Source organism: Hyaena hyaena, unplaced genomic scaffold, assembly GCF_003009895.1.
Source record: "Hyaena hyaena isolate Hyena2069 unplaced genomic scaffold, ASM300989v1 scaffold_234, whole genome shotgun sequence".
In the NCBI taxonomy this organism is placed as follows: domain Eukaryota; kingdom Metazoa; phylum Chordata; class Mammalia; order Carnivora; family Hyaenidae; genus Hyaena; species Hyaena hyaena.
The window spans coordinates 1,301,091-1,445,269 of NW_024080865.1; the positions used below are offsets into that span (position 1 = coordinate 1,301,091).

The 144,179-nt window shown below is 44.5% G+C and overlaps 2 protein-coding genes and 1 long non-coding RNA gene across 6 annotated transcripts in view; 1 reads left to right on the forward strand and 2 right to left on the reverse strand.

The window, feature by feature from the left end:
- Nucleotides 1-14,501: 14,501 nt before the first annotated feature.
- On the reverse strand, nt 14,502-78,728 carry BFSP2 (beaded filament structural protein 2). Its single transcript, XM_039243873.1, has 6 exons — nt 78,237-78,728; nt 42,941-43,023; nt 36,877-37,033; nt 35,665-35,826; nt 20,179-20,310; nt 14,502-14,726 (listed from the first exon to the last, which is right to left on the reverse strand). The coding sequence occupies exons 1-6, from the start codon at nt 78,726-78,728 to the stop codon at nt 14,502-14,504; spliced, it is 1,251 nt and encodes a 416-aa protein (XP_039099804.1).
- Nucleotides 78,729-81,041: 2,313 nt separating this feature from the next.
- Nucleotides 81,042-144,179, reverse strand: part of TMEM108 (transmembrane protein 108) — a 364,038-nt gene continuing 300,900 nt past the window's right edge. For all 4 annotated transcript variants that reach the window (XM_039243882.1, XM_039243880.1, XM_039243879.1 and 1 more), the window contains 3 exons: nt 96,473-97,897; nt 87,793-87,947; nt 81,042-82,880 (listed from right to left, as the gene is read on the reverse strand). In XM_039243882.1, the coding sequence (XP_039099813.1) occupies nt 82,758-82,880; nt 87,793-87,947; nt 96,473-97,897 (1,703 nt within the window). In that variant the 3' untranslated portion in view covers nt 81,042-82,757. The remainder of the gene's footprint in view (nt 82,881-87,792; nt 87,948-96,472; nt 97,898-144,179) is intronic.
- Nucleotides 119,519-125,717, forward strand: LOC120239540. Its single transcript, XR_005530452.1, has 2 exons — nt 119,519-119,690; nt 125,043-125,717. It is a non-coding gene; the product is annotated as an uncharacterized LOC120239540 (long non-coding RNA).

The following is a 144,179-nucleotide window of genomic DNA, read 5'->3' on the forward strand; positions in this document are numbered from 1 at the left end:
ATCCAATAGCAACTAATATTTTTGGAGGTGAAAAAGCATTTATCAAAAGTTCAGTATTTCTTTCAATATCATTTTTTTTCTGATGTTAAAGTCATGTGGAATTAAACTAAAACCTCAGTTTTTTTTCCTTTTCAAAAAAGCAGCTTGTGTAGTTTGAGCCTAATTACATATAATTTGTTCTGGGTGTCCCTCTTTAATAGATCTCTTTTTGATCAATACTTCTCACTCACTGTGGGCATAGACAGAGTGCTAGAAAAATGATCACCAACCCTAAACACAGGGTATTTCTGCAGGGTGAGATTTTAAGTGATTTACTGTTTCTTATTTGAACTTTCTGGTGTGGCTTTTAGAGAAGGCTTTTAGACTTTAAAAAATTTTTGTTACATTTATTCATTTTTGAAAAAGAGACAAAGACAGTGTGAGCAGGGGAGGGGTAGAGAGAGAGAGGGAAACACAGAATTCAAAGCAGGCTCCAGGCTCTGAGCTGTTGGCACAGAGCCCTACAGGGGGCTCGAACTCACAAACTGCAAGATCATGACCTGAGTCAAAGTTGGATGCTTACCCAACTAAGCCACCCAGGCATCCCCTAGATTTTTATTTTTAAATCATTGTGAACCTACAGAAAAGCTGCAAAGATAGTACAAAGAATTTCCCTATTGCTTATCTAGATTTCACAAAAACTACCACATTTGCTTACCACATTTGCTTTATCATTCTGAATGTGTGCGCATGCCCCTTAAATATCAATTTGTAACAAACTTGTGGTATTACTACTAGGTGAAATTAAAACATATTTGTGCCACATCATTCATTAATATCATTTTTATCATTGGAAAAAAGAAATTTTATCATTTTAAATGAAATCATTTCTTCAAATTTTGGAAAATGAGGAGATAAATATTTCCTGCTTATTATTTCACTATTTATTATTTTATTATTATTTTTTAGAATATAATTTATTATCAAGTTAACTAACATACAGTGTATATAGTTGTACTGTAGTTATTTAAGACAAATTCCTTCTTTTTAGGATATACTAATTCATTAATAAAAAGAGGGGTAAAGAAATATTATGCCTTTAACTGCCTTTCGAATGGTTTAGAAATTCCATCAAACTATTTTGGGGATATTGACAAACTGATTCTAAAGTATAAGGCAAAAGGCCCAGAATGGGCAATGATGAAGAAGCAGAATAAAGTTAGAGGATTGACATGACCCATCTTCAAGACTTACTATAAAGCGACAGAAATCAAGATAGTGTGCTTTGTGAAATAATAGACAGTATATAATGATGGTGAAGGACTCTTCTCCACAGTATTGAAAGAGCTCTTAAAACTCAGCAGTAAGGAAACCACCTAATTGAAACACAGGCAAAAGATCTGAGCAGACACCTCACCAAAGAAGATACACAAGTTGCAAATAAGCACATGGAAAAATGCCCAACATCATATGCTACTAGGGTCTTAACAAATTAAAGCAAAGGTGATGTACCACTGCATCAGAGTGGCTAAAATCCCCAAAACTGAAAGAGCAAACATGGACAAGGATGCGGAGTACTAGGAACTCTCATTCATTGTTAGTCGGGAATGTAAATGCCACTTTATGTTGGCACTTCAACTTCAGAAGACAGTCCGGTAATTTCCTACGAAGCTAAACATAGTGTTACCGTATGATCCAGCAATCACATTCCTAGGTATTTACTTAAACAAGCTGAAAATACCTTTCTGTCCACACAAAGCTTGCACACAGAGGTGCATGGCAGCTTTATTCATAATTGCCCCAAATTGAAAGCAACCCAAGATGCCCTTCAACAGGTGAATGGCTCAATAAATTGGTGTATCATATCTCGTCCATACAATGGGGTATACTTGAACAATAGAAAGAAATGAGCTATCAAGCCACAAAAAGACATGCAGGAACTTTAAATTCATATTGCCAAGTGAAAGAAGGCTATCTGAGAAGGCTACCTACTGCATGTTTCCAATTATGTGACATTCTGGAATAAGCAAAACTATAAAGAATAAGAAGATCATGGTTGCCAGGGGTTCAAATAAGAGCAAGAGGGGGAATAGAGGATTTTTAGAGCAGTGACACTATCCTAGTGACACTGTATGGTGGATATCGGACATTATGCATTTATCAAGACCCACTGAATGTACAACACAAAGACTGAACCCTAATGTGAGTAATGGACTTTAGTTAATAATGTGCCAGGATTGGTTCACTAATCGTAATAGACATACTTCACTGACGTATGAAGTTAATAATAGGGAAATATGTGTGGCAGAGGGAGTAAATGGGAACTCTGTACAATCTGCTCACTTTAGAACGTCTGTCCCAACAAACCCCAGATCATCAGACCCTAGAGGCTTTACCCATGTGGCAGTCTTCTGAATGTTCTCAGGGCTTACCTTCCATCCTCTGGCATGCTTTACTAAGGCATCTACTTGCTAGTTACCTCCTTTGGGCTCACCAGGTCCAATTAGCATGATGAAAACATGAAATGGATCAGCTTGGCGTTCTGAGGGTCCTTCTAGACTACATTATGAGCAGGTGCTGGAGAGTGGACAGAGCCTGAGGCAATACAGTAAAGGTATACTGGATGTCCCTCTTGCACTCTGCGGGAGAGTACCCTACTGTTACTACTGATAACTCAGAAGTTTCTTAACACTCAGGAAATATTTAGGGACTTTGAAACAGATGCCTGGTCATATGCCCTGACTGGCATGGGGCTGAGGCAAGAATGTGAATTCAGTCTAAATATGGAGTTCATATCTGTCTGAGGAACATAAATGGTTGGGGGTCAGTCCTGATAAAGCTGGATTGAGAGAGACACTATGGAACCTTGGAGAGAAAATCACTATAAGGGATAGAAGAGACTGGCAGAATGATTCAGCTGAGTAAAAGGGAGCCAGTGGTGAAATCATGGCAGCCAATTTTGATTCAGCTAATCCCCTCCAGGGCTTGTGTGTTAGGGGGCCAAGGAAAGGAGAGGGATGTGGCATGAAACAAAAGACCTAGGCATGGAGGCTCAAGAGCTCTGCCAGGGGAACTGCTTTCTAAAGAGGTGGTTATGAGAGGCAGTTCCGTGGAACGGAAGGTTACCTGAGCCGTGAAGGAGGCGTGTGCAACAGTTGGAAAGGCAGCCTTTCTATTTACCCCTGCCTACAACACTCTGGGATACCCACCTGCCACGCATTTCCCACATAGCTGAGGAAGTGAAAGCAAGGCTGCCCACAGATAAGCTTACAGTAGTTTTCACAAGCTATCTATCCATCCCGCCCACCTCTACTCAACCTTTATCTGCTCTGTCCAAACAGTAGCCACCAGCCACACGCAGCTAGTGTGACTGAAGTAATGGATTTTAAATGTTATTTAATTTTGATTAATTAAAAATTTAATTCAGGGGCACCTCAGTGACTCAGTCAATTACGCATTTGATTCTTGATTTCAGCCCCAGTCATGATCTCACAGTTGGCTAGTTCCAGCCTCACATCTGGGTCTGTGCTGATAGCACAGAGCCTGCTTGAGATTCTCTCTCTCTCTCTCTCTCTCTCTCTCTCTCTCTCTGCCACTTCCCCACTTGTGATTTCTCTTTCTCTTAAAATAAACATTTTTAAAAAATTTTAATTTAAAAATAGCAGTGTAGAATATTTGTCCTGTAAAAATTACAAGACAAATTTGAAAACTGTTTTTTGTTTTAAAGACAGTTATAGGTTTAGAGTTGCTTTTCAATACATGCCATACCTTCCTAAATATGACGCTAATAACACTGAGTGAACACAAGAGTCAGTGAGTTTACGTAACTTGGACAGGCGTGGTTTTGAAGCCAACATGCTTTTGCTTCAAAGCCAATAAATTCTTCTAAAAATGATGAACCAGTTTTGTTAATATAGATCAAAGGAAAAAAATACAAACATCAAAGGAAAACAATTTTTGGTCCTCAATTCAATTACTGAAAGACTTTTAAGTACATTTGGGACAACTTGGATTTGTGAATCTACTTTTTTTTAAACTATACATTTTATAAAATCTAAATATGGATCAAGTACTTCTGAGGAAAATTTAATATCTGAATTGAGAGGGACTGGAAGGGTAAACTATAAACTTGATTAGAAGACTTAGTAGCAAAACAAGAATCTAAAATATGTTATTAATAATTTTAAAATGTCAATTACATGCTGAAATGTTAGGATCTGGGATATATTGAGATAAGTAAAATGTATTATTAAAAGAAGTTTCTCCTGCTTCCCTCTGATCCTTTTAAAAATGTGTCTATTAGAAAATTTAAAATTACATACAAGTCTTGGATTCTGTTTCCATTGTCCCATGCTGATCTAGATTATTTAAATGCAGGTCTCCATTTTGTACTTCTCTGTATCCTTGGCACCTAGCAGGTGTTGACATGTAACAGAGGCTGCACAGCTGTTTTTTGAGGAAGAGGATTTAATTTTGGAGAGGAGAGAGACTTCCACTGCTGAGCACGTTGTTAGTTTGCCGGGACTGAATTCCCCAAATAATACATAAAACCACAATTTCACTTCCCCAGGACAGTTATTACCCTACATGTTTCTCTGGCCTCTTTTTTCTTGGTCACTAGTAGCTAAATGATGAGGTGCTTAACCTACCACTAGTCTATTCATTCCTGCCCTTTTGTTTCCCATCTCCAAGTCCCCATAGCAACACTGACATAAAGGGAATTGGTGACATCTTGCTTTACTTATCTAGTCAGGTTTGCCAAGTAGACTTTTTAATTTATTTTTTTAAATTTCAATTTCAATTTTTTAAAAAATTGTTTTAATGTTTATTTCTTTTTGAGAGGGAGAGAAAGAGAGAGACGGAGACACAGAATCTGAAGCAGGCTCCAGGCTCTGAGCTGTCAGCACAGAGCCTGACGTGAGGCTCAAACCCACAAGCAGTGAGATCATGACCTGAGTCGAAGTTAGACGTTCAATAGACTGAGCCACCCATGTGCCCCTAGACTTTTTAATCTAAAGTTGTGAACCTCATTTATACATTTTTCTTGTCTAGGTAGATCATCAATAAGAACTTTAGCTGTAGCAAAACAGAATGAAACAAAATGAAACAACAAAAAAGGCAAAGGACCTATGGCTTGTCCAAAGAAATCCAGGAGTTTTTGCTAATCTACTGTGCAAAGCCCATTCTCCTAAAATGCAACATAGCTTATGTGTCCAACCTCCAAAGTACACTGAAAGCTTGACTCTCTATGGTGTGAATTGTCTTTCATTCTCAGGAGGAGGAGAAGGAGAAAATGGAATATTTCCTCTTGGGCGTGACAGGGAAAGTTGGGTTTTCTGTTGACTCTGCAGCCCGGCACATCTATGTCGGGATCTACTCTGCTTCCTGCCCCCTATACCTATTGTTCAAAATAACTGGTCTATGTGATCCCATTAAGCCAGTCACTTCAGCTGAGAAAATAGTACGCTTTCTTCACTCAACCAGCAGATTAATTTCTTGAACATGATTGGACCTGCTGTGCTGTTGTGTCAGGAGACTGAGTTTCCAATCAAGACCGGGCAAGAGCATGACCTGGGTCACCCATTCCCCTTCTTGGGTGTTGGGATAGCCAAGCCAGAAATGCCAGACAAATCTTCATGAATCACTGGAGGTCAGAAAACTGTGGGGGAATGTGAGGAGGGCGTGTTTCTGCCTGATACGACGATGAGGGCTGCCTGATAATCTTTGTAGTAGGAGGATGTCTGATGCAATATGTGGGATGTGTTTCTACTAAAAAATTATTCATTGTTTATCTGAAATTCAAGTTTACCTGGACATCCTGTATTCATTAAATTCAGCAATCCTAGATAAGATGCTAGAATTGTCCCACAGAGGCACCATCCTCTTTTGCCATTTACAAAAACAAAAAAGATGGCATAAGAGTTCATGAAAGAATACCTGTGGCACAATAGCATCAAAACAACAAAATAGCTCGGAATCAATTTAATCAAGGAAGTGAAAGAACTCCACATGGTGAACTATAAGACATTGATGAATGACATCAAAGAAGACACAAATAACCCAAAATGTATCCAGTGTTCATGGACTGGAAGAATTCATATTGTTAAAATGTCTATACTACATAAGGCCATGTGTAGATTCAGTGCCATCCCGATCACCATTCCAATGACATTTTTTACAGAAGGAGAAAAAACAAGCCTAAAATTAATACGGAACAACAGAAGACTGCATAGCCAAAGGAATTCTTCTAAAGACGAACAAAGCAGGAGGCATCGTATTTCCCAATTTGAGGGTATACTGTGAAGCTATGGTAATGAAAACAGTGTGATATTGACACAAAACAGTCACATAGACCAATGGAACAGAATTTAGAACCCAGAAGTGAACCCATGCATATTCAGTTAATTAGTATTTGACAAGGGAGCCAAGAGTACTCAACGGGGAAGACACAGTGTCTTCAGTAAATGGTGCTGGGAAAACTGAATATTCACACACAAAAGAATGAAACTCTATCTCCACTTAGAAAAATTAACCTGAGATGGCTTAAAGAATTAAAAGTAAGACTAAAACTATAAAACTCCTAGAAGAAAGCATAGGGAAAAAGCTTCTTGACATGGGTCTTGGCAATGACTTTTTGGATAGTACACTTAAAGCACGGGCAAGAAAATAAAAAACAGACAAGTGAAACTGAACTAGACTAAACACTAGCTTCTGCACAGAAATGAAATAATCAACAAAATGAAAGACAACCTATTCAACGGGAAAAATATTTGTAAACCATTTATCTGTTAAGAGGTTAATATCCAAATTATATAAAGAACTCACACAACTCAATAGCAAAAGAACAAATAGTCTACTTAAAAAGTTTGGGGCAGGGCACATGAGTAGCTCAGTTGGTTAAACATTCAACACTTGATCTCAACTCAAGTCATGACCTCACGTTTGTGAGTTCAAGCCCTGCATCAGGCTCCGTGCTGACAGTGTGGAGCCTGCTAGCCATCTTCTCTCTCCCTCTCTCTCTGCCCCCCCCTGCTCGTGTTCACACACACTCTCTCAAAATAAATTTAAAAATTTGGGGGAGGTGGAAAAAATAGGGCTCCAAGCATTTCAAGGCTGTCACTTCCCAGTGCCCTGTGACCCTGCCAAGGACCACAAACAGGACATACAGGTGATGTACCCGGGCACAGCAGCAGGGACGGCTGTGGCAGCATCAGCCTTGGGGTGCCAGGCCGCTGACTTGGCAGACACTCAGCAGGCAGTGGCTCATTGTGGATGACCCACTGCCATATCCCACTGGTACCTCAAGATGTCTCACCTCAAGATGAACAGGTGTTTGGTTTAGCAAAGTCAAGATGTCAGCTGGCCAGACAGAGGCCTATACAAGGAGAGATCAAGTCTCCGTCCTAATCTACTTGAAGACTTCTTGTCCTGACTGGGGACCAGATCAGCCCTGGTGCTGCCACCTCAGTCCTCCGGGGGACAGAGCAGCCTTGCTCTCCAAGAAAGGACCTCACTTTGGGGATAAAACTATTCAGTGAAAAGCCCCTGCTCTTAGACGGCAGGATGTTGGACCTGTAAGGGTGAATGGCCAGCCATCACCATCACGCCCTACCTGGGCGCTACTAGGTCAGATGATCACGCGTATGTGTTACCTTCATCATTTAGAATATGAAACAGGTGGCTTTGCTTTCCTAAAGAGTAACATCAAATCTCCATTGTTGCTCGACTTACTCTTGCCTTTTTATAAGAAAATCCTCTTATTCTGGCTGCTGTTGGTACCGTTACACTGGTGTCACATGTTTCCTCAAAGGGCCTGTGCAAGTTCATTTATAATAATTGGTAAACTTGAATGTTATGCTAACAGATTGGACAATACATTCTGTGCAGCTAGAGTACTAAAAATTAGTTTCCCTTCCAGAAATGTTAAAAATCATTAATTTCTTTATCTTTAATAGCCAAAGTCCTATGTTGATTTCTGCAATTAAAAAAAAAGTAATATATTCAACTTTGGAAGAAGTATTAATGTCTGATAATAAATAAGTTAGCAAATAACCATTTTAAAAAATGGGCAAAAGGCCTGAATAGACAGTTTTCCAAAGAAGATAGAGGAATGGCCAACAGGTTCTTCAAATTATGCTCAACATCATTAATTGTTAACAAAATGTAAATCAAATCCACAACAAGGTGTCACCTCACATCTGTTAAAATGGCTAGCATCAAAAATACAAGAAATAAATGCTTGTGAAGATGTGCACTGCTGATGGGGATGTAAGCTGGTATGGCCATTATAAAAAAAACAGTATGGAGGTTCCTCAAAAAAAAAAAAAATAGAACTACCATATGATCTAACAACCCCACATCTGGGACAATATTTGAAGGAAATGAAAACACTATGTCAAGTTGATATCTGCATCCCCATGTTCATAGCAGCATTATTTATAACAGCCAAGACATGGAAACACCCTGTGTGTATGGATGGATAAAGAAGTCGTGGTATATATATAGACGCACACACACAGAGGGGAATGTTATTTAGCCCTAACAGGCAGGAAATTCTGTCATTTGCAACAACATGGATAGACCTTGGGGGCTTTCTACTAAGTGAAATAAGTCACACAAAGAAAGACAAATAATGTGTGATCTCATCTGTATGTGGAATCTTAAAAAACAAACAACTAGACTCTTAGAAGAAGAGATTAGATCTGTGGTTAGCAGAGGTCGAGGGTGGAATTGGAGGAAGGTGTCAAAAGATATAAACTTCCAAGTATAAAAGAAATAAAGACTGGAGATTCATGTACAACACGATGACCGCAGCTAACATTACTGTATGGTACGTGTGAAAGTTAAAAGAGTAAATCCCAAGACTTCTCAGCCCAAGGAAAGAATATGTTTTTCTTTTTTATGCGTGTCTATACGAGATGATGGATGTTAACTTACTGTGATAATCGTTACACGACATATATGGGTAACAGATATTATGCTATACACCCTAAACTTATCAGCTTATCAATTACATCTCAATAAGTCTGGGGAGAAAAAGACTATCTGTGGGGTAGAGATAATCAGAGCCCAGCATGGGGCTTGAGGATTCTTGCTGAATCATCTGACTGAAAACCCAGAGAGATCAGATCTGGATGTCTATTTTCATGCTTTCTATAATAAGCTGAATTATATGAAGGGGTCGTGCAAATGGTAACGTGCCCATTCTGCCTGCTTTGCTTTGTTTTCCTTTCCTGTGCACACCCAGACTCCCCAGTGAGATTGTAAACCCACGGCCCAGAAACCAGCTTCTGTTTACTGGGATCCTCAAAGGCCAACAAAACGTCTAGGCGCCAGCAGGTGCTCAGAAGTGCCATAGAGGACCATGAAGGTGAGTTTGTTCCCTGGTCTGAAAGCCAGTGGACGTGTCAGCGATCTCACCGGGTGTTTACACCGTGCTCCAGGGGCCAGAGGCCAGAGGCGTTACCTGGTCTGGAAATAGCGTGCATCTGCGCTTCTGGAGTCCATTGCAAGCCCTTCTCTGGTCTGTCTGCTCCAGAACAAATGCTCTGTCCTTGACACCAACAGAAGCAGCAGCATCTCCTGCCACCTGTCAGCAAACTGCTGCCAGAGTGTAATTTTACCGGATATTGTGAGAGGAAGCCTGAGTGAAATAAGGCCCTGGTGGAATCGGCGGCCAGCGGCGCCTTTTCTTACCTGTTAATGAAGCCTCATTAGAAACAGCAAGAAACCTTGCTGAGAACTGGAAGCACCAGTCTGCCTTGGCTCTCCCTGCCAAACGATGATTAACTTAATGATTTATGGCAGCTGCTCTTTGAGATTAGGGAGCCGAGGAGATGGAAAGTGTGCAGCCCCACACAGCATGCTGTCTGGTAGAAGCTCAGTGGGGTGTGCACATCCATCCTCCCCTTTGTCCAATAGCTGAAACTGCTCCCAGGTTCTGGAAAACGCATGGCCATTCAGACACAGAATTAACCTCCTTTTGATGGCTGACCTCTCGGGGCCCTCCAGCTGTGTGTAGGTTAGGGATTTAGGTCTTGGCTTGAGGGGGAGCGGTGGGTAGAAAACTAATTGTAACAAGAAAGAAAGATAAGAAACAGACCTCGGTGTGCAGTGCATCTGACACAGCTAGGCCGGGGCACACTCTCTTCTAGGGGGATGTCTTGATCCCAGTGCTTTAATTGTGGGCACCCCTGGAGCGTGCAGCTGGGGAGGGGATCGGTGCTTTGTTGAAATGTAGCATTAGGTGGTGCCTTGACTGTTTGTGCCTCAAACAGCAAACAGAATTATGTAAAGGTGTCGTGCAAACTGTAAACAGCTGTCCTGTCCACATGACTTATGAATGCAATTCCTTTGATCCTAGGAGCCAAAAGGAAAACCAGTTTTCGGCCAGGAGACTCCACTTCTTGCCTTGCTTTTCTTCTAAGTTTTCTTAAGGGTAAAGAAGGTTCCTTTTGTTTATGTCAGCTTTGGCTATTTGGAACCCCAGGGCTAGTGGGGGGAGGGTGTCTTGGAATATGCCCATTTTGGACACTTCCCCCTGGCTGGATTAGCCACTTAGGAGAACAGACTCAGCTTGGATATTTTGGTCTGTAATTCTGTGTGGCAGGTGGACTGACAGAAGCGTGGGGGGAGGAGAATTAAGAAATTAAGGCTGGGCTTTGTGTGTGTGGTTTTGGAGACACTGTGAACCCGTGGTAGGACACAGGTGGTGGTTTCGGTTTTAATCAGAAGGCAGGGGACTCTTGCCTGGGTAGCGGGCAGATTCACGAACCATATTTGGCGGGGCTGGGTCCTGAGAAGCCTGGGGGAAGGATCCCGGAAGAAAATTCTGAGGCTGCAAGTGGGGTAGGCAACCACAACCTAATTAGTGCCCTCCCCCGCCAAGACTTAAATTGAAGCACCCTTTCAACCGATTGAGAGATACTCTGGCAATCACAGTGGGATGTGTGTGTCTGCACGTGGGGCCCGTGCAGAGTTCATTAAAGAGATCTGAATGCTCTGTGATGCCTGTGATCATGATACGTTTGATAAAGTACCATGCCAATCCCCTCTCTGGCAGAGTGTTATTTTTGCCCCAAATTGGGTCTAGCCGGCATGCCATAAGCACAAGTTTTGCCTAAGCAGTGCATTTATGTCCGTAAACTCAAGAGCGGCTGGCCCATGGGTGATGAGGCGGGTGATAAGGCAGGTGACGAGGCAGATGGCGTCACGCTCAAGGAGGCTTGCAGAAGCCATTAAGAATGGCTCCATGAAGGAGGGAACTTGTGGGGATGAGCACTGGGTGTTATATGGAAACTAACTTGACAATAAGCTATTAAAAAAAAATGGCTCCATGAGCAGAGGCCAGGCAGGTAAAGTGATATCCATTTTCACCTGACAGTGAGTTGAGTGAAGTGGGCAGACTGGAAGCCACACACAAAGCATTTATTTGGAGAGGTACAAGGGAGGTTGATCAAGCTACAGACTATTTAAATTAAAGCAGAAGGACCCTCTCTGTTTCCAGGATGCTTTTCAAATTAAGCCTAATCAACCAGGGAATCCAGCTCGGAAGGTGGGGCGGTGGTGGGGGTCTATGAGGGGGTGAAGGAACTCCTCTAGGAATTTCACCGTCTCTTGGTGAGGGAGGAAGCATTTCCTTTATGAAAAGAGGAAGTTTCTTCATTAGCTGAAACAAACAAGAAATACATACATGTGAGAGAAGTCACAGATGATTAAAATTGGTAAAGCTATCACAAGAGGAGTATGGGACAGGCAGGTGTCTCATGGAAATAATTTGGCTTTTGGAACAAGGCAGTTTGGGTTTCCACCCCCGTCCCATGATTATTAGATATGTGACCTTGGGCAAAGGACTTAAGCTCTCTGAGGCTTTGTTTCCTGTCTATAAAATGGGGAGAATGATGTCATACTGGCAGAGTTTTGGGGAGAAATGAAGATTAAGAGCTTACGAGTGTCCTGGCATATAGCAGGTACTCATGAAATGAGTTCTTATGTTCCCGAAATACATTCAGCCTCACTCATTACTTTCTGTATATGTTTAAGACAAGTTTATGTATTTATTCAGATGTTCATGGGCATTTGAAAAAAATTAGCTTTGTTAGGAGAACATAGCTTTTATAATCAATAGAAACCAATCCAGTAAAAAGGCAGCTGGAAAGGAGCTGGATGACATATTTTCCTTTTGAAAGGAGATAAGATTAGGTTGTTTCTATGCAGATCTCTCGCCTTCAGAAGAAAAATGTTATACAGTACATTGGAGAAGCCAGGAGACCTGGGCTCCAGTCTAGCTCTGCCTCTACCTTCCCGTGTGATTGAGGATCATTTTCTGATCATTTCTGATCATTTTCTCCTCCAGGCTCTAGTATTCTCTCTGAAGTTGAGAGGTTGGACTATAGAATCCCTAAGCTGTCTCAGAGCTGATACTCTATTCATTATTCAACATATGTCTTGGAAGGGACTTTGGAGGGAAATATGAAGATAGAGAATTATGATAAAATAAAGGATTGGATTTCCTTAAAGAGCTGACAAGGAAGCTGAGCCCCAAGACTTATGATTATGCTCCTAGACTCCTTACCCATTAAAAAAAATAACTGCAGGGGCGCCTGAGTGGCTCAAGTCTGGGTGGCTCAAGTCTGTCTGACTCTCAATTTCAGCTCAGGTCATGATCTCAGGGTATGTGAAATTGAGCCCTGAGTGGGACTCTAAACTGACACTGTGGCTCCTGCTTGGGATTCTCTCTCTCCCTCTCCCTCCCCCACTTGCACTCTCTCTCTCTCAATATAAATAAACATTAAAAAAAAAAAAGACTGCATATATACACGTGTGTGTGCATACACATACATACACAGATGCATATACGCTATTCCTACCCCTTGCCTCTCTCCATTATGGAGGCTGGAAAAGCTCAGTCATTGCTTTCCCAGCATCCCTTGCAGGTAGGAATGGTCATGTGAGCAGATTATGATCAATGAAATATAAGGAAAATCCATTGGAGGGCTTCTCAAAATGCTTTTCCTTCACTGATGAAAGAAGAGAATCACACATGGGAAAGCTCTTTTGCTGTTTCCCCCTCCCTCCCCTTCGTACCATGAATGTTTGGAGGTGTGGCAGGCATTTGGCAACCCTGGGTGGTAAAACGAAGACAGAAAGCCAATATATTGGGGATGATATGTCAGAAAGACAAAAGAGCTTGGGACCTTAATGAAACCATTGAGTAGTCTACACCACCTAATTTCTGGAACTCTTAGACAAATGTGGTTTAGGCCCTTGCCACTCAAACTGTGGTTTCTGGGCCAGCAATTATGGGCACCACCGGGGAGTTTTGTTAGACGTGAAGACTCTCTGGCCTTACCCCAGACCTAGTAAAGCAGTGTGCATTAAAAAAAAAAAATCCCCAGGTTGTTCTCTGTATTTAAGAAGCTGGGTTTTTTTGGCCTCTTTTTATATTTGTTCATTTGCTTTTGTTCTTAAATTCTACGTATGAGTGAAAAAACAGTCTTAGATACAGAGAACAAACTGGTGGTTGCCAGAGGGGAGGTGGGTGGGGGATGGGAGAAATAGGTGATAGGGATTAAGATTATCTTGATGAGGGGGCGCCTGGGTGGCTTAGTCGGTTAAGCGTACAACTTTCGCTTAGGTCACGATCTCACGGTTCGTGGGTTCGAGCCCCGCGTCAGGCTCTGTGCTGCCAGCTCAGAGCCTGGAGCCTGTTTCAGTCTGTGACTCCCTCTCTCTCTGACCCTCCCCTGCTCACGCGCGCTCTCTCTCTCTCTCCTAGAAATAAATAATAAAAAAAAAATAAAAAAAAATTATCTTGATGAGGACTGAGTAATGTACAGAATTGTTGAATCCTTATATTGTACACCTGAAACTAACCTAACACTGTATGTTAATTATACTTCAATAAAAAATGATAAAAGATGCCCAGGTTTTGGTGTTTTAAGTGCACAATTAAGTTTCAGGAGCATTGATCTGTGGCCCCATTAATGAGGGTCTATTACATGCAGCTGAAACATCATGTGTTGTACTCGGTATGTGTGAACATATAGAGGTGTGTGTGTGTGTGTGTGTGTAACTGCATATATGAATACACGAACAGAAAAAAATCCTTCAGGGACATAGGCTGTGGGAGTGGGTGTGTATGTGTTGGGAGTTTGACGATGATTTCTCTTTTTTTTTTACCTTAGTTACTTTTTTCTTTTTTAATTTTTTTCAGTGCTTATTTATTTTTGAGAGAGAGAGAGAGAGAGAGAGAGCCAGAGGGTGAGTGGGGGAGGGGCAGAGAGAGAGGGAGACACAGAAGCCAAAGCAGGTTCCAGGCTCTGAGCTGTCAGCACAGAGCCCAAGGCGGGGCTCGAACTCACCAACCATGAGATCATGCCCTGAGCCTAAGTCCCACGCTCAACAGACTGCGCCACCCAGGCGCCCCTTAGCTACGTTACTTCTCTAGTGTTGGAGACACCTTCCATTTCAAACCCGCGGCATGGTTTTCTGTCCCGCAGGGGGATCGGGAGGCGGAGGGCTCACCCGCTCTCCTCCCTGTCCAGCAGGGCGTGATAGGACTCCACGTCCCTCTGCAGCTGGGCTTTGTGCGCCAGCAGATGCTCGCGGGCCTGCTGCTGCTGCTCCGCCTCCGAGCGCGTCTCCCTGAGCTCCGCCTCCAGCCTGCTCACCACGGCGCCCAGGTTCTGCAGCTCGATGTCGTGCCAGTGCTTGGCGTCGTGCAACGTGTTCTCCAGGCCTCGTTTCTGCCAAAGAGAGAACGCGGTCCGAACCCGGGCCGCAGGCAGGGCCCCTGGCGAGGGAGCCGGGCGGGGCTGTGGGAGGGGCTGGAATGGGCCCCGGCTGTCCATTTCTCTCAGGACAAATGGCCTCGCTGGCTCCCCGGGGAAATGATGACCCCTCCGCGGGAGGCCAGACTCTCGTTTGGTCTGATTCACGGAGCCTTCTGATGGGGGGAGGGGGAGGAAGAAAGAGAAGAGGGGAAGGAGAGGGAGAAAGATGAGGTACCGTGATGAGAGAGAATGAGAGTAAGGAGAATAACGAGTGGAAAAAAACAAAACAAAACAAAACAAAACAAAACAAAACAACACAACTGAGTAAGAAATTGACACACAGGCACACAAGGGGGAGGCAGTTTGCAGGTGGTTTTCAAAGAAATCTTGCTCTCTGAACTGCCCCTGGGCCTTTCTGCCCTGATTTCTCACTCCCTGGGCGGGGGCGGGGGGGGGGCGCTTTCCCCCTCCGCTGCTGAAACCCCATCCATCATTAAGCTAAACGCCTTCACCTCCCGCACTCTTGCCCACGTTGCCAGAGCTAGTGTGAGGGTCTCTGGCCTTTACACACTCAGCATTTTTTCTTTGGTGTGTTAGTATCACACCTTGGCTAAGTCCTCTTCCCCTTGCTGTCCCTTGTCTGTGGGCACCACACCGCCCTATCCTGAGCCTGTTTCTCTCTGAGCTGTGCTTCCTATGTGTGTGTTGGTTGGTCTCTGCCACACTCATGATTTCAGTTGTCTGTCTTGCCATGGCTCCTGCATTGATATTTCCAGTATAGACCTCTCCCCCGAGCCTACACCTGCTACTGAACTTCTTCCCGTAAACATATACAATCCATGGACACCTCAAATCAAGGTGTCCAAAATGGAGCCACTGGCTTCCTTCTGAACCTGTTTGCCACTCCTATTCTTTTTTTTTTTTTTTAACGTTTTATTTATTTCTGAGAGAGAGACAGTGTGAGCAGGGGAGGGTCAGAGAGAGAGGGAGGTACAGAATCTGAAACAGGCTCCAGGCTCTGAGCTGGCAGTCAGCACAGAGCCCGACGCGGGGCTCGAACCCACAAACTGTGAGATCATGACCTGAGCCAAAGCCAGACGCTTAACTGACTGAGCCACCCAGGTGACCCTTGCCACTCCTATTCTGCACTTCAGCTGATGAACTCACATGAACTAGAAATCAGGGAAAGAAAGGCATGTCCCTAATTCTCCTTCCCTCCCCAGTTCAAGCATCAGTGAATCCTACCTCTTGTATATTCTAAAAAGTTTTCATATTCGCCCTCTCTCCGCTCCAGCCACGGGTGCCCCGGATGGATACTTTCATTGCTCCCCTGGGGTAACCTCAGCAGCCTGCAGCTCGTCTCTTGGTCTCTGGCTTCTCCTGCTCTTGCATTCCCCACAGAGCAGCCACAGTGCTGTCTGAAGTCCAAATCTGGGTTTGTATCTCCTCTTCCTTCTCACCTGGATCATTCCTACTCATCCCCAAGTCCAAGCTCAGGGGTCACCTCCCCCAGGAAGACTTCCTTGATAGTCTCTTGCCCCATCTCCCACCAGGCTGGGTTGGGGGCACCTCCTCTGGGTTCCACAGCTGGCCAACTACATGCATGCCCTTAAACTTGTAATAGTGGGCTGAGTTTCTTAGGGGCGTGTCTCCTCTACTGGACAGTGAGCTCTTGAGAGCAGAAATGAAATTTCTGTAACCCAGTGATAAGACAGGGGCAGGCACAAAGTAGGTGCTCATCTGGGTGTGTTGTCCAGGATGATAGCACAATGGTTACACTACTTGCCCTTCCTGTCTTGCCATTAGACTAAACCTCATCTTCCCATATACTAAGTGTTGCAGACTGCAGGGCTGACCAATAAACACCTTTAAAAAACTGTGTGCATCAGTCTTTAACATTTTTTCATAGTTGTCATTATGGTGCACCTATAATTTAGCATCTGGCTTTTTATACAACACATGAGAACAGATAAATATTTTCCCAAGTTGGATTGAATGAAATCTTGATGAAGCAACTTTCTGTGTCCTGCCCCCCCACGGAAAAGATTTTTCATTCCTTTTTGAAGACTGTGGTTGAAATGGAAGATTGTTGGCCGTGATGCCATCTTGAGTCATGGCTCCTGTTAAGCAGCCATGCTTAACCATTATCATATTTAAACTGTCTTAATTCCATAGGAAATGAGGATATTGAATCCGATTCCCATCCTAGGTACATTTACAGGTGACAAAAATGTGGCTAACAGAAAATAAATCTAGATCGGTATCTGGTCTAGGGTTATTATTTTGGTGAGATCTGAGAACCCCTCTATGGCAATGAGGATGCAGAAATGGCCACCTGCATGTTGAGAATCACTTGCTCTGCTCTGGGATTTCTCCCTTTGTTTATCAGGAAATTGCTTGGTTTGTAGTGTTTATTGTTGATGTTGGACCTGTAACACCTGTTATTTGGAAAAACCTTTCATGGAATCGTGTTTGGATCATCTGTCTACAGTTTTTGCTCCATGTTCACAGATGACTTCTCCATGTGGTCTGGGGCTTTCTCTGATGACTTAGGACCCATTGCCCAAGGTGGGTTCATAGGAACACCTATCAGAGGTCCTCTGTCTCTTCCATCCCACCCTTGGAGTCCAGCTCAGCTTCCTGACCTAAGTCCCTGACATCCTGGCCTGGTCCTCACAGAGACACTTGGGCTTGGGTGATGGCAATCAGGTCACTGCTACACATCTCCTAGCTCTAGCTCCCTTGGCCACACAACACCAGCAAGCAAAATTAGGTCACAGAGCACACTTATCCCCGGTCTCAAGATTTGCAGGGACTTCCTTGAGCTGCTAAGCCCTCCAGAAAGTAAAAGAGTGACCTTATGTGATTTCTGGCCTTGAATCTCATTCCTGATTTGAGTTGACTGAACACAGAGCTCAGTAAGCTTTAAGCACCATTATTTGTGTCTAGCTGCCAATATAAATAGTGCCTTGTTGGCAAAGGGGACTGGAAGTGTCACCAGCTTGGCTGTCTGAGACCTGCATGAGCCATGGGGGCCTTGTGTGTGCAGGTTACACTGACTGAGGATAACAGGAATGGCTGCATGAGTGGGCTGTACCTGAAAACTGCAGGAAAGTGTGCTACTTATTCTGGCTTCGTCCGTGCTCCTAACCTTGGCCACAAGGCCCAGTGACCAGAACTCTGATCTACTGGAAGCAGCAGGGGACAGAGGCAGCCTGTCCTGGGTCCCAAGCACCACCAGCATTAAATTACTCTTAAGACTTCTGGTTGGGGGTGTGAATTTTCTACCCACTTGTTCCAATAGTTAGGACCATAGGGTCTAAGTGAGGTGATCGGATGATGCCAACTTGGGATTACTATGCCAGTGGTTATAATAATAATTTTACAATGATACTCAACAACAGATATCATGTATTGACTGCTAACTCTGTGTCAGCCACTGTGCTAAGGGCTTGGCTTGCACTGTTTAATTAATCATCCCAATGACTTTATAAAGTAAATTCCGTTAGGTCCAGTAGTAGATCACATTTCTAAAGACAGTTGTAATCATTATCTCCATCCCACATGTCCTTTCTCTGTGTGATCTTGCCACTGTCTCACCAAAAGGGTGATGTTTATTTCTCTTCTTGTGGGATCTGGGATGGTCTGTGCCTGCTTAGACCAACAGGACCATCCGTTTCCTGTTTGCATCCCTGAGATCTGCCTCAGAGGGCTTAGCACACATGAGGCAGCCAATATACATGTGGAATGCATGCTGAGTGATGGGCCACCTCTACTCCGGTGCGATTCATCCAGGATTTTTTGATGTGTGGGGTTGAGTGTATGTCCTCCGCATTTTACCTGGCACTTTCTATCACTGGAAGAGTGGCAATTGTGGGAGCCACAAGAACACGTGGGGAACAGATGGCAGTCCCTTAACTGTGCTTAAAGCAACTTGGGCAAAGGGCAGCACCCCTGATATTGGATCAAAGGGTCATGGCAGGTGAGTAAAACTGATTATAGTAAAATTCACATAGTTCTGAGTAATGCGATGTCTTTCAATTTTTTAGCTAAAGTCACATTGCTTTAGGCTGTAGTTTCCTGATTTTTCTCACTTCAAATCCTTTTCTCACATCCCCTTGCGCTGACCCAGATCCCATCACAGGACGTGTGGGAGAGCAGAAGAGTGATGAGATGTGTGTCGTGTTGTGCTGCGGCGTGGCAAGACTGAGCGTCTTCCTGAGCTGACGGGGCATAATGAGACCTTGTTGGCCAGAGGACAAGGTGCTCAAGTGAACTGAAGACATGTGAAGGAGGGGAGGTGGGGGTGATGGAATTATCTTGGCCACAGGAAGTGAAAAAGTTGTTGCTGAGGGAAACAACTAGAATAAATCCTTGTGCTAACTTTTTGGTAGCTATGACTCCATCCGGAGGTGGGGCTGCTAGTTTGGTGTTGGAATGGATTTGGGTGGCAAGATTGAGATGAGGGTGTGTGGGGAGTGGTAGAAGAGGGGGCACTAGCAATAGTATTGGAACTGCCCCAGGCTTGAAACTGATGGGAGAGACGGGCTCCTTGGGCCTCAGTGGAGTCCAGACCACCACAGCTGCGCAAGGATTACATGAACCATCCCTTTCATGCACTCTGGTGTGGAAAACTCACTTGTGGATCAAATCAGCATACACGACCCTAGAGGGGGCATCGAGGAGGAGCTGTGTGCTTGGCACCCTAATAGAACTTCAGTTAACCCCAGAGATTAGAGGGTGGATTGCTGTATTATTAATAATTATTTCAATTAATAAATAACAATAATGATAATAATAATAAATAATGCAAGAGATCTTTCTACAAACCCCAGTGAGTCTGAGGACCTTATCAGGTGTCTTCGGTTGGAAGCAGAGCCTGAGGCAGGGATCCTGGTACATGTAAATAATTAGGGGGTTGCTCTCAAGAAAAGGGGGAGGGCAAGGAAAGTGGTATAGAGCAGAGGAAGGTGCTAGGCCAGGAGGTAGTCTCAGCAGGAGACTGGGACAGCCTGATCCCACACAGAGCTGGGAGTGTGAATTATACTGTAAAACCTACTCCGCTGGGAAGGGAGTGGGCTGGACCTTTAAGCCCCATGCCAGCTAGTCATTGGCTGAGGGCCAGTGGGGGAAGGAGGGCGAGCCTACTTCTAGGCCAGGTGTCTACTATTTGGCTGAGGACAAGTCGCTGGAGAAGTGGACCCCCGAAAAGGGACGTCTGTAGGTATTAGTGGTAGAGTATTTTGGTGGGGCACTAATAGCATCCACTATACTTGTGATTCTGTATCAGATGACCCTTTCAGGCCCCAAAAACTCATGTTGTGAGATGTGAATCTCTTGCAAACTCTGACCCACGTGACTCCAGTTCAACAGTTGAGAGTTAAAACTGATATAAGAAATGCCAGACTTTATCCAGCCCACTCACCAGGGCCCGCAAGGATTCCGTTTCAGCCTGGAGGCTCTGGACCTGGCACGAAGTGTTGTGCAGCTCCAGCCTGAGGGCAGCGGCCAGCTTCTCTTCCTGGGTCTGTGCCATGCGGGCCATCTCCGCCTGTTGCTGTGGAGGGTAACATCTCCGCGTGAGCAGGGGTGCATGGAGAGCTCCAACCTCTCCTTCCATCTCACCCTTCCCAGTGACCGCTCCACTGCATCTCACTTACAGCAAACAGCTGGCAGATTGAAATAGCCTCCTTTTCCCACAGGTGCCCCCACCGATTCACATACAAGAATGTACTTAGTTTGAACATACAATGCATGCAAATAGAATAAAATTCAAAAGATTTTTCTGAAAGATTTATAGGAGAAAGTCCTCTTTTGTCCCTATGCTCTAATTTCCTAGTTCTCTTGTTTCCAGTTTCATATACCTCTTTCCAGAAATACTCCATATAAGTAAATAATGTGTGATCATCCCCTGTCTCCTTGCTTTGGTACTTGATATATCTTAGAAAATATTTCTACTAGTATATATAGATCAATTTCATTCTTTAAAATTTTATTTTGATGTTTATTTATTTTAGAGAGAGAAAGCATGAGTGGGGAAGGGGCAGAGAGAGAGACACAGAATCTGAAGCAGGCTCTGAGCTGTCAGCGCAGAGCCTGACGCAAGGCTATGAACTTATGAACTCATGAGCCATGAGATCATGACCTGAGCAGAGGTCAGATGCTTAACCAACTGAGCCACCCAGGCACCCCTCAATTATGTTCTTTTAAATGGCTCCATAGTATCACCTTGTTTGGAAGTACCATAATTATTTAGAAGCCCTGCACTGATGAGCACTTTGTTGCCAATGTTGGCCTGTTATAAAAAATGGTGTAAAGAATAATCTTATAACCCTCATTTTCCACGCATGGGAGTATCCCTGGGGGCTAAATCCCTGCAATGGAACTGCTGAGTCAAAGTGTATGTATTTATCATTTTGACGAATGTTGCCAAAATTGCCCTTCAGAGAACTAACTCTTTCCAGTACTGTAAGGCAGTGCCAACTACTCTACATCTTCAAATGAAGAGCTCTCCAACTTATCCGATAGTCCCTGTTTCCTTGTAAAAACCAGTGTGGCCATAATTGTGAACACAAAGGGAAGGTCTGCATTTCACAATTTCTCCTGAGTGAAATGGACATAGTCTGGTTCTTCCCCCACACTTTGAGTGGAGGAGGTCATTGCTCCTCTTTTCCTTGTGCTAGAGAATGGGGAAAACTAGAGATCACCTTCATTCATCTTTGGTGCAGTCTAAGGGATATCTCTCGAGTCAGTGATATGGGAGAAAACAGCTGTTTTCTCTTCTAGGTTACTGGCTGGCTGGCTTGGCCATTTTTACTACACATGAATACTTATTTATAGGATTATGCAAAAATAATCCAATCTGACTAAGAACAACCAGGTCAAAGGGCTTACATCTCAGGAGTAAGTTCTTCCTGTGTGAGGCCTATAAAGACCTCAGCAAAAACACCCAGTAAATAAAGGTATGGAATTGGCCACCTGGGCGGCTCGGTTAAGCATTGGACTCTGGATTTCAGCTCAGGTCATGATCTCACAGTTCGTGGGTTTGTGCCCTGCATTGGGCTCTGTGCTGACGGCATGGAGCCTGCTTGGGAATCCCTCTTTCCCTCTCTCTCTTGGTCCCTCCTCTGCTCATGTTTTTTTTCTCTCTCTCTCAAAATAAATAAACATTAAATTAAAAAAAAAAAAGGTCTGGGATTGGCTGAAGGAGAATGGAAGCTGTGGGCCCAGCTCGGACTGGTCAGTGCCCAGCTCGGACTGGTCAGTGCATGGCTGTGTGTTCCTTGACTGTCATTCACTCTCTCTGAGCCCCAGTCCCTGCCCACAGAATGCAGATGGCAGTGAGTGGAGAATAATAATCATATGATGACTGTCCTCAGGGGTCATCATGAGGCTTCCATCAGGTTACGAATGTGGAAACTTTTAGAACCTTAAAAGCATGCAAATAGTGACTGCATATATTCTCTAAATGTAAAAGGTACTATAACCAATAAATAGGTTTGTGAAAGCTATTGTGGGTTGGATACTACTAATGATAACTCACAGGTGTTAAGCACTTATCTGTGACAAGTGCTCCATTAACATGGTTAAGTCCATTATTTCATTTAATTTTCACGACCCTATGAAGCAAGTGTCATTGTTATTCCTATTTTACATGAGGAAACTGAGGCACAGAGAGACTGGGCTATTTACTTAAGATTGTACGTCCTCTGAGGGCAAAGCCTGTGCAACAGGAGACGCCAAAGCCCTGCTCTTAACCTGTACTGACGGCTGCTGCTTCCGCCAACCAGCAAGCCCCCTGAAGGGGGAGTTGTCTTCCCCAAAGTGAAGGTGGACCACTCTAAAATGTCTTTGTGCTCTGCCAAGCCCTCCAGTGATGGGGCGCCCTATCTTTCTCCTTCTCTCTGGGGTTGGGACTTGGTTGAGTGGGTGGCCGTGGGAGGGTGGCTTCTGGCAGACAAACGGAGCCAGGAGGTGCAGAGTGGCCAGGGGCAGCGGGGAGCTGAGGCCGGCTCAGGGCCACTCACAGGAGCTGCTGTTAAATTCTCAGGATGTTTGTAAGCTGGTTGGTAAATATAGCCATCATTAAAAATTAAATTGTATCAACTTACACTTAATTAAGTTATATTAAAATGGTAACCAATACTCCAAACGCATCACTTGCTAATTTATTTACATTTTATCATTATCTGTGCTATCCATGTTCTTTATATTGACGGTACCTGTGTGGTGGGAATAACATTTAATGGGCTTCTGAGCATGTCTTTCAAACTCTGTGCTCATTTACATCAAGTTAGGAGTTTGAAATCAGCCGTGGGGAGAGTATGTACCTCATGGAAATTGGCAAACACCACAAATCAGGGATTGAATTATTGTTTTGCTGACTGTCTAGACCTAAGAAAGGGATGCAGAAAATGTTAATAATGCATATTAAACTTAAAATTGGGTCATGTATGTAGCTGTTGCATCAAGAATAGCAAAAACAGGGGTGCCTGGGTGGCTCAGTCAGTTAATCATCCGACTTCAGCTCAGGTCAAGATCTCATGTTCATAGGCTGGAACCCCACATTGGGCTCTGCTGACAGTTCAGAGCCTGGAGCCTACTTAGGATTCTATGTCTCCCTCTCTCTTTGCCTCTCCTCCACTCACACTCTGTCTTTGTCTCTCTCAAAAATAAATAAACATTAAAAAAAGGAATAGCAAAAACATTAGAAGGAATAGTTTCCTGATATTTACAAACTATTATCTGATTTGCAAAGAAGTTACTCATATCATTGATGAAAGGACTTATTATGGTAATGGAAATATCAACCCAAAATTCATATGAGAGCTATCCTCATTTATCATTGAGTGACTTTTTGCTTAATTGGATATTAATAATCAAGCATACTTTGTTATCTGATTTGGTGACATTTAATTATAAAAAATGGTTGGCAGATTTTGCCAGAAATAGCAAGTCACAATGAAGGTATAGGTGCAAATGGAAAAGCAGAGTGAGTATTTTATCTTAAAATTTATGTTATCTCTTACCACCTCACACCTGTCAGAATGGCTAACATTAACAACTCAGGCAACAACAGATGTTGGTGAGGATGCGGAGAAAGAGGAACAGTTTTGCACTGCTGGTGGGAATGCAAACTGGCGCAGCCACTCTAGAAAACGGTATGGAGTTTCCTCAAAAAGTTAAAAATAGAACTACCCTCTGATCCAGCAACTGCACTACTAGGTATTTATCCAAAGGATACAAAAAGCAAGTCACAAAAAGCAAGCTGATTTTAAGGGGCACGTGCACCCCAATGTTTATGGCAGCATTATTGACAACAGCCAAAGTATGGAAAGAGCCCAAGTGTCCATTGACTGATGAATGATAAAAAAGATGTGCAACAACGTGGATGGAACTAGAGAGTATTATGCTAAGGGAAATAAGTCGGAGAAAGATAAATAGCATATAATTTCACTCATATGTGGAACTGAAGAAACAAAACAGGTGAACACAGGGGAAGGGAAGGAAAAATAAGATTAAAAAAAAAAAACAACAGAGAGGGAAGCAAACCATAAGAGATTCTTGAATACAGAGAACAAACTGAGGTTGCTGGTGGGGTGCTGGGTGGGAGGGATGGGCTAAATGGGTGATGGGCATTAAGGAGGGCACTTGTTGGGATGAGCACAGGGGGTTATATGTAAGTGATGAATCACTAAATTTTACTCCTGAAATCATTATTACACTATATGTTAACTAACTTGGATTTAAATTTAAAAAAATTTGTTATCTCTAATAACATAATTGTATAAATTTCTAATTGTTTATACGATTTCTAATTGTATAAAGAAAACAACAGAAACTTCTCTGTTACCTTTTTAGTGGTACTGTGAAGTCTGACAAGCACCTAAATACACATGCTTATATCTACCAGCTCCAGAGAGCAGGTGTGAAACGTGACCAGCACCCCCTGGGTGACAAGTGGGCATGAGGAGAAGTCAAGTCCTTTGGAGGGTAAGTTTCAAAGCCTAGGTGGCTGGGTCTGGGGTGAACATGCAGGCCCAGGCTCTCGCAGTCCCCCATATGATTTGCCCCCCTTGCAAACCAGACAGTGAGTGGTTTGTATTCAAAGTTTCACGCTGGTCTCTGAGGGGAAAATGCTTTTTCTGAGTGTTTCCACAAACAGCGTGGTTTTGCACATATCAGAATACTGATTGAAACAATTTTTATTTAAACCAATTCACTTTTTCTTTATAAAGAAATGTGTTTAAATGGAAACTGTAGAAAAGTTCTCAAATTTGGTGCACATCAGGATCGTCTAGGAGGGCTTGTGAAATTGTAGATTCTGATTCAGGAGAGCTGAGTGGGCCTAAGAATCTGCATTTAAAACTCCCATGTGATTTTGACTTAGGTCATGATTTCACAGCGCGTGGGAGCCCCAAGTGCTCCTCTCTCAAAATAAATTAAGTTAAAAAAAAAAAAACCTCCCATGTGATTCCCGGTTCATGGAAGCAAAGTTCTAGATTGCTGCAGAAACCAGTAAAGCTCTGTCACTTGTCATAGACAAAAGATAGTTGAAAAATTAATAAAATTAAAAAATTAAGAACCTGAGCAAATTTTGGCTGTCAGGTTGCTAAGTGCCAAACCCTGCTTTCTCTTTGTTGAAAGTTGAAATTAATAAGTATAAGACAAGTGTCAGGGCACCTGAGTGGCTCGTTAAGCATCCGACTCTTGATTTCGGCTGAGGCCATGATCTCACAGTTCATGGGGTCGAGCCCTGAGTCGGGCTCTGCACTCATCGTGTGGAGCCTGCTTGGGATTCTCTCTCTCTCTGTCCCTCCTCCACTTGTGTTCTCTCTCTCTTTCTCTCTCTCTCTTCTGTGTGTGTGTGTGTGTGTGTGTCTCAAAATAAATAAATAAACTCAAAAAAATAAGTAAAAGAGAAGTGTTAATGACCTAGCAGCAAATGGAAACTTTCTTCTACAGTTTAATTAATATGGAAAGAGAACCATAAACTAACTTGATTACTATGGGTTTCAGTGTCATTTTATATCATGCCCAATACCTTCTCAAATCAGCTTACCCCAAGTGATGGTTGCCCTTCATCTGGGGACAGTTAACGGCTTTAACTCACCCAGAAGAATTACCTGTTCTTCTCCAATGGCGTTTTGGAGTTATGCTTTCTGATTAATAATTACTTTACTTCTATTTCCATTTCAACCCAATGCTTCCATATTTCTCCTCATGGACCAAACAGTAGGTGTGTCATTCTAGAACCTGAGGATAAGAACGCAGGGCTCTGTTTTGTTGCTCAGTGCAGTTGCTAGGATGTGGAATGAGATTCAAATACGTCCCCCAGGCTTTCAAACCAGCTTGAAATCTTGGCTCTGCTGTGCAGGAGAAGGCTCCCAGGCTTGCACTCCATCTATAGTTCTGGGACAGGAGAGTATACTGACATTTTGAAATATGGCAAAAGATTTCTCAAAAAATATTTTTTAATGTTTATGTATTTTTGAGAGCATGAGCACAAGTGTGAGTAGTGAGTAGGGGAGGGGCAGAAAAGGGACAGGGGATCTGAAGTGGGCTCTGTGCTGACAGCAGACAGCCTGAAGTGGCAGTCGAACTCACAAACGGTGAGATCATGACCTGAGCCGAAGTCGGACGCTTAAACGACTGAGCCACCCAGGTGCCGGGAAAAACATTTAAAAAATTTTAAATTAATGGGGCACCTGAGTGGCTCCGTCTGTTAAACATCTGACTTTGGCTCATGTCATGATCTCTCAGCTCCTGAGTTTGAGCCCCTCATCGGGCTCTGTGCTGACAGCTCAGAACCTGAAGTCTGCTTCAGATTCTGTGACTCCATCTCTCTCTGCCCCAACTCGTCTCGTGCTGTCTCTCTCAAAAATAAATAAACATTAAAAAAATTTCTTTTAATTTAAAATAAATTTTAGATGTGAAAAATGGACGTGAGAGAAGAAAAGTAAGCATGCTTTGGAGTGAGTCAGAATGAAGTCTTTGAGCGTCTCCAAATGGAGGGGGAAAGGGCCATCCCTAACCCATTCCTCTGCTACACAGGTGTGTTCTTAGCAGAACGTGTATCCAAGATGGGCGCTCAGACATTGAAATGTGTAGGCTGCCTTTACCCAGCAGGTGCTGTGTGGATTTCAGTGAATCACTAGAGCTCTCTTTTTGCAGCTGGTGAAAAACAGCTTTCTGAGAGCATTGCTCTGCCACAGAGTACGGCTCACAGGGTCACACTAACCTCATTATGTCATTATCACGGAGAAAAGGAAAGCAATGGATTCCTTGAAGATACCAGGGTCCCCTGATCTTATATCACAGAGGACTCTCATCCCATGGTGGGAGCAGCGGTGGGGGGCGGGGGAGGCGGTGGGACACAGAAACATGGTTTGGAAAGATCATGACAAGAGTCTGGCATACCCTCAAGACAAAGGCCTCTCAACCTCACATTCCACAAGATGTCACTTACTCGTTTCTAAATAAAGGAAAGCAATCAAGACACTTCCACCCCCAGCCCCTGTGATTTGTCCAGGTCAACCTAGCTGTGAAGAGTGTTGATTCAGGAGTCAGAATGTGTGGTCTGAATCTCAGTTCTGCCGCTTTGGAACTGCGTATTCCTGGGTAAGTTACTAACTTCTGCATACCTTAGTTCCCTCCTCTGTATAATGGATAAGATCTCAATACCTGTCTATGGTGGGGACCTGAAGTGAGAACAAGCCTGTGAGGTGCTCACAACACTGGTTGGCACTTGGTAAATGCTCTGTTGCCACCGCCCTCGTGGCACATTGCATTCTGCCTTGCAGAAGAATGGTCTTTCTTTTTCTTCTTCTTTTAAAAATGTTTTATTTATTTTTGAGAGGGAGAGAGAGAGACAGAGTATGAGCGGGAGAGGAGTAGAGAGAGGAGACACAGAATCTGAAGCAGGCTCCAGGCTCTGAGCTGTCAGCACAAAGCCCAACACGGGGCTTGAATTCATGAATGTGAGTCCATGACCTGAGCCAAAGTCAGATGCTTAACCTACTGAGCTCCCTCCCCTCCCCCCAGGCACCCCTTGAAGAATGGTCTTTCTATCTGTTGCCTCCCATATGCACTCAGCCAACCTCACACTAGATTGTGGGTACCTTGTGTGCAGGGACAACTTCTCACTGAGTCCTCTGTCTGTCCTGGTGACCTAACATGGATTTTTACCGCTAGGACATGCTCAACAACATTTACTAAAGGTCTACAATGTGTCCTAAGCACATGCTAGGGACTACAGAAGAGGAGGGTCTACCAGCAGTGGAATTAATCATGTCTCCTTTTCATTAGGAGGATGAGCTATCATTATTATAATGACTATAAGTCACTTTATAGTTCTGCAGTGTCATATGAATATTGTTTCACTAAGGATAGTTTTTGACAAGCAGCACACACCCGCCTGACCTACTCCAGCCAGAGGTAGGATTTATGTGGGAGAAGGCTGGGTGCCATCCAGTCTTCACCTGGGACATGAGTTCTTCTCAGTGGGAACTAACAAGAAACACGTGTCTCGCTCAGTGAAACTCCAGCTTTGGCAGAAGGGCTGGCCCGGCGAGGCTAAGCCAAGTTTCTCCTAGAATTTATACAAGAACCACCTGGCTGTTGAAGCTGCTCACTTAAGGCTCTAGGATCAATTCCCAGACTCAGCGGAAACTGCCAAAGGGCACAGCGGGGAGCACAAGGCTTTGTGGACTTGCAGCCCCTTGGTCGTCAGTAGAGCACAGCCTGCTGATGAAAGTGGAGGCAGAGGCCCGGCAGTGAGTGTAATTCTGAAGAGAAAAGTATGTTTTCCTACTTAAAACAATTATTGGAGAAGCCTAAATGATAGTATTTGTCTTCTGGTTCATGGAGACCATCCTATTCCTGAGGAGGGACTCCTCTGCTCTATCTCTTCTTAGAGAACTAGCAGGTATTGAGTGAAAACCATACTGCTTTAATTTCTCAGGGATTGGGGCTGTTTCATCTCTGCAAGTCTCTTATTTTAGAAATAAGGTCCCTACACCTTCCCTGGGAAAGAGCTACCACCGAGAAATATCTAAGATATTTTGAGACCACAGAATCAGGTGGCCAGGGACGGGCTAGGGACTTCGTGCCCACAGCACCGTGCATGAGGCCTGGCACCTGGTCTGTACTTGACAAATGGAGTCCAAGTGAGTGAGGGAGGGAGGATTTCTTGCTAAAACGGATGAGGGGGAGCTTACAATGTTGGGTGATCCTCTATATAGATAGGCACTCAAATATTGATTGTCGACCAATGTGGGGTTGGAAACACAGTGTGGATGGTGAGGGCCTGGAGTGCCCTCTACAACATACACGGTGTACTTGGTAGGGTAAAGAACAGGGGAAAGTGGCCAGTGCCTACCTCCATGAGATGGTCTCTTTATTTTCTCTTCTAACAACTGCTCTGATTCTACCCACATGGTCCCCAGCCAGACCAGCCGGCCTACACTACTGTAAAATACAGTGACAGGAACCAAATCCTGGTCTTCTGGCTCCTCTAGTAACCCTGTCTTACTGACTAACAGTATCTTTGGAAAGCTAGCTGGAACTACCATAAATTAAGTAAAAAGACAATTGACAAGCTGGGAACATATTTACAACTTATTGCAGGAGGACTTATTTTTCTAACGTGCAAAGAGTCACTACAGACCAGTAATAAAAAGTCCAAGACCGGGGTGCCTGGGTGACTCAGTCGATTAAGTATCCGACCTTGGCTCAGGCCATGATCTTATGGTTCCTGGGTTCGAGCCCTGTGTCAGGCTCTGTGCTGACAGCTCAGATTCTGGAGCCTGCTTTGGATTCTGTGTCTCCCTCTCTCTCTCTGCACCTCCCTCTCTCATCCTCTGTCTGTCTGTCTGTCTTCTCTCTCAAAAATAAATAAAAGATAAAAAAGTCCAAGACCTAATAAAAATGAGTAAAAGATGATCTGACAGTATACGCGAGAGCAAATATGGCTGAAATTCGGCATGTAAAAGATGTTCCACCTCCCTTATAGAAATGCAAAATAAAATTGCACTGAAAAACCATGTTTTACCTATAATATTGACAAAGATCACAAGGTATGAGAACTCATAGTAATGGTGAGGATGTGGGGAAATGGCACACTCAAACACTTCTGATGAAAACGTAAGTTGTTACAACCTTTACTGAGGGTAATTTGACAACATTTATCAAAATTACCAATGTATGTAATTTTTGACCCAGCAATTCCACATCTACGAATTTAACCAGTAGATGTATTTCTATATTGGGAAATGAGGGACATACATAGTTAGTGACTATGTATAGTTAGTGACTATCTATAAAAGCAAAAGATTGGAAGCCCCCTTAATATTCATCACCAGTGCATTAAATAAATCCTGGGATATCGGTTAGCTAGAACAGGGGTTGGGAATTTTTTTCTGTAGAGGGCCAGATAGTAACTGTTTTAGGCTTAACAGAGTGTATGGTCTCCATTGCAATTCTTCGACTCTGCTCATGTATGCAAATGCAGCCAATGACAATATGTAAATGAAGGAGCATGGCTGTGTTCCAATAAAACTTATTTGCGAAATACAGGCAGTAGGTCAGATTTGCCTTGTGGGCCATAGTTTGCTGCCCACTGTGGTATAATAATCATGCATGCATCTAAATAGTAGTATGTTCTGAATACTACTGTTTGTGTAAAGAGAAAGAGAAGATACAAATATTTCCTTGTATGTGGATAAAATACCTCTGAAAGGACTCAGGATAAAAATAACATTGATTGGCTCTATAGAAAAGAACTGGGTGGCTGGGACATGGTTTGGATGCCATTTTCCCCTCTATATCATTTTGTATATTTTAAATGTTGAAGCAAGTGGAGGTATTATATATCAAAAATGCTTTAAAGATATCAAAGTAAATTTTAAAAAAAGAAAGACAAGCTGGGCCCGAAGCTCCCCCTGTGACATAGTAAGAGATGTAGAAAGCCTAGATGACTCCCCTTCAGTGCTTGCAGCGAGTGCATCAGTATAAAACATGGCTTATTTCACCAAAGAGCCATCAGGCACTATAGCCAACTCATCAACACACAGGGACTCCTAGATTACAGATGCTATTAGGGGTTCTGCTCTTTCTGTTCTCCTTGAAAGGAACTCTCCCAGTTGGCTATCTTACCATCTAGAGTCAGTGACCCCAGTTGACTAGCAGAACCCCATTTCAATCCAATTTCATATATTCTAGAAAATACTCACTCTTTGTACAAGCAAGCAAAGAAAATGTGTTGACATGGCAGCCTATAGCCCTTTCAGGGTGAATTCTTGTTTGTGAATATGGATGATGCTGAGACATGTTATCCAAGGTTTCTAGTCTCCTTTGGGTAGATCTAGACCTATGTTGTCCAATACGATAGCCTCTAGCCACACATAGCTATTTAAACAAAAATTAAATAAAATGGAAAATTCAGCTTCTCAGTTGTAGGAGGCACATTCCAAGCACACAGTAAGCACACGTGGGCTGTGGCCACCATACTGGAAAGGTGCACAGGTTATACAACAGTTCCGTCCTTGCAGAAATTTCTGTTAGAGGGCACTGCTCTAGTCAGTTGCTAATGTGTCTTCCAGCCCTAAGACTATCAATAGCCAGAAACCTCATGATTCATCTCAATCTGTTCACCTCTCTTCATTCTCTACCATCTCCACGATCTGTCATCCTGACTGTGGGAGGCATGATGGCTACAGCTACAGTGAAGTTCCTGACCACAAATACCTTGAGCTGATCTGAGGCGAGTGCAGACCACTATCAGAATAGATAGCATGGGAGCATTTGCTGTGGGGTTCCTGGCCCCCAGGGGCTATTAATAGGAAGCTGAGTTCTCTCTCAGTGACACCTCCTCCCAACTCCATCCCATCAGCTTGTGCCGGAATTGAGTAAGACTTTGGTTGTTGCACACATCCTCCCACTGCAGTGAACAAGGGGTGGGGATGTGACTTCCAGGAGTGAGGGTGTGGAGACCCCAGGGGGGAGGTTAAGAAGGCAAAACAGAGCCTGTCTTGCTTGCTACAGAATGGAAAATCTCAGATTAGGAATACTAGGAAAGAGGTGCATGATAGTGGCCCCCCCATTTTCCCCAGGTGGCCTTGTGAGGGTCTGTGGGTTGCAGACTGGGGAATGTATTCCACGGCTAGCCAGGATGCCTGGAGCATGGTGTGGCATGCTGCCTGTGATTACCCGGACATCCTCAACTACCTCGAGGTGGGTAACCACAACAAACAGAAAAGGAAGGGCCAGGCTGCGAGGCCCTCCAGAAATTATCTGGACCAAACTGATCTCCCCAAACACAGAGTTATACAACTTGAGAAGCTCCAAAAACTGGACCACCAAAGTTCCTGACATCCATGACCGTGGCTGGAGAGAACTGAGCTGGAACCTCTTTATAAGCTTTTAATGATTTAAAACTAAGAGGAGTTAGCAGATAACTGGTAGCAGATGCTGACGGCATCCACCTTTATCCCTGAGGCCGAAACATGTTTGTTCTCCCTGGCTTCCATTCCACTGCCAAATTCCAAACTTCTTTGCCTGGGAGAGCTCTCTCTGAAGTCTTTGAAAGGTCACTCTGCTAGCAGACGGCGGATGTCTGATGGGGACGGTATTACCACCCCAGCTTCCTCACCTTTCCCTTCTCTTGTATTCTGTACTGTTCCCCAGAAGTGCTGTGGGTGCTGAGTGCAGCGTCCCTCAGTGGGTGCTGGTTGGAGAATGAGTTCTTTTTTGGTTCCCTTTCCTGCATCTTCTCTACTGGTATTTTGTACCCTCCACCCGCCCTGGCCACGTTCCAGATAAACGATTTCCACTTTAATATTTGTCTCAGGGTCAGTTTCTGGGGAAAGCTAAACAAAGACATAAATTAATCATGTCAATTAATTTTCAGGCTTCCCAGGCTGAAAGGTAATTAAATACATGTTTGTATGCGCTCTGCAAAAGGTTTTGAAAGAAGTGTGCGCTAAGCCATTTCACATTTATGCTTTGCTGCCGGGAAACCGACAGGAGGTGCTCAGTATGGGCAAATGTCAGTCCCCAAGGGCATGACAGCAACTGACAAAACTATTTATTGGACTTCTGGCTGTCAGTTCTGATCTCTGTTGATGATCAGAGGAATTCACTCATTCTGCAAATATTTTCTGAGCTCCGCCTCTCTGCAAGAGGCCCAGGCAGCACTAGCCAAATGAAAACAAGTGCTGCCTGTTTTCTCTGAGATGCAGCTTTCAGATTACTCTATTAAAAAAACACTAATGAATCTGTCCAGAATTAATGCTTGAATTACTGTTGGGCTGGTAACGATCCTCAAGAGTATGAAGGGTGAATAATAATGGCTTGGAGTTTTTTCCTTTTCAAACAATGCAGGATTCATTTCTGTTAATTCAATGCCCCTTCCTTGCTCCCCAAAGAAATAATCTCTACAGAGGTGCCTGGGTGGCTCAGTCAGGTAAATGTCTGGCTCTTGATTTCAGCTCAGGTCATGATCTCACGGTTTGTGAGATCCAGCCCTGCATCTGGCTCTGCACTGACAGCGTGGAGCTTGCTTGGGATGCTCTCTCTCTTTCCCTCTCTCTGCTCCTCCCCCCTCCTCAACAAACAAACAAACAAACAAACAAACAAACAGACAAACCATCATTACAGTGTGGTGTGTACCCCAGAAGGGTTGGGGGTAGAAGCAAGGTGGCAAACTGCTGGGCCGCAGAAATTTTGCTTTGGGAAAGAGCCAGGGAGGAACGATAGCCCAATGTGGAGTAAAGGTGCCTGGACTGGGAGCCTGGAGAGCTGACTAGTGGTGTTGCCAGCCAGCTATGTGGCCTCAGGACGTCCACCGCCCTCTCGGATCTGCTTCCTCACCTTTGAAATGAGGAAATGGGATGATCTCTAAGGTCCTGGATTATAAATACTCATGAGTCTCCTAAAAAAGAAGCAATGGACCAAAATCAAATCTATGGTTTGGTTTCACTTTCCCTTTGTGTGGTTGTACCTCTGGCCTGGTTGGGTGGGTGAGGCACTGCATTGTGTGCTGTACCGAGGCACTATTTGCCATAAAAACTGTTTGCAGTGACCTGGCCTAAGGAATTAAGGTTATAAAGAAAAGCGGCATTGGTAGGAGATAGAGGGCAGAGAAATGGGGGAGTGAAGATGTTTTCGGGTCTGGAGAACATTAGAGGGTCCAGAATGGGTGAAGACCCTGTTGGGAAGGTTTCTGTTGATACTTAGGGGGGCAGAGGATTAAGGGGCCATGGGTGAAAGAAAGAACTGAAAAGGTCCTCCTCATTTTCTTTTAGTAGCTTTTATAAACTCTCACGGCTCTCCAGCCTTCCTGGATATTAGAATCATCCAGAGAGCTTAGAAAACCACAAAGTCCCTCTCCTTCTTCTGATTTAATTGGTCTTGGATGGAGCCTGGGCATGAGCATTTTTGAAAATGCTCTGGAATAATCCTATTGTGCAGCTGGAATTGAGACCCACCAAACAGTGACTCAGAGCATAAAAGCAGCCCACTTGCCTTCTCTCAAGAAGATAAGCTACCTTATTTTTCATACTTTTTCCACACCTTCCTTCCTCTTCTGCTCCTCTTATCCTCAGCCTCAAAATTCTCCAAGTCATATATGGCTGGAAGATGGAGAAGGGAAGAAGAAACCCTATGCATTCAATTTGCTCGTTAATCCCTTTATTATTCATGAGGTTTAATCAAAGATGTTTTCCTCCATGAATAGAACTCATAATATTTAAGAAAAACTTGAAAAACACTATACTCAAAAACAAGCAAGAAAAAACATCTTGACATGTCAAATAGGTTCCCCCCTCAAAGACAACCACTGCGAACACCAACACATTTTCTGTGACGCCTCATTTCTTTGTTTGAATGCTTTACCCTACTGTGTATACCAGGGGCTGGCAAACTGAAGCCCACAGGCAAATGCAGCCCACCTCTCGTTTCTGTAAATAAAGTTTTATTGGAATACAGCCACGCTCATTTGTTACCTTTTGTCTACTGTTGCTTTCACAGAACTGTGGCAGAATTGAGCAGTTTCAACAGAGGTTGTCAGACCCAGGAAGTCTAATACTTATTATTTAGTGCTTTCCAGAAAAAATTTATTGGTTCCTGGGATATACCCTTCTGTACTTCTTATTGCCCCCATTTTACCTTATTATGTGAGCATTTCCCATGTTGTTATAAATGTTTCATAAATATTTCTAACTACCTGGAATTTTATCGCATGGTTAGGTTGTAGCTTAGCCTTACCCCTATTATTAAACATTTCTGTGTTTCCCCCAACCCCCCAGTTTTTTCATTTTTTTAATGTTTGTTTATTTTTGAGAGAGACAGAGTGTGAGTAGGCAAGGGGGAGAGAGAGAGGGAGACACAGAACTCGAAGCAGGTTCCAGGCTCCAAGCTGTCAGCACAGAGCCCTATAAGGGGGCTCAAACACAAACTGTGAGATCATGACCTGAGCTGACGCTTAACCAACTGAGCCACCCAGGCGCCCCAGTTTTTTCATTCTCAAAATGAATGCTTCAGTGAGTGTATTTGGATGTAAACTTTATCTGTGTTTTCAACTGTTTGTTTAGGATAGTGTCCAGATCACTCAACTGGTAGGTAGGGGCATTTCAAGACTTTTAATACATATTAATCCCCTCACTCAAAGATGTCGTACGAGTTTGTACCCCTCAGTAATATAGGGGGAGACATACTTCTCCACATACTTGTCGGCATCAAGTATTACCATCTTAAACATGTTCTGCATTTAGACAGGTAAACCGCTCTTATTTTAAATCAAATTTCTTTTATGTCTAATGAGATCGAAACTGGCATTTCTTCTTTTCCATGTTGACTGCCTTTCACCTTCGCTTGGCCTCCTTCTGCACAGGGCAGAGGGGAGCACGCTCACCTTGGCTTGGAGCAAGGCTCCTGCCTCCGCCCGGTTCTTTTCCACGTCTCTCTCCCAGTGGATTCTGATGGTCTCGAGGATGTCATCCAGACCCGTGCCAATGGGAACACCCATTTGTTCCAGCTCAGACCCTGCCAGCTGTTTGTATAGCACTTTCACATCCTGCAAATGATGATAGATGCTTCAGGTGAGTTCCAGAGGAGAAGGAAAGGACACAGAAGTTGAGGCAGCACAAGCCTGGGTCTGTGGGTAATCCTGGTGCTTCCCGTTCTGCTACGGCCAAACGTGGGGCTTCACAGAGACTGGCAAAGTCCCTGATCCTGTCATCAGCACGGGGACTCGAGTCCCCTTCCCCAAGGACACGTTTCTTAGGCTGGTCTTCACAAGCCCCAGCCCACTCAAAGCAAACATCAAAATCAATAAATAACCAAATAACACACACAGAGTAAGCAACAAGAGCAAGATGAAATTTATGAATTTCATAAAGTCAGTGTAGGCTGGACGAGGTTTAAAGATAACTCTGGAGTCTAAAGGGTTGGGGGGAAGAGTGGTAGCAAACGACTGGGCTGGGAATAGGAAGTGGGCTTTGGGCTCCTGGTCATCCTGGGGGTGGACAAAAGAAGGAACTTCCCAGTGTAAGCATGGTTAAGTGGGTTTTGACTTTTTCAGCTGAAAGCACTTCAGATGTCCGATCAGTGACTTGTGTGAGGTGGTTTAGGGTCAGTGCCATTCCGCAGGGAACCGGAGGGCTTCCCCGATGGAGTTCCCATTGAGTCCTGTCACTCAACTATCTGACCTAATTTCATTAACGAGTGTGTGTAAGCCACAGCTTGGATCTGCCTTCAGAGTTATCTTGTGTGTCCTATGCAGTGCTAAAAAATAAATTTTTTTTAAAAAGACCTGAAATATAGTGCCCTGAGCTAGGGGATACTCTCTCCAGTTCAACATAGTCTCCATCACTCTTGCCGATGTGGACCAGCGATCTCCTCCATTTATATACCACCCTGGTCCCAAAGCCACTTGAATCTGAGACCCCCAGGGTAACCTTACCCATGACAAGGATTTGCAAGTATTTTATCCGCATTTTCCCTGCGGCCCTGGGCAAGAGACAGGGAGAGGCCAAGATGAGCCACCATCACTGATGTGAGCCTCCGCTAGACAGGTGAGTGCCTGTGGTCTGTGGCCAACCAGCATTGGCCCCACCCCACCTACCTCTTCATAGCTCCTTGATAGAAAGCCAAGTTCTTCTTTCAGGCTCTCTATCTGACTCTCCAGATCCATTTTTGTCAAATTAGCCTCATCAATGACTTTATACAGAGAGTTAATTTCCTCTTCTGCTGCCTTTCGAAATGGCTGCTCGTTTTCATACCTGCAGATAAAGGAACGTAATCAGCAGAGGTGGGCAACCCCAAAGGGCAGATAATCAGATGAGAAACGTTACCAACAGGCCAATTATGTGGTAGACAAATGGATGTGTCTACACCGTTCTAACTGTCTAAACCATTCTAACAGCTTTGAGGGCACTGTTAATGCAAGTTTTACATGTTGATTTATTACCATGAACATGACTGCAGCCAACTTCTGATGGCCCGGCTTCACAGGCTGCGAGGCTCACAGGGCTCTGGGAGCACAGAACTCTAGGGGAAGCTTCTCCAGGAGTTGAGATCCTGGTAAGGGGATCTGGCCTTGTCACCATGATTCTGATTTGTCATCCTTTCCCCCTGCAGATCCTTTAACACACATGACTGAGAGTCTGCTAAGTACCAGGCTAGGCACTAGTGATCCCACAATGAAAAGCATGGTTTCTGTCTCCAAAGAACCCATGTGAAATTTAAAACTGTGACTGCAAACCCCAGTGCTGTCAGGGGCCAAGAGGGGAATATAGATGAGGGGTGAGGGCCAGGTCTGGGAAGCAGGGAGGGGTGGGGACAGAAGCACACAGGGCCGTTCATCTTTCATGTAGGGGGAGCTGCTGCGGGGAAAGGGGTGTGCCTGTCCTTTTCAAGAGAAATGGAGAAACCTGGATTTATATGTAATATATCTCTTTTTAAAAACTTGCAGCTGGGACGCCTGGGTGGCTTAGTCGGTTAAGCGTCCGACTTTCGCTTGGGTCATGATCTCACGGTTCGTGGGTTCGGGCCCTGCGTCAGGCTCTGTGCTGACTGCCAGCTCAGAGCCTGGAGCCTGTTTCAGTCTGTGACTCCCTCTCTCTCTGACCCTCCCCTGCTCACGCTGTCTCTCTCTCTCCTAGAAATAAATAAAACATTTAAAAAAAATAAAAAAATAAAAATTGCAGCTTATACAATAACACACACACACACACACACACGCACACACACACACATTGACACAAGTCTGAAACTGCACCCTCCCCCCAAGTTCTTTCTTTTTTCCAAGTCCCTCTCCCTGAGTTCTTTCCACCTCTGGTTTGTGCAGAGCCTTCCTTCAAAAAAAACCACTCAACATCTTTGTCTGTGTTAACTCCTTTCCTTCCACAGCCTTCCACCCCCAGCCTTCCACGCAGCTGTATCCTGTCAGCCAAATTTCACACCTTACCTTCATCCATCCATCAAATGGAGAAAGCTCACATCTCTCATTGAAGGAAGCATTTTAGGGTGTTAGAGTTTTAAGGGAATTTAGGGTTTAACTATTCAAATTCCTACCCAGTGACAATGCCTTGATAGCATTCTTGATAGGTGATCATGTAGCCTCTGCTCGACTATTTCCAGTGATGGGGAACTCATCACCTATTGAGGCCACCATTACATTTTGGGACATCTCTAATTATTACAAATTTCTTCCTTCAAGAGCTTAAGTCTTCATTCCTGTAAGAGCCCGAGTTCCACTCTCTGGAGTACCCAAAGTCAGTCTAATCCTTTCTGGCAGTCCTACAAATATTTAGACTGTCTCTTATATGACTCTTTCTTTCCCCCTCATCTCTCCCTCCAAGCCTTTTGTTCCTCAGGCTAAACATTCCATGTGCCTCCATTCTTCATATAAATTGGTTTCCATATCCTTCATCATCCACGGCAGGGACTACGACCTTTCTGTCTTTGTATTCTTAGCACCCACCTCCAGGCTTCAGATAGATTTGTGGACTGATTAGAAATGCTCTAATTGGTCCATATCCTTCTCAAAATGTGATACAGAGAATGGGATGTAAAACTCCAGATGTTGCCTGATCAGTTCAGAGCCCCAGGGCGGGTGGTAGTCTGCTCCTTTGTTTAAACCCTTCAATTCTATTCATCATGGGCCCCAAGATTTCCTTGGAGGGGGGTTGTTTGTTCATTTGGTTTTGACCAGCTGTATTTGCTGTTGACTAATATTGGATGTCCTGTCAACTAGACACTGTGAGCATTTTTTACAAGCCCAATTACCTGTCCTTTCTGGGTACACCTGGTGTTTAGACCCCAAAGTCGGAGTCCATATATATCCTCTCTCAGTTTCATTGGCACAGTGTTCCAGTGTGTTGGGGTAATTTTGATTCCTAGTTCTGTCTGTCATCTTTCTCTTCACCGCCCACCCCCTCCCGGCTTTGTATCTTCTGTCATTTTGCCCTACCTGCTATCACGTACCTACAGTTAAAAATAGTAAATGGAGGAACCGAGGACACAGCCCTGTGGCATACTGCTAGAGACTTTCCTTGGAGTGGGACCCGCACCTTTGAATCACCCCCTGAGGAGCTGGTTTCTGAAGAATTTTATGTACTCTCTGTGTAGGATTAGATTTTCTACTCAAATGTATTCTTCATGAAGGACTGTATTTTTACTAACATTTAATCGTTTAGAAACAAGTCTTGCCCTTCTAGCTGGAATGAAAAACTCACCCATAGCACTGGGATTGGTCCCTTTTGACCCAAGCTGGAAGAGTTCCCGCGTGCCTCTGAAGTCCTGTTTTGCTTATCTCTCCAGGGATCCTGGTCCCTCCCATGATATGCACCACTCAGCATGATGGGAAGTCTTAGGGGCTCTGCAGATCGTTGTTTGGAAGTCCTTTACCATTTGACACATCTCTGTGATATCTCCAAGGCTGCTGCTAAGCTTTCAGCTTTCTCTCCCTATCCTTTATTCCTTTCCCCCTCCATTTTGAAGTCTTCAAATGGAATCTCTGTGCTCGTGATGCCTGAAACTCCTGTCTTGACCTGTAGGCCACTCTGGCACATCATCTTCAGTGGCCCACCCCAACTGCTCCATCAGCTCAGCTCAGCTTGCTCAAAGCCAAGATCATTACTACCCCTGAATTTAGACCAGTGTTTCTTCCATAATTTTCTATTTTGTTGAGAGAATGCAAATCTTCTCAATTACCCAAGTGCAACACCTAAAACTTACCTTTGCCTTCTATTTCCAGACTGTAAATGTAGATAATCGTCAACCCCTGCCAATGATTTCTTTGACTCATCCCTCAAGTCTGCTCGTGGCCACTGTCCCAGGCAGAACCTGAGCTGTAACAGCCTCTGGTCATCTTCCCACCACTGATCCACAGTAGTGCTCCCAGAGGAACCATCCTTAACCACATCCAGTCACCATCTGCTCAGAGCCTTAAGTGTTATCCTCTGGCCCCTAAAAATCTGATCTCACCTTACTTTCCAACCATGGCTCCCAATAAAGACCCTGCCCTTCCATCGGTCCAGCCCCTTTGCTCCCATGGCTTCTTGCTGGTTTGCCCCGCTTCTCCTCTCCACCAGTACAAAGCTGAAATTTTAAAGCTGAAGTCTGGTCATGATGAGCCACTGCTCAGATCCCTTCTATGGGTCTCTTCTTCTCTCAGGTCATCTCTGAGCTCTTTGGTATGGCTGACATGGTCCTCCGGGATTTGGTGTCTCCCTGTTTTTCAAGTCCCATTGGTTGTCCCTCTTTCTTTGCTGCACGTGCTCCAGTTATAATGAGCTACTTGGTGGCCACGAATGTACCATGCTTTCTCATGTCTTCCTGCCTTAGCACATACTGCCCTCTCTGCCTGGAAATTCGTGCCTCCTGTATTGGCCTGCTCAACTCCTGCACGAGCTTGGGACCCAAACCAGGCATCACCTCTTTGGTCAACCCTCCCTGGCCAGACTAAATGTCCCCACCCCACCTGTGCTTTTCTCAGTGATGGCACAACCACCCGGTGATGCTACTGTCTGTTCGCTCCTCTGTCTTTGACACTGAACTATGAACTCCTTGAGGTTCCATTCACTTCATCCCCAGTAATGGCAAGGGGCCTGGCAGACATTCAAACCCTTGTTGAATTCATTCATTCATTCACTAATTCCACAACTATGTGTTGGGCGTCTATCTTGTGCCTGGCAATGTTACAGGTGTTGGTAACACACTGGGAACAAAAGAGACCAAGCCCCTGCTACTCTGGTGAATGGCTGAATGAAGGCATGTATGAATGCAGAATGAATGAATGAATAAATGAATGAATGAAAGAAATGTTGCTTAGATCCTACCTTAACTTCACCCTTAATTAAGTTCTATCTTGGGGCACCTGGGTGGCTCAGTCGGTTGAGCGTCCGACTTCGGCTCAGGTCATGATCTCATAGTTCGTGGGTTCGAGCCCCATGTAGGGCTTTGTGCTGACTGACAGCTCAGAGCATGGAGCCTGTTTCAGATTCTGTATCTCCCTCTCTCGCTGACCTTCCCTGCTCACGCTGTCTCAGAAATAAAAACATTTAAAAAAAAATTAAGTTCTATCTTAAATTTAGCACAAATGGTTTCATGTCTCTTGGCATCTATCTTTAACTGTGCAGTCAGCTGTCAGTGGCTAGATGATGGCTTCACTTTTTTGTGCTCCTGCGACCTTGGCTAGCATTGTGTTGTCCAAGACAGCAACCCAGATGATTGAGAGTTTCCTTGACTCGAGAGTAGCCACTACTGGAGATCCTTGTATCAGATGGCGAAGCTTGGCCTTAGAGAAAGGAAACGACTCTGGGTCTGAGGACATGGTAGAGATTTTCCTTTTCATCATGATGATACATCCTTCCCTATCCTATCCACTGTCTTCCCCAAAGACTCCCAACTATATGCCTTTCCTCTTTGTCTTTATCGATTTAAGGAAATGTTCCTTGAATAACTATCCCATCACCCATCTAATCACCCAACATCCAGAGCACCTTCTCCACAGAATATTCTCAAAACCGCCATGTTCATCAATGAAAGGTCTTATTCATTTCACTTCTCCATTAGACCAGTGTTTCCCAAACCTCACTCACCGTTGTGATTTTGCCCTAAATGTGTCTCTCTCCTATCATTATTACTTTATATATTTCCTTAAATTTATCTATTTAAAAATTAAATGTTAAGTCAGCAAACTTTAAAAGCTCTTTGTATTAAATAAATTTTAAATTGCTACTATAAATTATACTACTATAGTGGGAAAAAAGTTTCATGAGTCATAAATAGAAGGTTAACTATAAAAATACATAACTATTAACAACAAAATGTTTATCTTTCATCAGTGGTATACACACCATATTTTAGGAAACACTGTATTAGACTATGTATTAGACTTCCAAGAGATGTTTTTCAAGGCTGGTGAGTTAAAACTACTGAGGCCTGGGCCCCACCCCCGGGGGCGGTGGTTTAATGTGTCTGTGCAGCTTGCATGTTGGCAGCTTTAAGTGCCCAGGTCATTCCGACATGCGGCCGCAATTGAGAAACTGCTCAAAACCAGCACCTCTGCACATGGGGCCCCAGGACCAGCGGGATCAGCTTCTTGGGGAACTCACGAGGAATGTAAATTTGGGGCCCCACTCGAGATGACTGGTCAGAAACTCAGCGGGTGGGGCACAGCAACCTGTTTTCTAGAAGACCTCCTGGTGGTTCTGCAACATACTACCGTCAGAATCGCTACCCTGAACCAGGTGACACTGGGCAAAGTCTCAGCCCTGGGACCTAGTTTGTGTCTATAAGGAGGGTTTGAGCTGCACGATCTTTCCTCTGGATTCTCCCGGGGCTTCTACTATCCCACTCCAGCTTTCTGCGCCACTGGAAGTGCATGCTACAGGCCCCAGAGTAGCAGTCCCCAAGTTGCCTAGTGGTCTGAAGGTGCGGAGGGACTCTCCCCCTTGCTGCAGAAGTTACCTCTCAGGGTGCCTGGGTGGCTCCAACAGTTAAGTGTTTGACTCTTGATTTTGGCTCAGGTCATGATCTCACAGTTTGTGGGATCGAGCCCTGTGTCAGGTCTGGGATGCTCCGTCTCTCTCTCTCTCTCTCTCTCTGCTCTTCCCCCCCTCCCCTGTGCATGCGCTCTCAAAATAAATAAACTTAAAAAAAAAAAAAAAAAAAGAAGTTACCTCTCTTTAAAGTCATCGGCACCCGCCTGGATATTCTCTGTCTGAAGCATGAGCCGGGCATTTTCCAAGACCGCCTCGCCCACCTAGAAAGATTGCACACATCAGAGGAGACAAGGTCGCTGGACCACCTTCCCTCACTTCTCACCATGATTCGCACTGGGCACAGAGGTTCTGGGAATAGAGCATTTTTCTTACAGTAAATATTTTTAGAGTTCAACTGTTTCTCTCCAAAGAAGTGGGGAGGAGATAAACCACAAAGCATAAAATTTGGATGTCTTTTAAGAGCCTTTAGAGTTGGATTTTTGGAGCTATAATATTACTCAAAGGCAGACTTGTTCACAGCCTCGTCATAATGCTGAGCTTTCAACTCTACCAGGGAAGCTTCTGGCTCCTTAAATGAAGTTTCACTGGTGTGACTTAGTGTCTCATAACATTTTCTGGTCATGGGTGCCTTTGAAAGGCTGATGAAATCTTTAGGTCAGTGCTGTCCACCACGTTCTGTGGTGATGGTGATATATGCACCGTCACGGTGGCCACATGAGGCTACTGAACACCCAAGATGTGGCAAGGATGACTGAGGAACTGAAAATTTCATTTCATTTAAATTTCATTTAACCTTAAATAGCCACTTGTGACCAATGGCCACTGTATTGGGCAACGTGGGTCTAGAATTTCATTCACCCTCAAAACATACATATGAACACAGATACACTGTGCATACAGTTTGGGGTTTCCTGGAGCCATGAAGAGAGGTTTTTCAAAACTGGCTCCCCAAACCCTATAGAGTCCCTCATAGGTGGGGGTTGGGGGCGGGGGGTAATTCTCTCCTTAACCTGAGAAACATATATATTATATATGTGGCTTCTCTATAATCTTCAGTTTGGGGGGTAAGAGGACAGTTACTTTAGAAGGATGCAAGTCACTGTTTTAAGCTGTTTTCAGTCCTTTTGTACTTGGATGTGAATGAGTTATAAGCTCTTCATTGAGCTGGGGGTCTTCCAGCACCAGAGGGCAGAGATGGCATGAACTGAGAAAGAAGTGGGAGGGGAGAGACCCTCATTTGCCTGTTCCCCAGGGTCCCCCAGGGCCGGGCTGGAGCCAAGAGAAGATCAGATTTGCTGGAGGGAAATTCAATGAAACAAGATAGCACATCCCCACAGGAGCAAGGCAGGACACAAATCACTACTCTCACTGTGGCTGGGCCTTGGCCCACCCCTGTCCTCTCTCCGTCCTAGCCCACTGTGTTGACTTGGCCCCTCCCCAGGGTCACCTCCTTGTTAACTGCTAGGTCCCCAAAGCCTGGCTCATGGTAGACATTTCATCAATACCTGCTGAATGAATGCATGCATGAATGAATGGTGCGACCAGAGGTGAGCCGCTCCCCTCCTTCCCCTGTCCCCAGATCTGGAGGTCATTCCTATTCCTCAGAAGCCCCCAGGGATTTTGTTTTTAGTTAGGTATGGTGGGGCCAACAGATCAGGAGACCTTGAAAAGATGACCTTGAAAAGATGTTACTCACAGTTCCCAAGGGGAGAGGCAGCCACACCAGGCAGGGCCATATGAAGAAGTAGAAGGTTTGGTCGCAAAAGGATGAAGGGAAAGTGCAGGCAAAGCGTTTATTATGGTTTTCATGGGAAGGAATGGGTGAGGCAAGGTAAGTAGCTGAGCAGGTTTAGAATTGGGTAGTTTGAATCATTTCAGCGATCTCTGGGCCCCTGGGATGGTCCCCAGCCACCTGGCATGACTAGGACAGAGGAATATTGCCTCCCGGAGTGTGAGCACAGGAAAGAGAAGGCAGGTTGGGTATGGACCCAGATTGGCTGGTTTGCATATCAAAAGCATGTTCTGCAAGTGGCTTATTATCTCTAAGATTAGCTAGCTCTGTGAGAGGCTAATAGTGAGGCCCTAGATGCCAGAGCACCAAGAATACAGGGAAAAAGAAAACACAGTTAATATTGTTGAATATAATACATCTAAAGGGCTATGGCTGTGTGAGGCCTCCCTGAGGACTGGCTTTGGCTGGTCTGGCTCAGCCCTCTCTTCAAGCTCCTGCACACAGTTGTGACCCTCACGTTCAGGAGCCCCCTTTCCAGACTTTGGATGACACTTTGCAGATGTCAAACTTGAAGCCAAAGGCAGTCATGCTGCTGAACTTCTCGAGATGACGCTGAGCACACATCCCACTCTAGGCCAGGACATCAAATCACAACTGGGGTCTAGACTGCTGGCCCCACAACTATGGATGTTAGAGAAGGCGGCTTTATGGTCTCTTTAGACAAGGTAGCCATGCGGGGGCAGCTGTAGGCAGATGTGGGACCTGGACCTTATGAAATTTGGGAGATTGCCTTTAAGAAAAAGAATAGCACTGCTAGGAATTTACCCAAGGGATACAGGAGTGCTGAGGCATAGGAGCACATGTACCCCAATGTTCATAGCAGCACTCTCCACAGTAGCCAAAACATGGAAAGAGCCTAAGTGTCCATCAACGGACGAATGGATCAAGAAGATGTGGTTTATCTATACCATGGAATACTACATGGCAGTGAGAAACAATGAAATCTGGCCATGTGTAGCAACATGGATGCACCTTGAGGCTGTTATGCTGAGCAAAATAAGTCAGGCAGAGAAGGACAAATATCATATGTTTGCACATATAGAAGGATTAGGAGGAACTTAACGGAGAACCATGGGTGAGAAGAAGGGGAAAAATAGTTGGGGACAGGGAGGGAGGCAAACCATGAGAGACTTTTGAATGCCAAGAACAAACTGAGGGCAGATAGGGTGGGGGGAGGGGAAAGGGGAGATGGGCATGGAGGAAGGCACTTGTGGGGATGAGCACTGGGTGTTATATGGAAGCCAACTTGACAATAAACTATTATAAAAAAAGGAAAAGAAAAAAATAAAAACTAATACAAAGGATTGTGCGTGAGTGAGGGACCCTGAAGCTTAAATTCTTAAAATTCTTCACCTTGGGGGGCACTTGGGTGGCTCAGTCGGTTAAACATCTGACTTTAGCTCAGGTCATGATCTCATGGTATGTGAGTTCGAACCCCTTGTCGGGCTCTGTGTTGACTGCTCATAGCCTGGAGCCTGCTTCAGATTCTGTGTCTCCCTCTCTCTCTGCCCCTCTCTCGTGTGTGTGCTCTGTCTCTCTCTCTCTCAAGAATAAATAAATATTAAAAAAAAATTTTCTTTAAATTCAGTTTTAAAAAAATTATTCACTTTGGTACAGCTTAATTTTGTCTGTTTGTTTCTGCTTTTTAAATTTGGGCCCTGGGGTTTGGCAGAAAAAGTACACACCAAGCAACAGTCTGGAGCCTATGTTGGAAATGCGTATTTAGAGTCCTATGATGCAGGACAAACAGAAAGATGGTGGAAAATGCAATCACCCAAGTCCTGCCATTCAGGGTAAGCACCGCCGGCATCTGTGTATGTTGTATTTCCTTCCAGCCTTTGCTTTGCCCAGCTGCAAGAGTAGCCGGTGCTTGCGTCTGTAACACTCCACTAGTTGATAGCAAGCGCTTTGTGCATCAGCGGTGGCAGGGAGCCAGCCATGAAGGCGTCTGGTAGGAAATGCCAGCTGCTCCATGATGGGCCGAGGTGAGGGGTCGGCCGCTCAGTGGCCCTCCTTCTCAGTTGGGGTTGACAGGGACAGGAGCGCTTCCTGGGGTAAACTGGACAGCAGATGGGGTAGTTCCGTCCAAATGTCTGTTCTAGGCAGCTCGTGTGGCACTGGGCTCAGGGAAGCTGGAGGCCTTCCTGCTCTAGCTGTTGTTTAGTGACAATCAGGGGCTTATTTGAGCCTCAAGCAGAGGCTAATTATAGGTCCTGACTTGCCAAAACACAGTTGCTGTCCATGCTTCCCCATCTCCTTCACAGAAGGCTCTTAAAATAAACTGCCAGCCCCCAGCTCAGCCATCGAGCCCTTCACTGTTCTCTTGTGGGCCCCTCAGCCTAGCAGAGGGGCGTCCTGTCTGGAGTTCATGGTGGCACAGCCCCCTCCACTGTAGAAAGGGCCGGTCAGGCAGCATGAGGAGGGCTGGGACCTTAGCCGAGGTTTAGCGCGGGCTGAGGATGACGATGATATCCAAGGTCCAGAGTAAAGCACGGAGCCTGCTGGGGCACAGACTCTTTGTCTCCCCAGCTGGGAAAGCGTCGTGAAGTCCTCCCCAGGGCTGAGGATGGGAACTGCAGAGGGAGGCCATGCCCTGACCACCTACGGGTGTGCCCGGCCCACATGCTGGGGCTGGCTCATCCTGGCTCCCCGGGGCAGGCTGGTCAATACCTCAGAGTTTTGGGACCCCATGGTTAAACACAGCCATCGTGAACACTTTAATTATATGAGCTTACAATTAAATAAATTACATGAAAAACACCGTTAATAAGTGCTCAAAATACAAAGGTCATACATAATTACTCATCACTTCCTATGTTTGGCTGTCATCCCTGCTCGTGAGGTTATTTCCCTCTGTCGTATCTGCACAGTGGGAACACTGGATAAGGTAGGCTTCCTGCATCTCTTCTCAAGCCTGCATTCAGTGACAGCATGTTGGTCGCTTCATATCAGTTGTGGTAAGAGTATTTACACCAGGGAAATTGTCAAACAGTAAAGTGGAGCCTCTTATTTATGGAAAGCTGATTGTCACACAGATACTAGCTCGGTGGCTGGGCCGCACATGCTACTGAGTCCTTAACACTCATGACTTCACTAAATGCTCCTGATATTCAGCCCCGATAGCAATACACCTATTTTACGGAGGAGGGTACCAAGGCCATATGGAAATTGCCCCAAATCACGCGGATGGAGCAAGGTGGAGCCAGAACGCCAAGCCAGGTCAATGCGACTCCAAAGAGTGCATATTTTGTCATAAGCTTTGGAAACTAAAGGGCTCATCAGAGTCAAGAGAGAGGCTCATTTTGAAGGACTGTCTTCTGTCTTTTTCCTGTAATGGAACAGCCAGGAATCGTGGTTCCCGTTTGGGCTGCATCACGGAGAGAAAGGGATATCTTCCTGATGCCCACTGGCGTGAGGCAGCTCACCAAATCAAACCAGACCAAACCACCTTCCACGTCAGTCTCCTGAACTTGCATCTCTGATCCCCGTAAGCTGAGTGGAGCTGAGCAGACCAGGGGAACCAACTTGGAAGGCCTGGAGAAATTCTGCAGAGCGAGCACTTTGCTGTCAGACCTTGCAGTAGAAATGTCTCTGCATTTAAAATGGAGGGAAATGCACATTGCACATTTGCTATCTGGTCCTCTCAGATTTATGCTTGAGGTGGATGAAAATTCACTTCACCTATCGGGTCGTCTTTTCTTTCCAGGAGCGAAGGGAATACAAATATCAAATAGGAATATGTAGTCACAGGGCTGAGGCTGTGAGTACAAGCGTACTTGCTCATAACCCTGGAATGACTCCTGCCCTCTTTTCTAATGGGAAGAAAGTCAGAACCAAGGTACGTGTTGCACTGGAAGGTGAACCGAAAGGGTGGGCGGCTGGCAGCTCGCATGTGGTGTGCTGGGAAGGCCAGAGGGGATGACATTGCCTCCTCCTCTCCCTCCTTCTGCCCAGAGCTGACTCCTACCATCAGCATGTGAGTATCGTTCCCTCTGTGCAACACGATTTAACACCAGGTCTCCTGGTAAAAAAAGACACTGAGGGGCGCCTGGGTGCCTCAGTCGGTTGAGCATCTGACTCTTGATTTCAGCTCAGGTCATGATCTCACTCTTTGTGAGGTGGAGCCCTGCATCGGGCTCTGCTCTGACAGTGCAGAGCCTATATGGGATTCTCTCTCTCTCTCTTTCTCTCTCTCTGCCCCTCCCCTGTTCACTCTCTCTCTCTCTCAAAATAAACTTTTTTTTTTTTTTAAAGAGACACTGATTTTCATAGCAGCATCAGTGAGAATTGGGTGTGAGGTCAGGTGGTCTTGAGGCACTAGGATTCAGGATTTGGAAGTCTGGCTGGAGTGAGAAACAAAAGACACCTTCGAAGCATACAGTTCAGTGGAGAGCAGTGGGGCTGAGTACCAAGGGGACAGGCAGCCGGAAGTCAAGTAAGGCACAGGCTTTGTTCTGAGAAGGGTGGCGCAGGGAGGGGCAAGGGTGGGCTCACTACTGGCCCATGTCACTTTGGCGTGGCGTGCAGCTCCCTTAGGTACCTCCCTGGAACGGTCTTCCTCTCGCCTCTGCGTGGAGGATTCCTTAGCACACTTTATACAGGTGGTTCTCAAAGTGTGGTCCCCCGACCAGCAGCATCAGCACCACCTGAAACTTTTGGGAAATGTAGACTCTCAGACCCTACCTCAGACGTCTGAGTCAGTCTCTGGAGGGCGGCCTGATGATCTGTGTTTGAAAAGCTTTCCAGGGTCTCACAGTGCACACTTGGCTTGGAGAACAGCAGGTGTGCACAGACCTTCCTCCAGTCCTGCTCATGCTGCCTCCCAGACCGCTCCTGGCACTCCTCCGTGTCCTTGTCCGTGTCGTTGCGTAAACCCAGGGCACCCCGTTTTACCACCTCACACCCTGAGGCCTTGCTGCCTGAGAAACCTTCCCCTACATTAATGCTTGGTTCAAACATGCCTCCCTCTGCAAAGCTTTTTAATTTATCTACTCATTCTTGCCTTCATTTCTTCAGCACACAATTATTCTTTCCTCTGTGCCAGCCTGTGTTGATTGTAGGGGAATCGGCAGCCACTGTAGGGGATGCCATTAGAAAGGCAGGCAAAGGGGGCGCCTGGGTGGCTTAGTCGGTTAAGCGTCTGACTTTCGCTTAGGTCATGATCTCGCGGTTCGTGGGTTCGAGCCCCGCGTCGGGCTCTGTGCTGACTGCCAGCTCAGAGCCTGGAGCCTGTTTCAGTCTGTGACTCCCTCTCTCTCTGACCCTCCCCTGCTCACGCTGTCTCTCTCTCTCTCCCCTAGAAAAGAAAAAAACATAAAAAAAAAAAAAAAAAAAAGAAAGGTAGGCAAAGGCCAGACATGGAGTGAAGGCCTTGGGAGCAAAGGAAGGGAGGCGGAATTTGTTGGGTATCCAGTGAAAGGTTTTGAGCAGGGCAGAGGTGTGATCTGTGCAGTAAGTGGGTCCCCTGAATTCTGAGGGAAGTGGAGTTTGTAGGAGGCTCACACTGAGGGCTCAGCTAGGATGCTCTGTGAAAGCCCAAGGGAGATGATGGTGGCTTTGACTAGGGTGGTCATCGAGGCCTTGAAGAGAAACAGACTTACCTTGTGGATGGAACAGATGGGTTTTGGTGATGGAGCAGTGATGGAAAGAGGGAAAGAAAGTAATTGAGGATGACTTCTAAGTTTTAGCCTGGGCTACTGGGTGCATGGTGCCTTTGATGACCCTTTTCCTCCCTCCTTAGATCAATCATGCCTCAGAGCCACACCCTGATCTGTGCACCACACCTAGCAAACAATGACATCAGTCATGGACCCACCTCCTCCACTCACCAGCTTGGGCTAGTTGCTCGGACAATTCTAAGATTCAGTCTCCTCGTCCATAAAATGAGGACAATATTACCCCCTACCTCCTAGGGAAGATGTGAGAATTAAATGAACCACAGAAGGTAAAGCACTTGGCTGACTGCCTGGCATAGAGTAGGCATCCCATGCATGGCTGCCATTATTATCACTGTTACGTGTCTTAGGACAGAGCATTTGGCCAATGACTGGTGAATGGATCTGATCGGTGTGTGCAGCCTGGCACTGTTCCTGCTCCTCTGAGCTGGCAGTTGAGTGAAGACTTCCATCTAGTGGCTTTTTTTTCTTTCTTTCAGTTTTTCCTGTCCAGAGTCATTTGAAAAGAGCCCTGGTCACTGGTACTATGATGATGAGGAACTTATCCCTTCTTATTGCTGTATCCCTGGCTGTGGGCATGGTTACTAAAATAAATGATGCTGCTGGTGGCAAGGGAGGAATTTGACCCTCATTGTGTTTTAAAAAGGCAAGGACAAGCAGCATTTTTAGAAGGGTTATCATTTGGGCCCAAGGGGACAATTAATGCTTTATTAGAAGTTAAAGATATTGGCATCCCAGCAACTAGAGCTGCAGGTGCGGGGAGGAGGGGGGCAAGACTGGGCCCCTGGGAAATGAGACTTGGCTGGTGCAGTGGCAGGGTAGATGAGTCCCTGGAAACACTTTACACATTCTTTGACTTTCAGGTTTAGGATGAGTGCTCAGCATGACATGTTCTAGCAATAAATGAACAGGAAGTCATGATCTGTCCCTAGTACCCCACTGAAATTGTGTCTTCACTGTGATGAAGACCACCATGCCACCAAGCCCAACAGATGCTTCTCTGCACTCATCTACACCTGCAAGCGACTTTGTCATGGAAGATGTACTTTAGTCTCTTGGCTGCCATGACACAGCTCTTCTCCCACGCTGCCTCCTACATCACTGGCCATTCTTGCTCAGTCTCCTTCACTAGGTCTTTCTCCCTCATCTGATCTCTGCATGCTGGAGTTTCCCAGTCTGGATCATGGGACTCGTTCTTTTGTCCCTCAGGGATCTGGTACAGTAGGTATCGGGTGAATGAATGAGTCCAGCAATAGTGCTGCCTCTCTATGGAGAACCAAGGCAGGGAAGATGAGGTTTCTACCTGGCTCCAACCTGAGATCACCTCCCTCATCTCCCTCTCCCTCACCTCCCAGGTAAGAACTCCATCGATCCCCTGCATTGATGTGCTCCAGTTCCTTCCTGCCACTGCCCAGCCTGGGTTCAAAACTGAGTCATCTTTGGTGGTTTTACCTCATCATTGCTACCCAGGGCTGGACCATACAAAGTCCAAACACATGGAGTTAAGATTGCAGCTGCAAGTGCAGTTAGGGAGTATGCCAAAATGTCATAGAGAAGTTGAACCTTCTCCAGCATAGTTCACCCCTGAGTGCAGTCACAGCAGGTGGAGATCTGGAGCGGATCAGGGATACTTGAGGCTAAGGTTGGTTCTTACTTCGGGAGGCCAGGACAGTGGATATTTCTGAGTCTGCACTGCAGATAAAAGTTGACCTCATCATCAGACTGTGCTCTGTCTGAAGAAAGAACATTATTGTAGAAGGGGTCAGATGAGCCTGGGGTGAGAGGCCAGAACTGGTGGGTGTTGTTATGAACCATTTTGGGGCAATCAGGAACACTCTGGTGCCCTCTGTCTTGATGAGTACATACCTCCTTAGGCCTCACCTTCCCCGGAAACCTCTCTACCCCTCCCAGGACTGGTTCTGAGCTTACCTAGCATCCTGCCTCCAGCTCCCTGGAAAACAGGAGAGCTCTGTTTGGACAGCAGCCACCAGTGCTGGCCACCAAAGAGTAGCTACCACTGTGTCAATGTCCGCCTGGTCCTGGGTGTCTGTATCAGAAAGCCTGTCCTTCAGGGCCTAATTTTCTACAGATGTTCTAACAAAATCTGAGTTTTGAGTGCCAGGCACATCAAGATACAGTGACCCTGGGAGGCTCTGTCTGGGCAGCCAGCTGATTGGTCTCTTTCTCTCTCTCTCTCTGTCTTCTAGATATAGAGTGAATGCTTTCTAATCTTCCATTCCCTTTTTTACTGCAATGAGCTTACTACGATGCAAATTTGAACTCACATTTATGCTCTTGAATAAACCCTCACAACTTGGGCCTTGCTCTGTAGTTAGTTTCTTTCTTTTTCACTCTCCTGCTGTGAACTGAGCTATTTTTTCTAAACAGACTCAGGCCTTTCCAGCTTTCAGAACCTCGGCTCATGCTGCTGCCTCTGTATGTCATGACCTAACCATGCCACCCAGCCTCCATGCTTTCCTTCTCTGCCAGGTAAACTCCTAGCCATCCTTCAAAACCCCGGCTCAGGTGCACTGGACAGCCTCTGTCCTCCCTAGGCCCCCGCGGGCATATCTCTTTCACTGCAGTTGTCGCACTGTATTTTATTCTGACTTTTTTCTCTTTCTCTACCGCTGACCTGTGTGTCCCTGGGACGGGGACAGTCTCCCATCTCTGCCTCCTCAGCACCCAGCTCAGTCCCTGGCACAAGGACACTAAGTATTTGTTAACTCAGTAGGTGAGGTAAGCTAGCTGAGGAATGCAAAATAACGCAAACATATAAGGCAAAATGTAATGAGATGCATAGAATTTAGTGTAAGATATCTGAGCACTCAAAACTTAGAGCCAAACTTCATAAAACCCGATATAAAAGCAAAGCAAATCCCAACATTTTTAAAGCACTTACAACGTTTTATGCCACGATAAGCCCTTCACAGCCAATGAACCCCACACCAGTAGACACAAAAAATGGGTGCATGTTTATTACAGGAGAGGACAGAGACCCAGAGAGTTGCCCACAGCACCACGCAGCCCTGCTGAATTCAGTCCGTGTCTCCTAGACTCCACAACCCATGCTCTCTTTTACCCCCTTCAAAAGGCACCTTTTATTATGGGGAATTTCAGCTAGGTAAAACTACATATAACAGTGGAGAGAGACGAGAATGATGGCCCCCTGACTCCCCACTTCAACAACTAAAATCTCATGGCTACTTTTTTTAAAAAATTTTTTTCAATTTTTTTTTTTTTTTTCTGAGAGAGAGAGAGAAGCAGAGCAAGCAGGGGAGGGTCAGAGAGAGAGGGAGACGTAGAATCTGAAGCAGGCTCCAGGCTCTGAGCTAGCTGTCAGCACAGAGCCCAACGCAGGGCTCAAACCCACGAACTGTGAGATCATGACCTGAGCTGAAGTCGGACGCTCAACCAACTGAACCACGCAGTCACCCCTGATGGCTACTTTTCAAAATCTCTATTCCTGCAAAGCCCTACTCCAGTCTGAGGTTATTACACGTATATCACTTCATCTATAAATCTTGCAGGAGTCCTCCATGTTGTACTTCTTGCATTTTAACTTAAAAGGTATCAGAGTAACATGTACACTAACAAATGAAACAAAACTGAAAAGAAATGCTGGTAAAGGAAAGCATTCCCTGCCCCACGTCTTCTCGTCCGTCCCAGAGCCCTATTCCCCAGCAGCTCCTGCTTTACATTTGTCCAGAACTTGCCCCATATTTCTACAAGTTTTGGACTGTTTGAATTATCAGCCATAGACGTCATTTACTGACTTCCCAGCTGACAAATGAAGATTTAGCTCACTCACACTCCACCGCCCTTTTCCTATACTTGTTGACCATCTCGGTAACTTTAAGTAACGAAGCTCGATTTCTCACTGTGTCAGTTACGGAGTTTCTCTTTCACACACTTGTGCTCTCTTGTAATCACAGGTGTTTTATCTTCCAAGGTCAAAGGGAAGACACAAAACCAGCTTAATTACTAACCTACTTTACTGATGCCTGTGTGAAATATAGGTCCTTTCTGCTAGGAATTATGATGTAGGTGCACCTGTCAGAAGCTATGGGCAGATGGCCAAATTGCTTTCTTTCCCAAAGAGCATCCTCGGACCTGCAGAAAAATGTCAGCGACTTATGTTTCACGGTGCTGCATAAGCCCCCCCCCCCCGCAACGCAGCCACCTTGCCTTACCACCATGCTTGAGTCTGACATTAGGTGGCTCCATTTCTTCTCTTGTGAGATGGGGCCACTTTATCTTGATAGTACCAGGCACACAGTAATCCCTTAATGGATGTTTGTTAAATGAATAAGTGATATATGTTTAAAGAGGCAAATGTATGAAATAATGAGAAACCGATTTGCAAGCTGCAGACTGGCATACCTGTGGGAGGGGAGGGTGTGGAGAAACTGGAGGTCGGTGTCACATGCCGTTTTAGAATGTAAGTTCATGTAGCCACTTTGGGGAGCCATTTGGCAACACCATATAAAAGCTGATGGTGGGCACGGCCTACTCTGCTCCTACGTACTGGCCTGGAGCAGGGTCCGAAACTCTGTCCATAAAAGGGCAGACAGGAACTATTGCAGGCTACGTGGGCCCACAGCTTTTGTTGCAACTACACCACCCTGCGCTTGTAGGATGAAAGCGGAGGTGGGCAATTAGTACATGAGTGGATGTGACTGTGTTCCAATCAGACTTTATTTGTAAAAGCAGGTACCTGTTTGGATTCGGCCTATCTAAAGTCTGCTCACCTTTGACCGAGGGAAGCTCTCCTGTGTGTATTAAAAGGTTTATTCCCTCTCCTGTTTGTGACAGAGAATACTGGAAGCAACCTACATCTATCAATAGAAAAATTCATAAACTATGGTACATATACAATGGAATGCTACCATTATCAACATGGATAAATCTCAAACACAAAATGAGAAGCAAGTTGCAGAAAAAAATATTACAGGGTGATTAATTTTATGTGTCAACTGGCCACAGTGGTCAGATTTGGTCAACCGTTATTCTAGATGTTTCTGTGAGGGTGTTTTTGGATGAGATTAGCATGTAAATCAGTGGCCTCTGAAAAGAGTGGATATTCCTCTGTAAGGGAGGGGGCGGCTGGGGCAGCTGGCCTCATCCAATGGGTTGAAAGCCTTAAATGAAGAAAGATCGAGTGCTCCCCTGCCCCAGAGAAGGAATTCTGCCACCAGATGGTCTTTGGACTTGAACAGGAACATTAGTTTTTTCCTGGGTCTCCAACCCCCTGACCCCTTAATCTGGGACATGTAGACTCCATTCTTCTGTGAGCAAATTCCTTACAATAAATCTCTTTCTCTACAAACATCCCATTGGGTCTGTTTCTCTGGATAACCCTAATGCACAGTGTGATACAACTTAACATCGAGTTTAAAATCATGTAAAAATAATCCTATAAAGGGTTTATTATACATATATAGTAAAACTGGAAGAACGTTGGTGGGAGTGATCGAAAGCCAAATTTAGAGCAGTGCAGGCCTCCGGGGAGGGGAATGGAACCAGGACAGAACACAAATGAGATTCCCGTTGAAATCTTTGATTTCCTGTTTAAATATAAAAGGTCTGTAGCAAATAACATGGAGGTTGACAATTCTGGATGGTGAGCACCCGTTTTCATACACCTGAAATATTTCATAGTTAAGAAAAGAACGAGAGAACTAGGAAAAGAAATCTAGCACAGTGAACAGAATGTGCTAGACTCCTAATGTGCAGAGGGAGACTGGCTGGAGAAGGCAGGTCAGAGATGGGTACCCGGTGATGGTGACACGGTGGAGAGGAGAGAGGAGCCTCCAGAGGTCCAGAAAAGGCCTCCAGTGAAGATGGAGTGAGATTCGTTGTGGACTCAGGTCTGGAGGCCAGCAGAGCAGGACAGGAGGTGTGGGGATGAGGGGAACCGAGAGTGTGGGGGAGGCAGTGCGCAGGTGGCAGCGGAGGTGTGGGTGGGCCAGGGTCACCGTCACAGTCACTGGAGCGACCCTTCGTATTTACTCTAAGGGGGCCCTTTAGAAACGGTTATCTCAGACTTCCTTCTGACAAGATTTGTTTCCTGTGCGCGGGCAGAGTCAAGGGGTGGGTGTTCTCACTGGGGACTTGCTGAGGCTTAAAGTAAAGGAGGAGCTCTTCTTGCCTATCCAGGAGTGGCTGCTGGGGCCGACAGTCAGTGCTCAGCCCAGGGGGGGAGGGGGGCGGTTTCCAAACCACCTTTGCATGCCTCCCTCCGGTTCCGCTGCTTTCCCTTCCCACAGCCTGCACCTGGGCTCTGTTCAGAGCGGTGCGCTCAGGCCACCGGAGCCCGCTTTGCAGTTCCCCTGGACTAACTGGCGCCCTGGGAATGATGGACAGGTGTGGGGTGGGAAAGCCAGGGGTCGGGGCAGCTCTGAGGTGGAACTTCCCTCCCGAGTTTCCCGAAGGGCCAGGCTGAAGCCGAGACCTGGCCAGAGGTGGTTCTTTTGCTGACCCTCCCTTACTGGTCTCTCCTGGGAGCGCCTCCAGAGTGCGTCCCCCGCTAAAGGATCCCGGACTTGGGCTCTGCTTCTTGGGAATCCGTCTGGGCCAGGTGTGCTTCTCAGCCTCCTGCTCTGCATCCCAGAAACCCTCTGGGGTACTGACGCCTTAAGCCCTGGCTGTCTCAGTGGAGCTGGGGACATAGGTCTGGAACCAAACTGCCCAAACTCAACATCTTGTCTCCATCACTGCTTAGATGTGTGATCTTGGAAAAAGTTATTTAACTGCTCTGTACCTCAGTTTCCTCATCTTCAAAAAGGGGTCATAAAAGTATTGGCCTCATAGGGTTGTGGTGAGGTTGAATGAGTTAAGATATACAAGAATCTCAGAACAAATTCTGGCATATATAGTAGGTGCCCAATAAATGTTAGCTGTGTTAATTAATCTCCACTGGAGATTAATATGGCATTTAAATGGCACTATTTAAATAGGGTTTCTTTCTTCCCCATTCTTGTTTAAGGCATGTGCCTGCAGGAGATATGGAGTGTGGGAGCAAGAGGTGAAGAGCTAAGCTGTGGGCTGCCTCCCACATGGGGGGTGAGGGGAGGGGCTCTGCAGAATTCTCTGCCATCTGCTTCCGGGAGACCTGAAGTCAGAAATTCCATGACACAGTCTTCGAATGCAAAAGGCTCATGGAGATCATGAAAGATGAAGACCTGAGGCACAGAAGTGTGTGATGGCTGAGCCCAGGCCCTGGGCAGGTCCTTTGCCCTTTCGAGTGCGGCAGTGAGAACTCGTAGGAAGACCGTGGGCTGTGACTGGAGAGACAGGGCTTCAAACCCTGACTTTGTTACTTGGGGATTGTGGTACTCTATCTGTAGACTATCTGTAGACTGGGGAAAAGCAAACTTGCTCCCCAGGGTTTCAAGATGATGAGAAAAAACGTATGCGGGGGTGCCTGGGTGGCTCAGTCAGTTGAGTGTCAGACTCTTTATTTTGGCCCTAGTCATGATCTCATGGTTAAGTAAGATGGAGCTCCTCACTGGGCTCTATGCTGACTGTGGAACCTGCTTGGGATTCTCTCTCTCCACCCCTCCCCTGCTCCCATGCTCAAGCACACACTTTCTCTCAAAATAAATAACTAAACTTAAAAAAAAAAAAATGTACGTGTAGCAACACAATGTTAACTCATCTGAGCTGAGACTGGGAAGTCCCTGTGCTCCTCTAATGGTCCCCAAAGGTGCACCCATCCTGGGCACAGAGGTGGAGCCTGTGACAGGCACATTGGCCTGGGCTCATTGGAGAGGGGTCCTGCCCAGGAGGGCAGCCTGCAAGGGAGACAGGCTGCTAGGGGCCATCAGCTGAAGAAGGGGCTTCTGCTTGTGGTTGGTCCAGCAGGGGAGTCTTTGAAGAACCCAGAAAAGTGTCCCCCCAGTGAGAGAATCTGGTGTAAACTTTAGTCAGACCCAGACACTGTGAAGTGACCTCACAACAGTATATCTCATGGAAGAACTCTCCAGCCCTCTCTCCCTCTCCTTTCTTCCTGCTTACACTTTGGTCAGGTTGAAACAGCAGTGGGGTGTGAGGGTAGAACTTCCAGCAAGAGGCACTGGGCCCTATCTGGAGGGACGGAGAGAAACAAGGGTCCACATGTTGAATAATATACTGACTAGACATTCTATTTACTGACTTGGGACTGTGTATTGTGATTTAAAATGAGCTTGGAATTTTTAGGTACTGACAAGTGATCAGAAAAGTCTTGAGACTACCCATGTTTTCAACCAGAGGAGGCAGAAGACCATATTTACCTCCCAATGAACCGGGAGAGGCGCCTCTCAAACCAAAGCTGCTTTATAACGATGCCTCATGAGTCCTTCCTGTTCAGTGTACAGTTGACATCCATCATGCAGGGCTTGGCACGTAGCAGGTGCTGCTCAGCAATGTGTGGATTTATTTACTAATCATACCTCTTAGACCTTCAGGTCCGTCTGAGAATTTTGACTCTTTAATAATATCTGAATTCCCATGGTTCCTGGTACACAGTAGACCCACATTCAATGCCTGATGAATGAACATAACAAAACTGAATCTGGGCCAGCCCCACAGCAGCTACTGTGACAAATGTTACACTGTCAAGACTGCCTGTGAGGAGGGAGGCAGGGCCAACGCATGCCAACATCACTAAAGATTCCGTACTTACAAGTGACACTAATTACACCCACCGACTGGGAATCTGCAGCCGAATCTATGACACTGACAAAGCCTTTTTCAACTCACATTATTCTCCTTAAATTTTAAAAGGGTCGGGGCCATGGTGGCAGGTGTAATTATCTCCCTCTTTTTGCAGAATAAGGAGGCTGCAGATGGGAGAGATTAGGGACCTGGGTGAAGCCTTTGGTGAGCCGAGACTAGGGGTACTCAGGACCCCGGGCTCCAAACTCAAGCTCTGACCTAAAACCCAAAGGCACAGAAAATGCAACTGAAAGAGAAAAGGAGCAGGGGTGGAGAGTGGGGGGAGGGGGGGTCGTTTCTCCATCATAAATGGAAGCAGGAGAGAATACGAACAGACTTGCTGGCTAATATATGCAAAGTGTCAGGGCAAAATGAAATTTCATGGTTGGTTTATAATCCTCAGGAAATTGGGAGCCATTGTGGAAATTCTGACATAAACACAGAGACTGCCGGACAGCATGGACCGCGTGGCTGGCCTTTCACATCAGGGTGGCATCGGCAGTGAAGGGATGATTATAGGCGTCCAAAACTTAACACAAATGACATTTTGCAGCTGGGCGACTAGGTATGCAAGACAGTGCTCAGAGCAGCTAGAAGATGGCCCCGCCTGCCACGGGGTCGGGGTCAGAGGCAGCTGTCTGGGATTCCCCCATCTCCGGGGGGCTCCCCTGCCAGTTGGAGAAACCTGGAGTATATTCTGGCAGATGTGGGGAGCTAAGTAAACTGCTGCTTCACCACTGGTGGGGCACAGGCCACCACCTGACCCTCAGAAATGAAGGAGGTGGCCAACATGTACAGACTGTTCCTGGTCCTGGTCAGTCAGTCGGCTGAGCCACAAAGGGTCCTTTAGGTACTTCTTCCCTTTAGGCTTTGCACTCCTCAGGACAATGAGGGGCAGTGACAGACCAGTGTATGGCTGGAGGCTTGGGAGATCAGAGAATTCCACCCTCTTGTTTTACAGCTGAGCTTCAGAGCAAAAGGGATTGCTGCAGAGCAGAGCTAGTTAGCCGTCAGAAATGAAGACGGACTAGGGGTCAGTGGTACTTGGTGTCTTCATGTCCCTGAAGGGGGTGGAGAAGGTGACCACCGGCTCACCAGAGTTAGCGGAGGGAATGTGGCCTGTCCCCTGTGTGTCTGCAGGGAGACCCCAGTTTGACCCAGTCCCTTCATGTAACAGTTGAGGAACCTGAGGTTTGGAGAGGTGGGGGTCACTTGTCTAAGATCACATAGCAACTTAGTGACATTTACTACATGTTTACTATATGAATAGTCCTCTCTTAGTCTCTCATTTCTGAACTTCAAGCTCCATGTGCTTCGATAGAATTTGGGATATGATTCCAAGTGCAAAAGGAAGTAAGGAAGAAATGGAGTATGTACAGAAGTATCGGTCATTCTGGAACCTTTTAAAATGACGTTTGAGGAACTAGGATAAAATGTTGGGAATCAGGGGTCGCCTGGGTGGCTCAATCAGTTAAGCATCTGGCTTTGGCTCAAGTCTGATATCACAGTTTGTGAGTTCGAGACTCACATCCGTGCCGGTGGTGCAGAGCCTGCTTGGGATTCTCTCTCCCCCTCTCTATCCTTCCCCATTTGTGTTCTATCTCTTTAAGTAAATAAGTAAACTTAAAAATATTTTTTAAAATCTCGGAAATCAGGACTACAGTGTGAAAGAAACCCAATAGTTACTTTTATGGTTGAATTGTGTACCTCCCAAAAGACACCTTGAAGTCGTAGTCCCCCAGCACCTGTGAATGTGACCTTATGTGGAAGTAGGGTCTTTGCAGATGTAATCAAGTCATGATGAGGTCAGTAGTGTGGGCTCCTGGCCAATGTGACTAATGTCTGTACAAGAGGGAAATGTGGACACAGAGGCACAGGGAAAATGAAAGCAGAGTTTGGAGTGATGCTTCTCCAAGCCAAGGAAGGCCAAGGATGGACAGCCAACAACCGAAATAGGAAAGAGGTTCCGAACAGAACCTCCCTCGCTGTCCCAGAAGGAACCAACCCTTCTGATTCCTAGATTTCCACCTTCCAGCTTCCATAACAGAAGAGAATAGATTTCTGTTGTTTCACTCCACCCATCTGGCACTTTGTCAGGGTGGCCCTAGCAAACCAATACAGCTACCGCTTATTAACCACTTTGCTGGGTCATTGCATTTGTTAATTTAGCCAATATCCCCCATGTATCTGTTGTGTGCCGGGGGCTGTGCAGGGTGCCAGAGAGTCAGAGAGTGAGAGAGCCTAGCTCCTGTCTTCCGGAAGCTTACATTCTACTTACGTGTTATTATCGCCCAGAGGCCTCACAACAGTCCTGTGCAATAGAGATCATTCTCTTTCAACTTAGAGATAAGAAAATTTCACTCTTCCGGGGTTAGTAACTGGGCCAAGGACTCACTTCATGTAAGGATAAGGCTGGGCCTGGTGGCTCTGTCTGAGCTACTGTCCTGCACTCACCCCTTACTGTGTTCTACCTCATTTGCTGTTTCCATGCATGACTGCCTAGATAGACTCTGGAGGGGGAGAAGGTGAAAAAGGCAGGGCTGTGGGTCCCAGAGGCATGGAGTGGGCCCCCAGTCACATTACAGTCAGGAAATGACACATCAGCCCCAGACCTGAAGGGGCCTCATAGCCGTGTGAGGCAGAGGCCCTTCACCCTCCTGCTTTGCCTCCGCGGGACTTCCACCGCAGTTGAGAATGAGGGGGCTCAGGAAGCCCAGTTTGGGTGGAGGAAGTAAAGTAAAGCCATGGCCCTGGCAGCTGACAAGTGGGCCATAGAACCCTCACCTGCTCTGACTGTGCGTACGGTATCAGTGATAGCCAGATGACCCTGGTCACTTTGTGACCTTGGTGGAGAGAGAGATAAGACCATACTGTAATCATTTCTGAACAGAGAGGCAAAACTCAACATCCGTCTTCCAGCCAGCACAAGTGACTAGGTTTACTACTGTTTACGAATGCTCGCCCTGTGCCTGCTTCGTGCCTCCCATCTCCTGGATAAAACCTGTAAGACACCCAACCATCACCCTGCCCCCAATTTCTGGCAGCATCGGAGGGAGAGCAAATCCTTGCTCTGAACCTTTTCCCCAATCAACCAGCACAAGCCCAGACCTCCAAACAAGCCCCTCTGCTCCCTCTTCCTGAGATGTCCCAGGTTCTCTCGAGCCGCAGCAAGCTAACAAACCTGACTTTGTCCACCGAGAAGTGTGTTCTCAGTGGTCTGTCTGGTTTTAGCAGCTGCACGCTTCACCCCTCGACCAGGACCCATGGGGGCTGGTACGATGGCAGGGGGGGGACCCTTCCCACTGGGTGGGCCCTTGAGGAACCCTCAGCTCTTCAAGTGGTACTTGGAACCGGGCGGTGGAGGGGAGTGGGGTCACCCTGCAGGAGACAGACCCAGCCCAAAAGTCTGTGGAAAGCACTGATGCCCTTGTGCGTTTTAGGAGAGGCCTCATCCCACCTCCGCCCGAGCAGTGCCCCTCGGGGAGTTCCTGAACTCTGCTCAGATATAGACATTCTGCCTCCAAGGGCCGACTGTTCAGCACATTTTTCTGAGCATTAAAATCACTGAAAAAGAAAAGTCCAAGTCCCTGGGGCAGGGGAGGGGGGTTGTCTCGCCATTTCCTGGCAGCAAAGCTATTAAACTTTCAAGTCCCAGTACCGAGCTGCCTGACAGTCTGCAAGCCGCCCAGCCTCACACATTCCAGCTACAGCAGTTAGTTCCAGTGAAAGTGTGCTTGGCTAAGGATCAATCACTGTTTCTGACAGTTTTTTTTTTACCCCAAATTAAAAGAGAGACAGAGGAGGAGGAGGCTCATCCCAGTGTTAAAACTCCTCACAGAGAATGGCCTTTGTTGGCTATGACTCTGTCTTATCAGATTATAAGTATAAGCTCACAGTATACCCTTTTAGGGTCTGGGGTGTGAGGTAAGACTGATCCTGTTCTTAACAGGAAGCCTTTCATAATATCTGGGGGTGGAAATAACATTGAATTGGTCCTGGCTGGGACACTAATACAAAGGGGGAACTTAATCTCTGTAGGTCTCAATTTCTTTGTCTATAAAATGGCAGTTATAGGGTGAATTATATCCCCCCTCAAATTCATATATTGTAGTCCTAACTCTCAGGACTTCAGAAGGTGATTGCAGTTAGAGCCTTTAAATAGGTGATAAAACCTTAGAGGCGAGGAAAATAGGCAACAACCTCTGACCTCAGCTGCAGCAACTTCTTACTGGACTTGTCTCCAAAGGCAAGGGAAGCAAAAACGAACTATTGGGACCTCATCAAGGTAACATGCTTTTGCACAGCAAAGGAAATAATAAAGAAAACTAAAAGGCAACTGATGGAATGGGAAAAGATAGTTGCAAATAACATATCAGATAAAGGGTTAGTATCCAAAATCTATAAAGAACTTACCAAACTCAACACCAAAAAAACAAATCATCCAGTGAAGAAATGGACAGAAGACATGAAGAGTCACTTTTCCAAAGAAGACATCCAGATGACCAACAGACACATGAAAAGATGCTCAGCATCCCTCCTCATCAGGGAAATACAAATCAAAACTACACTGAGATACCACCTCCCACTGGTCAGAACGGCTAAAATTAACAACTCGGGAAACAACAGATGTTGGCGAGGATGCAGAGAAAGGGGAACCCTCTTGCACTCTCAGTGGGAATGCAGACTGGTGCAGCCCCTCTGGAAAAGTGTGGAGGTTCTCCTCAAAAAATTAAAAATAGAATTACCCTACAACCCAGCAATAGCACTGCTAGGAATTTACCCAAAGGATACAGGAGTGCTGATGCATAGGGGCACATGTACCCCTAAGTTTATAATAGCACTATCGACAATAGCCAAATTATGGAAAGAGCTCAAATGTCCCTCAGCTGATGAATGATAAAGAAGATGTGGTTTGTCTACACAATGGAATATTACCTGGCAATGAAAGAATAAAATCTTTGCATTTGCAACAACATGGATGGAAATGAGGTATTATGCTAAGTGAAGTCAGTCAGTCACAGAAAGACAGATATATGTTTTCACTCGTATGTGGAACTTGAGAAACTTAACAGAAGACCACGGAGGAAGGGAAAGGAAATAGTTTCAAACAGAGAGGGAGAAAAACTATAAGAGACTTTAAATATAGAGAACTGAGGGCTTAAGGGGGAGTGGGTGGGGGGAGAGGGGAAAATGGGTGATGGGCACTGAGGAGGGCACTTGCTGGGATGAGCACTGGGGGTTGTATGTGAGCCATGAATCAGGGGAATCTACTCCTGAAACCAAGAGCGCCCTGTATGCAGTATATGTTAGCTAACTTGACCGGAAATTATATTTACGAAAAATAAATGAAGGTGTGATTAAGTTAAAATGATGCTGTGGGGGTGGGGCCCTAACCCAGTTCCACAGGTGTCCTTATCAGAAGAAGACATTTGGGCAGAGATATACGGAGGGGAGGCCATGTGAAGACACAGGGAAGGACGGCCGTGGGGAGAGCAAGGAGAGAGGCCTCAGGAAAAACAACGCTGACACCTCCATGTCAGCCTCCAGCCTCCAGCCCAGAGGCCACAGATTCTGCTGTTCTCGCCCTCCTGCCTGTGGTACTCTGTCATGGCGGCCCAGCAGACAGTGGGCACAACCCCGTTTCCCTGGGTGACACAGACGTTGTTGAGACAGTCAGATGAGACAGTGGGTGAAAGTTCCCGTTAATGCTTATGTGGCCCAAAGTGAGCATCCGGCGGAGGCCTGCGCTCACCGTGCACGTGCGGACAGCGTCACCTTCACATCTTCGTGAGACTTAGTACATGGTTTTCTCAGGAGACATTAGAGGGGGACCCATAGAACGCCCACCCAGAGTGCCTGTCTCTTGTCCATGGGGTGGCCGGGACGTGGGCAGAAACTCCCGGGACTTCAGGGTCCCACCTGAAGTGAGTGCCTGGCAGGGCTGGCCTGGGGGTGCAGACTCCACACTGGGCGGCCCTGCGCTCCCTCCCAGTCACCTGCAGGCCCTCTGAAGTACCGCCAGAAGCAATTCACTTCCCAAGCAGGGCTCCTTCGGGACAGGGACAGTGAACTCTCGAGATGGCCCAGGGCTTCACCTCCTTGTCTTGTTTGGGCCTCACAACACTGCAGGAGAGAGTTTCACCGAGGCTCTGAGATAAGCCCGGGGTTCCTTGGCAAGTAAATAATAATAAATCAATCTGTCAGTTCAGCTCTCTCCTCAGAGTTGGCTGGGAGCGGGAGTGACGAAGGGACTCTTACCTGAGGATGGGAATGAGGGTGAGGAAGGTGTGGTGTAGTCACGGGCTGGGGACGATGCTTGCAAGTGCTCAGGAGGGCAGCATGGCCGGGGGGAGGGGCTGCGGAAGGGTGGCTTGGAGGAAGAGGGGCTGGAGGGAGGGGCTGTGGAGGGAGAGGGGCTGGAGGGAGGGGCTGTGGAGGGAGAGGGCCTGGAGGGAGGGGCAGGGTACCGGTGGGGGCAGGCAGGTGTGGGCACTTAGAATTCAGGCAGAGTACTTTGCCTCTTGTACAACTTTGTCCGGAGTCTGTGGAAGGGGTCTTTCTAACTTCATTTCTTTCAGAATACTGTGGTGTTGGGGCACCTGGGTGGCTCAGTCGGTTAAGCGTCTGACTTCGGCTCAGGTCATGATCTCATGGTTCCTGGATTCGTGCTGACTGCCAGCTCAGAGCCTGGAGCCTGTTTCAGATTCTGTGTCTCCCTCTTTCTCTGACCCTCCCCTGCTCACGCTGTGTGTCTCTCTCTCTCTCAAAAATAAATAAAAACATTAAAAAAAAGAAGAATACTGTGGTGTTTCCTCTAAGACTTATTTAGCGTTATTCATCGGCCCTTGAAATAAATACATGAAAAGTCCCAGCTGTTTTCTCAGAGCAGGTTGGTGTTGTGGTGGACATTCCCTGTGCACAGCTTTTCATTACTTACTGATAACAGCTGAAGTAACTTCTCATTTCTGCTGAATAACACATTTGTGACAGTCAGCTCTATTAGCTCGTTTACAACCAGACAAATGAGTCTGTCTGTGCATTTCTCTAGCCAGATGATGATAAACTAGGTTTTATTTCCCTAAATTGAGTCCTCAGCTTCAGTGGGTCTGCGTGGACCTCGCAGAGGAACGCTGGGGACCCTGTCCCTGTAAGGAACCATCATGTTTGTCCCTGGCATCTGTCCTGTGCCAGCTGTCTGGATTAAATTTTAATTTAGTTCTTCCGGAGAGCGTAGGCCACTACAAAGTCTTGCCTATTGCTCTTATATGTGCTTATTTAATCCGGTTGGGTTTTTGCTTTGGGAGGATAATGTTGAGATGAGTCTTCTCCTCTCCCACCAGGACGTGTCCGTAGCTTCTGTGAGGCTGTGAGGGCTTCACCTCCCCTGGCCCTGGGCGGGAACACCCCCACTCTGAACTCAAGTCACGGGCAGGAGTTTTATTTAGTAGTTCACTTTTTAAATATTAGGTAAAATATATCAACACTGCAAAAAGACTACATGGCCCAAAGTACACCTGCTCCCACCCCTGTCTCCAGCCCTCACTAGAAGCATCCACCGCTACCACCTCTTGTGTGTGCTTCCGGAGTCTGGACTCACACATGGAAAAGAAAGAAAACACACAGACTGTAGCATGGCATAGATGGGGTTTTGCAGCCTGCCTTTTTACTCAAAAATATATGTTGGTACTAGTCCCATGTCAGTATATAACAAGTTCCCTTGTTCTTCTCATACAGCCACTGAGGATTCTGCTGTGTTAGATAGCTATACTGGCCATGCAGGCTGTTGGCAGTATTTCAGTGCGGTGTGGGATTTTAGGCGGCTCTCTGCCCGTAACTTCAGGGTTCCCATCTGAAACCTTGAGTGTGTCCGGCTCTGTATTCAGCCCTGGCTGCCCAGCCATGTGCTGGACACATTTTGTGTACTGGGGACTACCCACTCCACACCAGGGACTTAGAACAGAGAGCCGAGGGGACAGGGCAGAGACCAGGAAAAGCTTGGTGCCTGGCGGTGAGAATGAAAACCGTCGGCATAAATGACGCCATCTAGCCCCCACGCTAAGGAACCTGACCACACTGTGGCATGGCTTTTGTCAGTCCCAGACCGTGTCCCTAGCAGGGACCTAGCCCCCTTAAAATGCCTGCCTGAGAAAGGTCAACGCTGCCAAAAGAATTCACTGTTCCTTCCAGCTAAAACCTGACAAGAGGCCCTTGACCTCCCTTTTCCTTGGCAGTTATTTTAGGAAACTTGAAACTGTAAGGCTACAATTCAGAATCTTTCTTCAAGGACCTGGGAGCGATCTCCATGGAATGCACACTTTGAGGAGATAGGTCCCTGTCTCCCCGCTCCTGTGGGAGGGTCGGATGCTGGCTTTCGTGGGCGACTTTCTCCAATTGGCTCCTGTCATAAAGCTATGAGAAGTGTGTTTCTCCTTTGGATAAGCACCAATTAGCAAACACAGATGGCCTGATCATAGACCACCCCCTCCCTTAACCTCCTTCAGCACGTTTCCTTAGCACACCCTGCATTTAAAGAGCCTTCTGTCTTTTGTCTCAGTGGAGTTCAGCTCAGTTCTGTATCCTCAAGTGTCTCTCTTCTACTGCAGTGGTCTGAATAACCTATGTCTTGCCCATTTTAACATGTGCTTAGGGCAAGATTTCTCTTTGACAGTTGTGAATTCTGCCTCATGTATAGACTGCTCTGTGGGTGGTCAGACTGGATCCTGACACCCAGCCTTCATCCATGTGGGGTCCCCGGCTAGAGGGCCATCTTCTGGCATGTTCTGTGGGTCCCGCATTGAGTGTCAACCTCCTGAGGTACCCTAACTGAGGACCAGTGACTACCCTGCCTCTAAACTCCTGTAGCATGGGTGGGTTGAATGACTCATGAATCCATGTGTGCACACATAGTTGTTTATGTTACTATTCAATGTCTGTAGCTTCTCCTTTATTCAGTTCCACAAACTTAATTGGGCATCGGTAAAACATGTGGCAATTTACAAGCAGTATTTCATCTATATATGAATCATCCTGCTCCAATGATTATAAATGCATGGCCCACTTTGTTTCCTCCATATCTCCTCACATTTCTACTCCGCTTCAGATTATTTTAAACAAATCCCAGATATCATTGTTTCTTCTTCATATATTTCAGTTTATAAAGGTGCTTTAAAAATAACTTCTAAAAATCTAAAAATCACACCTAAACACTAATAACAATTCCTCAAATACCCAGTTCATCTTTCCTCAATTGTCTAATTTTTACAGTTTGCTTTGATAGTGGTTTAAATAATGTCCATGTTAGTGGTTGATATGTCAGTTTAATCTCTTTTAATTTATAGCTTTCCCCTCATCTCTCTTTTTGTCCCTTGCAACATTTGCTTGTTGCAAACATTGGGTGTTTAGTTCTATAGTTTCCCACAGTCTGGGTTTTGCTGATTTATTCCTAGTGGGTATCAATAAATGTATTCATCTGACCTCTGTATTTTCTGTAAATTAGTTTTATTTTGAAGCTTAATCACATTCAGTTTTTTCTTTTCTGGTAAGACTACATCACAGGTGATATTGTGTACTCTCCTTGGAGGTACCTGTCTGCTGGTCTCTCTTTTTGTGATATTGGTAGCCATTTGATGATTGTTATTGCCTAGATCCATTTTTTTAAATTACGGTTCCAAAGTGGTGATGTTTGAATTCTATGTTAATGATTAATATTAGTTATAAATATAAATAAAATGTTACTAGTTACATTATTTGTTTTTTAGCTGTAATATTTCTATAAAAGTATAATTATTCTCTTCAATTCTTTTTTGTTGTTGTTAATGCTGATGGATCTACAGTTCTTATAGGAAAGGCAGGAAAGATGCCTAATTCCTTCTAGTTATTTACCAGGTTTCAAAATAATGAGTTGGTAGGCAAACCATAAGAGACTCTTAAATACCGAGAACAAACGGAGGGCTGATGGGGGTGGGGGAGAGAGGAAGAGGGGTGATGGGCATGGGGGAGGGCACTTGTGGGGATGAGCACTGGGTGTTGTATGGAAACCAACTTGACAATAAACTATAAAAGAAAAAAAATCTTCAAAAAAAAAAAAAGAATTCTTTTGTTTCCTAAATTCCAAAACAAAACAAAACAAAACAAAACAAAACAAAAAACAAAAAAATAATGAGTTGGTTCTCCAGTGGACTCCAAGGCAATTAATAAGAGGGATTTTTTTCTATTATACTGAACTCATAGATTTAAACATACTTGATGTGTTTCAAAGCATTGCGGTTAATATTCTTATTGATATGTAGCCATCTTTGATTAGTGGGAGCTTATTCAATTTTCTCCTAAGTCTTTTCACATGACTCTAGTAGATCTTTATAGCTTCCTTGGTTTTGGTATGATGACAGGTTTGAGATTCATCTCTTACACTTCCTGTTCCCAAACCTGGATTCAACCATTTCTCCAAGGAGCCTCCATGCTTATAATGAAAGATGGTACTTAGGTGACCCAAATCAGAGGCTAAAAATGCTCGTGGCTACTGGGTTGGCAAATGTTTCTTGGTCTTCCACTGGCAAGAGTTAGGAAATGGATATATATATATATACTGGGATCACATACACCATGATTTTAAACTGATAATTCCAATTCCAATTCAGGACTAGAGAACTGTCACTAAACTTTATCTGCCTTACAAGTGTATCCCCTCTCAACCATACTAAAAGTCTCAGTTCTCAATGACACAAATAGAATTACTCTTTTGCTTTATCCCATAGTACAACACACACACACACACACACACACACACACACACACACACCAGTGTCAATACAACACGAGCAATGCCACCAACAATATCATTACTGAAAATGATTTAATAAGATTCTTTTTTCAGTACTCTTTGCATCCCACTAGAGATGTGCAAATTACTGTGGTTTAAAAGTCACTTCTATAATTCTGCAAAATACTTTCATGGTTCCAAAGTCATCTCCACATAACAAGATAGAAGAATTCTAGTGCCTGTTTCTTTCCCCTCTACTCTATCCCTTCCATTCTCCTATAAGTGATCATTTAAAAACATTTCGTGGTTGTTGTTTTTTTCAATTACAAGTGAATATGTATGTATATGTTCATATAGCTTCCTCTTTCTTAGATAAATGGTAGAATGAAGTACACACTATCTCCACCTTGTTTTTTAACTCAACAATATATCTTGGAGATCATCACTCCATAATACTTATAGAGCTCTTCCTCATTCCTTTTGTGGATGTGTCATTGCTTATTCAGCTAGTCCTCTATTGCTAGGTATTTGGGTTGTTTCCGGTCTCTTGCCATTATAGATACGACTGCAGTAAATAGCCTTGTACATACTTCTTGTTCATGTTTTTGCCAGTGTGACACCAGGAGGGATTCCTAGAAGTGGGATTGCTGGATTGCTGGATTAAATTACATGTACATAAATGCATATATAGTTTGTCTAGATATTGCCAAGTTCTTCTCCATAGGCATTCTAACATTTTCTATTCCCATCAGCACGGCGTGGAATTGGCTGCTTCCTGGCACTTCATCAACAAAATAGATTGACATACTTTTGGAGTTTTGCCCATCTGATAAGTGAAAAGAGTATCTCAGGTAGGTTTTTGTTTTGTTCATATTTCTCTTATCATGAGTGAAGCTGAACATCTTTTTACACAGTTAAGAGCCCTTTTCATTTATTTTTATGTCAACTCTCTGATTATATCTACAGCCTATGTAACAGTAAGCACATTGTTGGCTTTTATTTTAAAGCCTCACATTCTAAATGCTGTTTACGGAACAAGGGTATTAATCCTTTGGATTCAACGTTGCAAATACTTTTTTCTAGTTTGTCATTTATCTTTTAGTTTTGCTTATGGTGTTATTCTGTGATGCAAAATTTAAAATTTTTTGGTAATCAAATTAACAGTATTTTCCTTTATTGGTTTTAGATTTTGAATTATATCAAGGAAGACTTCTTCCACACCCAGGTTATAAAGGAATTCACCCATGCTTTCTACTTGTATGGTTTCCTTTTTCACATTTAAATCTGGGGTACATCTGGAATTGATTTAGGGAACAGTGAAGGATGGATCCAATTTTATTTTCCTTATGACTATCCAGCTGTCTGAATACCACTTATTAAAAAGTCCATCCTTTCCTCCATTAGTTTCAAATGGCACATTTATCGATACGAAGTTTCTGTATGTAGCAGGGACTGCTTTTGAATTTTATATTGTGTTCCATTGGTCTTCTTATCTTTCATGTGCCAACATGAAACTGCTTTGTGAGTGAGGTTCTAGTATGTTTCAATGTCTGGGAGAGCTGACCCTTCCTCCTTGCTCTCCTCTTTCAGTTTTTCTTTTTGGCTATTCTTGCCTTTTTGTTTTTACAAATGAAATTTATAATAAATCCTTGTATTTCAAAAAAGAACCTCTATGATATTTTAAAAATTAGGATTGCATTAAATATACAAATGAACTTAGGGAGAACAGACATTTTTCTTGAGTCTTTATACTCAAGTACGTGGTCGTCTTTCATTTGTGCCTTTCAAGAGAGTTTTATTGTCTCATATACATTTTGGACATTTCTTGTTAAGTTTATTTAGAAGTATTTTATTTTTTGCTATCATAAATGAGATGGCAGCCATTTATGTTAAATAAATATATGTATATGTGTGTGTATGTATAGCATATATCTTTAATGTTTATAATCTGCTACTTTCCTAAATTAACTTATTGTCTATTGTACAGTTTTCACATGGATCCTTTTGAGCTTTCCAGAAGGACCAGCATTTTCCTTCTTTCTTTCCAACCCTTATACCTCCAATTGCTTTCTCTTCTGTGACATTAACTGTGACCTCTGACCCATGTCCCATAACAATGAAGATAGTGGGCATCCTTATCTTGTTCTTAATTTCTACAGAAGTCCTCTAGTATTTCTTTCTTAGCTATTTTATCATGTCAAGAAAGTCTCCAATTATCCTTATTGTTCAGGTGAGAAATCAAGGTGTAGCAATATCAGTGAAGAATTTTCTGGGCCTGAGTTTGATGTACGGACTGCCTGGCTTCAAAATCCTCAGTCTTTGTAGCACATCCTCTGTTTTCATCACTGAGACAGCCCAGTCCTCTACTCTTCAACATGGCCGGCACATTTTAAGAGATCTTAAGAGATTTGACAGTGGCTCAATGACCGCACTCCTTTTGCCCACTGTCTTCTGTAGCAGAGTTTTGCTTCTGCACAGATATCCTCTACTTAGCAAAGCTACAGCCCCCAGGAAATCAAAAACTACCCTTTTTAGAAAGCAGTTTGGTGGCTGCCTACATCACTTGACCAAGACCCTTGGGGGCAGCCTCCTTTCCTGTTCTACCCAAAGGGTTCTTTCACTCTCATATGTCACTCTCCCTGAGAGGAATTCTCCTGAATACATTTTTTTTCTCTGTAAAGTTACATTTCTAATGATCCTTTAGTGTCCGTTATAACTTGGTTAACAAAGTAGCTGACTTACTGGCCTCCTCTGACCAAAGTGCATGTACAGTCCTGAGAATAGAGGTGGTGGTTTATCTTGGGTAAATGTATGCAGGCTGCTGCAGATACTAAAATAGCTCACCGTTCTTTCTCCCTCCTCCTTTCAGGGACACCAGGTTGTGAATCATGAACAACAATCTTATGGCCTTCTTATTCAGGGGCGCTGGGGCTGGGGCTGGGGTATCAGTTCTTGTTTCTTTTTCTTTAAAAACAAACAGGGGCGCCTGGGTGGCTTGGTCGGTTAAGCGTCCGACTTTCGCTTAGGTCATGATCTCGCGGTTCGTGGGTTCGAGCCCCGCGTCGGGCTCTGTGCTGACTGCCAGCTCAGAGCCTGGAGCCTGTTTCAGTCTGTGACTCCCTCTCTCTCTGACCCTCCCCTGCTCACGCTGTCTCTCTCTCTCTCCTAGAAATAAATAAAAAATAAAACCTTAAAAAAAAATAAAAATAAAAACAAACAAACAAGCAAGCAAATAAATCTGCTAGGACCATAGGTTCTGAGGGGAGAGAAACTGGCCCTCACCTGGATTGCGTAAGTTTCCAGCAATTTCCCCAAATAGGCAGATCCCCTGAGTATGGCTCTCTCTTTGCAAGGACAGAAAGAGGAACTGTGAACGGCAGGAAAAAATACTCAAATCAGGTGTATTTTAAATTCTAATTCTCTTGCTTTTTAATAATTTTGACTTCCCCTTTCTTCCAGCTAACAACCTCTGCCGTCTGAGGTGTAAACTGCTGTTTTCTCCCATGGAGACCAATAATTTCAGTGGAAACCAAAGCCTCCACGTTTCCCCGTCTTTTCCAGGCAGCCTCTCTCTGGCCTTGGCCTTGGCTTGCTTCCTGTGCTCTGAGACTCCGCCTCCACGACTGCATCTCCTCCGTCCCCACTCTCCTTTTTTCTGCAGCGTGGAAAAGTAAAGTTACACAATTAGGGCAGCTGCCTAATTCCAAGCTTGTGTTTGGCCTATTTGGAGAGGAAAGGGTCTGACATTGCTGCCAGAGCTTATTATGAGCATCATTCATTTGGCAAGAGAAGTCAGGAGCACTTGGCAAAGCAGGAGAGGGAAAGAGCCAATTTCTGCCCAGGCAATGGGCAGGGGCTGTGCCCTCCTTGGCCTCTGGGGCCATCACCTGGGAGTTTTCCTGTCTGTTTTTACTGCTTAGCAGAAGTGGCTGGGAGTTTGTAACACAGCTGAGGAGTGGGGAGAGGTTTGGAAGTGAAAAGGGACTTCGTATAAATTAACCCTAGCAGGATTGGCTATGTGATTTGTGGGTCCCCGTGCAAAATGAAAATGTGGAGCTCCTTGTTCCAAAGGCAGTGGGGAAAGTGCTTTGCAAGGTGGTAAAATATAAAATAAATAAATAAAGGTGGTAAAATACAAACGTCTGTGGTTTCTCTCTCTCTTTTTTTTGACGTTTATTTTTGAGAGGGAGACAGAGAGCAAGCAGGGCAGGGACAGAGAGAGGGAGACACAGAATCTGAAGCAGACTCCAGGCTCCCAGCTGTCAGCACAGAGCCTGATGCGGGGCTCGAACCTTGAGATCATGAACTGAGCTGAAATCAGACGCTTAACCAACTGAGCCACCCAGGCGCCCCTGGGTTTTCTCTTGTCTTAGGGTAAGTTTTGCTATTTAATCTTGCAAATCCTCAGACAGAAGGATACTCTAGGGGGCAAATGCAAACTCTTCTAGGCCCCCGGACGCCCTGCCCCACCATTTGGGGCACCGTGTGTACACCAGCTGCTGGGTTACCCTTCCTGCCCTGAGAGGTGGAGGGAATGGAGGAGTCAAGCCTGGCATCTCCTTTTCCCACAGACTGGCCACTCTGGCCCAGGGAGGATAGGCAATGCTAAGAGTACTGACCCTCCGTGCCACCCTGGAGGGGCCCGGGTCAAGGGTGGACAAGAGGCTCGCCATTCCCCTCTAGCTGCCTGCCAGGCGCACAGTGGCGCTGCCAGCCCTGGATCCGTGCCACACCCAAGAAGCAACCTGCCCCTTCCCGGGCCCTTTCTGGAGTTGATGGGGAGAGTGGGGGCAGGGGGGAGGGGCCTGGGGTTCCCAGGGTCGTGGGACTGAGCAGCTGAGAGCTTTGGATTCCTGAAGCCCAGAAACTCTTAGCATGGCATGTCTCTCTCTGAAGCCTGCATGGCGGGAAGGCAGCACTTTCTGAATAAATGAATTGCTGGTAGTCTGTTCTCTAGGCCTGGAAGAGGTTAGGGGCCCTGGTTGGGGTGGGCCGCTCTTGCCGTTCTGGGGGAACTGGCTGCTTAGTGGGTCTAGGGCTCCATAACGAAGCACCCTGGAAGGCAGTGGGGCCCCCATTCCCCAGTGGGAAAGGCTTTGTTTCTGAGTAGCCAGAAGCTGGGCCTGCCGTTTGGAGACAGAGAGGGCTTGGGAAGGAGATATCATCTCATGGCTATTACGGTGGAGAAAGGAAGAAAGGATCCAGCTAAGGCCCTGAAGGGGGGCCGTGGCCTCCAGAGGCAAGTCCCTTGGTCTGAGGCTCGGCCCCCAGGGGACTGGTGTTCCGACTCAGGATAGTCTGCTGCCTACGCACAGTACTTCACAGTTTCCAGTGCACGTTTCTGCATCTTATTGCATCTCATTTGCACAAGGACCCTGGGCCACGCTCATCCATTTTATAGATAGTGAAAGGGAGACACAGAGCAGAGGGGTGGCTGGTCCGAGTAAGTGGCAGAACCAGGATTTGAAGCGGGCCCCCACTCACGGTTGAGCATCCGTCGTGTCCACGGCTCCAGGTATGTGCAGTGCCGTGAAGCAGTCTCTCTGAGCTGTTAGTCACTGTTTTTACTGGGTCTGTTACATTGTTAACCCCCTTAACAGTTCTCCTCAGTTGATAAGTGGTCCCCGCATGAGGAGACAAGTTGAGAGAAGGTGGCAAAGCAGACATCCAAATGGAAGTTCACTGTAAGGTAAACTAGTTTAAGCTCTTTCCAGTCTTCCCACTGCTGGGGAGAGCTGGTTCTTCGCAAGTGGCCTAGAGAGTGAGGGCATGGCCAGGCAAGTGACCACAGGACAACATGGTAACTATCACCGTGGGTGTGCGCAGGCTGTCATGACATCACAGAAGGAACAGGGGAAGCATCACAGAGGACACGTGGTGTGTTCTGGGGCTCTCAGGTGGGCGGTGTGGCTGGAACAGAGATGTGGCTTCATGAGAGCCTTGAGGATTGAGCCCAGAGTCATGGATTGGGTCCTTTCAGAGAAGAGGAGCCCAGAAAGGTGTTGGGCAGGGGACATAATACAGTGAGATCCCATGTGTCCAAAAGATGCTGCTGGCGTAGAGAACACCAAGAAGGAGAGCAGGCCTCAGCAAAGCCATCTTAAAGCTTTATGTTGAAGCCTGGAGGGCTAGAAAGTGCGGGTCGGCTTTGTAACTGCAACAAAGGAAAATTAACGTGTCTTTGTCATATGTAGAATTTTCTTTGGTTCTTTATGGTGGGACAGAGCTTAATATGGCTGGAGGGCTGGGCTATGTGATACAGAAATAACTCTCATTTTACAGGTTGGTCTAACTGTATCTTCAAGTCCATGCATTAAAAAAAGAGAAAATAAAATAAAAAGAGAACTCTGTAGTCATATGAAGGATCTCACTTTGGTCAGGTAAGAGGAAAATGACCCTCATTTGGGACTGTGACCACTAGTGTCAGGGACAAACGTCTTGGTGTCCAGCCTTGGCTTTGGCAGCCCTGTGGATGTGTGGCTTTCATGGAGTAGCTTTCTGACCTGTAGTTACCTGCAGGCAGGAACCATGCAACTTACATATCTATGGATTTGCTGTAATAGATGTGGCATTAGACCCATTTTACAGATAAGGCCACTGACACGTAGCGAAGTTGGGCAAGTTGCTAGCTACAGTTGAATATGGATTATTGTTTTGTGGCCATACTTTTGACTTAGAAATCAGGATGCCTGGCTTCTCATGAAAAGCCTGTGTGGCATCTGAATGTGAGAAATTGTCCTGCAGATGCTGAAATATTGGAATATCTAGGGACACGAGTATTTGGAATCGGGGCTGCCAGGGAGGATCTGAGAGGGAGGGCTGTCTTAGATTTGACAGCTTTAAGTCCCAGGCTGCTCTTAAGATGGCTTTTCTTCACAGCCCAGATCGATGTGAGCGGGACCACGGCTCCCGAGGAAAGCCAGGAGGACAGTATCGTATGTCACACGTACTGAGCTGACGGCCGGGCACTGAATGCCCATGAGGAAGAAGCATCCTGGGATGAAATGGGGAGGCAGTCAGGGAAATGGGGAGCCTGTGAGTGTGAGTGTCCTGTTCTGCATCACCCAGTCACACACAAATGGAGGTTTATGAGCTGCTCTCAGGGGACTCTGTGCTGGGCCCTAGGGTACAAGGGGTCTGAGCTAACAGTTCCTAAGCTGGGTTGGAGGCCGTTCTAGATCAGAGGGATCCCAAGGCCAGCATTTGTCGGGTGGAGGGAAGGGACAAGAGAAGCCAGCCACCCACAGAGACCTGATGAGATGTGCAATGCTGGCTGGAGTCCCAGTGGTGGAACCATAGGCTGCAGGCCTGATGTGACAGATGAGCTCAGCGTTCTGCACCAATCAGCCCGGAGAGCACATCCTGACCAAGTAAGGGAGAACGATGAAACCTCTGTGTTCTGCCCAATCCAATGAGATAGCCACTGGCCACATGTGGCTATTTAAATTTATTATTATTATTATTATTATTAATTATTAACTTAGAGAGAGCACACACAGGGCAGGGCAGACGGGGAGAGAGAGAGAGAATCTTAAACAGGCTCCACACTCAGTGCTGAGCCTGACTTGGGGCTTGATCCCAAAACCCTGGAATCATGACGTGAGCTAAAGTCAAGAGTCAGACGCTCAACCGACGGAGCCACCCAGGAGCCCCTACTTACATTTAAATAAGATAAAATAAAACAAAATAAAATAATAAAATAAAATAAAAATTCAATTCCTTAGTCTTATTAGCCACATTTCACATGCTCAATAGCCGTCTGTGGCTAGTGGCTAACAGACTGGACAATGTGGATATAGGCTATTTGAATCACTGCAGAAAGTTCTATTTCGGTGTAAATCATTTCATTAATATTTTAAATGCTGATTACATGTTGAAATAACTTTTAAAACATATCGAGTTAAGTAAGATACGTTAATATTAACTTTACCCGTTTCTTTTTACTTTCTTTACTGTGGGCAATGGAAACGTTTTAGTTACTGTGTGGCTCCTGTTTCTACTGGAGAGTGCTGTGGTCAGTGGATACAGGACACACCTCCATTTAGCCATTGTTTTTAATACCATATCCATTCGATGGTGTTCCATTTGATGATGTCTGTACAAATCCTTTCTTAATAACAAAGGGTACAGAGTCAGCCCCGGCTAATGAGACAAATGCAAGCTTTGGAACTGGAACAATTTGGTCTCAAAGCTCAGCTTCCCTATGGGCTGCATGATTTGGACAAATTACTTAATTTCTTTGTGCCTCAGTTTTCTCCTCTGAACAATGCAGTCAATGAACGAGTCTCTGCCTAGCATGGCTCTGAACATAAGAGACAGTGCACTACAGGGACTCCTACGGACCCGGCCGTTAGTCTACCTCTGTAAATGGTGGCTGTCATTGTCACCACTGTCATCAGAACTTCTGAGCATGAAAGAATAAGGGGTCATGGTCAGTTTCTTTGGCCTGAGACCATTCACTCCCCCGCCCCTGCCTCAGCATCCTTGCTCTCCGATGATGACCTCCCAGGCAGCTGTAAAGCCCCTGCGCGGGGCCCAGGCACTCACCTGCTGGCAGCTGCTGGCCCAGGAGGCCCTGAGGGCACCCCAGCTTTCCGAGCGTGTGGCCTTGCTCTCCAGGTGCACCCGCAGTTGTGCCTCCAGCTCCTGGCTGACGTTCTCGAGGGCGTGAACCTTGGCCATGTATTCCACCAGGCAGCCCCCCAGGTCCTCAACGGCACCGAGGTTCCTCTCCAGGCCTGGAGCAGGTGCTGTGGCCAGACCCGAGCTCCGCAGGCCCTGCAGGAAAACACTGCTGATGCCCAGGGCCCGGCGCGTCACGCGGGTGCCCAGGCCACCTGTGTACCCACTGGGCACCATCCCTACATAGACTCTGGGTGCTCGGACGAGACCACCCATGGCATTGGTCCTGGAGGCCGGGGGGCTGTCCAGGGAGGATGATGACCACGTTCCCCCAAAAGATGCCCTGTGCCTCTGGAGGGGCAAGCTGGGGCTGGCACCGGTGGGCATGTCCACCACCACTCGCCTGCTGCTCATCATCCCTTCTGCCTCTGCTGTACCTACTGGGCTTACAGAGCCCAGTGGCTTTTGGTTTCCAGCCCCAGTGTCCCTGTGGCTCGGGTGTGGGCCTCTCTGGAAGCTCCCCTATCCCCAGGGCTGCTTTGTCTGCTGTTTTCCATGAGCTTCCAGCATTCACCGAGCTGAAAGGGAAACAGGCCCTGCCCAGGGCTGCCTGCAGAAAGGCACTCATGCATTCTCTGCAAGGTCATGTGCCTGACCTCCCAGATTTTTCTGCTGGTGGTGCGGGTGCTGGATCAGTGCAGGCTGCGGGGGTGGCTCATCTGGATTTGTGTACTTCACTACCTAAGAGAGGGCAAGGCAGGAATCACATAGCCCCATTTCACAGATAAGTAAACTGAGGCTCAACGGCCTCAGATCACAAGTGTAGTGACCCAGGACTGGATCTAGGTGTTCCAGGGCCGATTTCAGAGCTCTCTACATCCTTACATGTGCTGTGTATGTAAATGTGTGAATGGGCATGCATGTCCACACAGGATGGAAGGACAGAGGATGGAAACGGATGTGAACTAGCCACGGTGGGAGTCAGTCCCGTGAACTCAAGAGAAACAAACCAAGCCTGTTGCTTCCCTTATCCTCCCTCAGTCTTGGTAGCAGCCTCAGGTCCTTCTGTGGCATTTTTCTTCCCTCAAACACTGCTGTTTATCAGCTGTTTACCTTGACGATGTTGCTTCACCTTTCTGGATCTTACTTTCCATGCACTGGCCCGAGCTCTCCCTAATGCAGTAGTGCAAGGGACCCTGGGAAATTTAGGTCCCACACATGTTGGGCACCTTTTATGTTGTAGCTATTCCCTACACCTCTGTCTCTCCATTTGCCAGAAAACTAATAAAAACAAAGAGAAGGTTTTCCAGTAAGCTCTTTATGGGTGCTTCAAGTTAGGATCTGATGACACACCCTGGGTTTTAATTCCTGCTGTCAGCAACCACTAAGGCATGTTGTTATGGTCACACCTCAATTACTTTCCCAGGTCTCTGAGAACACAAAATGGACCTAAACCCCACTGCACCTAAGTTTTACACTAGAGAAACCAAGTAGCCCAAACCCAGAGCTGGATATTTATCCCAAATCCTGCCCCATGGGAACACACCTCAAGTGAGAGAAGGGGAAGGGAGCCAATTTCTAGTAAATATTGAATATATCCTAGGGCTGTACATAATTTCCATACTTTGTTTCGTTGAATTCTCAATCTAACCTTAGGAGGTAGGTTCAGGGTTGACATGTGCTGCTATTTGAGCTGTGCACTGTACAATTCCAGAAGTATCATCGCATGTCAAATGATTGGTTATTAACTCTTTATGTGATGAGGATCCTGAAAGCAGCAATGGCTTGTCCAAGTTCCCCTGCCCAGAAAGTAGCAGAGCTAGGACAAGAAAACAAGTGACTCACATTGAATGCCCTCTGTCTCCCATCACCTAGAGAACAGGGTACTATCCAAAGTCATACAAGCAGAATTCAAAACTACAGTTACCTACTGGAATATTCTATGTGCTCATCCTTGCTGATTAGGACACCATAACTTTTTTTTCCCTTTCTACTTTGTCTATTTGAGTTGACACAAAGAAGTCAACTGTATAAATATCAATGTTGGTATATGACGAATAGATTAAGAAACCAACTTGATCAAGTAAAAGCTGGCAGAGTCCTTATTTATTTAGACATGGCATTCTTGCTGCAAACACCACCTCTCCTGCACCCTGTAGGCCCCACGGCACCCACCAGACTCTTAGAATAACGTCCTCCTAACTCAGGTGGCGCTGCCTGGGTCTTGAGGGGCTGCGGGAATTTCAGGTGTATCATCCAAGGCTAAATGAAGGGTTCAAGCTACTGACGGAGTTGTGTGCACAGATGTCATGTTTAGACACTGCTATTCTCGACAGAATGGGAACTCTCAGTGGCCAGTTACCCCCAGATTTCTCTGACCCAAAGACAGGTACAGTAAAACCCCCAGCCCTGAGGAGGGACAGGGCAGAGAAGGGCTGTAACCTAACTGATAACAGTGTTTTCAAAGACTTAGAGAGAGAGCACTCTCTTGGAGAAGTCACAGACATGTTCTAAAGGATTGGTATTATCACATGACAAATTGCCAGTAGCTCGTTGAATATTCGTAAAACCCAACTTATTGTTAAAATAGATGAAAAAATACAGATGAACATCAGGCAGTGTCAGCGTCATTTTAAAAGTTATTTTAAAATGAAAAGAATGCAAAATGTATTAGCAACTTAATCCTCTGGCTAGTAAAATAAGTTTATTTATATATACATGGTAGTTGAATTCTGTGGATAAGGAAAAATAAGTCATACATCCACATAGGTATATATAACATATGTATCTTTGACTACATATATTATATATAATTTTACTTTACAAACAGATTTCTTTCTATATATACGCACACACATTGCTATATTAAATGCAATAGCTAACAGAAATGTAAGGTTAAAAGGTCATACAGCAGCACGCTGGCAAATGAATCTCAGAGCAACATAAAACCTGCTTCCTTGTGGACTGAAGAGTCTTTAAAGAGAGACATCCACCAACTCATGTTAAGTAGGTTCATACAACATTGAGAACACACATTTTTGAAGGCCATCTTTTTTCTTTTAAAAGAAGGAAAGGTCGGAGGAAAGGAAAAAGTGATGATAAAAAGACCACAGCAACAACACGAACATACGAATCAACATTCAAGTTCAATTCTCAATCTGACTATAAGAACATCTATATTGAAAATATACTAGCAAACTAATTTTCTTTTAGATAAAGAGTCAAAGCAGTTATCTTCTCTCCCAACCACTCTCTGTTAGGGAAACAGGGAGAAGCAGCCATCTGTGGAAGCCCCTGCTGCGTCCCTGCGGGTCTGAGCCCTCCTGGGTGTGGACGGGCCAGGGGAGCCTGGAGCATGCGAGCGGGATGGCAAGCCTGTCTGCTGACCCACAAGCAGGTCTGCGGCACCAGGGCAGATATCAGGATGTCTTCTCCTAAGCGATCCACTTTAGTAATCTCATTCAAGATCGCCGGAGGGTTTAGAGAATTACAGCCCCATGCTTCAAGGCCACTTGATAAACACGTTCCTCAGGGGCATGGTGCGATGTTTTTTGAGAAAACAAAGTTGAACCCAATAAACATTTGGTCCTTGAAGGACAGCAAACATTCCAAAGCTCCAGGGCTAGGATCCACATCTGAATCATCTCTAGAGAAAGGCACGAGTTTTAAAGCAGATGTGAATGTTGGAGAGGATGCAGGACTGTGCGTAAGTGGGGGAGGGGGCTTATTTTCCGCCAGGGCAAGGCAGTCCTGCTGTTAGCACAGTGGAAGCTCCTTGTTGTGGGACGTTAGGGGGATGTGGCCTTGACAGAATGCCCATGATGTCCTCCAGGCTCCTGAGGGCTGCATGCTCCTGCCTGCGGTCCTTAACTCTGATGGAATTACACTTGACAGCCAATGGTGCCATTGCGCGGGTGCAGGACGCTCATCCGCTGAGGCGGCCAGGTGTTCCCCTTTCCTGCTCTGTGCACAAGTCTGCTGCTTCTCCCAGGGTGGCCCACTTGCCTTTGCTGATGTGTACGTGGAGGGGGAAGGGTGGGGGTCCCACTGAATCAAGAGGAACCAGAACTTTAAGAAACACTCAAAGGGCCGTGCTCTTGGCCATTTTAACACTGCACCTCTACAGGTCTGCCTCTTCCCTCACCTGCCTGGGGCTGCTGGGACCCCCAAGTGCTCAAGGACAGTTATTAAGAGAAGCAATCAATGCAACTGCTTTGCTTAGAAATACCTTTATTTTATAAAGCCACGGATCGTTCTGTAAAGGTTTTTTTTTTTTTTTTTAAACCACACTTATAAAAAAGATGTTGACAATTCTTAGGGGGAGAAAAAGCTGAAAATGTTTCTCATTAAGTCAGGGTTACACAAAGATTATATTTATAATATATATTTGAATATTTATAATTTAGAGACGAATAGCAGGGAACGGCGAAGCGAGGGCTGCTGCTGTTAGATCTCCGATACTTGGTCGTTTCCCACGAATAGCGTTTCTTGGCAGAAGGGGTTAACAAGGACCATCCCAGTGTCTCTGTAGTCGCCGTTGGCTGGGGAGCGGGGCTCTGAGAGCTGGCCCTGAGAGGAGAGAGGGAGGACACAGGATGAGCTCAGGGGGTTTAGGCGGTGGCCGTTCATAAAGAAATACACACGAGGACACTGCCACATGGGATTGCTTTGGTTAACATCTTTCATCATCTTCACTGCCAGTGTGGAGGTGCAGAGCCCTCTCTACTCTTCCTTCAGCTTTTTGCAGCAGCTTCTGAAAAAGATTTCCTGCTTCCTGAATCACTCTGGGCTTAGGTTGCCAGAGATGGTATTGCTCTCCTTGTAAAAGTCCGAGAGGGCTCGCCGTGGGGGCCATGCGGCGGATGGCTCGGTGCTCTGGTGGGCAAACCCACACTCTCCTTCCTGCCTCTCTCTCGCAGATCTCTGGGAGACGTGGCTGCCTTTCCTCCCTCCTCCTTCACACCCTACGCTTGCCCACCTGCTTCCCTTCCTGCCACTCAGCCAGCAGGGCCTTCAAGGGCTCATTCCTCCCCATCCTGACTCCTCTCAGAACCTGGTTAGAATTACAGCCCCATTTCTTGTAGTACTAGATGGTTCTGAGGTGAAAGGACCTGAAATCTCTGTGTGACGATGGGTGGTGAGTAAAAAACACAGTCTGTCTCCACAGCCCCAGAAATGGAAAAGCCAACGAATAGGTAATTCACCGATCAGGACATCTGAATGGCTTTGGCCTCAACCAATAAAGACTGCAAGCATTTGTGGGCCACTAAATGTCTATCCTCAGACTCAGGCCCAGGTAAAATTTGGTGGGGCGGGGGAGGCGGAAAGAAGTCACAGCCTGTCCTAATTCTCAGACACTGAATTCTCAGAACCTGCAGGCTACTTCAGTAATATGTCGAGGTAGAACTGGCTCAAGCGAGACTTGCTTAGACGTCTCTATTTGACATCTAAGCCACAAGTAATTCCCTGAGGTTTATTTTTAGCAAAACATGTATAATTTTTGAGGAATACATATTGCCATCGATAATAAGGAGAGAAAGGAAGAAAGGCCATTTGTTGGTAAGATGTCTTTTCATAAGACAAGAATTTCCATCAATGTCTGGAATTGGCTGAATGCCCATCTCCAAGGCAGACACAGAGTCAGCCCTCTAAGTAAGGAAAATGGGGTGGCGTGTCACTGAGGGGAACACCATCCCCATTCTTCACTGGGCTTTAGGTGGAGCTGTGGAGGGGAATTTTGGAGGATGAGATCTGGCGTGTTGCTTTATAGTTTTTTTTTTTTTTCAATGTTTATTTTTGAGAGAGGAAGTGTGAGCAGGGGAGGGGAAGAGAGAGAGGGGGTAGAAGATACAAAGTGGGCTCTGTGCTGATAGCAGTGAGACTGATGCAGGGCTCGAACTCATGAACCCTGAGATCATGACCTGAGCCAATGTTGGCCGCTCAACCAATTGAGCCACCCAGGCGCCCTTATAGTTCTTACAAAGCAAGTGTTCACTAAGGGTAAACCATGTGGATATTTTTTGCAGCATAAAAAAGAAAGTTACTTAGGAAATAACAGACAAGAAGGAAGAAAAATAGAAGAGGAGGAAGGGAAGGAAGAGGGGGTAAAAAAGGCACAGAAAAATTTCCAGGCACTTTTTGGGCATCAGTTTTGCCTGGATTAGTGCTTTGCTCTTTCATCAGCCTGAAAGGGGAGCAGGGCGCTGGAGAAACTTGCTTGGGCAAAGCACTTGGCGGCCACCGGTGTTGGCAGCCTACAGGGTGGGCGGTAAAGGCTGCCCCGGGCTGCGGAGGGTGAGGCATATGCCCTGTGACCACAGGCTGCTCTCAGGGTGGCCCACAGTGCCAGTGTGTGCGTGCCCAGAGAGTGGGGACAAACTGTACCACTGCTCTAAGTAAGGCAGAATGAGGGCAGTAGACCTGCTGGCGGGGGGGTGGGGGGAGGGGACAGCCATGAAACAAATTCTGAAGCCAAACTGACCTTTTTGCTGCTGGTTCTGCTGCACCTCCTGACCCTGGGAGGGTGGCTGCTGGAGGCAGCCTCTTTGAGAGCCTCTGGCGTGTGTCTGAGGGCAGCCCAGGCGCTCTGGGCTGGATGGGACACCACACAGGCAGGGCCCTTTCTAGAGTAAGCTCACAGGCACTGTCTTTTGGCCTTGGTTTTCATTTATCAATTTGCAAATGGAATGAGAAACTTATTTACTTAAAAAATTTTAGGGGCGCCTGGGTGGCTCAGTCGGTTGAGCGTCCGACTTCGGCTCAGGTCATGGTCTCACAGTTCGTGGGTTCGAGCCCCGCGTCAGGCTCTGTGCTGACAGCTCAGAGCCTGGAGCCTGTTTCAGATTCTGTCTCCCTCTCTCTCTGGCCCTCCCCTGCTCATGCTGTCTCTCTCTGTCTCTCTCTTTCTCTCAGAAATAAATGAAACATTAAAACATTTTTAAACAGGGGCGCCTGGGTGGCTTAGTCGGTTAAGCGTCCGACTTTCGCTTAGGTCACGATCTCGCGGTTCGTGGGTTCGAGCCCCGCGTCGGGCTCTGTGCTGACTGCCAGCTCAGAGCCTGGAGCCTGTTTCAGTCTGTGACTCCCTCTCTCTCTGACCCTCCCCTGCTCACGCTGTCTCTCTCTCCCAGAAATAAATAAAACATTAAAAAAAATTAAAAAAAAACATTTTTAAACAAATTTTAATGTTTATTTATTCATTTTGAGAGAGAGTGAGCAAGCAAGCAGGGGATGGGCAGAGGTGGGTGGGGAAGAGAATCCCAAGCAGGATCCATGCCTTCAGCACAGCCCAACACGGGGCTTGATCTTATGAACCATGAGATCATGACCTGAGCCGAAATCAAGAGTTGGACGCTTAACTGACTGAGCCACCCAGGTGCCCCAAGAACATGAGAAATTTAGAGTTCAGGGATTCATAGCCCACATTCAAAGTGTGGCCAGCCCCTTTGCTAACTTAGCCATTTTTCACTCATTACAATAGTTTTCAGAGGAACTTTAAAATAAGTTTTTATTTTTTTATGGAAGTATAGTGGGCACACAGTAGTATATGCTTCAGGTGTACAACACAGTGGTCTAACGACTGTCTGTGTGATGAAGTGCTCACCACAGGGGATGTAGGGACCACTCTGCTATGCAGGACGCACACGGACCACACTGGAGGTCACTGCTTTCATGAAGCCTGGCCCTCTGTCCTTCAGTTAAACGTTTTTATTGAGCGTCCACTGTATGTCAGGCTTTGGGCTGGGTGATGGGTCAATCATGAACAAAACTTGTGGTTCATTCATGTCATAAACGTTTACCAAGCACCTAGCAGGTGCTGGGCACTGTTCTAGGTTCTAGGGGTAGAGTGGTGAGCAGAACAAACAGGGCTCCTGCCCTCAGGCAGCTGATGTTCTAGCAGGAGAGACAGGGACCAGGCCCGAGTGATTGGGAGAAGTCGCTGAGGTGAATGTGAAGGAGTGCTGGGGAGGGACAGAACACAGGCCAGCAGAGGGGACAGTCATGCACAGCCCTAGAACAGAATTTAACTGAGTGCTATAAGGAAATGAAAAGAAATCTGGTGTTGGTTGGAGCTTAGCAAATGAGAGGGAGAGTTGGGCTAGGGCCGGGCCAACCTCCTAGGCTCTGGACATGACTCTGAACTTTAATTTGAGAGCACCAGGAAGCTACTGAAGAGTTCTGGGGACAGGAGTGATGTGGTCACATTCATGTTTCTAAAAGCACACCCTGGCTGCTGTGGGGGACGGATCTGCAGGGGAAGAGGGGACTGTATTTCCAGAAGAACTCTTGGCTTTCACTGCTTTTACTCAGATGACTGCCATCTTTCTCCCGGACCATCTAGATTGCTCCCAGCTGGCCTACTTATTTTGAGTCTTTCTTCCTGTCCTCTCATCCCTCCATCCATTAAACCACCCTTCCTTTCCTTCTTATCCATTCACTAATCACGTATGCAGTGCCTTCGCCATGCCATCAGCACAATCTTTCTAAAACTAGGTCGCACAAAGCTCCACTTTCAGTGACCCTCCACCGCCCAAGACTAAAGTACAAACTCCATTCAAGCCCATTCGAGCCCAGGCCCAACCTACGTACCTTTCCCGCTGTGTCCTGGCCTCTGCCCAACCTGTGTGAGGGTGGAAGGAGCACCTGGTTCAAAGCCTGGCTCTCCACTGGCCAGACAGGTGTTTTGGGCAAACACTTCCTGACTCCATGTATTCTTTTCTCCCACGATATGCCATGTCCAGCCCACATCCCCACCTTTTCTCAGGCTCTTCCTTTGCTGGGAAACCTGTCAAAATCCATTTATCCTTCCTAAACCCCACTGTGAAGGCTTTGTTCTGGTAGGTTTCTATAGCTCGCTGCAACTCTTCTTGTGTCTTCCCTAGTTTGTTTGCTTCGGAATGATGCGTGGGGCCCATACCTCAACCACATCTTGGAATCGGGGCCCCCTGAGAGCAAGCTCTCATCTTCACAGTCCCCAGGGATTGCCTGCCACAAACTGGGTCCTCAATGAGTATTTATCAAACTCAGAACTTGAGGTCCCAAGAACAGTGCTTCCCAAGTTTTTTTTTTTTTTTTTTTAATCCACTATTGAGAGACAGAGAGAGACAGAGCATGAACATGCGAGGGGCAGAAAGAGAGGGAGACACAGAATCCAAAGCAGGCTCCAACTCACAAACCGTGAGATCATGACCTGAGCTGAAGTCGGCCGCTCAACTGACTGAGCCACCTAGGCGCCCCTTCCCAAGCTTTAACATATGTAGAAGGCACTGTGGAATTCTTGTTGAAATACAGATTGACTCAGGGAGGCTGGGGTGGGGCCTGCAGCTTCCTGGGTGCGGCTGCTACTGGGCCACGGGCCGTCCTTCAAGGGACAAGCCACTAAGAAGCAAGCAGATACTCCACAGCTTACTTTGGAGCCTGTGCTTTTCCCTGTGCTGGAGCCAGACCTTCCAGGGGCACCCCTTGGCTTGGGGCTTGTTACCTCAGAGGTTTCGAGGGACTGGATTTCCCTTGGTAACTCCACAGCATGCTTGTTGAAGTAGTCCATGGTGATGGCATTGTTCCAGTAGCTCAGATTGTTCTCCGGGTTGGCCGTCTTCTTCTTCCTCCGCAGGCAGCACACTGTCAGCAAGACGGCTGTGGAGAGAGTCCAAGTTAGAGAGGGGAGGGAGACAAGAAGCATGGAGCCAGCCCTGCTGAGTGACAGACCCCAGTCTCCAGGTGGGGCTGTGATGGTCATATAGTCAGCCACTTACTCCATTCGTTCATTTGTTTGCTTCTTTGTTCAACAATTACCTACGTATGTTGAATGCCAGCTTTCGGCCAGGTTGGGAGAGAGCAGGTGAGAAACAGACAAGGCTGCCCTGTGTCATAAACATCTCCCCTAGTGTGTGTAAGGAGGGACGGGGGGGGGGAGGGTCACACAATCTATAATAAACAAAATGAATAAGATAAATTCAGACAGCAGTAACTGTTGAAAGAAAATAAAACAGGGTGAAGTGAGAAAGACAATGGACAGGGGTTGGGGAGAGAATGCTTTAGGGTCATCATGAAAGGCTTTCCTGGGGTGACCTTAAAGCCGAGAACAGAATATGGAGAAGGAGCTGGACAAGCGCAGAACGGGGCAGTATGTCCCAGGTAGAGAGAAGAGCATGTGCAAAGGCACTGAGGTGGGGACACACTTGATGGGAGTGAAAAGAGCAGCTGGGCTGAAGTGGGGGGGAGTGCGGTGGGAGATGAAGCCAGGGTCATGTACAGCAGCTGCATCCATAGGGCTTAAAGGCAAGAGGCTTGGATATAATTTCGTATATATGAGGGGCCGCACTGCCACTCCTTGGGTTTGCTCCAAAAAAAAGGCCTCGCTCAGTAGATGGAAAGGCTCAGACAATGGCTGTGTGCTCTCAGGGGCGCTGCAGGACTGATGAGCGCCCTCAGGCAGAGTGGGAGTGTGACAGGGAGGGGAGCAGGACTTGGGGAGCTTTACAAAATGAGCCCTTGATTTCCACAGAGGGGCTTCGTGGTAGAGACTCAGAAAAGCATGACTGTGCACAGGTCTTGGACCCTGATAAAACAGCTGCTCTGGCCCCACAGTCATCACCACCGCTAACCCCAGCCTCCTCCTCCTCTTCCAAAAAAGAAAAAAAAAAAAAAAGCCTCTAACAGTTATTTAGTGTTTATGTTCCAGGGAGGGTTCCCAGCACTTTAGAAATTTTAATTTATTTAATCTTCCACTTCACTCATGAGGTACTGTTAGGGTCCCCATTTTACAGGCAGGCACACTGAGACTCAGAAAAGTGAAGTGACTTGCCCAAGAGCAAACCCAGACATCTGGACTCCAAAGTCTGTGCTCTTAACCATCCATGGTTGTGCCTCACAAAGACTGATGCAGAAGCCCACACTGCACACATGGGCCTGGTCAGGGCCCTATGTGGCTTGGTGTGTGACCCTGTCTGTCCAATCTTCGAGACTTGCAGGGCCCCAGGGAGGAAGGGGTATGTTTGGATTTTGGTCATGAATCAGGTGTGAACAGAGGGGCTTCAGCATGCCAACAGGGAAGTCTTCCGAAGTTGGGGACGCAAGGTGGCCCATCCAGGCTCAGGCAGTGCGATGGGTCATGTTTTGACAAGGGTGACAGTAGCCCTCTTGGGGAGATGCCGGTAAATGAAGACTGGACATCCCTTGCCCAGGCTCTCATCACCACAGCCTGTGTGGGCAGGGCTGCACTCAACATTCTGGAGGTGCCAACCATCTGTACTCTGAGGGGGGACCCCAGGCTGAGCAGCCCAGAGGCCGGCACCGAGGTGGCAATGACACCAGGGGGCAGCAGAGTGCCAGCCCTGTTCACAGCAGCCTGGGGCTTGGCCGGCATCAGGGCGCAGGTACTTGCCAGGGTGCAGGGTACCTGCAAAAGCTGGCACCCACACAGGCTGAGACCAGAGGGCCCGGCCCCTAGGTCCCCGCAGGATGATGGAGGAACTCTGTAGCTCTCTTATCTCAACCCGACAAGGCAAAGCCGGGAGGTTGGGCAAACTTCTATTGGTCCAATCTGCTTTGATCAGAAAGACTTCTAATTTGCTCATTATTCTTCCATGTTTCCTTAAAAAAGATTTAAAGATATGAAGGAGATTTCTGAATGATTGAGCTAGAAGGAATTTTAGACTGGGTGGTATAGACTTTTTTAAATTTTGAAAAACTTCCAAATTCAAGTTCTCCTTTCTTCCCTTCCTTCCAAGAAGGGGGTGGTTGGAGGCTGAATGGGGATGAGGAGGGGGAGCTGCAGAACTCAGCCTGAAAATCTGCTAATTTAGGGCCTTTCCTTATTTTACAGATGAGAAGACTGTGGTCCAAAGCATCCAGCTGACATGCCTCATGTCACAGGTCTGTGAGCGGCAAGGCTGGAGCAAGATGGCAGGTCCCGTGTCCCCTTTTCTGGCACCTTTATTATTCATTGTCACTACCTTTCCACCCTGCTCCTGGAACTGGGATGGTTAAGTGGCCTGGAGGGGATTCAAACTGCTGAAGCAGAAGCCAGAAGGAGAGGGTTAGGCTGCGGTGAACCTAGGCTGCTAACCTGGGCCGGCACAGGGTGCGGAGTCTAGGTCCTCTGACTCCTAGTCCAGTGCTCCCTCACGCCCTCACTGCCCCTGTCTGGAGCCTGGGCCCATTTAGGACACGGCCCCTGGATCCTGCCTCGATGGGAAGGGCTTGCCTGCTTGCAGGATGGCCCGAGGCTAGAACAGGAGCTCAGCTCCTAGCTTTCTCTCCTCAAGTGTTGTTAGTGCTCTAGGCCTGACCGTTTCTCTCAGGGAGTTCCCAGTGCCTCCCAAGTGCCATTTCATGTATATAATAGAAGCTGGCCCGGTGATAGAAAGTGCTTGGGCTTGGAGTCCATAAGACCTGGGTTGACTCTGCTGCGTGTTAACGCGAGGTAAGTCACTTCCTCACACTGATGACTATGGACTCACAGGGCTGTCATGAGAGCCAGAGATCATGAATGCAAACTGCTGAGCAAACTGCCAGATGCACAGAGGGTGCTTAATTCATGAGAGTTTCCTCCTTGCTCTTCCAGTACCCTCCATAAGAGAGATGTAGAAAGAAATACCAGGCTACATGACTGTTGAGTGGCTCAAGGCCAAGGCACCACCTGTGGCTTAGAACTTTCTTTATTTTGGTGGCCTGACCTTTCATCCAAGAAAGAAAGGTACAACTCAGATTTATGGAGTCTCGTGGGCTGACCTAGGCACTTTACAGTCTCATTTAACCCACAAAATAGCTGAGGAAGGTACTGTTACTCTCATAAGAGGCAACTGAAACTCATGAAAGTTACGAAAATTGATCTTGATCACCCAGGTAATTAATGGAACCTGACCTGGGTCTCTGTGACCCTGAGGGTGATGCTTACTGTGATGTCACCCTGAACACGGTTGAGAACACATCCAAGGCATGTGGAAGCACCTGGTAAACAACACAACTCTGGGCAAACACAGGACTGTGCTGGCATCTGCCTCCTGAAGGTCCTGAGCTAACACAGAGGGTATTAGTCCTACAGGTGAGAAGACATTCAACCAGCAGTTAAATAACTTGTCCAAGCCCCACAGGTGGCCAGCAGGAGAGCTGGCATGACATCCAGGTATGTTTGAGTCTACTAGCCAAGCCTTTCTGTCACACCAGGCTTCTTCTCCAGTGATTTAGGTAGGTTTAAAGTTTGAAAAGCTAGAGAACAGGGGCACCTGGGTGGCTCAATTGGTTGAGTGTCAGACCCTTTATATCAGCTCAGGTCATGATTTCGCTGTTTCTTTTTGGGATCAAGCCCCACGTTGGGCTCTGGGCTAACAGCACGAAGCCTTCTTCAATTCTCTCTCCCCTACTCTCTGTTTATCCTCCTCTGCTCTCTCACCCTCTATCTCTCACACAAAATAAATAAATGAACTTTTTTTTTTAGAAAAGTGTTAAAAAGAGGAGAGGGACCTGTGAGCTATTTCAGTTTGGCCACTTCATTTTATAGAGAGGAGAAGCCTGGAAGGAAGGATTGGTCCAGTGGTGCTGACCTGAGGGGCCAGACTGTGGACCATCATTTCCCACCTTTGGGTGTTGGGGCAGGAGGCCCAGGGAGGCCTCAGGGCATGGAAGGAGGCCGGGCTCGAAACGACGCTATGGGGCTGGGGAAAGCAGGTTTGGGGGCTTACTCTCTGGCCCCCCATCCTGGTGTGTGGGACTAGGAGGCTCCCAGTGGGAGGTGCTGGCTGGGAAGCAGAGATGAGCCATGAGAACGGGGAATGACTCTCTGCTCCAGCTGAGGTGACACCCTCTGGCCCTAGGCTGCTCCCTACCACCCTGGCTTCAGTTAGTTCATAAGCCCCAAGGAGACAAATCTCCTGGAAAATCTCCTGGACACACTTCCTTCTCATTCCAATTTCTTCTACTCTTTTCATGGAAAGAGTAAGTTTGACCCATGTCTTATGTAATAACTACAAAGTCATTGGGGCCTGTAAGTGATACACATATATACATTTGGATTGGACTAACACTCACAGAACAATGAATATAGCTAAGAACTGTGTGACCGCAGGATAGATTATCTTGCTGAGCACTGCTTGATACTCCAATGGTATTAATCGTCTGTCTGCAAGAAGCCAGGATGCTATGGGGTGAGGTGCACATGGACCCTCACATATCTGGGGTCAGAGAGAGTTGCTTCTCTGCTCCAGCCAGGCTCAACTTAGATTGGCATGAAAAACATCTGCCGCTGGCCTATTTTTTGTTCTCACCCTCCATAAAGGCTTTCATCTTTTGCAGGGAAGCAGAGTAAAGACATTCCCGAGAGCAGTTGCGGCATGTGTAGGAGACGCTAGGGAGCCTGGCAGAGCCATAAAACTGACCTCCGGTGAAAACCCAGAGCACTGACGGCAGTGTGGGAGGACCAATTCAGTGCTGGGACCAGAGGGCCTCCAGCAGGAGGTAGTGGGTTCTTTGCATCCTGACGGTGGCAGCAGAGACCAACTCAAGAGCCACATGGCTCCCCTGCCCCAGCCAAATGTGGCCTGGCTCCAATCAGTTTCAGTTCTCAGCACATCTGAAACCCTGTGTAGCTGTCTCTGGCAGGGCTCAGGAGACAAAGCATTTCTCAGTGGTGGCACATCTAGCTTTCCAGACATTGGGTGGGGCTTTCGATCTAGAAGGGCTAGTGTAATTGATGACATCCTTTCCTGAGCAGGCCCGAGATTTGCTAGGATCACCCCATGCTTCTGAGAGAAGCAGAGGATTCACCCACCTGCTTAGCAACCCTGGCCAGCTGAAGTCTGGCTTCTGGTGGATGGAGAAAAGCAGGGACTGAAAAGGCAGGTGTAAGGAAATTTAGGCATGCACTTTGCTACCATCCTAGAATGCCTGAAATATCTGGCAAGCTGGCAAAGAAGACCCTTCTTTGAAAGTAGAGTGAACTTTAGGATAAGTTCAGGCGCTGGAAGAGGTCTGCTTGTCTGATGACTGGAGTGGGATTAGGCTATGAAAACAGCCAGGATATTTGTTCATCTGTGCTTTGAAAGAACATGGTACTCTGCAGCTGAACAAGTATTCTATTTGATGTCCCTTGCATCAGGGCCTTCACTGGGCAGGACCCAAAGAGTTGGGGCCACAACATAAGGACAGGGAGCCCTGTGTGGAGGCAGCCAGGGCTAAGGCAGGGAACTTAGGAGTGAGGGCTTACGGGATCCTTCCGTGTGGATGGTGAAAATGCAAGACAGATGCTAAAGAAGTGGGGTCTGTGGTTCCAAGGGGCTGCAAGAGTCCACTTCGAACAAAGACTTATATCTTCCTTTACAACGTGGTATGCTCTGTCCCAGCTCCTGAAGGCTCCTTTCGCAGTTCTGAGAGCATTTTCTGGGGTGCAATTCCAGGCTGCGTCCTTGCTTCTACCTTAGCTGACATGATTATGCATGGGTTAGGCGGCCCGTGGGTTTTCTGGCTTTGCAGTAAGATCTGATCTAATTTCAAGCTCACACACGGCAAAGAAGGCTGTAGAAGTCTTTTTGGAACGATAAAACACAGGGGGGTGCGGCCTGTGGGGCAAGGGCTAGATCTACTCTGTGTTGTCCAGATCAGGCAAAGAGAAAGGCTCAGGTGGAGAGAGGTTTCTGGGAGCTGGGGGAGGGAGCCACATCACATACCTCAGTTCTCTGGTGCTTGGCATAGTGCCGGTCAGACAATGGGCACTTGAGAAATACTGTGGTGAATCAATCAGATTCTACCACTGGATCTGGGCTGACTTACATGTGAGTCGGGGCCCTGGGGAAGTCACTTCACTTGGTGACTTATTCCCTACCTATAAAGTGTGCTCCCTGCATAGCGTGTTTATGTTTTTTTATTCTTCTGGCTAGTCTGTTTTAAGGGTGGAAAGATTTTTTTTTTAAATGGTCATTTATTTCTGAGAGAGAGAGTGAGCACAGGAGGGACAGAGGGAGAGGGAGACAGAGGATCCAAAAGGGGCTTGGCACTGACAGCAGAGAGCCTGATGCAGGGCTCAAACCCACAAACCATGAGACCATGACCCAAGCTGAAGTTGAACACTTAATCGACCTAGCCACCCAGGTGTCCCAAGGATGGAGTTATTAAAAATCACGGGAACTCACATTGTAAACAAAAGCCTCTAGAGAGACATGTAGAGGATAGAAAATTAGAAAATTGTCTCTAATGTGGTTACTTCTCAAATATGACCATTTTTAGTAACTTACTGGCTAACAGTGCTACATTTTCTCATTATCATTCCTCTGTTTTAGAAGTAGGCAATCAGTTTTAAGAATTCATGTGTTTTTCCATCAAAGACAATAAAGCCACTTAATGAAAGAATAAAATATGCAATCTGCAAACATTTTCACTTTTCCTGAATTGGGTCCTTGAGCAGAAGTAGGCCACCCACTTTTGAGATAGAAAGTTTGCTTTGCTTATCAACTAGAAGGAAACAAAAAGCTAGGAGAGGTGGCTTCTGGAAAGAATCCAGAATCTAGATTTAGAAAGATCGTACTGGTATAATGCCAATCAGAAATTATGTCATGTTAAAGGCATAAACCCCTGTGCTAATGTACAAATGACCTATGGCATGAGGAAAGGCTGGAAGAGTGGCTTAAGTGCCTCCCGTGTGGAAAGTTTCTGGGGGTTTCTTCCTCTTGAGATTAGGGTGAGCCCATGGTGTGATGTAACAGTACCACCAACAGAGCTGATGCCAGTGTTGGCTTCCTGAATGGGACAGAAATGTCCAGAACAAAGGAGCCACCATCTGCTCTCCTCTGCCATGGGTGGGCATGTGGAATGCTGTGCTCCCTTCTAGGAGAACAGGGATAAACTGGTGGCCATCCAGAATGGCAGACAGGGGGAAGGGCCAGGGCAATTTGGCCCCCTATAAAGAGACTTGAATGAACAGGAATGAGCAACTTGGAAAAAGAAAGGCTGCCGTTGAGTGCCATTTCAAATGTTTCAAGGGTTGGTAGATGGACTGGTTTTGTGGGTTTCATAGGACATGGCTTTGGACCACAGAATGGAAATTACAAAGAGGCAAATGTTAGGCTCCCAAGAGAGCTGGGTAACAACCTGACGGGGTCACAGGAGAATGGGCTGTCCAATAAATGAGGAGCACAGGGGGTTTCTCACCCCTGGAAGGGTTCAGAAGGAGGACAGATGATTGATAACCATTAGAGGTGAGCTGACGCTAAGATCAGTGAGCATTCTTGTGAGGTTATCATAAGAATTTAGAATCAAATACATGGTGAAGACATAAAAGGAAGCCCTAAGGTTCTGAGTGATTACATTAGCTTCTCTATGGGAGAAGGTCTCCTGAATTCTCATTAAAGGAGTGACCGGGGAGCAGCAAGGAGATGCTGGTAGCCTGGGGAGAGCCCTTCTCTGCCAGTACCAGTGGAAGCAATGATGAGGTCCACACTGTATCTAGCTCACACCTCCCATGAACAAATAAAACCAGGGAGGAAGAGAGAGTAGCTAAAATCACATAGAACTCTCAAGCCTCAATATTTAGCTATAGGAACTGCTTTTGCCAAGGCTAACAGAAATTCCTGCAAGATCATCTCTTCTTATTTTTTTGGAGAAAGAGAGATAGAACGGGAGGAAAAGAGATGAGGGAAGGGCAGAAAGACAGGCAGAAGGATGGATGTGAAGTGGGAGGGAAGGTGAAGGCTTTGCTACTTGGAGGTTGTACATTCCGAAGTGCCAATGTTCACCTACAGTGTCTTGGTGCCATGTCACTATAGCCATTAGCAGACTGCCCTTCAGGGTGGCAGGGTGGTGTCATGACAAGAGCACTGGGTGGGAAGACAGTCCCATCCAAGAACTGTTTCTCACTTAACTTTAGGCTGCTGAGTGAGCCATGGCACCTCTCTAGCTTGGTGTTTCTTTCTAAAAAATGCAGAGCCGGACTAGACTACTTAGAAGGTTCTCCCCAACTCCTGGGAGCTGTGTCTTTATGATCAGTGGGCACCTGGGCCATGACTCTTGTCCCGCCGCCACCTGGTTTCCTGTAATTCTGGGAAGTTTTGCAGCCTACTTGATGGGGACTGTCCAGCTCTGGGGCAAAGGAACTCTGGGGACAGACAAGTTGATGTAGTAGAGGGAGAGGAAGGAGAAAGTGAAGAGTAGGGAGTGGGTGAGGCACTTACAGCAGGAGGAGATGGGCACGCTGATGGCCAGGATCACCCAGGCGATGTCCATCTTGCTCAGGCAGATGGTGGCTCTGTGCTGGGGTTTGTCCCCTTCGGCCACATGGGAGATATTCCCTGCTGTTCCAGGCTTCCAGGTCCCAGCAGGAACCAGGCGGTTGAGGAAGTTTCCTGTGGCTGTGGACACCACTGTGGAGAGAGGACTGGGCAACCTGTTGGTCATGGTGGGGGTGGCTGTAGCCTCTTCCTTGGCTTGGAAAACAGTGCTTTCTGAGCCCCTGGTGGGGTGGACTGGGGCCTGCGAGGTTGAGGATGTTCCCTGAGGAATCCCCTTGGAAGGGGCTGAGACACTGGCATTGAAGGCAGCCTGGGTGGGCCCCGCGGTGGCCGTGAAGACCCCATAGCTGGTAGATGGAGGTCTGTTGGTGCCAGGGGTGACAGTAAGCCAGGAGTCACTGTGGCTGGGGCCATCCTGTGGGTCACCGCGGGGGCGCTGAGAAGGCACTGGGGCAGGTTGTGGGCTGGCAGGGGCACCCGAGGCTACTGTGGTGTCCGGCTCCCCTCCTTGGCTGGTGAAAGTGGAACCACCCCCCTGGTTTGCTCTGCTAAGGCCTGGCTTGTCCTCTGCAGGCACAAGGGGGTTGGTGGGTGGTGCCCACGAGGTCCTGCTGGGCGCCATGGTTATGGCCACTGTCTGGGGCTGTGGTGAGGAAGAACCCCAGAGTGGGTTCCTGGGGGCGAGGGTGGAGGGGTCAGCTTCTACGGACCCTGTAAAGTTGCCTTTGTAGATCTGAAAGATTTTCCCCAGGGGGCGCTTCTGCCCCAGATGTGTGGAGCTCTGATTTCGTCCCCGCTGGCCTTCTTTCCTCCCAGAGTGGCCACCAGGTGCAGGCAGGACAGAGCGTGATGAACTGCTAGCCCCCTTTCGGGAAGAGCCTGGGGGCCTGGGAGGCCTGCGCGTGGTAGCCCGAGTGGGTGCTGTGCTGGGATAGCTGGTGTCTCCTGTTGGCTTTGTCAGCAGGATTGTGGGTGCAGCCTCCCCCTGGGGGCGGCCCTCTGAGTGGGAAGGTGTGGTTGCCATGGCAGCAGGAAGGGGGCCTGTGGGCAGGGGGCCTTCAGGATGTGGGATGGCTGCTGTCGCCATGATGGTGGAGATGGTGTTTGTAGGAGGGTGTCCATCTGGATGGGGTGCTGTCATTGCCATGGGAGCTGCAGCCTGTGAGGAGGGTCCATCCGGATGGGGGGTCAGTGTCACCACAGAAGTGGGGGCAGTTGCCATGGATGAGTGTCTGGTAGAGCTGAGGGATGCTGTCACCATGGTGCCTGGGGTGGTGCCTGAGGGGAGGACCTGAAGAGATTCTCTGGGAGATGGTTCCTGGATGGCAAATACCAGTGCTTCGGTCAGTGCCAAGATCAGGAGGAAGCCTTGAGAAGAAGACAGAGAGAAGAGGTGAAATGCCTGGGGAGTAGCTCAGTCTGGACCTTCCTTACCCATGAACCTATAAAGCCCTGGGAACTCAAAGGAAACATTGGGAGCATTCTGGAGGTCCACGCTCCCATCCAGACCCTCATCAGATACAGGATCATGTGAAGTTGAACAGGTCTGTTAGGTGCTACCCAGCACTTGCCGGGAAGAGGCAGCTAAGCTGAACCAGGACCATCCTTTGCTGAATGCCTGTGCGAGCAGCTTCTGAGAACAGGCTGGGCTGGGTGTGGGAAGAAGACTGTGGCCCCTGAGTGTCTGCTACCCCTCTGCAGCCAGGGGTCGGTCAAGGCCAGGGTGATCAAAGGGAAGCTGGCAGCTCTGTGTGAGCCAGCCTGAGTCACATGTAGAACTCTTACGTGAGCAGAGCTGACTAACTCTTATGCCCTTTCGGAATCTCCTATTTATGGACTGGACAAAGGCACAAATGGTCAGATCTCTCTTTATTCAGGTCCAATCATGAGACAAGTAAGGAGGACCTCTACCCTCTCCTTTACCTTGGAGGACAAAAAATAAACAAAAAATCTCTGGCTCTGGGTGAGCTCAATCCTAAAACAAGGCAGAGACCTCTCAGTGCCACAGAGGACAGGCAGGGGGGACAGGGGTCCAGAGGGTGACCAGATCCCATGCCCATACAGCACTTAGCACAGAGTGTGGAAGAGACGACGCACTCTATGATCGCCAGCTGGTTTTATGGTTGTCATTACTGTTAAGTGCTTTTCCTATGGTGCTCATGTGGCTGAACTCTGTCTGTGGAAAATCACTTGTGATGCCCAGCCTTTTGAGTTGGAGGACCTCTTTTGAGCATTAAAAGAAAATCATGAATTTTGCATGATGATCAGTGTCTATGCTTTTGGCTCACTGAGAAAATGCACAATGACAAAAACCTATACATTTAAAAACACTTCTAAATATATGTGGATTTTATGAATCACAATAGCACGTGCCACATTTTACAAATAACATGCCTCATAAATATGAGACAGAGTCTGTTCAGATTATAAACTGGAAGACTGGCCACCCCAGTAGAATATACGGACTGAGAAGAACTGGTCTCCACTGCTGAGGCTGCTAAGGTCTGACTCTGACCTGTGAACTCCTCCTTGTTCTTATGAACCCGTTCCTGCTCACTCTCATGCCTTTCCTTCAGCTCTGCTGGCCACCGAGGCAATGGTGGAGATCTGTCACTATCTGATAACTCTTTGAGAGCTGCCACACCCCACCAGATTCAAGCAAGACGAATGGCCAACGCAGGGGCCCTGGCAGTGATTTCTGCCTGTGTGGGATGGTCGGCAAAGCTGCTGACAAGGGAAGACAGGGGCCCTGGTGAGCTTTCAGAAACAGAGAAGGGGAGATCATCCTGTGGCATTCCTTTGAAATGAGGCCCAGGATCTCCACTGAGGCCACCTCCAACTTAACGTGTGGGGAGGAGTCTGAGCATGGACCAGCTCCCCTCACCTTGCACTTCTAAATTAGTGGGTGGAGGGAGGCCAAGGGACTACAGATTGAACAGACTGTAGCACACACCAGCTCTAGGACTAACAGTCTGCCCTAAGCAACCTATTTTTTTCTAAACTTTCATTGGTGATCTAAACCATGTATCAGCAGTAAGCTCTGTTTATTCAAGTCAATCCTAAAAGCTGTTTACTGAGCACCTGTTCCAGCCCGTCTTTCACGTTCGATTTGATCCTCACAACCACTCGACAGGGTAGGAAACTGAGATCTCAGGTAGATTAACTAACATGTTCAAAGTCCCACAGTAGCCACAGAATATGGAACCGAACTGTGTCTAAGATGCCTGCTCTCCCTGGTCAGCCACCAGCAGTGATGCAGCAGGAGGAAGAAGCCGACAGCAGGCTGCTGTGCTTGGACTCCTCTCTTGCAGCTGAACACCACGGCTGTTCTTACGGCTGGAAGTCTTGACCTCTGATGTTTTGAGGGACATTCCCTCATGAGCCTCTGTTTTACTCATGAGTTCCTTGGTTCCACGTAAGTGTTAAAGATTGAATTGTTTCTCCCAAATTCATATGTTGAAGCTTTAACCCCTAGCACCTCAGAATGTCACTGTATTTGGTGACAGGGCCTTTAAAGAGATTTTTAAGTTAAATGAGGCCATTAGGAGTGGTCCCTAATCCAACCTGACTGGTGTCCTCATAAGAGGAGATTAAGACACAGAGGGATACAGAGATGCTTGTGCACAGAGGAAAGGCCACGTGAGGACACGGGGAGAAGGTGGCCAACCTCAAGTCAAAGGGGGAGGTCTTAGGAGAAACCAATCCTGTCAGTATCTTGATCCTGGTCTTCTACCCTCTAGAACTGTGAGAAAATAAATTTCTGTTGTTTAAGCACCCCAGCCTGTGGCACTTTGTTACGGCAGCATGAACTAAGACAGGTGTCTTACATTACAGATCCCTCAGAAGAAGGAAAGGGAGAGACCAGGGCTTGTGTGAAAGTAGTTTATTTTGGGAAGTGATCCAAGCGGACAACCATGGGGGTGTGAGATGAGTCAAACAGAGAAAATCAATCTGAGGGCAGGTTATGAGTTGATCATGGTGAGCAACTCCATTTCCTGGGGACCTCTGAGGGGCTGAGTAGGCCGCACCTCAAGCTGTGTGAGAAGAGCACTCACTTACCCAGCAGCTCCCGTCTCCACTGGCCTAGGGCTGCTTCCCGGGTGCTCATCCCTCTGCACTTCCTCACTCCTACACAAGGCTCATAGCCCATGTGGCTGAATTAGAGAAGCCCTGGGCAGAGGGGCTGTCAGAGCATGCCTGTGCCCAGCTGGTGGCTGGTGTGACAGCTGGAGTTAAAATTAAGGGCCCAGAGGATTCCTGGGGCAGAACACCAGATGTGTTGGAGACAATCAGAAACGATAGACCAAGGACATGGCAGTCTTTTGGCAGCAGCACCAAGGGCAGTGCAAAGCTTTCAGAGATCCTGAATGATCCCAGTGACAGGCCAAGGGGTGAGAGAGGAGCCACCCTGGCCTCCAGAAGAACTTCTGCAGCACTCTAGAGGCTGCAGAGTCTTTAAAAGACTTGGGGAGAGAAATGTTCCTGACTTTCCCACCAGGAGCATTCCAGGGGCTACACTCCCTCCCCCCGCTGGGAAGTATGTGACTATGATCTTTCTTGCTCAAAGACTTACAGTGTAAGTACATGTTTGCCTTTTTTCTTTTTTTCCCTTTAAGGTTATCAGCATCCTGTGAGGTTATTTTTGTCTCTGTAAGGACTGTTAAATTACCTCTCAGGCCTTTCTTCAGACTTTAGAGTAAACCTTTGTTTGGTACAATGAATGGATACTGTCATCCTGGGTGCACAGTTTTCATTTGGAGGATGACATTTAACGGTCACATTGAGGGGGTGGGGGGACTAGAGGTAAATTCCTTCATTCCACAGAAGAGGCAATGGAAAGAGCAAAGTGACTTGTTCAAGAACACAGAGCAGGTTGGGGACACAGCCTAGACCACAGCAATTATTTCAAAGCAACTTTCATAAAAATTGCCACAGTGTTGCACTGCCCAAACACCTCCTTCAGCCTCCACTGTTACCTTCACTAAGGAAATAAGACCTGACTTTACCTCTCCTCCTTGGCATAAAAGGTTAATAACTGAATGGAAGAGCACACACTGTCACAATAACTGTGCAAGGCCTTCAACCTGGGGCTCCCCTAACAGATGCAAATTTTCATTCAAGTCCCTTTGTGTTGGCCTGCACACTCCTCCCCCCACAAGCTGGGGCTACCGCCTCTCTGAATATCATTTGCATAGATTTGCATAATAGTCTCTGGAGGCTCTAATTCCAAATATGTGAGAGAGACTAAACTAAAATCTAGCTTGACATGCTTTAAATGTGGAACTGATTTTTAAAGCATCTTGGAATAAGGACAAGTGTGGGGAGTGGAAACTCACAGACTGATGGGTGACCAGATGTCGCAGGAAGGCCTCCTCCTACCTAGAAGTCCAGTGCATACATGATCTCAGGGCCCTAGGAAAGGAAAGGTCCCCCCTCTTCTGTTTATTTGGTTGGCTGCCCACAGTGCATATTGGGCATGATATCTGCATCTGGCAAAGGCAAGGAGGGAGTTGGTGAAGAGAGAAATGGCTAATTGAATGTACTGAGGTGCTTCCTATGTACTATGCAGTGCTTGAAGGGCTAAGCCTCTACTGATATATTTAATTCTCATAACAACATGATGAAACAGGTACTATTATTAGGTCGCTGTTACAATGGGGAAAAAGCTGCACAGAGAGGTGCAGGAACCTGTCTCCCTTCACACAGTTGGAGAATGGTTAGCTGTTATTTGACCTGGCACCTTGGCTCCAGAGTCTACACTTTTCAACACTTTCACTCAGGGTTCTGCTTGGCACCACACCTTTCCCCATCCATCAGGCTGCTCTGCACATTCAAAAGCAATGATCACAGTCTTTTGGGAACTGATTTTCTATTACTGGTCTTTTGGCTTTTCTTTCTTCTTACCTGTTTTCTTTCAGGGCTGTATATGACACATTTGATATTCTTTTTATTTTTATTTATTTAAAAAAATTTTTTTTAATGTTTTATTTATTTCTAGGAGAGAGAGAGAGACAGCGTGAGCAGGGGAGGGCCAGAGAGAGAGGGAGACACAGACTCTGAAATAGGCTCCAGGCTCTGAGCTGGCAGTCAGCACAGAGCCCGATGCGGGGCTCGAACCCACGAACCGCGAGATCATGACCCAAGCGAAAGTCGGACGCTTAACCGACTAAGCCACCCAGGCGCCCCTGTTCCCTTTTATTTTAAAGATCAAACATGAACTCCTCATTTCTCAGACCATTTACTTCAAAAATATGCATCATTGCCTTTAGGGTGTGCTGGACACATGCTCTTAAGAGGTAACTTATGCTTATGACCTTGGCTTCTTGATGAAATCAGGGAGTTTAGGGTGCAAATCTTTGCTGTTACCCTCCTTCCAGGTATTAGCCATGCCTGTGGCCTCCAGTCAGCATGATTTTCCTTGTGCTACATCTCTGGGAAGCTGACATAACATAGCTTCCTAACAAAAACAATATATTCATATATGAACACACATACGTGCATGCATGCACAGCACTGATTCTCTCTTAGGAACAGGAAACAGGCAAGAAGTTGCAGTCCAGGCCCTCCTATCATCTCCATGCTAACATATGGTCAAATCATTTGTCTAAGGTCAAAACAGCTACCATGTAGAAGTGCCAGGATTTAAATGTAGGTTCTCTGATCTTGGCTGGTTGATACCCTAGGAACTGAGAGATTTTTGGCCCAGGAAAATATCCTACATGAGTACAAGAACCTTTTATGAAGATAGGCAATGGAATGGAATGGAATGGAATGATTTTGACTTGGGTTCCGCCTCTCTTGCTCAGACTTAAGGAAAGGGAAACATCTCAATTCTGGGTTCTTTCTACAACATCATGATTTCTCCAATTTAGGCTACAAGTTCCTCCAATGGAAGACAGAACCATGGCAGCCTCGGAGTGCCATGGAGCTTCCTGGCCAACCATGCACTTTTTGTGGCATGGAGGGACAGATGGAATACAGCTGGGAGGCTAGTGTATGGTGGCCACAAATTGGAGAATATGACCATTTCCTTCAAGGAGCTGCAATTTTAGAAGGGAAGAAAATCAGCTATGACAGGGGCATAAACCCTTAAACCAAAGACATTCTCTCAAATACTTTCCTCAAACAAACAAAAATGAGAGTCAGAATTAGGTGGATGAAAAGGTCAATTCAGCTTCTAATAAAATAACAGGATCATTAATATTCAGGGAACATATCACTGACATCATGGGAAAGAATACAAATACAGCCCTGGCTGGCTTGTACTTTCCCAAACTAAAAGGAAAAGGCTAATAAAAAATGTTCCAGCTTTACAGTAGAGAAGAACCTGACAAATACCACCTCAGCCAGGTGATGAAGGTTACCATCAACAGAGATAGAGTCCTGGTGACAAAATATACCCTTGACATGAACATAGCACTTGACCTCTGTAGTTTTCCTTCCCCTATAGCCCCAGTCTAATGATAAGAAAAACATGAAAAATCTAAATTGAGGGACATTCTACAAAGTGTCTGACTGATACACCTCAAAACTGTTAAGGTCATCAAAATCAAGGAAAGTCTGAGAAATTATCATAGCCAAAAGGTGCCTAAGGATATATGCCAACTAAATGTGATATGACATCCTGGATAGGGTCCTGAAACAGAAAAAGGACATTAGGGAAAAATGAAAATGTGAATAAAGTATGGACTTCAGATAATAATAATATATCATTTTCATTAATTGTGACAAATGTTTTATAGTTATAAAAGATATTACAGAAAACTGAGTGCAGAGTATATAGGAATTCTCTGTTCTACTCTTGCAACTTTTATGTAAGTTTAAAACTACTCTAAAATTAAAAAAAATACTTTTAAAAAGTTCCATGTGGGTCCTGGATGGGGACATAGCTGAAAGGAGCTTTATAGGCAACTTTCCCAGCAACCTAGTATAAGATCATGTGTCCATAGAAGGGACCATGCAGATAGAACACTGGGTAGGGGGAAAGACTGAGTCCCACCCTGCCCTAATGGCAGCTTCTGGCTCCTCAGAGCTTTCTTAACTTAGTGGGTAGATTCTGACCTAACCTAGCTACTGATATGTGCGGAGGCTACTTAGAGAAAAGGGACAAAAATTCCATGACTATTGCCACATCTATCTATATTCCCTCTGATTCTCAGCTTTTTAAATATTTGCATTCAGAGCCAAAGTGTAGAGTTTGGAGGTGAAACGGTCAGAGAGACTAACAGCCTGAACACATAGTTTTAAAATCTGTTCAAAATCCAACTGAGGGGTCAGGGTAAATTCCACTCACATAATATAAATAGTCACAACTTTCTTGATGCAGGAAGCAGGCTGCATGAAAACCAAAGCTTATTTATCATTACTACAGGGCTAGATTGCCTTACCATTTAACCATGGGAGCCATATAAGGTGTTGGGTTTGGATACCTCCAACCTCATTCAAAATTTCTCCCCATACCCCTTTCCTGTTAGGTGACAATGTATCAATCTCTAAAAACCCAAGTTGTCTGTCAACTTGTCTTGACAAGATCAAGGCCCTTCAGTATTTCTGGTCAGAAATGATGGCTCCCTGTCCAGTGCTCCCAGGGCACTCTGTTCCCATTCATATTGTGGCCCTTCTCCCTACAGAGCCCTTCATTCAAGGGTGTGGTAGGAAGGCAAGAGCCTGGTGGAGGTGGCGGTGGGGGGTGGGGAGTGTCAATGGCATTTAGAATCAATTCTGGCTCTGTAATTTCCTAGTTGTGTGACACCAGGCAAATTAATTCAGCTTTGTTTTCCCCAGCTATGCAGTAAGGATGATAATGCCTAAGGTCAGGGTGCTTTCAGAGGTGGGAGAGGAGCCTGAGAGATACAGAGGCTCCACGCAGTAGTGGCATTCAATAGGTGGCAACTGTTGTTTTAGTTTCTACTACATTTAGGTCACTACCTTGGGGCTGTGAACTCCTTGAACGTCTGGAGCCCCAGAACTTAATGTTCACAATAATGTTTTCTGAACAATGTGGAAATAAAAGAATACTTAATCTCCTACATCTGAGTTTCTGCAGCTAAATGCTTACAACAGAATTATAGATTATAATATTATAGATGTTTACTTCTTCGTTGACACTGTCAACAAAAGAAAGCAGTAAATAATGTGAGTCCTGTGATGTGGCCGTACAAACTGTGTGTATGTGTGTTAGTGTGTGTATTTATCTCACTTTTAACTCGCTGGTTTTGGTGGTTAACATTAACTAGTTGAAATGAACACAACGCACGACGGAGTGAGGCAGGGGAAGGCGGAGATGGAACTGCGTCCTACATATCCTCCTAAGAACCTCTTCCACAGTTGTGCCCATTGTTGCACGTTCCATTCCCAATTACAACAGCAAATAAGCCTTCCTTTCTTCCCAAGTTCTAAAGGGTTGTGTGAAAGTGCCCGGATCTGGGCTTTTCAGAGATATGTCTTGGCTTTGGCTTCCTGGTTGAAGGTATGTGCTCTGGTCATTATTTTTTTCTTTTAGCTTTTTATTTATTTATTTTGAGAGAAAGAGAAAGTACGAGTTGAGGAGGGGCAGAGACAGAGAGAGGGCAAGAGAGAGTATCCTAAGCAGGCTCCACACTATCAGTGTAGTCTGACGCAGGGCTTGAACCTATAAACCATGAGATCATGACCATGTCAAAGTCAGACGCTTAACCGGAGCCACCCAGGTGCCCCTGGGCAGCAGTGAAGTGGGACAAACGGGAGGACTTACTGTTGAGGGCAGCTGACAGGGCAGCTCTGTGAAGCCTATGGGGTCTCCAGATGCTTGGCTCCTATAGACCCAGTAAAATGAGTCCTCCAGGGCCTGAAGTCCCACAGCTTGGGGTCTGGGGCAGTGGGCTCCTCAACGAGCATAATCTTTGGGAATCTGAAGGAGCCCCTTAGATAGTTCTGGGACTTGCTCAAAGAGCCAAGCTCACTAAGATCTGTCTACCCCCAGCTTTAAATTCTGAAAAGCAAGAAGGAGAAGAAAAGCCACAAAGTACTAGCCTAATCATGCCTAAGAATCGTTTACCTAAAGAGCACTGGGGTTTTTGACCCGACATCCTCCGGGCTTGCTGACAGTCTGAAGCATTCTCTCTCAGCAGCCACTCCTTACAAACACCTTGCTGCTTACTGAGAGGAGAACGGGAGGCCGGCAGGGACGGTGGCAAGTCTGGGGGGAAGGGGGTGGGCTGCGTGGAGAGGCTGGCGTCAAAGAGGGTGTCTGCTCTCTCTGGCACACTGGCTCGCCTGCCCCTGAGCTCCTGCAGCTTCTCCGCTAGCATTGTGCAAGGCTGCTTGGTATTCTCGCCTGGTTCCCTGATGGGGCTGGCTGCAGAATGTCTGGTACGGCTCTCGTCAGTGGCCAAAGGTTCACTGCCTGTTCCAGTTTGCCTGGAACAAAACGGCTCAGGCAACACAGCTGTGCATCCTTGTGAAATTGCCTAATTTCCCATTTCAAGGCAGAATGCCCATACGCCAAGGTATAATTTAGGTTTTGGGCATGAGCTAGGTTTCACAATTAAATTCGGAGTCAGCCCTCCAGGCTGTGTGTGCTTGGGGACTGAAGCTTTGCTCCTTGCTCCTCCCTCCTCCCCAATACTGATACTGGTAACTATTTACTAATTTTAGATTTTCACTTATTGAGAACCTACCATGTGCCAGGCACTCTACCAGGTGATCTTTATATATTATCTTACTCAGTTATGAAACCCTATGAGGGAGAAAAGAACAAATCTTAATCCTTGTGACTACAAGGGTACCCACACTCTACCTCTTTATTCTTTTCTGTTGGAGTATAAATCTATGGATTTAGGTACTTGAATAATTCAGTGTGGACTTAGAGGTAGCTTTCTGGAGGAAAAACTAATAAAATCATCTTGTGCATGTCAAACTGAGGAGACAAGAACAACACATACAGAAACAAGGAGAGAACAATGGGAGATGGTATGTAATTCAAGACTATGTGGGATGTAATAGATTTTACGTGTGCCAGCGTGGCAGGGAACCCACAAAAGCCAGAGGGACCCAAGAAGTCTTCCTGGAAGAGGAGAAATCTGAATTCTCTAACTACCGTTCCACCATTCATTCATTTCTTCATTTATATATTCAACAAACATTTATTGAGGGCTGAGTGCAGATTTGTGTTTTCTAGACAAACTGGTATCCTGATGTCAGCCATGGGGATGGCTGCGATTACTTTGTTCCCCATCATGGGTACTAAAATGCATATTGAAAGAGAAAATTCCAGCACATTCTGAAAAGGATTTTTTTCAGAATTTATCCATGAGTAGAAAACACTTTAGCACTTTATATTTTACAGTGTGCTAAAGTTCTGAATCAGAACACACAATTACTAAGTATCAAATTAGGTTTGTAGGTATTTTATTCCTACAAACCCAGTTAATACTCATATTTTATAAGAGGTGGGTCTCATTCTCTAAAACCAAGTTTCAGAAATTTTAAAAGATTTATTCAAAGTCACACATTCGAAGGGGAGCCAAGATGAACACACAGCACATGGTTCAAACCCTGCCTCTGATTTGACCAAAGAAAATAAGATCAGAATCAAAACTGAAGCACATCCCTAAAAGGCTCTAATCCCAGGCTCAGCCTGGGGTGATGTGGGGACCACCACTACAGCCCAACTCTGGAATGTTGTCTTTTGTAGACACCTTCCTCAGTAGTTGAAGGTAGCTGCTACTACCTCCTAGGCAGGGGGAGAAGGGGAGGTGGTTCCTTGTCCCAAATTTGGTTAGTTGTTCTTGGTTAGTTACTCTAGCTACAGTTCCCACAACTCAGGTACTAAGGCACATAGGTAAGTGGTATCCCCCTCCACCCAAATGTGATCCAAATTTCTTTTAAATTCTAGAACACACAGTTTAAATCCTACAGACCTAGAAATAGGACACTTTGTAATAAAGGGTGCTTAAGTTCTATCCTTCTCCTCCCTCTTCTCTCTCCTGGAGAGATAGGGGAGAAAACAGACACGGGGATGAGGTATAAATTCACTCATTAGTTGTATGGCCTTGTATCAATTTCCCAGGCAAGCTGGCTATGTTGGGATTCTGTCTGGTGCTTTCCATTTACCATGATGTTCTTTCATTGGTTCTTAAGATTTTTCACTAAGTTGGTGCAGTGAACAATGTTACCTGCCATCTAGATTCCTCCTTCTACTCCCAATAAGGAGGTCCTTATTCTATAGCTAGTAGGAGTATTTATAGCTGGTGGCACACAGCTTAGTTTCTCTTTGGGAACTGGTCTCAGTTGAAGACAGAGATGCCTTGTTCATGGGTACACCCCCTTCCTCAGAAGCTTGGATCCAATGACTGGTTCCTGCTGTCAAAAGGACTAATCTCCTTGCTTCAATTTGGGGGAACTGTAAAGGGCCACTCTAGCTCCAGAGTTCCCTAGAAGGTTGGTTGAAGACTCTGGTGTGACTGCATCACAGCCAAATTCCCTCCCTGCCCAATCCTGCTTCCTTCTTTACTCTATTAAAGTTATTGATTCTGGGAATACTTCCAAAAAACATCCTGTATGCAAATTTGCAGTTCGTAGTCTGCTTTCTGGGAACAATATCTGCAACATACAGTATCTAATCAATGCTGATAAAGAGGAGGAGGATGATTGCCCCTCTTGTCATTCCTTTTCTATGTCTTGCTCATACATTATCCATTACATCCTGTGTCTTAACCATATTTTCCTTCCATCTCACTTAATATTCCCTTAAAGATTCACCACTTTTGGGCACCTTCTCTCAGTATACTCTTTTCTTGGTTCTAGTCATCATAACCATGATTGTCACTCTAAATGATAATATGTAAGATTTATATTTTTGTCATTGTGTATTTCTGACATCTTTTCATTAGCCTGGAAGCCTTATGAGAATAAAGATTTTCAAATTCAATTTAAAAATATTTGTCTCACCTGGGGTGCCTGGGTGGGTCACTCAGTGAAGTGTCAGACTTCGGCTCAGGTCATGATCTTGTCGTTTTTGTGAGTTCGAGCCCTGCGTCACGCTCTGTGCTGACAGCTCAGAGCCTGGAGCCTGCTTTGGATTTTGTGTTTCCCTCTCTGTCTGCCTCTCCCCTGTGCTCGCGTGTGTGCTCTCTCTCTCTCAAAAATAAATAAGCATTAAAATATTAAAAAAAAATTGTCTCACCCAAATTTGAGGAGGGGAAGATGGCAGAGTAGGATAACCCTAGGCTTGTCTCATCCCATTTCCCTCCCCTGCCTCTCAGCATAAACAAAGAGCCACCTGTGGGAAGCATCATAACACCAACACTGGCTGCTTAATGTGCTTATATCAAGCCCCATCCCCCATGCTCTGGCCAGACTGCCCTTTTAGGCAAGCATGCCACAGCATGGCAGACCCCACCCCTAGAAGACCAGCACAAACCCCTGCCCAACTATGTCCCAGTCAGAGAGTCAGCTGTACAGGAGCTCAGTTCTGGTGGAGTTGGTGTCAGGTCTCATTTCACAAGCAGACCAGAGCACATCTAGAGATAAAACTTGCTGCATTCAGGCCAGGCACCAAACACTGCCCACAGAAGGTAGGAAAAACCTCTGCAGACAACTGGCCTGAAGGATAGAGCAGCCAAAATACAACAGCAGAGCATGTGCAACACACACCAGAGACATTCCCTGAAGCACCAGATCCTGAGCACTACAAGATGTCTTCTTCATAAGGCTGTTACTATTGGGGATAGGAGACAGAACTGATTTTTTGAACACACTGACAGCAGACACTTGACAGCAGACAAAGCATCAAGATGGAGGAATTCATCCCAAATGAAAGAACATGATAAGGCCATAGCTAGAGTCTAAGCAGAACAGAGATAAGTAAAAGGCCTGATGGAGTATTTAAAGCAACAGTCATAAAGATACTGGGCTTGAGAAAAGAAGACATCAGTGAGACCCTTACCAGAGATAAAAGAGTTAAAAAAAGAGTCAGAGATTAAGACGGCAATAAATGTAATTGGAAACAGGCTTGATGAAAGAGCAGTAGGCTGTAAGAAGCAGAGGAATGAATTAGTGACTTAGAAGACAAACTAATGGAAAACAATGAAGCCAAAGAAAAGAAAGAATTATGCAACATGAGAATAGACCTAGGGAACTCAGTGACTCCATCAAACACAATAACACACATATTATATATTATAGGAGTCCCAGAAGAAGGGAGAGAAAAAGGGGCAGAAAATTTATTTCAAGAAATAACAACAGAAAACTTCACTAATCTGGGAAAGGAAATAGACATCCAGATACAGGAAGCACAGAGAACTCCCATCAAAATCAATAAAAGCAGGCCAAGTGGCATTATAATTAAATTTGCAAAACACAGTGACAGAGGAAAATTCTTTTTTTTTTTTTTCAAATAGTTTATTGTCAAATTAGTTTCTACATAACACTCAGTGCTCATCCCCAAAGTGCCCTCCTCCATGCCCATCCCCCCTTCCCCCCCACATCCATCAGTCCTCAGTTTTTGTCAGCATTCAAGAGTCTCTCATGGTTTGCCTCTCTCCCTTTCCCCCACCATTTCCGCCCTTCTTCTCCCCCTTGTTCCTCCGTCAAGTTCCTCCTAATCCTCCTATACGTGCAAACATATGGTATTTGTCCTTCTCTGCCTGACTTATTTCGCTCAGCATAACACCCTCAAGGTCCATCCATGTTGCTACACATGGGCAGATTTCAATGTTTCTCATTGCCATGTAGTATTCCATGGTATAGATAAACCACATCTTCTTGATCCATTCGTCTGTTGATGGACACTTAGACTCTTTCCATGTTTTAGCTATTGTGGAGAGTGCTGCTATGAACATTGGGGTACATGTGCTCCTATGCCTCAGCATTTCTGTATCCCTTGGGTAAATTCCTAGCAGTGCTATTGCTGGGTCATAGGGGAGTTCTATTGTGAGTTTCCTGAGGAACCTCCACACTGTTTTCCAGAGGGGCTGTACCAGTACATTCCCACCAACAGTGTGGGAGGGTGCCCGTTTCTCCACATCCTCGCCAGCATCTAGAGTTCTCTGATTTGCTCATTTTAGCCACTCTGACTGGCATGAGGTGGTATCTCAGTGTGGTTTTGATTTGTATTTCCCTGATGAGGAGGGATGCTGAGCATCGTTTCATGTGTCTGTTGGCCATCTGGATGTCCTCTTTGGAGAAGTGTCTGTTCATGTCTTCTGCCCATTTCTTCACTGGGTTGTTTGTTTTTCGGGCGTGTAGTTTGGTGAGTTCCTTATAGATTCTGGATATTAACCCTTTATCTGATATGTCATTTGCAACTATCTTTTCCCATTCCGTTGGTTGCCTATTAATTTTCTGGGTTGTTTCCTTGGCTGTGCAGAAGCTTTTAATCTTGATGAGGTCCCAACAGTTTATTTTTGCTCTTGATTCCCTTGCTTTTGGGGATGTGTCAAGTAAGAAGTTGCTGCGGTGGAGGTCAAGGAGGTTGTTTCCGACAGAGGAAAATTCTTAAAAGCAGCAAGACAAAAGAAGTCTTTAATTTATTTAACTTACAAAGGAAAACCCAAAAGGCTAGCTGGAGATTTCTCAACAGAAATTTGGAAGGAAAAAAAAAAAAAAAAAAAAAAGAACCTTGGCAAGCCACAAGAGGGTGGCATATTTTCAAAGTTCTGAAGGGGAAAAATCTGCACCCAAGAATACTCTATCCAATAAGGCTATCATTCAGAATAAAAAGAGAGAGGGACACCTGGGTGGCTCATTCAGTTAAGTGTCTGACTATGGCTCAGGTCATAATCTCACGGTTCAGGGGTTTGAGCCCTGCGTCGGGCTCTGTGCTGACAGCTTAGAACCTGGAGCCTGCTTCAGATTTTGTGTCTTCCCTTTCTCTCTGACCCTCTCCTTGCTCCCACTGTCTCTCTCTCAGAAATAAAAACATAAAAAAAAAAACCCAGAATAGAAAGAGAGATAAAGAGTTTTCCAGACAAAAAACACTAAAGGAGTTCATGACCACTAAACCAGCCCTGCAAAAAATATTAAAGGGAAGTTTTGAGTGCAAAGGAGAGACCAAAAGTGCCAAAGACAAGAAAGATTAGAGAAAATCTCCAGAAACAACCACAAAATAAGTACTAAAATGGCAATAAGTTACATATCTATCAATAATTACTTTGACTGTAAATGGACTAAATGTTCCAATCAAAAGATATAAGGCATCAGAATGGATAAAAAAAAAGAAAAGAAAAAAAGAAAACAAGTTCCTTCTATATGCTGCCTAACAAGAAACTAATTTTAGATCCAAAGAAACCTGTAGATGGAAAGCAAGGGGGTGGAGAAACATGTATCATGAATATGGATCTCAACAGAAAGCCAGAGTAGTAATACTTATATTAGACAAACTAGGCTTTCTTGTTCTTGTATTGTTATTATCCTGCTTTGGGTATCATGATAGTATTGACCTCATGGAATGATTTGAATGTGTTCTTTCTATTTGATTCTTGGTAAGATTTTGACAAAGACTGTCATCAATTATTTTTTAAAAAATGTTTGGTAGAATTTACCAATGAAACCATGTGCTCTTGGGCTTTTCTGTGCTGGGAGATTTTTGATTGCTAATTTAGCTTTCATTCTTGTTATTGGTCTAAGAAGATTTCCTATTTCTTGGATTAAAAATTCATGATTAGTCATGGTAACTTTGGCGTTTCTAGGAATTATCTGGTTTCTTTTCCTAAGTTATCTGATTTGTATGTATATAATTTTTATAGTAATCTGTTACCACACTATGTATTTCAGCAGTTATCTGTTGTATTGTTTTCTCTTCCATTTATTTTAGTTTTTGACTCTTCTCTTTTTTCTTTGTTAGTGTAAAGCATTCCCAATTTTATTTATTCTTATGGAAAGCTTGGTCATTATTTTCAGTGCTACATTATTGTTTATTCTGGCCTCTATTTTATTTATTTCTGATTTTTCTTTGGTATTATTTATTTCCTCTACTAAATTTCAACTGTATTCTTTTTTCTAATTCCTTGTGGTATAATGCTATTTATTTAAACTCTTTTCCTTAATACGAGCATTTATAGCATAAATTTCACTCTAACATCTGCTTTTGCTGCATACCATAGGTTTTGGAATTTTGTGTTTCTTCTTTTGTTTTGAGATATATTTTGATTTCTTATTTGGTCCACTGCTTGTGCAGTAGTGTGTTAATATTTACATATTAAATATTTAATATTTATGGTATAGATTTTCCAGCTTTTTAAAATTATTGATCTTTAGTTTTATGTCATTTCAGTTGAAATACACACTTGGCATGATTTCAGTCTTTTTTTTAAAGTTTGTTTATTTTGAGAGAGAGAAAGAGCACAGGAGAGAGGCAGCGGGAGATGGAAAATCCCAAGCATGCCCTGACATGTCATGCAGAGCTGGCCACAGGACTTGATCTCATGAACTGTGAGATCATATTTTGAGCTGAAATTGAGAATTGGATGCTTAACCACTTGAGCCATGTAGGTGCACCTAATTTCAGTTTTATTAAATTCATAATATTTGTTATGTCTCTTTTTATGTGGCTTCTTCTGTGTGTACTTGAAGGAAATGTGTATTCTTCAATGGATTTTTATACACACACACACACATGTAAGTTTGACTCTTGGCAGTCTGGCTTTATAAAGGGACAGCTACATTACCAAAATGCCCTCCTGCTCAACCATAACTCCCTGGAGGATGGGAGGAAACATTATTTCTTTGTGTATTTCCATAGCATAATGGAATGGAATGGAACTATTTATTCTGAAGTATGTTTCAAGGAAAAAAATGTTCTTGTTGAAAAAAAAACCACTGAGGGTAATTATTTAAAATAAAGCATATTGGGCTGGCTCAGTTGGTAGACCATGTGACTCTTGATCTCAGGGTGATAAGTTTAAGCCCCATTTTGGGCATGGAAACTACTTAATTAAAAATTTAAAAAAATGGAGCAACAGAAAGAAAAATCAAGAAACTGATCCCGTTCACAATTGCACCAAAACCCATAAAATACCTAGGAATAAACCTAACCAAAGATGTAAAAGATCTGTATGCTAAAAACTATTTAAAAACCTATGAAGGAAATTGAAGAAGACACAAAGAAATGGAAAAACATTCCATGCTCATGGATCGGAATAATAAATATTGTTAAAATCTCAATACTACCCAAAGCAATCTACCTAATCAAAATTGCACCAGCATTCTTCTCAAAGCTAGAACAAATAATCCTAAAATTTGTATAGAACCACAAAAGACCCCAAATAGCCAAAGTAATATTGAAGAAGAAAACCAAAACGGGAGGCATCACAATCCCAGTCTTTAGCCTCTACTACAAAGCTGCAATCCTCAAGACAGTATGGTACTGGCACAAAAACAGACACATAGACTGGAATACACCAGAATTGGACCAACAAATGTACGGCCAACTAATCTTTGACAAAGCGGGAAAGAGTATCCAATGCAAAAAAGACAGCCTCTTTAACAGAGGGTGCTGGGAGAACTGAACAGCAACATGCAGAAGAATGAAACTAGACCACCTTCTTACACCATACACAAAAATAAACTCAAAATGGATGAAGGACCTGCATATGAGACAGGAAACCATCAAAACACTAGAGGAGAAAGCAGGAAACAACCTCCTTGACCTCAACCACAGCAATTTCTTACTCGACACATCTCCAAAGGCAAGGAAATCAAGAGCAAAAATGTACTATTGGGACCTCATCAAGATAAAAAGCTTCTGCACGGCAAAGGAAACAATCAACAAAACTAATAGGCAACCAACAGAATGGGAAAAGATAGCTGCAAATGACATATCAGATAAAGGGCTAGTATCCAAAGTCTATAAAGAACTTACCAAACTCCACACCCGAAAAACAAATAATCCAGTGAAGCAATGGGCAGAAGACATGAACAGAAACTTTTCTAAAGAAGACATCCAGATGGCCAACAGACAATGAAACGATGCTCAATGTCACTCATCACAGGGAAATACACATCAAAACCACACTGAGATACCACCTCACACCAGAGTGGCTAAAATGAACACATCAGGAGACTCTAGATGCTGATGAGGATGTGGAGAAAAGGGCACCTTCCTACATTGTTCATGGGAATGTAAACTGGTGCAGCTCCCCTGGAAAACAGTGTGGCGTTTCCTCAAAAAATTAGCAATAGAACTCCTCTATGACCCAGCAATAGCACTGCTAGGAATTTTACCCAAGGAAGACAGGAGTGCTGATGCATAGGAGCACATGTACCCCAATGTTCATAGTAGCACTCTCAACAATAGCCAAATCATGGAAAGAGCCTAAGTGTCCATCAACTGATGAATGGATCAAGAAGATGTGGTTTATCTATACAATGGAATACTACATGGCAATGAGAAAGAATGAAATCTGGACATTTATAGAAACATGGATGGAGGTGGAAGGTATTATGCTAAGTGAAATAAGTCAGGCAGAGAAAGACTGATACCATATGTTTTCACTCATATGTGGATCTTGAGAAACTTAACAGAAGACCATAGGGGAGGGGAAGGGGAAAAAAAGTTACAGAGAGGGATGGAGGCAAACCATAAGAGACTCTTAAAGACTGAGAACAAACTAAGGATTGATGGGGGGAGGGGCAGGTCAGGGAGAATGGAAAGTGGGTTGATGGGCACTGAGGAGGGCACTTGTTGGGATGAACACTGGGTGTTGTATGGAAGCCAATATGGCAATAAATTATATTAAAAAATAAAAATAGGGGCGCCCGGGTGGCGTAGTTGGTTAAGCGTCCGACTTTCGCTCGGGTCATGATCTCGCGGTTCGTGGGTTCGAGCCCCGCGTCGGGCTCTGTGCTGACTGCCAGCTCAGAGCCTGGAGGCTGTTTCAGTCTGTGACTCCCTCTCTCTCTGACCCTCCCCTGCTCACGCTGTCTCTCTCTCTGTCTCTCCTAGAAATAAATAAAACATTTAAAAAAAAAATAAAAAAAAAAAATAAAAATAAATTAAAAAAATAAAAGATAAACAAAAAGTATATAAAAGCAAATAAAAATAAATTAAAAAATAAAAGAAAAATTTTAAAAAGCCTATCAGAGGTTAGGTAGGTGGGGGATGGATGAAATGAATTAAGGGGATTAAGAGTATACTTATTATGAAGAGCACTGAGTATTGATATACAGAATTATTGAATCACTGTATATAACAATGTATGTTAATTATACTGGAATTAAAATTAAAAAATTAATACACCAAAGAAATCTATTTCTCCCACCCAATAATATATGCTGATGATTGAAAGCATTTAATCCTGTTGGCTGAACATGTGACAAATCCCTTATCACCATCTCATCTTCCTCTCAATCAGTTAATTCATTCAGCACATATTTATGGGGTGTCCTATCTGAACTAAATTGTTTATGCTATGTGAATACAAAAAGAAATGTTCCTCCCATCCTCCAGAGAGTTATGGTTGAGCAGGAGGGCTCTGTGGTAATGTGGCTGACCCTGAAGCTAGACTGCCAAGATTCAAACCCCTTACTCCCATGTTCTAGCTCAGTGACCTTGGGTAAATTACTTAAACTGTCTGTGCCTTAATTTCCTCACCTATAAAATGAGATTAATAACACTATCTCATGATTATTGTGAGGATTAAATGAGTTAATATACAAGGGGTTTATAACACTGTCTACTACACAGTATTATCTAAGTCTACACTCTCCAATATGGTAGCCATTAGTCACATGTGGCTACTGGGCATTATAAATGTGGTTATTTCAAATTGAGATGTTCTGAAAGTGTAAAATACATATCTAATTTCTCTAGGTGATTCCAATCTCACCCAATTTGATTGCTATTGTTAAGGGAATGCAGAGGAATTGGTTACTGGTTTTGTTAGGAGACCATGTCCTCCACCATCCACACAAGTTAAGGAGAAGAGGTAGGGCAGGAGAGGCCATGCAGGAAATGGCCCAGGCATTTAGTAAGTTTGAAACACAAATAGTCAGGTAGCCTACAGCAATGCTCCATTCCACACTGCTTGGCAACTTCAGTAGCTGCTTTTTTCTGGCAACAAGCCTTCTTGCCCTACTGGGTCTGAAGTTTTCTTTACCTTTTTAATCTAAAGTGAGCCTTGAACAAAGGGAATCTAAACTCTCTGCCCTAGGTGAAATTAATTTGCATTTGTAAAGCACAACCGGAAAAGGTGTGTTTGTTGTTTCCTGGGTCTTGCTCACCACCAGGTTGATGTGAGCTGACTTGGCAGCCGAGGTTCAGAAACAGTGCAGGAGAGCAGCTGCAACAGATCAGGAGTTAGCCCATGACAAGCGGGTCCACTTCTAAATAGAGCCACTTTTTGAGAACATAATAAGCCAGGGGAGGATTAGGAGTAGCCATAGAGATCTTTTTCCATTAAGAAACAATTCTACACTAACTCCATGATTTTGCACTTTGGATTTATGGTCTTTTTTTCTCTTGGGCACTTACCAAATAAACGCCTTTCATTTAATGAAGTCTAAATTCTGCCCTTGGTCTTCAGTGGGGCTACACAGAGGGACATGAGTCCAGAGAAGTCCATGCATTGTGATGCAGGTATGACACATTGTGAATTAAAGGACTTAGTAAGCTCATGCTGCATTACTTTTCCTGGAGGAGAGGAGAGCTGGGGATAAGGGGTTCCAATGGACATCATCATCATGGAGGAGGCTGCAGGGGTATAACAAGCCCATCTTTATATGGAAACCTGTCTTTGTTCTCTGCTCCCCAGGTTTCATTTTTTTTTTTCTTTTTTAAAAACAGCTTGTGTATTCATAGACCTCTCCATTCACAATGATGATATCACCTTCCCCCACTTCCCTCACTGCAAGTATGCTGCAGAAGTTTTGGGCCAGTGCAAGGTTTCCATTAAGTGATTTCCTGAAAGTGGCATTGTGTCTGTGGCTTTTACCCACCATTAGAATATGAACAATGGCTTTCACTCACCATGTTAGAATATCAACAGTGATAGCTGTCTCATGTTTACTGGCAATTATGATGATACTACTACTATTACTACTACTACCATGACAAGACGACGACGACTACTACTACTACTACTACTACTACTAGAAGTGATAGCACTAACAGTGGTGGTAGCAGTAGTAATGGTCAAAAAGGTATCATTTATTTGATCCTACTGTTTCAAGGTCCATGTTATATACTTTACCACTATGCCAGATAGTAGTTTTCAAACAAGACTGCCTTAAAATATCTCATCCCACGGGTTCTTCCTATAATGTGATGTTGACATTCCTTGAGATAGGAGGTCTACGTTCCCTCCCCTTCTATCTGGGCAAACCTGTAACTATGGCAGAAATGACGCTACGAGTTCCAAGTTCTACTATTAATGATGGAGCATAACGCAAGCTGGGGGCAAAGCACAAGCTAACAACCTTCCCATGGCCCCAGATAAGTGTGACATCTCTCACGTACTCTTGAGTGTCCAAGAACAAAGGAAAGGAAAAAAACCAATGGTTAACTGATAGAGATCACAGTTGTGCAGGACATGAATCTTCATCAGTTTACAAATGTCTTAGTAAATTATAAGAAAACAGCAATCTTATCAAAAGCCTAATCTCTAGAAACCCATACTCAGTTCCTTGGAGCCCTAACAGTACCACACTGTTACACACTGTGACAAAGTTCCTTATAATCTGCAGCCCACAGACAAATACTTGAGATAGGCAGAGTAAAACATTCTAGGAATTCCCTACTGTCTTAATATTAATGCTTTGCTAGAGGAAAAAAACCCACCTTAACTTGTTAATAGCTAGGCCCCCAGTATCTTATGAATCCTCTTTAGCATGTGAAAATCCTTCTGGAGGCCTCCCTTTTGCCTTTACCTTGCCCAACTCCACGGTATATAATCAGTCACTCCTCACAACCCCTGTGCAGCTCTTTCTGCCTAAGGGTCCTGTCCTATGCTTTAATAAAATCACCTTTTTCCACCTAAGACATCTCAAGAATTCTTTCTTGGTTGTCAGCTCCAGACCCCCGCCACCACTCCAAAACCCCATCACTATGACTTCATAAAGGATGACATGCAATAAGATGACACTGCCATGTTGGATAGATCATACAGAGAGGGACATGCCTCAGGAGCCCTAGCTCTTTAAGCCCCCCGCTATAGGTGTCTCTCCAGCATCAACTGCCAAACAGGTGAGTAAACTAATCTTTAGGTGATTTCAGCCCAGTTGATACTAAGTGAAGTAGAGATAAGCTGTCCCCACTGAGTCCTGTCCTGAATGCAGGTTTGTGAACAAAATAAATGGGGTCATTGTTATAAGCTGCTAAGTTTAGGGGGAAGTTTGTTACACAGCAATAGTAAATGGAACCCCTATGTTATCTCATTAAATCCATGTAATAATCTTTCAAACTAGGTATTATTGCCATAGCTACCTTACAGATGAGGAAACATGCAAAGAGGTTTAAGTTATTTGGCTGAGATCTCACAGTTGGTATGTGGCAGTGCTGAGCTGTAAGCCCAGGTCTGTCTTGCTTTGTGTGCAGGCTCTGAGTCACGTCCTACCCAGCCTTGGTTACACATCCCATTCATGTGCTGCAGTCCCCAGTGGGTCTGCACCTCCGCCTAGACAGATCTGCTAGATTACATGTGGACATCTGTAAACAAAGACAGCCACTGGTTTTTTACTGTGTCATAAGAAAGATTTACCTTTAAAAGGTCTGCAGATAAGGCTGATTCCTATGCTCAGTGGGAAAACACACTTGGCCTTGAAGTGGGAATGAGGAAAAAAGAACACAGGCTGCCTTGAGGTTAGATTTGGGCTGCAGTATCTTATTTCACTCTGGTGGACTTTTAGATGTTGGCTTGTATGTATGTATGCATGTATGTATGTATGTATTTAACCAACCATGTTATTTCCATCAGGAGATGTGTTCTTTTTTAAAAAATGTTTTTTTTAATGTTTTATTTATTTCTGAGAGAGAGAGACAGCGTGAGCAGGGGAGGGTCAGAGAGAGGGAGGCACAGAATCTGAAACAGGCACCAGGCTCTGACTAGCTGTCAGCACAGAGCCTGATGCAGGGCTCAAACCTGCGAACCGTGAGATCATGACCTGAGCCGAAGTCAGACGCTTAACCGACTGAGCCACCTAGGTGCCCCAGGAGATGTGTTCTAAGAGTCAAATGGCTTCTTTACTGTCTTTTACTGTGGAGCTCAATTGGTTTGTAATTGGAAACAACCCATTTGGGATAATCTTTCAGGGCTGTAGCAAAGTTAGTTGTGTTGTTTACATTTTCACCAAATGTTTTACCCAAAATGACCATTGGAGCTACCCTTTGAATTAGCAAGGTCTCATCAGATACAGAGCGAATACCATCAGGGACAGCCTAAAGCATAGTATGATCCAGTGCACAGCATGTGGGAGAAAGGGGCACCAGACTCATTCATGGTAAATAGGGACCTTCAACCAGGTGGAGCAGCTCTGCTGGTTTGTAAATCAGACTCCTCAGGTAGCAAACAAAAGAACCAGTGCAGGTAGGGTCTGCTCATTTCTTTTTCTCTGGGGTTCCCCTACTATAGGGCAGAAACTTATCCTGTGTGCAGTCATACCAGAGGGCTAACTTGACTCCATCTTCTCATTCTTGAATATTCCTTCCTTTTTCATGGCTCCCTTTTGATTGATTCAGGGAGACATTTATTTCTTTCCTTTTAAAATTAACTTCATTGAGGTATAATTTATATGCAATTAAATCCACACATTTTAGGGGCACCTGGGTGGCTCGGTTGGCTAAGTGTCCAACTTTGGCTCAGGTCATGATGCCATGGTCCGTGGGTTCAAGCCCTGCGCCGGGCTCTGTGCTGACAGCTAGCTCAGAGCCTGATGCCTGTTTCAAATTCTGTGTCTCCTTCTCTCTCTGACCCTCTCCCGTCCACACTGTCTATCTCAGAAATAAATAAAAACATTAAAAAAAAATAAATCCACACATTTTAGGTGTACAGATTGAGGAGTTATGACAAATGTACAAATTTATGTAGACACCACCTCAATGAAGATAAAGGACATCTTTATCCCCTTGGAAGGTTCCGTTGTGTCCCTTTGCAGTCAGATATCCTCCTATACCTACTCCAGGCAACCAATAATCTGATTTCTATCACTATAGGTTTGTTTCTTCTATTCTTGTTTTGTTTCTTGCTGTCACTTGGCATAACATCTGTGAAACTTATTAATTTGCTTAATCAGTGGTTTGTTGCTTTCTTATGGCTAAGTAATATTGCATTACATGACTGTGCCCCAATCTGCGCTCAATCATCTAATGATAAACATTTGGGTTGTTTCCAGTTTAGGACTATTATGAATAAAGCTGCTGTGAAGCTCTGTTTACAAGTCCTTGGATGGACATATGTTCTCATTTCTCTGCGGGTCAATACCTAGGAGTAGCACTGTTGGGACATATGGTAAACATATATTTAACTTTGTTAAAAATTGTCAAACCATTTTACAAAGTGGTTTACCATTCTGCATTTTTGTTTCAAAATTTAATTATGCTGATTGACAGATTGATTGATTATTTAGGTAATAAAGTATACTGGTATGACTGAAAAGTCAAAATGCAGAAAAAGTCTCACTCCCAGCTTCAGCTCACCTGAAAGTAAGCAGTGTTACCAACTAGTTTTGGACCTTTCAAGAGATAACTGAAACATTCACAAGTAAACCCTTAACTACATTTCCTTCCCACTCTTTATACAGGTGAATGTGTACTGGACACATCTTGCTTTTCTTACTTAATAAATGTATCTTGGATATTGTTAAAGAGGCTATTTCCTAAAGTGTGTTTTGAGAAACTCTATCCCCATCAAGAGCTGTGTAAGAAAAATGTTCCCAAATAAGCTTGGGAAAATGCTGCATTCTTCAGCCAATCCTCAGAAATTCACAATTCACATTCAGGTACTAAAGGCTCTAAGGAGTCCTGTGATTGAAAAGCAAAGTTTCTTTTTTTTTTTTTTTTTTATTACAAATAGTTTATTGTCAAATTAGTTTCTACATAACACTCAGTGCTCATCCCCATAAGTGTCCTCCTCTATGCCCACCCCCCCTCACCCCCACATCCATCAGTCCTCAGTTTTTGTCAGCATTCAAGAGTCTCTCATGGTTTGCCTCTCTCCCTTTCCCCCACCATTTCCGCCCTTCTTCTCCCCCTTGTTCCTCCGTCAAGTTCCTCCTAATCCTCCTATACGTGCAAACATATGGTATTTGTCCTTCTCTGCCTGACTTATTTCGCTCAGCATAACACCCTCAAGGTCCATCCATGTTGCTACACATGGCCAGATTTCATTGTTTCTCATTGCCATGTAGTATTCCATGGTATAGATAAACCACATCTTCTTGATCCATTCATCTGTTGATGGACACTTAGGCTCTTTCCATGTTTTAGCTATTGTGGAGAGTGCTGCTATGAACATTGGGGTACATGTGCTCCTATGCCTCAGCATTTCTGTATCCCTTGGGTAAATTCCTAGCAGTGCTATTGCTGGGTCATAAGGGAGTTCTATTGTTAGTTTCCTGAGGAACCTCCACACTGTTTTCCAGAGGGGCTGTACCAGTTTACATTCCCACCAACAGTGCAGGAGGGTGCCCGTTTCTCCACATCCTCGCCAGCATCTAGAGTTCTCTGATTTGCTCATTTTAGCCACTCTGACTGGCGTGAGGTGGTATCTCAGTGTGGTTTTGATTTGTATTTCCCTGATGAGGAGGGATGCTGAGCATCGTTTCATGTGTCTGTTGGCCATCTGGATGTCCTCTTTGGAGAAGTGTCTGTTCATGTCTTCTGCCCATTTCTTCACTGGGTTGTTTGTTTTTCGGGCGTGGAGTTTGGTGAGTTCCTTATAGATTCTGGATATTAACCCTTTATCTGATATGTCATTTGCAACTATCTTTTCCCATTCCGTTGGTTGCCTATTAATTTTCTGGGTTGTTTCCTTGGCTGTGCAGAAGCTTTTAATCTTGATGAGGTCCCAACAGTTTATTTTTGCTCTTGATTCCCTTGCTTTTGGGGATGTGTCAAGTAAGAAGTTGCTGCGGTGGAAGTCAAGGAGGTTGTTTCCTTGAAAAGCAAAGTTTCTAAAAATATTTGACCTGAGAATCGTTTTCTTTCTAGCAACATCTGTTGAACATTTTGCACAACTAGAATTCTGCAGAATACTCTTGGGGAAGCACATTATCTAGACACACTAGTAAACATTTTAGGCTTTGTGGATATTGTGTCTGTTGAGATTATTCAATTCTGTCACTGTAGTGTGAAGGCAGACATAGGCAAGATATAAATGAATGGGTGTGGTTGTGACTCAATAAAACTTTATTTACAAAACAGGCAGCAGGCTATAGTTTGCAACTCCTGATCTAGGATTTGAGATGGAAAAAGACTGGCAATTTTAAGTTTTTAAAGTGTTTTGTCAAGGCTTGCTGTTTGTGCTGCTTTCTCCCTACAGGCCCCATTCCCTTCCCCACCCCCAATTAATCTGCCATCTCAAGGTTTAGGACAGGAATGTAGGGCAGGAGGGGACAAAGGCAAAGGAAGAACATGGGCGTGGGGACAGAAGAAAAGGTGGGAGGGATTGTGGAGAAGGTGTCGTGGAGCAGAGGTTAAAGAAAATAAACACTGCTCAGGGCTAAGTCAATAGCTGTCTGAAATGAAAGTTCCTCCTATCTGGTTCTCCTCTCTGTTTTTGCCTCTTCTTCCCCTCTTGTCCCCTCTAAGCCCAAGTGTCCACATGGAACATTGGTAAAAGGGCATCCATGCTTCACACACTCATGGTCATTTGATTAAATAAATATCCAGTGACTAAATGGAGGCTGTTGGATTCTGGGCTTTAGCATTTCCATCTCTAAGACCATGAAATCTTTGTTGTTCACATCAAAACCATCTGAGGGTGCATCAGCTTGTGGCCAGACATGTAATTCTGGTAGTAAATTTTGTCAGTCTTCCATTGCTAACAATTGGGCAATAGATATAATAGTTATCTAAGGAAATTTTAGCTCTTCTGTTTTAAGTACCAGATTCCATCAACTATAAGAAGTAAAATACTGCGGGGTCACCTGGGTGGCTCAATCGGTTAAATGTCCGACTTCGGCTCAGGTCATGATCTCATGATTTGTGGGTTGGAGCCCCACGTCAGGCTCTGTGCTGACAGCCAGCTCAGAGCCTGGAGCCTGTTTCTGTCTCTCTCTGACCCTCCCCTGCTCAGGCTGTCTCTCTCTCTCTCTCTCAGAAATAAATAAAACATTAAAAAAAATTTTTTTAAAGAAGTAAAATACTGTTGTTTCATGTATAAGAAAAAATACAAACTGTGACATAATGCTTTCTTACAATTATAATTTTTATCTTATATTTAATAAAAGAGCTCCTTTAGACTTACCTATATCTTTTATCATATATTGCCTCAATTATATCATAAAGTAACTGCCAATCCTTTTGCAAGCATCTCGGCAAAAAAACACAACCTGATTTCAACTGCTATATCAGTGTTTCCTTTCTTTTGATTTCATCTAGAATTTAATCGTTGCTTTGGTTTACAGAATGGAGACCATTCATACAATCATGGACATTTCTTCCACAAATATCAAATTTCGGCTCTGCTGCCTTACTTCAATGCCCTTTGCAAATGCAACATTTTGTGTCCATGCTTTGTCACAGTGAATCTTTATGGCCTTTGTTGTATGGAACTTTTTAAACAGCAGCTGAATATACATAGTACCAGTGATGTATTGGCCTCAAATGGAGAGATGGGGAGCAGAGCTACAACTAACATTCACCTGTGCACAATGATAAGTGTCATGAGTGCTGCCTGGCTGCTGGCAGGTGTAACATACATCACGGTTTTAGGGATGTTGAAGCGAACAGAAGTGTTTTTAACAACATAAACCTCGATGAAGATGTGTGTTTAAACAAAGTCCTAATTTCAAACCTTAGGAGGTAAAGAAAAAATCCAGTGCCTTGAAGCAGGATGTTGTAGCATTTTTCTTCTTCACAACCATTTCCAAATGCTGCACTGTGATATTCCGATACTTCTGGCTGAAAACCTGAGCACTGGAAGTCACCCGGATGGTAACAAGTCCAGATACAAAATTCCTGCAGGTGCTAACTTGGTATGACCCACAAAACTGTACTTTCACACTTGTCCACCCTCCTGTGAGCTCAAAAACGATGTAAGGCTTATATGATGCATAAGAGTGTGAAGTGCTGATCATTTTAAAGTAAGAAAATCAGAATTGAACTATAGTCAGTTTTTTTAAACATGTGCTTAGCACATATGCCAAAGGAATGTGTAAAGGAAAAAGCTAATTTAGAAATTTATATCTCTGTAAAAAATGGTTTTGTGACATTTAAAGTAAGATCTGACAGGCTACTGCTACAGTTAAGGAGGCTGCCTGGCTCCATAAACCCCTTTCTGAGCTGGGCTTGCCAGGTTCTGTTCAGTGGGATCAGAAGTGCAGGGATCTAGTGCGGTGTGCATGCATGTCGCCGTGCCAGCAAAAGAACCATGCCACACTGTGCGCACTCTTCTCTTGGTCATGAATTTTGTGTCTCTCTTGCCTGAGGTTGAGACCCAGGTCTTGTCTAACCCCAAGGTCCTGTTCTTTCCATCCTCTGCCATTTCACAAATGTGCTGCTAGAATCCAATGTCAAAACCCTAATATTTCTGTTCTATACAATTCATTGTAGTAAATAGGCTTCCTGGCAAAGCTTCCCCAGAGACAGGGATGGTTGCCATGTGATTTTCTGGATGCCAGCTCATCCTTCTGTGCCTATACTAGCATGGCAGAAGTCGGTCAGATGCCTGATCAAATTTCTTGGGCGGCTCCACAGGAGAGTGAATTTCCAGATGTGTGCCCTGATACCTAACTGTGCTCCCACCACAGACATGACATGGAAGTCTGAAATGATAGAATTTGTGTATGGTGTGGGCCATTCATGCTTTCAAAATGTTTCCAGGTGGTTTACAAGAGAACAGGCACAAACATAAGTCTTGTCATATAAACACTGAGATCAGGACTTTACAGAACAGTAAAAAGAGTAAACTGAGCTGAAACAGAGGGTGGAAACCAATGCAACAGCAAGGGCCACCTGTGAAGTTACGTGCTGCTTGCCCTGCCTCCTGTGGTTTCATTGCTAAGCAACCTGTAAGGACACAAGCAAATCAATGCTTCTCCAGAATGTCAAGGAATAAAATCTAGGAGCAACCACGTGTCTATCTGGTGCTTGTGAAGGGAAGTTTGAGAAATGGGCTGTATGATTAAATTGGATGATAGGTAAGACAAAACGCTGCTCTTTTTCTGAATGGGAGAGCCTGAGCATCACAACTGAGAAGACAATGAGGTCCTTGGTGGGCTCCAAAGCTACCTCCATGTGTGTAAGAAGTGATTGTTTCCTTTTACTGCACAATCTTTATCCCAATTCAAATCTCATACCTAGTACTTTTCTGTCAATCTAGAAGCATGAAGGTAATAGAGCTGGGACAGATGCCACATGCCAAGTTAGTTAAGGTCCTAAGGTACTGAATCACAGTTGAGTAGAATGCACAGGGCAGAAGCAGACACAACAATCCTTGGCATGGGACACTGGACTTCCAGTTCCCCAGTGGACAGGATCTTAACAAGATCTGAGGTCACATCAGATTCTTGTTATGTCACTGCTCTTGTAGGCTCGGATCTCACATCTTTATTTTCAAAGAACTAATAACATATATGCTTCAGTTTAAGGAGCCCTTACAAAAAACAGGGTCTTCTAACTCTTAAGCCGAAATCAGCATCAGATTGCTCTCCTTATCTTGACCTTCATGAAGGTTGGAATGGGTGGGTGAAGGTAGCATTATTAATACCCTGGTCACCCTTGAACAACATCTTAGTCTCTTGTTTTTTAATATTCTGGAGAGAGGTTCCCCCTAAACCCGAGCATGTCATTCTGTTGTTCAAATATCTAGTTGGCTTCCATCAGTTTAAGGAGGAAGTTCAAGATGAAGATCACATAGGTGAAAAGTAAAATCACATAGGTAGTAAGTGATAGGGCTGAAACGTGAACCAAGGCTTTCTAATTTTGTTCAGAGCTATAACTCTTGCTCACACATGATGCATAGCAAACCCTATAATTTCTTAAAAAATTGTTTTTAAATGTTTATCTATTTTTGAGAGACAGAGAGAAATACAGAGTGTGAGTGGGGGAGGGGCAGAGAAAGAGGGAGACACAGAATCTGAGGTAGGCTACAGGCTCTGAGCTGTCAGCACAGGACCTGATGCGGGACTCAAACCCATGAACCATGAGATCATGAGCTGAGCTGAAGTCAGGAACTTAAATGACTGAGCCACCCAAGTGCCAGAGCACTGAAAATTTCTAAGCCAACTAAAGCTTCTATGTTCCGTGTTTTTGTTTAGTTACCTTTCTGTTAGGCTAACATAAAAATAAAATTGTAAACAAAACTCTCAAAGTAGTCACAGGATCATCCAATGATGCAATCTCAAAATTTTGGAAGAGAGGTAACATTAGCTTTTGAGAAGACACCGATTTTGTATTCTAGGGTATTTTCGTGTGCATCTAATATATAGTTCCCAAACTTGGCTTTTCACTAGAACCAATAGGATTTTTGGAACTTCGCTGATGAAGCCAAGACTCAGAAACACTGATCCAATTATAGTTGCACATTGAGTGGTTTCCATAGCCTGTCTCACTGAACGGAGCCTGAGAGGAAATGGAGGTAACACAGAGAGTGAGGTGTTTTGGATCATACAGATTTTAATTCACATCCAGGTGCTGCAGAGAGTGCTTTCAGCTGTGTCACCTGGGGCAACTTGGTCACTTTAAGACTCACCTCCTATGTCTGTAAAGTGGAGACTTAGGGTGATTTGGTGAGATGATATCTGAAAGTGTCTCACAGTGTCTGGTATAGTCACTATGGCTGCTATTATCATAATTATTATTAACCCTGAGAATGACTTCTTTCTTCTTAGAGCGTCATAGTCTCTAAGTATGCATCAGCCTTTCCAAGGATTCAGAACAAAGTAACAAGTGACAACATGGGACACAGAGAGCACATCTGGAAAGAAGTCTACCACACTAGATGTTCAGAAGCTCCTTGATTTTTTAAAACAGGCTCACAAAAGTGGGGTGAGGCCACCTGTGATATGCAATTGTAAGGAGAGTTAGGGGAATATTTCTTGGACACCATGCTTTCTTATAAGCACGCTGCGTTTGAAAGAAGGCCCTTTGGGTGATTGAAAACCAGTCCCTCCCTACCAGACACAAATGTGAATTAATTCTGAGGGTCTTATAGGAGCAAACAGTTCAGGTCATAAGCCAAGGCAGATGTGCTCTATTTCTCAGGGCTTTGAGAAAATCAGCACTGGAAGGAAAAGCCAGTCCTCTAGATGTCCAGCCTTGCAGGCAAGGGAAGTCACACATGGACCACAGTGATGCTAGTGGTTTTTCCTCCTGCCTTCTCTTCCCACCTATACTCCCAACCTTGATAAAGCCAATTGTCACAATGGCTGCTGTACAACTCTTTTTGTCTGATATGGAAAGTATCACAAAAAAGTCTTTCTGAGTCCTATTTTAGGAATATTTATCAATATTTTCCTTTATTTGTTTCATAATTTCACCTTTTACACTTAACTATGTAATAGATATGTGTGCCACTCAGATCTGTCTTCAAGACTGAGGCTCTCGCCCACCAACAGCTGGAAGTATTGGTTGCTGATGGCTTACAGTTGAATTCCTTTCCTGGAATTCCTCTCAGCTAAAGGGAGCTGTCTCACCCAAGATTACAACCCTCTGGTGTGAACCCCATATCGAACATCTGGTTGACACCAGGGTCCAAAGGCCCTTGTCTTAATTTGGGACAATTTTGAAGGGCAATTCCAGTTCTACAGCTCTTTATGGTGTGGGTTGAGCTATCTGTGTTGACCACATGTCAGCGTGACTACCCTTCTGTTCCAGCAGACTAATGACTCAATACTGAACCTCCTATATAGCCAATCTCCTTAAGGTCTGTTTCCTAGGAAACTTTGGATGCACAGTTGAATGCATTTGAAATTTATTGTCATATAATGTGTGTGGTGAATCTCTAACTTATTGTTTCTAAATAATTATCTCAATAACACTTATTAAATTATCCTCTCCCAGTTTTTGGACAGTTTTATTATATTTTAAATTCTTAAATATACTAGAAACTGTTTCTGGGCCACGTAGTATGTTTTGCTTTTCTTTTTTCTTTTTAAACTTTTTATTGTTTTATTTATGAGAGAGACACACACACACACAAAGCATGAACAGGGGAGGGTCAGAGAGAGAGGAAGACACAGAATCTGAAACAGTCTCCAGGCTCTGAGCTGGCAGTCAGCACAGAGCCCAACACGGGGCTCGAACCCACGAACCGTGAGATCATGACCTGAGCCGAAGTCGGATGCTTAACCAACTGAGCCACCGGGGTGCCCCTGTAGTATGCTTTTCTAATTTGTCTACTTTTTATACTTGTAATACATATTTTAACTAGTGTTACTTCATGAAATGTTTTGATTTTTGGCAGAGAAAGCTCCTCTTCATTACTCCTATTTTTAAAAATGTCTACCACTTTCACCTGTTCATACTTGTGCAATATTCATTTCAGGAGAATTCAGTGATTCATCACTTACATACAAAACCCAGTGCTCATACAAGTGCCCTCCTTAGTACCCATCACTCAACTAGCCCGTCTCCCACCGACCTTCCCTTTGTCAATCCATAGTTTTTTCTCTGTCATTAAGGGTCTCCTCTGGTTCATTTCTCTTTCTTGTCCTTCCCCACCCCATATGTTCATCTGTTTTGTTTCTTAAATCCCACATATAAGTGAAATCATATGGTATTTGTCTTTCTCTTACTGACTTATTTCACTTAGCATAATACATTCTAGCCCCAACCATGTCTTTGCAAATGGAAAGATTTCTGTCTTTTTGATGGCTGAGTAATATTCCAGTGTGTGTGTGTGTGTGTGTGTGTGTGTGTGTGTGTGTGTATACACGTATGTGTATATACATTTATCCACTCATCAGTCGATGGACATCTGGGCTGTCTTCATGGTTATTGTTGATAATGCTATAAACATTGGGGTGCATGTACCCCTTTGAATCTTTTAATTTTTGTACCCTTTGGGCAAATACCTAGTAATGTAATTGCTGGGTGGTAGGGTAAGTTCTATTTTCAGTTTTTTGATGAACCTCTATACTGTTGTCTAAAGTGGCTGTGCTGTGCCAGTTTGCATTCCCACCAACAGCATGAGAGGGTTCCCCTTTCTCTGCATCCTTGCCAACACCTGTTATTTCTCCTGTTGTTAATTTTAGCCATTCTGACAGGTGTGAGGTGGTATCTTATCATGGTTTTGACTTGTATTTCCCTGATGATGAGTGATGTTGAGCATCTTTTCATGTGTCTGTTAGCATCTGGATGTCGTCTTTGGAAAAGTGTCTATTCATGTCTTCTGCCCATTTCTTCGATGGGTCATTTGTTTTTTGGGTGTTGAGTTTGATAGTTCCTTACAGATTTTGGATACTTACCCTTTATCAGATAGGTCATTTGCAAATATCCTCTCTCATCCTGTAGGTTGCCTTTTAGTTTTGTTGATTGTTTCCTTTGCTGTGTAGAAGTTTTTATCTTGATGAAGTCCTAATTGTTCATGTTTGCTTTTGTTTCCCTTGCCTTCAGTGATGTATCTAATAAGTTATTGCTCTGGCCAAGGCCAAAGAGGTTGCTGCCTGCGTTCTCCTCTACAGTTTTGATGGTTTCCTGACTCACATTTAGGTCTTTCATCCATTTGATTAAATAAATTGAATTTATTTTTGTGTATAGTGTAAGAATACACTTTTTTTTTTTTTGCATGTTGCCATCCAGTTTTCCCAACACCATTTGTTGAAAAGACTGTCTTTTCTTCCCATTGAATATTCTTTCCTGCTTTGTCTAACTGAAAAGGTAAAATCTATACTCTGAAAACTATAGAACAGTTATGAAAGAAATTGAAGAGGCTACAAAGAAATAGAAAAGCATTCCATGATCATGGATTGGAAAAACAAACTTTGTTAAAATGTAGAAACATTTCAGTTAGATTTATTCCTAGGTACCTTATTGTTTTTGGTGCAACTGTAAATGGGACTGAGTCCTTGGTTTCTTTTTCTGCTGTTTCATTATTGGTGTATAAAAATGCAACAGATTTCTGCATGTTGATTTTATATCCTGCAATTTTTCAGAATTCATATATTCTAGAAATTTTTTGGTGGTATCTTTCAGATTTTCTACATGGAGCATTATGTCATATGCAAATAGAAAAAGTTTGATTTCATCTTTGCCAATTTGGATGTTTTTTCTTTCTTTCAGTTGTCTGCTGGGGCTAACACTTCTAACACTATGTTAAATGGAAATGGTGAGGTGGAATCTTTGTCTTGTTTGATTGTAGGGGAAGGCTCTCAGTTTTCCCCACTGAGGATGATATTAGCTGTGAGTGTTTTGCATATGGTCTTTATGGTGTTGAGGTATGTTCCTTCTATCCTTACTTTCTTGAGGGTTTTAATAAAGAATTGATGCTATATTTTGTCATATGCTTTTTCTGCATCTATTGACAGGATCATCTGGTTCTTATCCTTTGCTTTATTAATGCATTGTATCATGCTGATTGATTTGTGTATATCGAACCAGCCCTGGAGCCCAGGAATAAATCCCACTTGTCTGCTGTGAATAGTTGTTTTAATCTACTGCTTTTTAATGTTTATTTATTTATTTGAGAGAGACAAAGAGAGCATGAGCAGGGGAGGGGCAGAGAGAGAGGGAGAGAGATAATGCCAAGCAGGCTTCATACCATTAGTGTAGAGAACGATGTGGGACTCAAACTCATGAACCATGAGATCATGACCGAGTCGAAATGAGTCTGACACTTAACTGACTAGGCCACCCAGGCATCCTAATGTACTGCTGAATTCAATTTGCTAATATCTTGAGTATTTTTTTAATGTTTTTTTTTTTTTTTTTTTTTTTTTNATGAGATCATGACCGAGTCGAAATGAGTCTGAACTTAACTGACTAGGCCACCCAGGCATCCTAATGTACTGCTGAATTCAATTTGCTAATATCTTGTTTATTTTTTTTTTTTTTTTTTTTTTTTTTTTTTTGAGACAGAGAGAGATAGAACATGAGAGGGGGAGGGGCAGAGAGACAGAGGGAGACAAAGAATCTGAAAATGGCTCCAGGCTCTGAGCTGTCAGCACAGAGCCCAACACAGGGCTCAAACTCATCAACCATGAGATCATGACCTGAGCCGAAGCTGAATGCTCAGCTGACTGAGCCACTCAGGTGCCTCTCTTCTTGAGTATTTTTGCGTCTGTGTTCATCAGGAATATTGGACTGTAATTCTTTTTTTGTGGGATTTTTGTCTGGTTTTGGAATGAAGGTAATGCTGACCTCATAGAATGAGTTTGGAAGTATTCCATTTCTATTTTTTGGAACAGTTTGAGAAGAAAGGTATTAACTTTTTTTTTAAATGCCTGATAGAATTCCCCATAGGAATCCATCTGGCCCAGGACTCTTGTTAGTTGGGAGATTTTTGATTACTGATTCAATTTCTTTGTTGGTTATGGGTCTGTTCAAATTTTCTATTTCTTCCTGTTTCAGTTGTGGGAGTTTGTGAATTTCTAGGAATTTATCCATTTCTTCAAGATTACCTAGTTTGACATGAGAGACTCTTGAATGCTGAGAAACAAACTGAGGACTAATGGATGTGGGGGGGAGGGGGGAGATGGGCATGGAGAAGGGCACTTATGGGGATGAGCACTGGGTGTTATATGGAAACCAATTTGACAATAAACTATTTGTAAAAAAAAAAAAAAAGATTACCTGGTTTGTTGGCATCTAATTTTTCATAGTATTCTCTTATAATTGTTTGGGTTTTTGGTGTTGGTTGTGATCTCTTCCCTTTCCTTTGTGATTTATCCATTTGGGTTCTTTCTCTTTCTCTCTCTCTCTCTTTTGATAACTCTGGGTAGGGTTTTATCAATTATATTAATACTTTCAAAAAGCCAGCTCTTAGTTTCACTGGTCTGTTCTACTGTTTTTTGTTTGTTTGTTTATATGTCATTGTCATTTTTTTCCTGCTCTTCATCTTTATTATTTCCTTTTTTTTTTTCTGGCTTCAGGCTTTATTTGCTGGTTTCTTTCTTAGCTCCTTTCGGTGGAAGGTTAGGTTGTATATTTGGGACTTTTTTTGCTTCTGGAGAGAGGCCTGAATTGCAGTATACTTCTGTCTTAGGACTGCTTTAGCTGCATACCAAAAAGGTTTGGACTGTCACATTTTCATTTGCTTAGATGTATTTTTTTGTTTCTTCTTTAATTTCATGGTTAACCCATTCATTCAATAGTAGGATGTTCTGTAACTTCCATGTATGTGAGGGCTTTCTAAATTTTTTCTTGTGGTTGACTTCAAGTTTCATAGTGTTGTGATCTGAAAATATGTATGGTATGATATTGACCTTTTTGCACTTGTTGAGGGTTGATTTGTGACCCAATATATGATCTATTCTGGAGAATGTTCTATGTGCACTCAAGAAGAATGCATATTCTACTGTTTTAGGATGAAATGTTTTGAATATGTCTGTTAAGTCCATCTGGTCCAATGTGTCATTCAAAGCCATTAATGGATAATAATGGTATTATCATTGATGAGTTTCTTTATGTTTGTGATTAATTGATTTATATACTTGGATTCTTCCAAGTTGGGGGCATAAATATTTATAATTGGTAGATATTCTTGATGGCTAGGTTCTTTAATATGAATTAATGCCTTTCTTCATCACTTACCACAGTTTTTGTCTTAAAATCTCATTTGTATCATGTAAGTATGGCTACTTCAGCTTTCTTTTGACATCTATTGGCATAATAGATGATTCTCCATCCCCTCACTTTCAATCTGTAGGTGTGTTTAGGTCTAAAATTAGTCTCTCGTAGGCAGAAAATAGATTCATCTTTTTTTTTTTTAATCTATTCGGATTTTGATTGGAGCATTTAGACTACTTACATTCAAAGTAATTATTGAAAGGTATGAATTTAGTGCCACTGTGTTACCCGTAGATGTTGGAAGCCATTCTGAACTCCCTAGTTGAGAAAACTCCTTGTGAGGTTAAGGCAAGTTTGCATGGTCTCTTGCCCTCAGATGATGACCAATATCCACCACCACTCAATTGTTTATGCTTGAGCACCGACCCCCACCCCAGCCCCTAAGTACCTTGCTGACTGGTATTTGGAGTGACTTATGCTGGCCTTGATATGCTGATTGCAGCTTGTGAAGGAACTTATTGTAGGAACTTCGTCTTTTGTGATTATGAGAGCAAACACTGCGCTTCTTGAAAAACCTGTTTTTCTTAATACTTTCTCTTAAGCAAACAGGCTATTGACCCCTGCTCACAAAGAACTAACTTTGCCTTTGCTATGCTAAAAACATTGTCTTGCTTGTATGTGAATGCTAAAGATCCCTTCCTTCCCCATAGGATAAGCATCTAAATCACCTACTTCAATCACTATTTGTAAAGGTTATGCATGAGTCTTCTACAAATCTATGTTCTGGGAAATTTTTACATATCAAAGAAATTTGTCATAAAAAATCATTGTCTAAGGCAAATGCCACTTCTGTGCTGTCTCCCAAACACTTAATTATAAAATAAAGCTAAGTCTCAGTCAGAGCAGAGATGTCTGCCTGGTGACCAGAAAGAATTTCCTGGCTCTCTCATCCCTCTCTCGCCAACACTGTCCATCCTTCAGGGACCCCGGGACCAGCTGGAGCTGGACTCCAGCATGTAGAGTTGATGTTTCTGGTGGTGCTCTCTGGTCCTTTCTTGTCCTTGTTTCTTTTGGTCTTTTTTTCTTCAAAGAGTCCCCCTTAAAATTTTTTGCAAGGCTGTTTAGTGGTCACAAACTCCTTTACTTCTCATTTTTCTGGGAAACTCTCTCCTATTCTTAATAATACCCTTGCTGGATAGAGAGAGTATTCTTGGCTGCATATTTTTCCCATTCAACACATTGAATACATCATGCCACTCCCTTCTGGCCACCAAGTTTCTGTGGACAGATCTGCTGCAAACCTGATCTGTCTTCCCCTACAGGTTGAGGACTTTTCTTACCTTGCTGTTTTTAGGATTATTTCCTTGTCTGTGTATTTTGTGATTTGACTATATGTCTTGGTAATGGCCGGCTTTTATTAATGGGAATTCTTTGTGTTTCTTGGATTTTGATGTCTGTGTCCACCCCAAATTAGGGAAGTTTATAGCTATAATTTGCTCATATAAACTGTCTGCCCCTTTTTCTCTCTCTTCCTCTTCTGGGACTCCCATGATATAAATGTTTTTATGTTTTAATATATTTCTGAGTTCCTTAAGTCCGCCTTTGTGATCCCTGACCTTTGTTGCCCTCTTCTTTTCAGCTTCATTATTTTCCACAATTTTACCTTCTGCATCACTAATTTGCTCCTTTGTCTTGTCCATTCTCATTTTTATGGATTTCACTTGGGTTTGCATCTCAGTTACAGCATTTTAAATTTCAGCCTGACTATATTTTAGTTCTTGTATCTCTGCAGAAGGGGATGCTTTGGTGTCCTCTATACTTTCTTTAAGTCCAGCTAGTATCCTTATAATCATTATTTTAAACTTTAGTTCAGACATTTTATTTATGTCTGCATTGATTAAATCCCTGATCATCATTTCTTCCTGTTCTTTGTTTTGAGGTGAATTCCTCTCCCTTGTCATTTTGTAGGAAGAAAAAACAATCATAATAATAATAGAATGAAATAAAAATTTTAAAAATCAAATAAAGGAAGCTAGATTCTAGGCATGTTTTGGTCTGCTTGTTAAGAAAATCTGACAGAAAAAAGAGAAGAGAGAAAAATTTTTTTAAAAAATTTGCTCTTTGTGTATTCAAGAAACAAAAGAAAAACAACAATAAAATGAATAAATGGACAAACAAAAAATCCAAATGAAACGAGATTCAGTTTCCCCTAGAGCGGAAACTTTGTAGCAGTCTCTGTACAGTAGACTAAGCTGGTGGAAAGAACTTGTTGTGGTCTTCTGGATGAGGGCCTGCTGCTCTGATTCTCAGGTCAACTTGCCCTAGTGGAGATATGCCTGGAGGGCATGGGGGCCGGGCTTGGTGTTCTCCACTTGGTGATTCTCTTCAGCTCACTGGGGTGGATCAGTGTTGGTGGGCTAATGATGAAAATGGCTTCACCCTGCTTTCTAATCTCCAGAGCAGGAATTTGGTGCCCTCACAGACCAGTCACCGGATCAGTTACCCCTCCTGTATCTCCTCTGCAACTGTCAGCTTCCCACCTTCCTTGTGTCAGAGCTGTCCACCTACCAGGTGGCACCTCTGTCCAGAGGTTTATCTACAGCATGGCTCTGTTTCAAAACCCCACACTTCAGAGGCCTCTGTGGCTGGGACTGTAGTGGTCCTCTGGGGGAGGGTTTCACCATGCTGGGATGAGGCCAGCTTGACCCACGAAAGAATTGTGCCACTGTATGGTAAACTGTCACACACAGCTGACACTAGGGTTTGCTGCCCTCTGTCAGAGTTTTTGTTCCTATACAAGTGTACATGGTGGCTTGATGATGCCTGTCAGGTCTTTGCCTGCAGAGAGGCTGTATCATCTATAACAAATGCATTCCAAGCAGAACTGCTGTTCCCACTGTGACCCATGGATACTTAAAATGTGCTGCCTGCTCCCAGGGCTCCACCCTGCTTCCTTGCCAGAGGACCACCAGGCACTAACCTCTTAAACTTCAGACTCTGTGTTCTGCTGTTGGTAAAAAGCTGATGGTATTGAGACCCTCTCCTTTCCTCCATCAGTAGTTTTGGGGAACTGTTTTCTTCTGTAATCCCCTGTGCATGTTTTCACTCTTTCTCTCTAGCTGCTTTCTGGTGGAGTGCTTTTTTGTGCAAACCCAATGCACTGTTTTCTCTCCCTGTCTTTACCCTCTCCACAAAAATGGCTCCCTCTCCTCTGCAGCCTTGCAGCTCTTCTCTCCCCCAATTCACCTTTCTGCACCACACAACTGCCGAGTTTTCTCCCTGAAATTATGCAGATTGTGCTGTTAATCCTCAAATCAATTTCCCAGGCGTTCAAAATGGTTTGATGTTGATCTAGCTGTGTTCGAGGGACAAGACAAGCCCAGGGTCCCCTTACTACTCTGCCATCTTAACTCCTAACTGCCTGTTCATACTTCTAAACTAGAATATTTCTATAGGTTAATAAAAAATTCCATTATTAGAATTTTGATTTGAATTTCATTAAGGCTACAAACTGATTTTGGAAATATTTGCAATACTAACTCTTTCCTTGAGATAGAATCTGATATCCCTGCTCATTCATTCAGATCTTTTATACCTCTCAGTGAAGTTTTGTAGCTTACTTTATGTCTTGGCCATTGATTAAATTTAGCTTTTCATGTATTACAATGGAAAAACTTTCTCTTACATTGTATGTTTAGATGTTCACTGCTGGAATACAGAAGAACTATTAGTTTTTAATGAACTTATTTCATTGAGGAATAATTTGCATATAGACTAAGAACTAGGCAAGAATGTTCCCTCTGACCACTCCTTTCAACATCATACTGGAAGTCCTATATAATAAGGCAATAAAAGGAAATAAAAGGTAGAGGTTGGAAAAAAAGAAATAAGTTGCCTGAAGATGACAGAATTGTCAGTATATTCCACAGAACTTACAAAGCCCCAAAAATGACAACAACAAAAAATCCTGGAACTAATTAAGCAAGGTTAATATAGAAAAGTCAATTGGTAACACCAGCATTCTTCACAGAGCTAAAAACAAATAATCCTAAAATATATATGGAACCAGAAAGGACCCAAAATAACCAAGGCAATCGTGAAGAAGAAAACCAAAACTGGAGGTATCACAATTTCAGACTTTATGTATTACAAAGCTATAATCAGCAAGACAGTATGGTATTGGCACAAAAACAGACACTCAGATCAACGTAACAAAATAGAGAACCCAGAAATGGACCCAAAAACAAATGGCCAACTAATCTTTGACAAATCAGGAAAGAATATCCAATGAAATAAACAAAGTCTCTTCAGCAAATGGTGTTGGGAAAACTGGACAGCAACATGCAGAAAAATGAACCTGGGCCACTTTCTTACACCAGACACAAAAATAAACTAAGAATGGATGAAAGACCTAAACATAACACAGGAAGCCATCAAAATTCTAGTGGAGAAAGCAGGCAAAAACTTCTTTGACCTTGGCCACAGCAACTTCTTACTCAACATGTCTCTGGAGACAAGGGAAACAAAAGCAAAAATGAAGTACTGGGACCTCATCAAGATAAAAATCTTCTGCACAGCAAAGGAAACAATCAGTGAAAGTAAAAGGCAACCGGTAGAATGCAAAAAGATATTGCAAATGACATATCAGATAAAGGGTTAGTATCCAAAATCTAGAAAGAACTTATCAAATTCAACACCCAAAAAACAAATAATCCAGTGAAGAAAAGGACAGAGGACATGAATAGACATTTTTCCAAAGAAGATATCCAGATGGCTAACAGACACATGAAAAGATGCTCAATATCACTCATCATCAGAGAAACACAAATCAAAACCACAATGAAATACCACTTCACACCTGTAAGAATGGCTAAAATTAACAACTCAGACAATGACAGATGTTGGCGAGGATGAGGAGAAAGAAGAACCCTTCTGCACTGCTGGTAGGAAATGCAAATTGGTGCAGCCACTCTGGAAAACAGTATGGAGGTTCCTCAGGAAACTAACAATAGAACTCCCTTATGACCCAGCAATAGCACTGCTAGGAATTTACCCAAGGGATACAGAAATGCTGAGGCATAGGAGCACATGTACCCCAATGTTCATAGCAGCACTCTCCACAATAGCTAAAACATGGAAAGAGCCTAAGTGTCCATCAACAGATGAATGGATCAAGAAGATGTGGTTTATCTATACCATGGAATACTACATGGCAATGAGAAAAAATGAAATCTGGCCATGTGTAGCAACATGGATGGACCTTGAGGGTGTTATGCTGAGCGAAATAAGTCAGGCAGAGAAGGACAAATATCATATGTTTGCACGTATAGGAGGATTAGGAGGAACTTGACGGAGGAACAAGCGGGAGAAGAAGGGCGGAAATGGTGGGGGAAAGGGAGAGAGGCAAACCATGAGAGACTCTTGAACACTGAGAACAAACTGAGGGCTGATGGGGGTGGGGGAGAGGGGAAGGGGGGTGATGGGCATGGAGGAGGGCACTTTGGGGATGAGCACTGAGTGTTATGTAGAAACTAATTTGACAATAAACTATTTGTAAAAAAAAAAAAAAAAAAAAAAAAAAAAATTAAAACTAGAACTACCCCATGACCCAGCAACTGCCCTACTAGGCATTTACCCAAAGGATATAAGTGTGTTGTTTCGAAGGGGAACATGCACCCCAATGTTTATAGCAGTGCTACAGACAATAGCCAAAGTATGGAAAGAGCCCAAATGTCCATTGACAGAACAATGGATAAAGAAGATGTGGTATATTTATACAATAGAATATTACCTGCCAATGAGAAAGAATGAAATCTTGCCATTTACAACAATGTGGATGGAACTATAGGGTATTATGCTAAGTGAAATTAGTCAGTCAGAAAAAGATGGATATCATATGACTTCACTCATATGTGGAAATTAAGATACAAAACAAGAACATAAGGTAAGGAAATAGTAAATAATATAAAAAAAGAGGGGGCAAAATGTAAGAGACTTAAATATAGAGAACTGAGGGTTGCTGGAGGGGTTGTGGGGTGTGAAGGGCTAAATGGGCAAGGGGCATTAAGAAGGATACTTGTTGGGATGAATAATGGATGTTATATGTAAAGGATGAATCACTGGATTCTACTACAGAAATCATGATTGCACCATATGTAACTTGGATGTAAATTAAAAATAAATAAATAAAAAATAATTTATAAATAAAAAACAAAAAAGAAAAGTCAATTAGGTTTGTATATATCAGCAACGAACAACTGGAATTTGAAAGTTGAAACACCACACCATTTATATTAGCGCCCCAGAACTTCAAGAAATACTTAAGTTAAAATCTAATAAAATATGTACAAGATCTATATATATGAAAAAATACAAAAATCTAATGAAAGAAATCCTAGATCTAAATAAATGGAGAGGTAATACATATTCATGGACAGGAAGACACATTATTGTTATGATGTCAGTTCTTCCCACCTTGATCAACAGATTCAACACAATCCTAGTCAAAATCCCAGAGGAAGTTGTTTTATGGATATTGAAAAACTTGATTATAAAATTTATACAGAGAGGCAAAAGACCAATAGCCAATACACAATACTGAAGAATACTGAAGAAGAATTGAGTCAAAGGACTGACACGGCTTGACAAAGCTACTGTAATTAAGGCAGTGTGGTATTGGTAAAATAATAGACAAATTGATCAATGGCACAAAAAGAGAGTCCAGAAATCAACCAATACAAATATAGTCAACTGATCTTTGACAAAAGAACAAAGCAATTCAATGGAGAAATGATTTTTCTTCAACAAATGGTGCAGGGACAGCTGGATATTCATTGCAAAAAAAAATGAATCTAGAACAGATCTTACATCTTTCACAAAAATGAACTCAAATTGGGTCATAGGCCAAAATGTAAAACACAAAATTATAAAACTAAAAACTTATAAAAGAAAATAGGTAATCTTGGTTTTGGTGATTAGTTTTTAGTTATACTACAAAAAGCATGATCCATAAGCAAAAATGATAAGTTGGACTACATTAAAGTTAAAAACTTCTACTCTGATAAAGACACTGTTAAGACAATGGAAAGCTACAGATTAGAAAAAAACATTTATACATATATGATAAAGGACATATCAAAAATTTAGAAATAGGTCTTAAAACTCAATAAGAAAACAAACAATGAAATTTAAATATGGGCAAAAGATCTGAACAGACACCTCAACAGTGAAGCTGTACAGATGACAAACGAGGATATGAAAAGATGTTCAACATCAAATGTCATTAGGGAACTCCAAATTAAAACAATGAGATACTGCCACACACACACATTAGAATGGAGAAAGTCCTCCAAAAACCTTACAATATCATATCCTGGTGAGGATGAAAGAACAGGGACTCTCATTCATTGCTGGAGGGAGTGCAAAATGGTACAGCCGATTTGGAACACAGACAGTTTCTTAGAAAGCTTAACAGTCTTATCATGTGATCTCACAATTGTTCTCTAGGTATCGACCCAAATGAATTGAAAACTATGTTCACATAAAAATCTGTACTTCAGGGGAACCTGGGTGGCTTAGTTGGTTAAGTATCTAACTTGGGCTCAGGTCATGATCTCACCGCTCCCTACAACGGGCTCTGTGCTGACAGCTCAGAGCCTGGAGCCTGCTTCGGATTCTGTCTCCATCTCTCTCTGCCCCTTTCCTGCTTGTGTGCACATGCTCTCTCTCTCAAATATAAATAAACATAAAAGTTTTTAAAAAAAATCTGCACTTCAGTGCTTATAGTAGCTTTATCATAATTGCCAAAGCCTGGAAGCACCCAAGATGTTTTTCAACAGGTGAGTGAATACAGAAACTATGACACATCTATACAATCAAATATTGTATTCAGTGATAAAAAGAAATGAGTTATCAAGCCACAAAAAGACAATATGCCTTAAGGGCATATTGCTAAGTGAAAGAGGGCAGCATGAAAAGGCTACATATTGCATGATTTCAATTTACAGACGGTAAAATTTACGTATATTAAATGTGCAATATACACTCATTAGTCAGTACTCCAATCAAGATGCAGAACAACTTCATACCCCTTGAAATTTTCTTTATGCTCCTTTCCAGGCAATATTCTCCCTCAGAGCAACCACTGTTCTGACTTTCACCAGAGATTAGTTTTGTCTGTTCTTGAACCTCACATAAATAAAATCATTACCTTTTAATTTTGTTGTGTGTTGACTTTGTAATTGTATGCTAACATCTATTACTCATTCTAATTGTGTAGGATTTTTCAGGAAAACAGTGATATTTCTATAAATAAAAATTTTATATTACTCTTCCATAAATTTGTTACTCTTACTTTTATTTCACATCTTATTGCATTGATTTGAATGTCTAGAATAAGGCAATCTAAAAATGATAGTGGTGGGCATTCTTGTTTTGATCCTTGTTTTAATGGGAATGACTATACATAATAATAGTTATTGGTGTTAGGTTATATCCTTCTATGTCTAATTAAGTTTTTTTATTTTTGAAAAGGAATAGCTATTAGATATTAACAAATATTTTTTCTATAAACTACTGGGATGACCATTCAACAATTCTTACTAGATCCCATGGTCTATTGGCCTATATTAAGAGACACTAATAACTCATTTTGGCATTCTTTGAATAATCTTCATTTGATCCTGACAGAACTTTGTTTCAGATTGTTTTATGTATGATTAAGACTCTTATGTAAGTTTGGTGTGTGTGTGCCTACGTGTGTGTGTGTATCTGTGTACTTCAGGTACCAGGCTAGGTTTTGGAAATTGGACTACCAGCAGTAAAACACAATGTGGGAAGTTTTAAGTTTTGTTTTCTATACTTTGGGCCATCTTATATGTTCATTAAACACTTTTTTAAAGTCAGTTTGTAAAGCAATAATAACTCCTGTTTGGAGATAATTCTTTGACAACTTAAAACATAAAAATTTGATAGCTTAAACATATCTCCTATGCTTACAGTTATTATATCTAGTTTTCTGTATAATTTTGGTTAATTGAATTTGTCTAGAAATTGTGAATTTTGTTGAAATTTTCACACTAAGCACATAGTACAAAGTAGTGTAAGTTTGTTTAAAAATATCCTCATACTTTTCTCATACTGAAATTTATTTTGTTTTCCCTTTTTTAATAGACTTGTCAAACTCACACTTAATTTATTATTTTTTCAAACAATCAACTCCTGAATACATTCATAAGTTTGACTGACTTTCTATTTTCCAATTATACTCTTCTTTAAAAATTATTTCTCTCTTTGTGCTTTAAATATATATATGTATATATATTTGAGCTGAATTCATAGCAGTTTATCTTCATTCTTCCTTACCAAATGAGGAAATCTTTTAAGGGTATGGATTTGTATGAATTGAGCTTTAAGGATTTTCATTTTGCTTTTATATACAGAATTTATTGCTTGGGCTCAGTCAGTTAAACGTTTGACTCTTGTTTTCAGCTCAGGTCAGGATCTGACAACTCTGTCAGCTTGGGACTCTCTCTCTCTCTCTCCCTATCTCTCTGCCCCTCCTCTGCTTTGTCTCTCTCAAAAACAAATTAAAAAACATTAAAAAAAGAATTTGTTTTCAATCACACTCCTTCAACCTTTATATATATGATTACTACTATAAAATATTTTAATCTCCTTTCAGCCATAAGCTTTAACAGAAGTTTTTATGCAAGTGTTATTTTCTATGCAATTTGCTTTTGAACTTTTCACTTTCCTTAATGTCTAATATTTAGGATGATAGTTTTACTAGCTATGAGATTTGGTTTAAATTTTTATTTTTCTATATTTCTAACACTACTTTTGGTATAC

Bases quoted from the DNA above. Each gene is read 5' to 3' on its own strand.
- BFSP2 (XM_039243873.1), bottom strand. From the start codon at position 78,728: ATGATGAGCAGCAGGCGAGTGGTGGTGGACATGCCCACCGGTGCCAGC. The intron at 37,034-42,940 runs GTAACTTCTTTT...CTTTATCTGCAG, and splicing joins GCCGATGACTTTAAAGAGAG to GTATGAAAACGAGCAGCCAT. The intron at 35,827-36,876 runs GTAGGTGGGGTG...CATCATTTGCAG, and splicing joins TATCAAGGAGCTATGAAGAG to GATGTGAAAGTGCTATACAA.